At 44.6% G+C, this 121,034-nt stretch overlaps 6 protein-coding genes across 15 annotated transcripts; all 6 read left to right on the top strand.

Moving 5' to 3' along the window:
- Nucleotides 1-1,986: 1,986 nt before the first annotated feature.
- Nucleotides 1,987-45,576, top strand: LOC120901848. The gene is given in 7 exon segments (XM_040310175.1): nt 1,987-2,601; nt 5,432-6,280; nt 20,848-20,960; nt 20,962-21,202; nt 38,499-38,722; nt 42,214-42,362; nt 42,441-45,576. Coding segments are annotated over 6 exon segments (1,557 nt in total). The 5' UTR covers nt 1,987-2,601; nt 5,432-6,067; the 3' UTR covers nt 43,058-45,576.
- Nucleotides 45,577-57,746: 12,170 nt separating this feature from the next.
- Nucleotides 57,747-60,225, top strand: LOC120897467 (beta-galactoside alpha-2,6-sialyltransferase 2). 2 transcript variants are annotated; one of them, XM_040302394.1, is made up of 6 exons: nt 57,747-57,947; nt 58,359-58,448; nt 58,520-59,249; nt 59,327-59,499; nt 59,570-59,667; nt 59,742-60,225. In XM_040302394.1, exons 2-6 carry the CDS (start codon nt 58,400-58,402, stop codon nt 59,883-59,885), a joined length of 1,194 nt encoding a protein of 397 aa, XP_040158328.1. In that variant the 5' UTR covers nt 57,747-57,947; nt 58,359-58,399; the 3' UTR covers nt 59,886-60,225. The 2 variants fall into 2 exon arrangements, with proteins under 2 accessions (XP_040158328.1, XP_040158327.1); XM_040302393.1 differs by having other exon boundaries at nt 58,356-58,448; nt 59,742-60,224.
- A 3,554-nt stretch (nt 60,226-63,779) lies between these two features.
- LOC120905478 (matrix metalloproteinase-14) lies at nt 63,780-86,039 on the top strand. Of its 8 annotated transcripts, XM_040316335.1 has the most exons (8): nt 63,790-64,356; nt 69,075-69,342; nt 79,542-80,225; nt 80,298-80,556; nt 80,635-81,011; nt 81,139-81,292; nt 81,838-82,017; nt 83,826-84,473. In XM_040316335.1, the coding sequence occupies exons 2-7, from the start codon at nt 69,238-69,240 to the stop codon at nt 81,876-81,878; spliced, it is 1,620 nt and encodes a 539-aa protein (XP_040172269.1). In that variant the 5' UTR covers nt 63,790-64,356; nt 69,075-69,237; the 3' UTR covers nt 81,879-82,017; nt 83,826-84,473. The 8 variants fall into 8 exon arrangements, with proteins under 8 accessions (XP_040172232.1, XP_040172269.1, XP_040172224.1 ...); XM_040316298.1 differs by lacking the exons at nt 81,838-82,017; nt 83,826-84,473 and adding an exon at nt 84,572-86,039 and having other exon boundaries at nt 63,780-63,869; XM_040316290.1 differs by lacking the exons at nt 81,838-82,017; nt 83,826-84,473 and adding an exon at nt 84,572-86,039 and having other exon boundaries at nt 63,790-64,016.
- A 3,255-nt stretch (nt 86,040-89,294) lies between these two features.
- On the top strand, nt 89,295-96,532 carry LOC120897661. 2 transcript variants are annotated; one of them, XM_040302681.1, is made up of 3 exons: nt 89,295-90,142; nt 91,416-91,519; nt 96,086-96,532. In XM_040302681.1, exons 1-3 carry the CDS (start codon nt 89,932-89,934, stop codon nt 96,254-96,256), a joined length of 486 nt encoding a protein of 161 aa, XP_040158615.1. In that variant the 5' UTR covers nt 89,295-89,931; the 3' UTR covers nt 96,257-96,532. The 2 variants fall into 2 exon arrangements, with proteins under 2 accessions (XP_040158615.1, XP_040158614.1); XM_040302680.1 differs by lacking the exon at nt 96,086-96,532 and adding an exon at nt 95,676-96,079.
- A 2,673-nt stretch (nt 96,533-99,205) lies between these two features.
- Nucleotides 99,206-103,275, top strand: LOC120895197 (adenosine deaminase 2-A-like). The gene is made up of 4 exons (XM_040298315.1): nt 99,206-99,538; nt 101,012-101,795; nt 102,357-102,707; nt 102,787-103,275. The coding sequence occupies exons 1-4, from the start codon at nt 99,459-99,461 to the stop codon at nt 103,234-103,236; spliced, it is 1,665 nt and encodes a 554-aa protein (XP_040154249.1). The 5' UTR covers nt 99,206-99,458; the 3' UTR covers nt 103,237-103,275.
- A 2,094-nt stretch (nt 103,276-105,369) lies between these two features.
- Nucleotides 105,370-107,713, top strand: LOC120895198 (adenosine deaminase 2-like). Its single transcript, XM_040298316.1, has 3 exons — nt 105,370-106,187; nt 106,256-106,603; nt 107,087-107,713. The coding sequence occupies exons 1-3, from the start codon at nt 105,495-105,497 to the stop codon at nt 107,522-107,524; spliced, it is 1,479 nt and encodes a 492-aa protein (XP_040154250.1). The 5' UTR covers nt 105,370-105,494; the 3' UTR covers nt 107,525-107,713.
- Nucleotides 107,714-121,034: the final 13,321 nt, after the last annotated feature.

Here is a 121,034-nt window from a genome sequence, read left to right as displayed (position 1 = left end):
AAGAGAATTTTTGAACCTCAACTCCCTACATTTGGTTACTAGCAATTCAAATTTATCTACCAACAGTCCTCTCTATGTTTGCAAGATCGCTTTAGTGGTATAATATACTTTAATTTCGGCTTGGGACGGTCCTGTGGTACAGTCGTCGGTAAAAAGAATTTATAACCCAGGTTTCACGCATGTCTTAAAATTCCATGGATAATAAGTAAAAATCATCAGGATTGAAGCACGAATTATATAAACGTTTAAATTGACGTATACAATATGCACGTTAAAATTTAAAACCAATTTCATTTTATCGTGCTCTATTTCCCAAACGTGGCAAGATTTTCAGTGCTTTTGCATGCAATTTTCGGACTTGCGTCCAGCCTGGGCTGTAAATTCAATTTGCCCAGTCGCCCATTCAAACGACCGTCATGGGTTCAACCCTAGAATGGATTGATTGACCGGCTATCCCCCGTAGCAAATCAATCCTTGCTCCAGCTGTGTGGTAATGAATGAAGTCTCAAAAGCCTGTATAGGCCGGCATGGCCGCGTAGGACGTTACGCCAAATAGAAAAAGAAGAATTTCGACTTCTCACCAACATCAACAATTTTTCAACGATCACGGCGATTTACACAACTAACACTGCATACTTAGCTTGCATACAACTAGCATGTTCCTTGCATACAAACCTTTGCTACACCTTTTGCAAGCTTTTGAGAGGGAAAGTTTATTTACGCTCACACAGGAGCTTTGTTCTCATGTAGAAAAAACTATTTTGATTGGCTCTATTCATTCGCGGCACAATATTCACGCTCAAAATTCTCCAAACATCTGTGCGTTTGCCATCTCGATCGGTACCGGAACCAATCCGAGCGGCAGTGGCAAACACGCCGTCACTCGATACAGCACACTGGTGAGCACCGTTCGTACGTATTGTAACCGTCCGCTGCTTACAAATGTGCCAAAAGCGTTTCCAAAATCTGGGAAAACACATCACCAAGACATATATTTGCACCGCCAGCAATTACAGCTCGATCAGCAGGTGGGCTGGTAGTGTACATGCTCGCCTGCCAAGTGTGCTATCGAAGTGAAGTAATCAAACAGTGCAGAATCACATTCGAATAAAAACAAGCGAAAGGAGCAGAAAGAGGCAGAGGAGCAGCGGCCCAGTAACCTAAACATTCTTGGCGCGATTTTTATACTCTGTGTACAACATCAACTGTTCGTTATTGCCGCCCGTGCCGGCGGATAGAAAGTGAGCACTATAAAACGATCCAATTCGTTGGCGAAATTGTTGCAAATGGTGCGATTTGTGTTCATTGCAATGGGGCGCGAAGTGGATGCTGATGCCTGGTGGTGGTGTGAACGCGAAGGTGCAATGAACAGTTTTATGAGGAAACTATAATCGTTTACTTCGGCATGACACGGGCATTGCAGGAAGTGATGATCGTGAAGATCGACCATGACTGTGACCATGGTGAATTTTGAAGTGTTCCAGGAAAAGTGATCGTGTAATGAAGCCGAACAGAAATTATTAAGCTAAACCAGAGCTCAAAGCTATTTTTTATTACGGTACTACTTGAAAAATGTCTGGATCATCAGTAGTCCATTTAGTATTGAGGACAAATATTATTCATCTTTTGTTATAATTAACCCGTATTTAAAGTTTAAGACAATTAATAGGTTTTCTATTGAACACATATTCATTTTTGCTATTGTAGGTATGTTTAAATATGGTTAAGTCTTGTCTCAACTGTCATTTTAGGTTGAATGAGTATTTTAAACCTAATTGCTAGCGGCCGATAGATAGAGCTAGTTTACATTCAACTGATGGCTTGAAAAAGGAGTCATGCTTTGTGTTGATCGTTCAATATTGCTTTAATACTAAAAATAGTAATTATTTTATGGAATTTTTAAAACTTTGATAGAGAAACAATATTCATTGTGTTCACACCGAGCATTTATTCAGTGTTTATTTGAATACATTAGAAACACGCTGTGCTGCTGACTAAATATGACAACCATCTGACGGAACCGTCCAACAATGCGTCTGTGTGTGTGAGAGAGAGCGTACCAGTGTCCATTGCTGAAATTGGGAGAGCGTGATAGGGTCCTGCGGCAGGAGCAACATTTCCTGCTGCCAGCACTGTAGCACTTCTGCACTTGATTGATGTGAAAATTGAAAATTCCAACTCCAGCTCGCGGAGCCAGAGAGTGAAGAGCGCGCGTGAGAGCCCACTTGCCAGCACTCACACATGCGCGCTCATGCAAGGAGCTAACCGTGAGCGGTGAGCGAGCAATTGGAGAGCGCGAGCAAACGACTGAAGGAAACCGCTCGGCAGCAGTTGGCAGAGCGACCGAGCAATAGCAGCAGCAGCAACCAAGCAGTCAGCAGCCAGCAGAGTGAAATTGGAAAAGTCACCCGTGCAGCCAGTTTGGTCAGTTTGGCCAGTTTGAGTGAGCGTCGAGGTCAGCAGGTAGCAGCAGCCAAGCAGTGCGCGTTTGCCCTCGCGTTTTGTGTCCTCCGTGTGTGAATCCTTTTTTCAGTTTCGGTTTTTCCGTTTTTTAATCTTGCGAGCTGCCCGTTACTTGCGCCCGTCCGCTGTCGCGAAAGTGTGAGTGGGTGGGTGTGTGGGTGGGTGTGCGGGAGTGTGTGTATGTGTGTGTACGTGTGCCCATGGCTGAGCTGTACGTGTGACGAGTCGCTGGTCTGCTCGGGGAACTTTTCCCGTTACAAGAGACAGGGACTTTTTTTCTTTGCTCGTGCGATGGCGGTGATGGAGAAAATGCTGCGAAGGAATCGATCGATCCGAAACAAGTTGCTGCTTAGAAGGTGGATTCTGTGAAGTGAAATTGCTGGAACGCGTACTCTGTGAGCTTGTTAGCACCGTGAAGAAAAGGTAGACGAGCTCGACCCACTGAAGTAGTTGCAAAATCGTAGCCCATTCATCCTGGGACCAATTAACAGAGAACGGAAGTGGACCGTGGACATATGTGTCTGTGTGTATATATTCCTATATATGTGGGTGCAAGTGCGTGTGTGTGTGTGTGTGTGTGTGTGACTAAGCGATGTTATGTGGGAAAGAAAAAAACGTCGTCGTTCTCAAGCAAAAATGGAGACCTTTCGCCGCGGAATGTAACGCGGTTACGCGGTCGCAGGGATCTCTTTAGGACCTGCGAAATATTCTAGTCGTGCTGACCTGGAAAGCTCGGCGTTGTCACTGTCATCATCATTATCGTCATTATCATAGTTATCTCTGCGCTTTTTATCACCTAATACCATCATCAGCATCATCATAATCATCATCAGCAGCATTACCGAAGTAGCAGCAGCGTTTAGTACGACCACTAGCGCAGCTAGGACACATCCAGGACAAAACCAATACCTAGTGGCACCACCAACACTCGCGAATGCTCGCCCCTGCCTTACACCTACTGTTAACATTCAGAAACCCACCCACTGACACACATGTACACACACACACAGACATATATACGTATAAGGACACACACACACAAACACATGCTATAAGTCGACGCTGTCGAAGTGACATTTGGGTGTACCGTGATTTTGGATGACGGGAGAAGAGGACAAAATTCTTCTGATTGGAGCAGTGAATATCAAACCAAAGCCCAGCATCTTTTTTTTTTGGACCCAGAACATTCGCTGAATTCGATGGACTTTTAGCGAAAGTGGTCTAAAGTTGTCCCCAAACTACGCCTCTTGGGGGTAGTAGCAGCAGGACTGGGCATAAATTACCTTGCAGCTGGAATGACATTTCGCTCGAAACGAGGGACACACGCAAATCGAGAACAATTATTGGGTGCACTCGTGCATGGCAAGCAGTACACCCACAGGCCAGAGATCGGACTTGCCACTCTCACACACACACATACACCGAGTTCCGAGTGTTAGTGGCGGTGTACGGTGTATGTGTGTGGGTGCGTTTGTGGGGATGCGTGTCCTAATGCCCTTAATTTGAAACGTTTCCCCTGAAGGGGATGATGATTCGTTTGCTGGATCGCTTCGTGCCGAGGAGAAACCGCTGTTAAGACATCCATATGACCATATGTGCTCTTTAAGGGCCTTTTGGAAGGCATTTTGAAGACGTTTAGCAGTCTAAAAATCCAATGATAGAGGTCCCTTATTCACGTTCCATAGGACGAAGACGACGCATTGAGAGGTTCGCCCTTATCGCACTCACACACACGGACGACACCAGCGGGAAGATCTCTGTAGAATCGTGAAAGAAAGCACACAATAACAAAAAAAGCACACGAACAAATCAAATACAGTGAGAGAGAGAGAGAGAGCAAGGGAGAGAAAGAGAGAGTTTTCCAAAGATGAAAACCGTTTAGGAAAGCGTGGCTCAGCGTGGCTCCAAAGATCCATCGCTCTCTCCCGTTACAAACAGGACCTGATAAAACAGGCTCCAAGCTGGAGAGCAACATTGAAGCGTGTGATATAATGTGAGATAGTGTGCGTGTTTGAAACACACAATCTCTCTCTCTCTCACACACACGCTCTCAAAATGGAGCAACATTCAGTGGAGCGTATTGTGTGGATAATGCCTCAACGTGTGTGCAAGTGTGTGTGTGTGTGTGCGCGCTGTGGCTTGCCTTTGCTCCGTGTGTTGCTCCGTCGTGACCTCGCAGTACGCATGAGTGATGTTATCGATTGATTGCGCACGCAAACCCTTTGCTCGTCGCGCCATCTCTCGCATGCGGCCGAGAACCGTTCGGCAGTAGCAGCAGCACCAGCAGCAACATCAGCAGTAGCAGCACCATCAGCAGGCTGCGCACACTTTCTGGTTGATGCGGTTTACGGGGGAAGGGGTGCAGCAGTGTGGGCGGGGGTGGAAAAAGTATGCCAAAGACACACACATATACACACACACAGGCACACACACAGACACACTGTATACAGACACACACAAAAAAACACGCGCACACTTTCCAACGCGCGCGCGTGTCTGATGTCGTTGATTGCGTGCGTGCGTGCGTGCTGATCGTGACAGTGCCGTTTGTGTGAGTGTGTGAGTGTGTACTCGTGTTGGGGGTTTCGTTTGGATCAGGTGGTGTAAACGCGCTACGATTCCAGGCTGCTACGATTAAGCCTAAGAGAGGACGCGTGTGTGCGAGTTCGCAGCGTGGACCGGGTGAGCACGAATGTTGGGACGTGTACGTGCGTGCCTGTGTTTGTGGGGACCGCGATCGACCAGATCTTGACCAGCCAACCTTAGCCAAACCGGCGAAATGGCCGATCGGTCGGTAACTGTGTCAGGGGCAGGAGCAAAATGGCCGCAAGGAGGCCGTGTGTTACCGCTCGAGTGGCGCTCTCTCTGCGGGGCATGTTGATCAGCACAGTGCGTGTGTGTGTTTGTGTGGGCGGTGTATGTGTGTGTACAAAGGTCACTAAATTGTTTTCGTGTCGTGTTTATCCAGTGCCAATGGTGGAAGTGTTGTTACAGCACCAGCAGCAGCAGCAGCAGCAGCGGCGGCGGCAGCTCGAGTCGTCGGTGTCAGTGTCGGTGCGGTCGTGGAGCAGTGTCGCTAGTGTGGCGTTTGTCGCCCGCGGTGTCCGTCTGTGTGGGCCCGTGAGCCCGGTTTCGGTGGTGGTGCAGGGTGCGTGCGCGCGTGACCGTTGCGGGCACTAAGAGCGTGAAAAGAGCGTGTAAGAAAAGGAAGCGAGTAGGGGCAAACGGCACCGCGCGAAGCGAAAGAAGCAAGAAAAGCAAGAGAAGCAAGCGAAGAGGAAAAGGAAGCAAGCTATAAGGTTGTTGAAGCGAGCGAGCGAAGAAGCAAAAGAAAAGAGGGTGCAAGCAAACGGGGCTGCCGGAAAACGCACTGTGGCGAAGTTGCCGTGGCATTGCCGGAAGTGACGTGCTGGGGGGAAGACGAAGAACAGGCGCGCGGCAACCGGTGGGTGGGAGGAGGAGGAGGAGAAGGAGGCGGGACGTTACGGCGCATCGGCGGACGATGATGGTGGGGCCATGAGCCCGAGCCCCGAGGTCGTTGCGAGCCGCAAGCGCGTCTCAAGCGGGCCTGCACCATGCTAGCGCCGCCGAACCCGAGGTCAATATGCGGCCAGGACCCGGGCTGGTCGTGATGGCGCTTGCGTTTATTTCGGGGGCTCGGCGAGGCACCGGTCAACAGAGCAGCAGTGCCAGTCAGAGTGGCAGGTTGGGCATAGTTGGAGAAGACAATACGGGAGCAGGCGGCGCACTAACGCGGATCAATCCGTGGCTTTCGGCGTGCGATCTGGAGCAGCCCAACTCGGCACCGGATCTCCAGGTTAGTAGCAGCAGCAGTCGAACAGATGCTTTCAGCTCCGGTTGCAGGTACCAATCGGGTCGCGATCGCTCCGTTACTCCGTCCAGCAACCCATATTCAAGCGGGAAGATGTGTCCCTTTCCATTCATAGCGAGCCATTCATTATCGCTTGGGCTGCTCATTCCCTTCTTGTCTCGTGTTATGGATCTTACTCCAGTAAAGAACAAAACAACAACAACAACAACAACCAAAAACCCATGCAGACCACGAACCCGAAACTCATTCCTGGGAGCAAACGCACCGGGGCCTACCGACGGGTCCCATTCATCAATTATATAATAATAAAATTCAACCGTTCCGAAAAGAGCGCTCTCGCCGCTCTTTGACCATTGCCACGAAGGAGTCACATCCGGAGATATTGGGCAAAACTCTGAGCAGTGGCCCCGGAGAGAACGCTCAGCCCGCTCGGCAAGAAGCGCCAGCAGCAACAGCAGCGCGGCGAAAAAGAGAGCAAAGACTTTTTCCTCTGCTCTTTGTCCCTTTCATCCATTCCCGCTTCTCCCTTTCCCGCATCTTTCCACCCTTCAAAATCGGCCGTTCGTCTGTGCTTCTGGGGGCTGGCAGTAGTCCTTAGCGAAGCGAAGTCCTTCGCCTGCTCGTGAGATTTCCGCTTTTGTGGGAGATCCTCCGATGCTCTCCAGCGACTCTCGCGGTTGCAAACACACAAACACACATACAGGCGTATACACAGTCCCACACTTACCAGCAAATGATCCGGCTGGGACTTTTCATGGTAGGCAGATGGTGATATCCTAGCCCTTTTTTTTAGCAGGGGGTTAACGTTGTTTTTGGCAGTGCGGGAAACCTAAAATTGGAACTGTTGAAGATACCGGAGGACCGAAGAAGAAACGGAATAATAAAAAAAAAACACCATTGACTGCTCGGTCGAGCGTGCTGCTATGCTGAGATGCTGAGATTGTCGTAGTTGTGGTAGTATTGGTAGATAGCGCTATTAGACCTAGTACTAGTAGTAGTAGTAGCAGCAGTAGTACTAAGGATTAGTTGGTGGTCGTACCTGCCTGGATGGTTGTTTGCTTGCCTTTGATGGTGGTGGTGGTAATGAAAATGAACTTCAAATTTCAACCAATTCCTCCAAATGTCTGCAAGATTGTGTTTGTGTGTATGGGGTTCCACATACTTTTATCACCAAATTATGCTTATATTTCTAGCGTTGAGTCTGGTGATTTGGGTGGCTCGTAATTGCAAGACATCGCGTGAGCGACAGTTTCTTCGTTGCAAGTATCTTTGAATTGTTTCAATGATCTGAAGAGGGTTTTTGTAATAGTTTTCCTGATCTCAAGGCGTGTTTATTAGAGTGTGTGATGGAAAAAAATCCCAAAGCTTCCCACTCTATTTCATCGAATTATTTTAGTAAGGATATAAAAGACTCCTTTTTTGCAACTACTGATTGCGTGTGTTGTACAATGTATGTAAGATTGATTTAATCACAAAATGAGTATTTCTCAAATTTCTTTTGCAGATTTGACTTTTAATTTTTTTTTACCAACATAAACAGACAACAACCACCTTCACCTTCAATCGATACGTGTCCATCTACTCGAACTTGCACGCCTCAAAACTAGGCGCCCCCATCCGTCCCGCACGACGCTCGCACGGGCGGATAAAGCTTTTCTATAAATTTATCAACGTCAACGGACAAAACGGGCTTGTGCTATCTGTGCAGCAGCTCTCGCTCACACACACACACACACACACACATACTCACAAGTACGTCAATATGTGCACCATGTGTATGGCGATGGCAAAGCCGAGATAAAGCCCAAGCATTTAGCGAAGCCGAAGTCCATTGAACGACGGTGCCGGCACCGGGGGGAAAGGGCACAAATCTATATCACCAGCCCGTAGCAGCGTGCAGGCCGTAGCAAAGGCCAGAATGGCGAAGGCAAAGGCATAAGTAGCAATACTTCATGCTGAGACTTCGGCGAAGCGCCCAGCACCCTTGGGCTGTGTGTACGGGTTTGTTGCCCCGAAAAACATCGACGCAAGACGCTGTCATTTGCTAAGCGGCCTAAGAAAGGAACGCCTTTGCAGAGGGAAGGGCGGAAGATGCAGGGCGGCAGTTCGAAAGCGGACGAACAAACGTGATAAAAACGCTGTAAGTAAACCGTAACAGATTGCACGCGTGCTATACCAGCCCCGGCTCGGATGCTGGTTGCAAGGTTGCCTTTTGTGTGTGTAGCGTGTAAGGTGTGTAAGGCCTCAGAAGGGTTCGAGGTGGAGGGGGCGGAGGTGGCATCTTGTACCCCGCAATGTAGGAGATGGATTGATGCCATCTTCATCAAGCGCCGTCTGCACACCAGCACCCAGGCAGCACCCCCGTCCCTACTGCGCGCGTTACGTGAGATAAGCGGGTGCAGGATATTGGTGGGCCACTCATCCCGTCCTGTCTTTGCGTGGGATATGTGGGCTGAGCGGGTGGGCGGGCGGGCGGACGATGGGTGCCTCGTTTTCTTCTACATTCCGTAGGCATTAAGCAGTGGCAGAGCGGCTGAGGTGAAAGGCGCTACCGATCGCACCGGGTAGGGACAACAACGAAAAAATGGATTCCATCACAAGAGCTTCCATCACCACGGCAAGCAAGCGGACGCGGGCGCTGGCACACAGCAAATATCGACACACACACGCACACAGAGGAGAAAAGAACCAAGAAAAAAGAACACACTTTCCTACCTTCCTTCAACAACAGAGCCCGGTCGGTTGGGGTGGTTTTTTTCCGTGCTGCTGCTGCTTCCTTCTCCACAAACGGGAAAAGCGAAAGCCCATCATTCATCGAGCGAAGAGGGCATTAGCATAGGAGGCATTTTATTGCTCAATTCATTCCCGACCCTTTCCCGGCCACGGTGTAGCGATCACGGTGGCGTACGAAAAGGTGGCAAGGAAAGTGGTAGGCAACAAAACGAACGAACCAAACAAAAACGTTGTCCACCGCCCCTGTGATACCACACCACCGAAGGGTGTGAAGGACTTTCTTGTGGATTTTTTTTACATTTCCGACGCGAAAGAAACTGAAGCAGAGGTTCTGAAAGGAGAGAGAAAAAAAGGGACTGTGGGGGTTGATTGTTGGTTGCAAAATTCGCAACATCCGTCCGCCATCGGCCGGAATCGGACCAGCGGAATTGTGGATCTGTTTGATTTGAACTCGGTCGAACGAACGTTTTGTCATTCTTTTTGTTATTTTTTCCCCTATTTTCCTCTCTCTCTCTATCACACACACACACACACACACATACACAAAAAGAGGCTCCTTAGCCGTACGGTGCTATTACTAGGTGTTATTCAATATTCTTCTCCCCTCGTAGCCCCTCTTTGTCTGTGTTCCCCCTTTTTTGCCAATGGTAGGAAAATGGGGCCTACCGCTTTCATATCATTAACATATAGCTAGGAGCATCATGCTCCCACCGCAAGAAGGAAACCCGCTCCTTCACATCCTTTCCTGCTGCAGGAAAGCTGCGGGAATTTTTCACGCTTTTCCTTCACCTCTCACGAGTACGGTGCGTTACACGGTGCAGAGAGATAGAGAGAGTTTCTGTGTACCATCGCTCTCGTAGTAGTCGGAGATAGTTTTCCCATTATCTGAGACGGCTTTCCCACAACCAGGATCACTCTCTTGCTGTGTCTCTCTCTCTTTCTCTGTGTTTTCTCTACACTGCTGCTCACACACACTCACCAACACCAGCTGGGGATCGGGCTAGGGAAGCTCAGCTGGGAGGGTTTCGCGTTCCTGCGGACGACGGTCGGTCCAACACCAACACTAGCGCCCGGCCACGACGCATGCTGGTGTAGCCACTGCCTTGACACACTTATACCAGCGCGTGCCAGCGCAGCGCATTCCCGTCCTGATCCGTTTTGCCCATTCACAAACTAGTCAACTTCCTTATCGTGGGCCGAGCGTCGAGAGCACACGGGTTCGATTCGCTCGAAATCAAACCGAACCGGGCCATCCCGTGTCGAATAATGTGTGCGTGTGTGTGTGTGTTCCTTTTTTCCTAGAGACTTTTTTGCTTGCTTTTCCCGTTGCGTTTTTTTTTGCTGCGTGCTCTATTCCATTGCGCTCCTCTTCATCGCGCTCGAACGTATTATTCTTGTAATGTTTCGCCTGTTTGGATCGGTGTGTGTGTTGTTTCCCTTTCTTGTATCATTCTGTCTCTCTCTCTCTCACTCCACCGACCCTCCTCCCGTCACTGGATAAACAATATGTCACACCAGCATTAGGCCAAAGGCTCACCGCAGGGCCCCTTGTCCGCACCTTGCACGATGCTTCCCTCCCCCCCCCGTATCCCGGAAGGCTTTATTAATCGCCATCGGCAGCCATCGGGTATTGATTTTAATTTGCTGCCATTTTTCCCATCACCTTGCCTTCCTGCGATGGCGGAACAGGTTTTTGTGCTGAAGAGAAGAAACCCATGAAGAAGAAGAAGAAGAAAAAGAAGAAGAAAAAGAAGAAGAAGCTTAGTTTTTGTTGCTGTTATTTCGTTGGCGATGATCTAATCGTTGCAGCAGCACCGAAGTTGGTTACTAAGAACGTTGTTAAGGGGCTTGAGCTTGGGTGTGGGTTGTTTGTTGTTGTTGCTGTTGTTTTTGCTCGGGTTTCATCGCAGCTCTGAGTCCTTCTTGTTTTTTTTTTGTTGTTGTTGTTGTTTTGTTCTGCCGTACGATGATGATGAATGGTTTGCTATAGTCGGTAGTTTGCATGATGAAAGCTGAAGTTTTTCACTTGGTACGGGGGTTTGCTTTATACAAATTGGAAGAAGCGAGAAGGCTCCCGGATTAATAATGAGCAGCGTTTAAACGTGTCATCGTTTTAATCAGTGAACAAATCGCATATTGACAGATCAGAAATTAGTGACTTAGAACAAAATTATGGCTGAGGCCTTTTCTTGAGGCGAACGCTGCCTTAAATGGGCTCATTAATAGGCTCACCAGCTCCAAACCTTCAAAGATCTCGTGCAAGCAGTTCAAGACATTAAGAACAAGCTTTCTCTATTACGCGGAATGCTTACGAAACGAAGGTTCTACAAATAAACGAACACCATGAGACAGCATTTCTTTTAACCACTGTTCACAAAACCGGATATAAATCCTAACAGCTCTCCACAAACTAACTTACAAACAATTCTTTAAACCCTCACCGTACAACAGGCTCTTCAGGTCGGCCCTCTTTGCGCAGTCCTTCCCAAACGCGGTTCGGCGGAAACGATTATGAACCGATGTGATGGGTGGTGGTGGTGGTGGAACCCTTTGGGATGGGGATGAACGTCTCTCACGCACACACATACACCCCCACAAGAGGTTCCGTATCGTTCGGTGGGCTTTAGAGTACCTACCCGTGTCTAGTGCTCCAGCAGGCGTAAGGGAGACGAACCACTCGATGTGGAGTCCCGGGCCGGGACACCGAGCTAACCGGGTGTTACGAAACGTTTGCGTCGGGTCACCAAGGCATAACAGGGACGCGGGCTCGCTTGTGGAATGCAACTCACCAAAGCGCTACTGCTGAATCGCCCACACACCCACCGCATTACCGGGGACTGCTTGCTAGACTTTTGTCTTTCCACGGTGCAAAAAGAAGAATAAAACGAAGTAAAAAAAGACACGATGAATTTCCCAAACCCAACTGGAAAGCGGATCCGTTGCGTGTTGCGTGTGGTCGCGTGCATCAGACAGCATCTTGTGCTGGAAGAGGGGAGCATCCCTTTGGGAGCGTTTTGTTCGACCTTTTCTTTTCGCGCTTCAGCTCGCGCCTCGTCCCGCCGCGAGAGACGTCCCGCGAGCATATTACCTAACCGAGCTGACTGGCAGCAATAATGGAACGGAGAGCCCTCCATTCCCCTTCCTTTCCTCGGCATTGCTCCGGAAGGACGTGATTGTCCCTCTGTTTCTGACTTTTATTAATTGATTTCGATTCCATCTGCAAGACAACGGCGACAAGGGCGGCTGTTGTCGTCTTTTTTTTTTACTTTCCCTGTATTTCTTGCTCTTTCTCTCTCTCTTGTTTCACACTCTTTTCCTTTTGTCCTCGGTTCAGCTCGCATCTCAACCGCTGTTTCCGCTCGGTGTTTGGTCATCCGGAAGGAATGGGAAAATTCGGTTGTCTCTTGCGGCCTAACCGCAGGGATTGTGCGGCTCAATCCCCCGCCTGGGCGAGGGTTTGGGTCTGGTTTTGGGTGGTAAATGGTTGCTGTGCCATTCTTCCCAACATTCCAGCACCGTCTGTTCGTTCCGGCCCGAGGGCGCTTAATGTTCGTCCGGACGTTTTGTGGGACCTGTTTTTTGGTTGTTTTTTTTTCTGGTTTCTTGTTCCATTTGCGGTGGGTTGAGCTGGCGCAGGGACTTTTCCCCAATCGCAGTCGCTGGCAGCTTTTCGCTATCATTCGCTCGTTAATGTAGCAACCTTTCAAACCGATCCGATGATTGATTTTCGGCCGTTTGGTCCTGTCGATATTTCGATGCGCACCAATTTCCACCTCGGCTAATGCGAACCATTAGAGTGTGTGTATGTGTGTGCGTTTGGTTGTGTTTATTTTTTCTCAACCTGCTTTAGGTGTGTTCCCGTTTGCTTCCTCTCTCTTTCTCTTTCTTTCTCTCTTTCTCTGCATCGATCATAATGCCTTGGTGTCGATTTTCTTGGCTTCGGGGTGAACTTGCCACTGTGGGAGGTGATTGTTTCAACGATTAAGGTTCGTTTCGGTGAAATCACCTCAATCGCTAGAGAGTGAAAAGACTACCCTGGCGTGTGCTGATGAGTTTCCATTCTCTTCAAGGAACCTCTCTCCTTTCCTTTTCCACACTTGCTGATGTGGTGAAGCAGACGTAAAAAACCACCACGTCAAAATGTGATGACCGCTAGCCATCCGGGCTGGCCGGATTACACGATCGTAGTGAGCGACGAGGGACGAGGGTCGAATTCGATGTTGGTCAAACGTGATGGCCAACGAGATTGGGATCTCTGTGCTGGCGCAATTGACATGCCGTACCGTGTTGTAGCCTCAGCGCTCGTCCCGTTAATCATTTCCACGAGGACCGTAAACACTCCCGCCAGGCCGGCAAAACGTGCCAAAACAGCGAAAAAAGTAACACACCAACTGCGGGTTGGACATTCACACAGGCACAGCCACACACAGACACGCAGTTCGATCGCATCTGAATGGAGAAAAAAAAAATATGGAAATTTCACTCTCCGTCTGACAGCTAATTAGATGAATATCACTTTAAAGTGTATGTGCGCGCAACAAGCAAAAGCCAGCGCGTTTGTGGGAGTGTGGTGGCCTGCAGAAGTGTGCAGAATTATTTTTTGGAGTATAAATATCGACCGGCGGGGGGCTAAATTTAGAGCGCTCATTGATCGACCGCTACCGCTGACACGGGACTTCCTGCGCGTGGTTGGAAAAGAGAGAGGTAGAGAAAGAGAGGGAGAGACATGTCCGGCGGGAGATGTCGCTGGAAGGCTTCTCGGCCGACCGGCGGTCCAGCGTTTGGGTTTGGAGAGGATTTTTGCCATTTTTTATAAGCAACAATAATGTCACCTTTTTTTGCGTTGCTCCTGTTGTTGTTATTAGCGCGTGTGTGCCTTCGAGGGCTGCGGGGCGCGTGGGCTAAATAATTCATATTTTAATCAGAAACTAAATAAGGATACGCTTTTGGGTGTGTTGGCAGGCGGGAAGAAACGTGGCAGGATTTAATGTGGTCCTTTTTTTGCAAAGGGGAGTTTTAGCTGGGAAATTGGTCACATTTTTAAGCCTCCCCTACGGTAGCCATGGAAAGCACGGTTGATGAAAGATTGATCACATCGTATATGGAATGCCATTTGAGCTGTTTTTTTTAATTTGACGCTTTTAAAAATTACATGAATTCTTGGTTGAAGGGACGTTCAGTGATTTTGGTAAAAATATCTCAATAGTTTACAACAATCTACACCACCACAAACACTATGTTTGAGTCGATTCGGTCACAACATGTTCGCCCTTTCCTCGGAAAATGGATGCATAAGCATCAGTATTGTTCATTTAGTTGGAACGGTTTTATACAACAGAACTTGCTCCAACCGTATGGCTTCATTTTAATTCAATAAACGTCATAATTGCTGACGAGAGCTACGCCATGCATATGGTGTGGCACAATCAAACCGGACGGACATGCAACTTATCATACGGACAGCATTAAAAAGCGGAAAAAAGTGTTACAAACTGGGATCCAAAAAATTGAACCAATATTTACAGACACTGACGTACATTAATTGAAGCTGGACATCATTGACAGTTTCCATCAAACTGGTGTTGCACTACGCAGTCACGAGCTATGCTAGCCTTGCAATTTGATTATGTTGGAATATTTTCAGCCCACTCAATTGGTCATTCTTGTACAGGCATAAACCATGGAGAAAGCGTCATTTAATAATAATATTTGCTCAAACAATTGAGTGGTTCACTTTTGCATTGTTTCAAGGGCTTTAATGCATGCACATCAAGGGTGATAATAGTACAGTTGATATTAAAGTATTAATGGCATATATTATCTATCGCTTTTGCGATTAATGTTATTTTTCGGGCTAAGACTATCGTTGCTGTTACTTATCTGATGTATCATAGAATGAAAAGAACATTATTACATAGGTGATAGTTGCTCACAAATTCTGGAATCTATCTAGTGTCAATTATTGTGTCTATCATGGACGCTGGCTGTCAACTCATGAGCTAAAATTAAATGTTTAAATGTTTAATTAAATCTTTTACTCAAGCGTTCGAAGCAAATAATAACCATATTAATGCTGTGTGAAATTCAGCTATTTCAAATATGTATCATACCTCCATGACCACAAACTACTGTCATAAAAAGAAACAATCCAAACCGTAATAGATGCCACAAAAAACTCGTACTTGCCACCAGTCTTATGAAAATAAACTGGATTTGCCTTTTGTCAATCATGCTGGTTAAGCTTGACATCAAGTGCCTCCGGCCCGGGTAGCCATGGCCTGAAGTGCCTTCTTTCAGCCCATCCCACCCTTTCGAAAAGCATGCCAGGGGCGTATCAGATGTACCGGCGAGGCCCGGTAATGCCGATTTCCGATGCCGCGCGCAATCCGGGCCAGCTCCATCGCGCACGGTTTCTTTCGCAACGGGTGGATGCGGAGTTTGAAACATGCAGCGAAAGAAAAAAAAAAAAACAACATTCGGCATGAATATTTATAGGCCCTGGCCACTGCCAAAAACCGCACGCATGTTGTTGATAGTATCAAATTTCGAAAATAAACCTACATGATGCTGCAAACCTTCATTTTCCTTTGCGTTTGTTTTTTTGTTTCTTTGGGGTTTTTTTTCCTCCCCCGGCTTGAGGTTACAAGCATAGTTGGTCGTTCGTTTCGGTTCGGCATTCCGGGCGTGCTTTTCGGGCGGGAAGGAGTTTGGGCAATGAGGCACAGAAACATGCGACACACATACACACACGTGCTCGAAATGGATATCCATATCGACCGCTGGTAATACGCTCGCCTTCCCATGGAGATTGGGCACAGAGGCTTTCCCGAGGACGTTTGAGGGCGTAAGGGGGAGTAATTCTGTTGCTTTGCGAGAGTGTTACGGTTCGGTGGAGTTCCTTTCTTGCTACGGCAGAAGGCAGCAGAAAATAACTATGCTCATATCGGGCTGGTTTGCTAAAGGACCTTCACAAACCCATTTGATTATTCATATTTTGGCTCGGTTTGTTACAGGCACAAAAATAGGAACAGAAGAAGCATTGCAACATTCTATAGCAGTATTAGACAATGATGAGTTGTCTAGATAACTTAACAGACTAAGAATCAAAAGATGTTTCAAAGAAAACTATTTATCAAAGTGTTCAAACATTTCTCACAATTTTGTTTAACAGAACCGAGAAGAGCTTCTTGATATTTCCTAAACTGTTTAGCTCTTCTCATCAAATACGACGCTTGATAGATTGCATTCGTTCCACATACTTCGACTCTAACTAACCTGTCTCCCTTCTACCTACTGATATCTTATATGCGATTGTGCAGCTTTGTGTGTGTGTCTTTGTGTGCTTCCTCTAGTCGTTTCTGGGCTGTCACGTTTTCCCGGAAGGTTGTAGCTCTGCGCCTTGCCCGATAGGAAAACTAGGACACTGCCACCCTACCCGGTCTTGGCGTCGCGGTGTTGGTGAGTGGCCGTACTGCCGCACACTGCAGTAATTGACCTTCGATTTTATTGTGCGAGTAAATTTATTGCGCTTTGCGATTGCATCCATGCTCCAGGAGCTTTGGTTTGGATCGATTGTGGACGGTGCCCGGGTACTGGTGGGCAAGTTCGGTGTTGCCCCACGCCTTGCCAACGATAAGAAGACGCTCGAGGAATGGATTTCTTTCTCAGTGCAATGGTGCAAATACACACACACACACACACCAACATACACACACAGAAACACACACACACATATAACGGTAAAATATATTACTTTTTAATTGCATCAGTCAAGCGACGCCATCACGATTGGGATTTCATTGGCCTGCCACTATGGGGTGGTTGTGCTAATGGGAGAAGTTTGCTTTTATTACGCTTGATGTGGATGAGTGTCGTGAGTTTCTGTTTCTGAGGTTGGTGTTGATAAAATGTCTAGAAGGAACAATAGCAAGTTCTTAGAAAATATTGTTTAACATAATAAAACACTGATGAAACCATTGAAAATGAATAATGAAATAATTAACTTGTTGAAATCATTCTATACCAATTGAAATGTTAAGAAAAACGAAAACTCTTTACTTAAAGTTTAAATTTCATATAATAAATTCATAGAAAAATCCTAAAAGATTGAATTCGCTTACAGGGGTTCCCACGATTTATTGGTTGGTTCTCATCAATGTTTGGTGGGTTCCCATATTGTTTTCCCACGATTTTTTGGTCATTTCTCAGAATTTTTTGATCCAATTCTATTGATATCCAATCGAAAAATACCAAAAAATTATGGGAACGAACCTAAAAACCTGTGGGATACGAACAAAAAATCGTGGGAACGCACCAAAAAATCATGAGATTTGACCCTTAAATCGAGTGAAACCCTGTATCTTTTAAAACCAATATCCCTTCCGGCCTTTGAAAACAGTTTTTCCTGTTTTAAACTTGTACTTGTTGTAAAATAATTTGTTTGGATATTACTTCTGGATAACCTGGATATGACTTCTACTTACGTGACTACTACTTATATAAATATAGCACAGATACAGCGTTTTCCTAGCCAGCTCAGAATCACAAGCTTACCTTCCGATTGGAATAACTATACTTCAACACAGACAATTATGTGTTTAATTTGTTAGATTATATTTAAAATATTTGTTTGGATTGTTTAAATCGAATTGGAATCGCTTGTCTCCAAGAAAGCATTGCTGTTTTTGTGTCCAAAAACTAAAAGTATAGAAGAGGAGGTTATTTAAGAACCTTTTTACACACTCTTTTAACCTTTCCATAGTTTTCTTCCACTTCATAATTATGGTTGAGCTACAACTAGAGCCCATTTACTTGAGATTCTGTGTTTCTTTTTGTTCTTCTGCTAAAGATAGAAATTCAAATTTATTTCCAGTTTTCTTTTCATTCAAACTCAACAGCTATTCTATGAAGCATTATCCTTATCAACCTAACTCGCCCCCACGATCAAGCAAGACCACAGTACGAGCTTTCCTTAGAATTCCGGTTGACTGGGAATCTTCCCTCTCAGCCCTTCCTTCATTCACCCTCTCACCTTGCACAGCACGATGCGGCGCAGGCATTTCTCGTGCACAACAGGGCCCGGGGTTATAAATTCGCACCCCACCGCGGGCAGGGCAGGGTGTGGGACCTTCTTAGTGGTGGGCTAAAAATAAGCGGATCGCAATCGCAACCCCACCCCTTCGCCAATCGGTCGGCTAACGATCGGGACTAACACCGGCAGGCGCAAACAGAGTGGAAGAGGGGAAAGAAATTCGGTTTCCGTTCGAGTTTTTCAAGAATCAATTTCACCTTCCGCTACGTCGCAGTCTAATGGATACTCCCGCCTTTCCCGACTGCCACCCCTGCTGCTACCGGTTTCAGTTTCCACGCTCTCACCTTACCTAAGGGCCTCCCCCGTCTGCCGTTGTGCAGCGCATGGCAGGCTTGGGAGTCATGTGTTTTCTTTTGCCTTTTTGGTATGCCTTTGCTTTTTATTGGTCCGCATCCGCATAAATCCGGTTCCGCGATTCACACACACACACACACCCATGCACAGCTCGCCCGCCGATCGTTCGCCCGAAACGGAACGCGAACAGAATAGGCGCAGCACAGGCGCAGCATAGTAATAATCAAAAATCTCGCTTAAAATTCTTTCTCCTGCCGGGAGTGAGGGGTTTTGACCCGTCCCCTTTCTAGACCCGCAAAAAACAAGCCAGCGGCGATGAGAGATATGGAATTAAAGGAGGGGAAATGAGGTCGTTCTAGAGGAACGAAGACTTGCAAGAAAACGGGATGGTGAACGGTGAAGCTGGTTGATAATCTCTTTCCTGTCTGTTTTTGCCCTGGTTTTTCCAAACCACGCGGGTTTGACCGGTGGTTTCGATCGACGGAGCCGCCAGACGCAGCGCGATATTATTTATTTGAATTATGTGTTTTTTTACTAGGGCTAAACTCTCATGCCGGAAAAATCGATCCAAACGTATCGATCTCGCGGGAAAGTTTTTGATCGGTTAGGAGGCATCGGACACGCGCTTTTAGATCAGATAAATATTTTTACATCATTTTGAAATTACAGAGAGAACTGAGAGAGAGAGAGAGAAAGATAGAGAGAGAGAGAGAGAGAGAGAGAGAGAGAGAGAGATGAAGCCATAAAGAAGGAAAAAGCAACCACTATCAAAACAAATCTGGGCTGCTCCCTATCGAGGTCAGTTTTCCACTGATTGTTTGACAGGTTTTGCGTAGAGGGAGCCATTAAAAATCACTTTCTTCGAGCGCTCGTTCGTGTTTTTCCCCCTGCGCTGCTTCCTTGCAGCACTACTGGGTATAGTAACATTTGCATACGTAGGGCGAAAACAGCACTGTGCATGTTCTTTGCTGTCCGAAAAAACAATTCAAGAAACAAAAAAATGCGGTGAAAACCCAACCAGAACGGAAACAAATCCTTCGCAGAAACAGTGGGACAGTGATACACACACCGATGGGCGAGGCGGTTGAACAGAAGACTGAAGGGAACAGTGGCGGAGGCTGGAGTGGTCCGAATCACAGCAGCCCTGCGGCAAACCATTTCGCCAGTCCCGATTGAACCTTTGCCGAACGCACTCGGGAAACTCGACTCTCGGGCGACGGGGTGAGGAAGGAGGAAACGGGCAGCGCTGCGTGCGCTCGCTCACTCGCTTGCGCGTTGTTTATTTATCCAAGTCTTCGCTCCGACGGCACCGACGGTCGACTGGACTTTATGGGTGTGGATGAAAGGGAAAAGGTTCTTGAAGTTCCGCTGCCACCACCCGCCTCACACACACACACACATATCATTGGCCCGCTCCAGAGACCCGAGTGTGCGATACGATACTTGTTTGATTGGAGCTGACTTTGGGGAACGGTTTTTGTTTGTGTATGCTAATGTTTGTCCGTTCGCATTCGCACTAGAGTGTGTGTGCATGCGTTTGTGAGTGAGAGAAAGGAAAGGGAACGGTGGAGGGGTGGGCGGGCTGCTCGCCGTAATGAAAACAGCAGCACCGCAACAGCAAAAGCAACGGTCGATAGATGAATTATGGTAACGGAACTGCTGCTGCCACTCAAAACCCGGCTGTTGCAACCGTTACGCAGGCCAACTTAGTAAGTAAGCGCATTGCCTTGGCGTCGGAGTTGTTACGATTTTTTTATTGTTGGTTTTTGGTCTTATTTTACGATCGTAATCGATCAGGAAGTGTTCCTATGCTGGCGAGTCTGTATGCGTGTGTGTTTACGAGGCAAAGGCGGATATTGTCGAGCAAAAAAAGTGTAACGAGCGGCCATGAAACATAAACGGGCAAACCTTCTCTGTGCCGCTCTGTGCGCTCTAGACTCTGTACCGATAAGAGCAAATAAATTAAAACTCATTGAAGTAATTTTGGCTCATCTGGGAAATGTGCTGCAATGCAAGTCAAACAGCGACAAAGAAGATGGAAAAGGAAAAAAAAATGATCAAATGTTACAAACTCATCAAAGTCTACGATGTTGCAAATGGAGTTACTTTCGCTCATTGATCAAAGCATGTTTGATGTGGGCAACTGTTTACAGCTTAAAACTTGACCAAATCAAGGTCACTGTCTGGTATTATTCATCAATATCGCCCCCAGGTATAGGGAAAGGAGCTTCAAATGGTTCAAACACGATCGAGCAACGAGCAAATATTGTCAAACAACTACAAACTGTCTTTTGTTAATTACATATCACACGCAAATTAGATGATTTGTGTGAAATTATACGTCTTTTTTGACTTACTAAATGCCTTTTTAATCAACATGCCACTAATTTCATTCCATACTTTTCTCTCTTTCTTTATTTCCTCCACCGCACAGGGTCAATGTTCAGCCGGTACACTGCCTGTGGCCTGGATAGACGAAGGTCCTGGACCACCGCGGTGTCCACCGCCATGTGCAACGCTGCGTGCACATGCCGCGTCTACAAAGTATTGAGACCAAGCTGCAAACATTACGTTTAAGACATTGTTGTGAGCGTACCGTTGGCAGTGCTTTACACAACGCAGCCTACGCCGACGTGCTGCACGGCGGACCGGGCTGCACCGGGCGGCTGACCGAGCTGCTCGAGACGGACGCGCTGGCGGCACGGATCACATGCGAATTTACCGAGGTGCTGATACGGTACGACTGCGGACAGCCGTACTCTATCATCCACCACTGTGAGGATTGTAAGGTAAGTCGAACTCATAGTTTTTGGGGGTGGAGATTTTGAACCTTACTTCAAGGGGTCTTTTGAAGAATGTTGGCTAATCTTAACGTTTGACAAAGTGTTATTAAATATGATTTTTACTTTATAGAAACAAATTAATGTAGCAGTTCGTTACTTCACTTCAATTGTTTCCCATTTTCTATTCATCGCACACACACACACACACACACGCAAACAGTCTCACAAGCAGTGAGCATTGTGTCGAATTAGACAAACTTTTGCTTCACTGCCAACCATAATCTTTATCGCTCTCATCATCCATCCGTTCCGTTCCGTGATCCGTTGCCATGGCCCTTGCATAAGTGTGCGCGATTGTATCTACAACCTCTCTGTGTGTGTGTGTGTGTGTGTGTGTGTGTGTGTGTGTGTGTGTGTGTGTGTGTGTGTGCGACCGTGTAGCTCGCACATTTTCCACATGAGCGCATCGCTCGGTCTGGGAGCGATTGGCTTTTCCGTTCTAGTGCGGCCCCCGAGAGCGAGGCCACCGAGGGCTGCAATGCACGAGGGCGGAAGGAATGGCCACCGATGGCAAAAGGATAATCGGTCCCGGCAACGACCATCGTACATTGTTGTCTTCCCCGCTCCTGCTCGCGCTCTTCCCACCGCAATGCAATGCCGTTTCCGCCGTCCCATTTAGTGATGTTTGCGGGAAAGCGGAAGGAGAAGCAGCGTGGTAATGAGGACAGTTCGCTTTCGAGAGCACACGAAAATGTGCGTATGTGTGCGAGCAAGCGGGATGCTGCGGTGATACCGTCCATGATGATGCTGATGATGATGATGGTTGAAAACGCACATCTTTCCTGTCCCCGTTTCGTGCTGAACAGCGAGCAGCTTCTATTTCCTGCAGCAGTGTTTTGTTTCTTTCTGTTTGCTGTGCCTCTGTGTGCTGTCTGTGAAGACAGAGTTCGGTTTGCACGCTCCTCCGCAATGAAACCGCTTCCAGTGCTTGGTTTGGCATGTTTTCTCTTTCGTGTTTTTTCCCCCTTTAGATGCCCCCGGAAAGCACAGAACAGAGGTACGATTTTCCCTTTTGCTCGAAAAACTAAACTCACCGGAAATGAGCAAAAAACGTAGGGTCAAAGGGACACAACAGCTCGACGGACCAACTCCAAAAAAACGCAAACGCGAACACTCCCCGAATGGCCGAAAAGGAATGTTGTGCAATTTTTCGTTTTGTGTTTTGCCCAAGGTCTTTATGGGTCCTTCTGGGTTCGAAACTGGGACACAACCCCTCGTGCGCGCAACGTGTACGTACGTACGGTTGTGCCATTTCCAAAAATTAGCGCAATGCAGATGAAATGAAAAATTATGCTTAATCGTAGACCTACCGAATGTTTGCCGCAACAACGCTGCGCAAAGCACGGGTCAAAAGGGCACAGAAAACGGGGGCCAAGGGGAGGGTGGGAACACTATCTCTTGGGAAAATTATCATATCTTCAGCGGGCCAGCTGACAGCGTTCCCAGACGCAGAGTGTGTTCCATCTCGCAGCTCCGGGGCCCACTACGCGATGGAGCTCCGAGCCAGCCCAATGCCGAGTGTAATTACTGTTAAAGTTTCAACGGAGCACCTTGGACCGCCATTACTTCCCTCCCCCTCCTCCCCCCTCTGCATTTCCTCCGCACTAGTTTGTGCTGCCGTTAACAGGCACCACCAGTCAACCTTTTGATTCTGCGACGAGTAGTTGTGTGTATGTGTGTGTGTGTGTGTGTGTTTGTGTGAGAGCGTGGCCCATTTCATCGGTGAAGCCCTCTTTCCCGGAGCGTTCGGCAGAGTGTTTGAAGTAGAAACAATTAAAACTATTAGTCAAACCACGCCTCGCCTAAACTGTCCTCGACCGTGTCCGGGTGGTGTTTCCTCCCAGGCCCGAAAACTCTCCACAGCCGTTGGAATGATTATGGCTTGAGCAATGATGATGAGAAGGATGATGATGATGATGGTGGCGAATCTTGTTGGTGGCGGTGATGACGGTAATGGCGGTTACAACGAATGGTTATAGTTGCACCGAAGGCAACCCACAAATGGTTGCGTCATGCTTTCTGTCCGCGGACGACCAATGTTATCAAGTAATACAATAAACTTTTGTTTAAAGTGAAATACTTCTAAACGCCCTTAAAGTTGGTTGTGGCAATTGAAGTTGAAACATTTCTACCAATAGTAAGCTTTACTTCATCAAACAGTGTGCAGAAAATACTGCTGCAGCATTGGCAAAGCTGGCGAGAAAGTGTCAACCCCTCTGGGAAACACTAAGGACAGGCAACACCACCCGGTACAATGTTGCAGATTCGTTTCCACCTCGCTCATGGTGGTACCCGTAACCGCGTTTGTAACAAGCGGGCAAATTGATTTTAATAATAGATCTGACAATGATGCCACTTCATCGCGGGAGCCTTTTTTGGGGCGACAACAAGCAGCCGAGTTTTCTCTTTCTCTCATACACAAACTGTCACGCTAGATCCGTGCACCAAACGGGGAGCCGCGATTCGCAACCGTTAACCACACCAACCAACCAAGCAACGAGCAACGAGGTCAGCTGATTCAATTAGCCCTTCACACACACACGCACACGGAACAGTTGTCCCCCGGGTGGGTTTCGGGTTCTTAGGGGTTGGGTGTTGGGCTCGTGGGTTGGCAAAGGCTTTCAATTAGCTCTCGATGTGTATATATGTATTAGTGAAATGCACATTAATGTTTAATAAGGCACACCCGCACCCGCTGCATGCTGGGACACGCGTGTGTGATGGTCGCGTGGCACTAAAACGGTCACTTTAGCGGAGCCAGTGACAGGCTCGAATGCCGCCGAGGGTTTACCTAGTTTTGCATTTATTCTCTCGGGTGCGGTATACATGTTTTGATTAAAGCTAAGCGTGATGGTTGATTTGATCAATTGCCACCAATATGGGGAATAGCCGAAGCTCGCTGGTTGATGGAGACGCCTGGTACATAGAAAAGGAGGCGCATGGTACTTGAATTGATAGCAAAAGGAGACTACACTAGTTGGATGAAATCTCATGCATTACGTTAAAAAACGCTATATTGTAGATGTAATTCTTATGATAAATTTATTTTAATATAACGGCAACAGGCTTCAACGTTTGACATGTTCTAGGTTTGTAGTAAACTCTGATGAATCTTACATATTTGCAAGCATCTAAAGCAGTACCCAAGAAAGACGAAACCAACAAAAATGACACAAACAAAATTTTCCGATTCTATTCATAATCGATTAACTAAGATGTTGATAAATCATAAGAATTAACATTCATCATGAATCAAAAGAATAATTCATTCATTTAGAAATAATCATGTTAATCGATTTCTACCCTTAATAGCATCATAAAGTAATGAAAATCAATCAATGATTTTTGTTAAAAATAGTTAAAAGTAGTAAAATCTGCTTATGTAATCATGTATAAACAATTTCAGGAACAACATGCTTTTTAGGGAATTCATAAATCGATCGACAAAATCAATGATAGTAAGTTGTCTTTAAAGGGATAGGCTAGCTCTGTATGTTATCTAACAAAGCCTCTGCAACTGAATTATAAATTTATTTCTAATGATAAAGATAAGTTATTTTCAAATAATTACTAACCCAATAAAAAATATAAAAAACTGATTCAAATTTAAAAAAAATCTACTAAATCACTCAAAACAAGTGGCAAACAATCATCTGCTAATTAAAGGAACTGTTTATTTATTTTTTTTCAATAAGTAGGACCTCATAAAGCTATTGCTAAACTGCTAAACTGCATAAAATAAGCTAAACTGTATAAAATTAAATATGAAAAAATCAATACCATACCACCAAAACGCACCGCCACTAACCGGATTTCGTTTGCTACGTTAGTGACAAGCGCCCGGGTTGCAGCTAAATTGGATCAATTGACAACGCTGCAAAACAAATGACGATATCCTGTCACGGCCAAACAGGATTGCTCTCTTGTCACTGGCACTGGTCACAAATGCTCTCGAACTAGTTCCTTCTCACTCTCTTTCTCTCCTTCGTTCTCTCTCCGTGTACCGAGAGAAACAAGGAAGCGCGTTTCGCACCGAATTGGGGCAGGAAAAAACATTCCACCCACTTTAGAGGGCATTGATTTCACATAAATCTTGTTATGGCCCCCACATAAAATAAGCCGGCATGAAGGCAAGGGGTACCGGTGTATCAACGGGCTCGACTGCTGCTCTGGATCACACATTCATACACACATACATCAGAGAAACACCTTAGGCTGAGCAGATAAAGCAACAAAAAACAGACAGCGAAGAAGAACGAAAAAAAAACTCCTTCACACACACACAAAGTTCCTGCTACACGGTTGGGTGTGTATCTCGCCTACCCAGAAGTGTTTCGTGCCGCTTGATCGGATTGATTTGAGCTCTCTTCCCGTGCCTTCCTTTCCACCCGGCTCACTCCATGCTGTGGTATTAAGCACAGAAAGAGGGCAACACAACACACAGGGGGGGAAAAAACTCATATGAGCTATAGAAACGGCAACACCGGCCAGCGCACTGTGTAATGAAAAACGGCAACCAACACGAATAACGAATAAAACAAGGTGGGCGAAGGCGAATACCGTTTTTGCCGCAGGTTGCGCAAAGGGGTCACAGCAGCGGCAGCGGTCGGTGGTAGGAGAGCACCAATGTGTCATCGCGTCACGCCATATGTCACTAATTAAAGGCAAAGTGTTAACAATACCAGGCTGGATCGATGTTTACAATCATCTTTACGACTGTTGGCTGGAGGTTGAATGATTTTTGTTTTCCTGTTGCGGTAGGGTGTGTGTGTGGGTGAGAGTGGGTGTGTGCTTTTCGATACGCGATATTGTAAGGTGTGTAGATGGGTGGAAGGTTGTAAAATGGTACCCGTGATACGCGTTTAACGATGTGAGTCGTTTCGACCGAAGGTGCAACGATTATTGGCAGATGGAAATGAGAGGCTTTTTTGTTGTTGCCTGTGATGAATAGCACGGCTCAGACACATTGTTCTTTGAGGTTTTTATTATAACAGACTTTAAGTAGTAAAAAAACGCTCGACTTATAGAAGGAGACAACTGACAATTTAACTCTTTAAATACTGAATAATTCATTCTCACAGCAAACCTGCGCCCAACAGTCCTTGAGCTCTAACGGAGCCAATTAGCAAACCGGTAATTCATTTTAAACTTGTCAATGAAACGAGGTTAAGACTTTCTCCCTTGTTTTGCATCAAAATGAGCAAACAGAAAAAAAGAAGCAAAAAACTGTGATCCATTGCCTAAAACTCACAAACTGTTGTTAAAAAAATGAAACATTAAAAAAATACAGCTGAAAATTCACCCAATCAGATCAAAGCCCTGGAAACGTAGAGTGATTCGACCGTTTCCTTTCTTCTTTTTCCACGCGACACTCCAACACATACCGGCAAATGCGGCCAAGCCAAACGGTCACCGTTTGGAGTACAATTTTGAAAACCGCAGGCATCGCTATCCGCCATCGCTAGCATCGCGCTCATTAGCCCACGCCGTTGACGTTGACCTTCGTTAAAGAGAGTGGCGCGAAAAAGGAGGAGCAGCAATGGTGATGGTGGTAGTAGAAGTGAAAAATGATGAAGAAAAAAAAACTACACGCCACACAGGAACCACATCAATCAACATTGAAACATTCCACCGTCCATGATTCACCGCCAGCGAGACGAATGTGTGGTCGAATGAGTTTGTTTTACGAAGCAGGGAGGGATTGTGAGCGAGCCGCGTAAGCGCGGAAGGACAAGAATCGTTTCGAGTCGCATCGTTGCAAGTGGACGGTAAATGCTATTTCGAGTTGGTGGTAGTGGTGATGTTGTTGAATTGCCGCACCAGCGGATGGATGGTGCAGATCGCAGCGCATACGAATCTCCCGGCGACGGGTGACAGATTCCGTACCGAGGCACGTACTTTCTTGGCACTTACGGGACGGGTGCTTATTAAGATTTCCCTGGAGCGCAGAACAATTTTGCGTTGGGTGATTTAATTAAACGGTTTTGGGGAACGAGGATGCTGAATGGTGGGTAACGGCGATTCATAATTGAAACCGTTTGTGATTCGCTTTTTGAGAGGATCTAAATCTTTATCAAAATCTGTTATTTCGATCAAAATGTTGTCAATTTTTTAACGAATCGATAACACTATGATTCAAAATTAAACGTAAATTTTAAATTTTTAAAACGAATTGGTCCATCCACCGATCGCAAGCAGACTCTCTGGTTGCTGGCACTACCCTAAATTGCATCATTCATCATCACGATGTCGGAATTCTCACACAGATGCCATTTTTTCCACTAAAAATGCCCCCAATACTGACGAACGTTTCACACGACCACTCAACACTCCTCATTTGGAAGCGGTTTGGGAAAAGCGTACTGATTGACACATTTTGCGACACGCCGTCGGGAGAGGTTGTGGTGATGAAGAAGCAAACAAGGTTGTGCATGCTTTTGGGAAAGCACCACCGTAACCGGCGTACCGTACCAGCGCTTACAGGGACCGATGCAGATTTAATGCAGTCTTGACAAGAGTCTTGCTCGAAATCCATTACGCTGTGGTGCTAAAGTGGTGCATGTTTCGGCGCTGGGTAGCCAGCTTTTCTACCCTCGAAACGTGCACGACGGTGCTCCACTTTGCGTGTCCAAATTGTATTTATTCCATGACTTTTTGCCAGAGTCTTTCCATTTATTGTTACAATGGGGTGTATGTGTTTGTGTGTGTGGCGATGCATTTGCACTGCATCACCTACACCATCACACGCTTTCCCGGTGAAGCGTAGAGCGTTCACTCTTTTAAAGCGTACATACTGACTTGGCGCACTCGGAGCCCCTCTTCCTGCTTCCTCTTCGGTCCAGTTCCGGGTGCATTGAATAAATATTTTCAATAATAATTTCTTCCACTCGAACGAACGACACGAAACGAAACTGGATGGTTAAAATCCGAACCTGGGCCTGTGCTTCGGTTGCCGATTCTTTCGTGTTTTCATAGGACCGCGCGGTTTCTGCGCCTTCCCTCCGGTGCTATCGGCGCTCCTAGTTCGCTACGAACAGGAAGATCACATCCACACACACACACACACATACAGCAAGACTTGTTCCCATTGGACAAACGTACCGACGGTACCATGCCCGCGCGGCAGGGGTATGATAGCCGGGAAACGTGAACTCGGACTGCGATGAGTTGTTCCGACCGAATCTAGGTCACACCACTCAGCTTGGTGCTTGCGTTTGGGAGCGACTTGGGAGCGGTTAGTAGGGAAGCTGTGAAGCCGGGGAAAAACGGGAACAGAATGAAGAATGAACACTTTGCGGTTCTTTTTGTTCCCCTTGCTCCGCTGTCTGTTTCGCGCCGCGTCCTCCCATTGGACCATTTTTGATAGCGCATTGTTCGAGCATTGGGAGCCACTGCAATTTCTGTTTTCCTTGCTTGCTGTCTCTTTTCTTCCTTCACGTTTTGTGTGGTGCTATGTGGGTGGATTTCATTGTTAGTGTACTGTGTGACTATGGGTGTGTATGTGTGTGTTCTGAGTTCTAGCGCTGTGAGCTTTGCATTCTTTGCCTGCAAACGCGACACGCTCGTGGGAAGGAACTCCAGTAGCCTAGCTAGCCTTTTTTTCTCTCCATTTGTGTATCCATTTGTTTGTATCTGCTCATCAACGGGAAAGGGTACAAATTTGCCTCCCCAGCTTTTCTTCATACACACATTGACAAACACAGACAGACAGATGAACGCACACACTAATGGCACGGTGTGTGTGTATGTGCGAAACTTTGTTGCACTGTGCGTCCGACCGAACGCAAAGCGCGGGGAAACAACGGGTTGCGATCACGTAAAGGCCATACATTTGAGTCCAGGGTTTTTTTCTTATTCTTCTTCTTGCTGTTGTAGCCACGGTAGCACGGGCACGGTACTAAAAGGGCATCCCGAAAGTGGCCTGCAACGTGTGCGCGCCTTCACGGGCCTTCTATCTGGGTCAGAGCTGTGCACGGTGGAGTGTTCCCGCATGAGGAGCGTCCAGGAGAGAAAGGGAAAGCAAGAAGAAACAGGAAGGAAGGATTCTCACTCTCACACACAAATCTTGGCAGCTGCCCAGTTGCTCAAGGAATAGTTTGCTTTTTTGTATTCAACCACAAAAAAGGGCCAAAGAATCCTAACAGCGCGCGCGACACCTTCAGCGAAGTCTTGGAAGGAGTTGCACCGGGGAAGCTAAAAACATGGGCCACACTTGCTTCGTGCAGTTCCTCACACATGGCATTGTTTGTGACATGTACATAAATCAAACCACTACGCCTTTCGAGGCACGGTCGGGATGGAACCCATCCCGAGGTAGAGATGAAATAAGAAATTGAATAAGACGAGGCTGTGAGCAGTGAGCGAGCACTTTCGAGCGCGAGGATAAAAAAAACCAAATGGAAGTGGACGGATGGAAGAGAAAAATACCGAATAAATAAGATAACCATAAGGTATGGCACATTTGAACAGGACACGAACGTGGAATGTTGCTCAGTATGGCAGGACCAGTTTCAGTGTAGTCTGAAATATAATTGAACGTTTGAAGGAGTAAGGCAATGGTTTTTTGCAAGTTTTGTGCGAGAATACAAGTGTTCTTAATGATCTTCAAAGCACAGGTTTATTTTACAAAACTGTTTAAAACTCCAATGCATCATTTTAAAAGTTAAAATAATAATCTATTACCTTTTTTTGCTGTTATTATACGTCTCATTCGAAAATTGGACTTATTTCCGTCAACTGTTAAATGGGGAAAAAACATACAACTGAAAAGGAATAAAAATTGCTACTCCTTAGCGTGCCATTGTCCCGGATCTACTTTAATTAGGTTTAAGTCCCCAAAACAACCATTTCCGTCGGAACGGTTTCAAAAAGTTTTCCACTGAAGTACACCACTTACACGAGTTATTGCAGTTTGTTATGAGTCTGTGGTTTTTGTTGTTGTAGTTTTTGCATTCCCTACTTCAACTGCATGCCCCAGGATTTGCCATGAACGCCTAAAGTGGACGGATTGATTATTTGCCTCCCGTCCGCTGTTGCTCACTGTGGCGGACGTAATTTGTCCCGGGGCACAAGTATGAGAACACGCTCGATTGCTTAAATAAAATTGGCAATTCTTTTTTGCACTACCAATTTTCCCTAGCACACACTCACACACATACACAAGCGCAACAAAGTACGGGGTGCAATCCCCACGATCGATGATGATCTGCCACGCAAACCATTGCCAGGTCGGACATAAATCATCGGCTAGCCGTAACAAGACGCACACATTCTCTCTCTCTTTCTGTTTCTATTTTTCCCTTTTCCTTCTTGCTCTCGGTATGGCATTTTAGCTTGACCTTCTTTCATCTCATTTCTTGGATGCTCTTGGGTTGTATGTGTGTCCACATGGACGTGTGTGATGGACACTTTAGTTCACCGCAACGTTACCCTACCGTCACCGTCGGGCAAAAGGCAAAATAAAACATTCCCTCCACCAAAGCGTGACGTGTCGTAAAGTTTTGAACGATTTTACCGCAATACAACAAATTAGCACAGTTCCAGGCTTTTGTTTATCGGTTTTAAATGGTTCCGTTTTGTACATTTGCTGAATGTTGCCAACTTTACCAAAACCCGGTGGCCTTAAACGCTGCACTGCACTGGTTCCGAGTGTGTTTGTGTGTGTGTCTTGTTGTTAAGCAGAAAATGTGTGTTTTTTCATTTCAATACGTGCCTTTCTTTTATGGTTCACCGTAACGGGATGGTATGTTCGAGCTATGTTTAGCAATATTTTGAGGCTGGTAGTGTAAACTGATTTCGTTTTGGCACGATCTGTTGTTTTTACATGACTCAATCGCTGTACAACATCCTGCAGCAATAAATAACAATGCACAAAAGTATCCAGAGTAGTCTAAACACACTGCGCTGAGGCTTGATGATTACAATAAAACAAGAAAATACTATGTTTCATCCAAAACAAGAATATTTAATGTGTTTTGATCGTAGTTTTAATTAAATTTTAATTATTCGAATCTATAACCTGAAGTGTTTCATTATAACTAGGAGAGCTCGTGAATTACATTCATTGTGAATTTTCAAACTAAAATGCACATTTTAACGTTGCTAATTTAGATGACACGTAATTATTTACCTATTTTTGAGCTTTTATGCACAAAACTTTAAGCTGACTTGAAAATTCCTTATTTGGTTGTTAAGGGTAGACCAAGGAACAAGAATCCATGGCGTTTGTTTATCCTTTTTTTGGATCTCTATCTCTCTACTTGTGTTCAGCTTTTTCCGATGCGTTTCATTTGAACAAGCAATCGAAGAACGACGAAGTTCTGATTTTCATTGGAAGATTAGTGCAAAAATTCTTATACTAAGAGTGTTTCTAAAAATAAATGTAATAATTAGTGCTTTTCAAGACGCTTTTAAGTGACAACATTCCCAAATTTTTAAGATATTTTCCAACGTACAAATCAATGTAATTCACTCTTACACAACAAAGATAAGTTCATGAAAAAATAATATCGACTTTCACTGTATTATGATAGATGATTATTCCATTAGAACCCATACAATATCTCAGACGCTTAAGTTTGGAAACACTCATTGAAGAAATGCCAACAGAACACCTAACAAATCTACAATAACTTCTCAAAATTTCCACAGAATAAATGTGACAGCATTCAATAAATACACCGCCAAGCTTCGGAACCCTTTTCACACTTCATCTAAAATCAATTAATTAATCGAATCGCTCTGAAAAATTAACACCTCAGTGGCTCTCGTTGAACCTGCATCGAATAGTGAAATATTGCTTCGTAATTGAAATGTATACAGTAAGCTGGAGTAGTTGCACTGTCGAAGCAGTTCCTCTCAATTGTTGAAGAAGCTGCGGAACAGAAGGACGCCCATGAAGCCTCAGCTTTTCGGTGCTTACCGCTTCGCCAACCATAAGCTGAGTGGCTTTACGTGCACTTAACTACACGTAACACAGTGCAGCACAAGTGCTTTCGGAACAAATGCGACTAGTCGGGCTGTGCAGCCTGTGCAGGTTCAACTGAGAAGCAGGTCCGGGATTGGCTGTTTCCACTGCTGCTTCTTACGCAAGTATCTGGTGAAGAGTGGTAGCTTAGCTTTCCGATTTTTTGTTTTTTTTTCTCACAATCTATCCACTCACAGCCAGAAGGAATTGGAATTTTTTGAATTGGAAGCCTGTTTTTTCTCCTTTCTTCAGCTTACAGGGACTAACCATTGACCATCCATCACTGTAGACGGGGTAGACTTTGAAAGACCCGTGTGAGTGCCCGCGTGAGTGACCTGCGATGAGTCACCGGCTAATGATAAGGACGATGTAATTTAAGGCGAAGGAAAAAGTCCAGATGAGCAACAACAATGATCCTTTGGGGGTTGGAACAAATTTACCTGATAAAACCACTCACTAGAAATGTTCATAGACACACTTGAGAATGGGAGTTCATTGTTTGAGGTCTTGCAAACACCTTTTGCAGTTTTACACTGCTTGGTACCCAAGCTCACCTTAAAAACCGAGTGGAGAATCGATTTTACACGCCGAAATTTTCAATGGAGAACACCCAAAACGGCTGCGGTACGTTTTGCGAGTATCATCTCTCTCTTTCTCTTCCTCTCTTTATCTTTCTCTCAGAAATTCCCTCTCCCACGCTCACGCAGCTCTGCTGGCCCATTTTAACCGGGTAATACCGAGGCCAATATCCTGATAATGTGTGTAAATGTGTGCCTGTGTGTGCGTGAGTGTCTGAGTGCTATATCACATGTGCTATGACCGTGTGTATGTGTGTTTGTGCTTGAATGTATTTGGTAGGATGAGTAAGGGGGAAGAAGTGGAGGAGAGTTTTGCTCCAATCATCATTACAGTGTGCCATTCTTACAATGGTTGTTTTCTTGCTGGTTTCTTTGATGCATTAACGGCTGTAACGGTAGGGAGCTGAAGCCTTCATTGATGATTTTGCCCCGTTTGTCCGTCGAATGTTGGTGGTAAATTGTTTGTCGCAGAGAGTTCCCAACTTCTGTCAGATATTTAGAGACAATGTTTCGTGGTGATGAGGTTCTTCATGTTTGACTTCCGTTTTAAAACTACTGTTTTGGATTACAGATTTTGATAGAAACAGTATAAATGTTTTACATCTTAAAAACATGATTATTTCCTCAGGGAGAGTCCTCAATTTTTAGTTCTTAGCAATCATTGGGCGGATAGGTTACATAAACTTATCTTTTTTAAAGACAAATGCGTTGATTAGAATGTTTTCTGGCAATATCAAACCACTTATTTTCAACATTTCTCATTGATTTATTGCTAAGAAAAGAAAAGCTTTGTTGCACTCGGAACAGAAAAGCAATATTCCACTCAAATCATTTTCATTTGCCAAAAACAAAACATTTAGAGAAAAAAAAACAAACCAAAGACACGTTTTGAAACGTCGAAATGTTCGTCAGACAGATTTCCCATGGATGAAGATCCCGTCGACGAGACTTCAGTAGAAGATGAGCCAGGGCCGTCAAAACGTTACTAGTGTATGGGTGTTTTTTTTCTGGTTGTTTTTTCCCTCCTACATTATTTTTCGCCCAATGTAAGCTCACAGAAACGCACACACACACACACACACACACACACACACACACACACACACACACACACACACACACACACACACACACATCATCAGTGCACAGGTGTATTAGTATGTAACGAAATCAAGACTCCTTTAGTGTCCCTACACTACCAAAAAGCTCTCTCGACGATGTACGATGCCCTTGCATGTGTGTGTGTGTGTGTCCTGTGGGGAGTCGGGATTGCTCTCTTTCAGCTGCCTCGACTTCTGTAGCAGGTACTACCAAAATGATCCACTACCACAGCAGCACTTCACACTCACACATACATAAACACACACCGAGTAACGTCCTTGATTGGTACAACCGCCTCTACACACTACGGTCACCAAATACCATTCAGGAGCAGTGAAGTAATTTTTCATCCAAATTCGCTCCAATAACAATTTTCGGATTTAGTTACAAAATGAAGACAGCAGGGAGAGCTGAGCACCAATTCGACTCTGCATGTGTTTGTATGTGTGTGAGTGTGGGTGCGATGGAATGCGCCAGCTTTTGACACTAGGTCGGTGAAAAGCCCTCCGGCCTCTAGGTGGGTGTTCGATTTGTAACGACACCGCCTGTGGGAGGACTCACAGCAATGCAGAGTATTTGTGAGGTTAATTTTGCGAAACTGTGGGCACCCCCTAGCGCCCGTGTCCGAATGGTAATGTCGCGCGAGCTAGAGAGTGCGGAACATCGAGAGCGCATGAAAGAGAGCGTAAAGCGTGCGAGAGAGTGAGTAGGTGGGAGAGCTGCTGCCGCTCCTGCTGCCTTTGGGGCTCATATTATTATGAGAGTGTATTTCTAGGGACGCATAACGGGTGAGCGCAAGGATGAAGGGTGCGGAGTGTACCGAAATGACAGGACGCGTGTTGAGCGCAGTACGAAATCAGCAGAAGCAGGTGGTCCTGTCGCTGCTGGGTATATATATTGGTTCATTCAAATTTGTTCACAACAGGCAACAGCAATCGTGCCACTGACACAACAATCGTCGGCCTTCTTGGCCTCCTGCTTGCGTTGTTGTTGTTGCTATTTGTTGCCCAACCCCTGATCCGGAGGCTGCCCTTGAGCGTGCTGCCATTTCGTCCGGGCCGCTTCTCTTATCGCCACGCCGAAATGCAGACTCGTGATTGCGTTTTGGGGTGACAATTCCAGCTGCATTTGCGGTGAGCTAATTCAACCACCTCCATCATCCCTGGCGCACCCCATTTGCCGCAGCGATGCGAACTCTAATCTTGTAAACGAAGCGACTACACTCCGTTTGTGAAAACTGAGCCCCAAAAACCGGACCAGAATCACAAGGGATCAGTTCCCGGGGAAAGGACGACGATGCCGACGACGACGACGACGACGACGACGTTACATAACAGCTCTCGAAAGCACACTCGGGGCAGCTCGGAGCGCGAGGGTTGTGCGCTTTTGCCGCAGTTGTGCTGTTGGCGTACGGTGCGGGCTAGCATTGCCCGGAGCCGCATATTAGCGAAGCGTGCTGCTGCTGCTACTTGGATGCTCGGACTCGTGGCAAATAACGCTCACGCTACACCCTTTTCTTGCCCAGCACTCCGAGCAGGGTGGCAGATTGATCCGTGTTGGTGGAGAAGATAAGATTTAGCATGTGCTATTTATGTGTGTTTGCTGGTGCGTTTTCGGATGGGAGTTATTCCTTTCGCTTTCCTCTTCTCGCATACACGCAAAGACACACACACACACATACACACAACTATACATGGATGTATCTTTTTTTCGTATAACTGCGGTGGTGGTGTGTGCGCTCGCTGTTCATTTTGCAACACACAACTCGCAACTGCTTTTGACTGCGTGGTCTTTCGACTGGAACAGGCTTGCATCGAGCCACGGGGAAAGACACACAGCAACGTTAGGCAATAGTTTCACAATTCCTCATTGTTTGCCCAAGGCCCAATTTATTACCAAGCACAAAGCAGTGTGCAGATTTATTTCGCTACACAGCGATGCGCTTTTGCATTGCGGCGGTGTCGTCTGCTTGTGACGGCTTGCATTTTCTATCTGTATGTATTGATTTTGAGTTCTCCACAGAGTGCTACATTTTCTTTAGCAAGACTATTCGTTTCTGCAGACATCACACAACGTTTCCTTATCTATTACACATGTTTGCACAAGCCTTCTTGCAGAAACTTAATGATTTCTAGTGATCCAATATTACTTCAATACTCTAAACGCCAAATATAAAAACCATTTATATAGCTGGTTCGTCAAAGAAAAAAGGGAACTATGAATGTAGGTTTATGTCTATAATTCTAGTATATTTTAAAATAAACAAAACTTATCGTTTCGAGCACTGAAAATGATCAAAATAGAAAACTTAAACCTTAGACTTCACTTCCAATGGGTGTTTTGAAGATAAAGACAATAGCTTAGTATGATGAAAATTCGAAAGAAATGAGTAGAAATTTATTATAGTTTTGGATTCAAAGTTAGGCTTAAAGTTAATAAAAGTTAACATATCATCAAAGCAACAAAAGACAATTATACACCAAGAGCAGATCTTAAAATTATGTTTATTCTTCTCGTTGGTGTTTCATTGAAATAACAAAATTTATAACAGATCTTTATGATGACAATGCATCATTAAAAAAAACTTTGGAACTACATTGAATTAAAATCTGTTACAATTTTGTAATAATCTAACGCATATGTTTTCGTAGCAATTAATTAAAAAACGCAATAATCATTTAGATCATGAAATGCTGTTATAATGTGATTAGATTGAGCCATCTGTCTGGAATTTGTGTATAGAACAGCCCATAGTTCGTGTTCATAAAATATTTCATTTGCGTTTCGTCCTGCATTTTACCGATCAATTAGGCAATTGACAGATATGTAAATGTGTGGATGTATTGGTATGACAAATATCACGGCAATAAACTGCCATAAATACCCAGCACATTGTAACGACACGATCAGCAACCTTGGAATAGAACAGCGCACGTTTAATCTCGTCAAAGCTAATAATAAAATAAATCTAGTTCATCCACTATAAAAAAAACACAAGACAGAGGGCTTTCTGGGTCAGCAATATCAAGGCTGAAATTAATGGATTGATTTTAGCCGTTTGAATTGATCAAAACATACAGAACAGCCAATATTTTGTTTTATTTATTTTATTTTGTTTATTCAATATCAAAATTTTAATCATTGCTCAAAAACTGTATTATTTTTTATATTTATTATTCATTAAGAGTGGTCCAAACAGGCTGCATTGCTGCATGATTTTTCAATAAAAAGCAATATAACTGCTCACAAAAATGAGGTAAACTATATTTAGCCATAAAATAACCCAATATTACATTCATGCCAAACAGCTCAATCTAACTACAGTCATCACAGAAAAAGCTCTCTTACGTAAAAATGCACCAACCAAAAAAGAAATGAAAGAAAAAGACTACGGAACAACACACGTTTCCAAGAACGGGAGATTCCGTTTGCTTCCTTTCCTTCGCATCGCTTCTTTTCCGAAGCTATAATGTTCAGCCTCGCAAGACCCACAATTAAATCGACACAGCCCACAATTAAAGCAAGTAAAGTCGTTCGCTCACCGAATCAGCACTAACGCACACATACACACGCACACACATACTTGTACGTGCACATTCACATGTACAAAACGGTCCCAACTTCATTATGCGTATTACAAGTCGAGTTGATTGCGTGCTAGCCCCATCAGCAGCGAACTTTAGCGTCTCCCTCCGAAGGCTGGCTGGCTGGCTAGCTAGCTGGCTGGCTTGCCCCTGCGGAGGGGCTGCCGAAGAGCAGAAAGGAAATCCTGGAACGAGGCCAGAACGAGAGGAAAACTTTCCTTTACTTTCTTGCTTTCCGTTGACTTTTCGGCTTGTGCACTGCTTCTAAACACCATTCCTTCCTCTTTTGTGAGGGAAAAGAGACGAAGGAGCGGGATCTGCACGAGCGTGTATGTGTGTGTGTAAGGGTTGTTTTGAGTTTAAGCGTTTCCATCGTTTCAGCCGGACAGCTTTATGAGCTTTTGGTTTTATTTTTCTTGTTCAGGTTTTCTTATTACTGTTTTTTTTTTGCTTCTTTCCCTCTCTTGCTCTCTCTTTGCTCGAGCGGCGGCTATTATTCTGTGAAGTAGCGCTTCCGACAACTTTAATGACCGAAACTTATGTCCAGCGGCCCGGTGTTCGGCCCGGTGCTTTCTTTAAGTACTTTGGTCCGGACGTTTCCTGCTCAATGGTTATGGTTTCGCTCAATCTTTTGGGCCCGGCCGGTCGATCGAAAGAAAATGGGCGACCGTTGCCGTTGAGAAGGCCAACTGCCAACGTAGGAAGCAACGCCGTGTGTCACATGCAAAGGCAAATGCGAGTCAAGGATCTTTTTTAGAGGATACAACAAACTAACTATTTGAAGGACATGTTTTTAAAACTCTACATTATAAAAACCTGTCATACCTTCCCCATTTGTGAGCGATACAATACACGCCAAAAGAACTACGAACATCATAAAGCATGTTTCTTCCTCTAAAATCAATTGAATAACAGAACGAAAACTCCCAGCTCCCAATTCGTTCTACGCTAATATGCATTTTCTCACTCTCTCACTCTGTTTTTCTCTCCCTTCTTTCCTCCACACGCAACAGGAGGCATATCGAAGGTGGGGCTGCAGTGTTTTTATACCGTACTTCACGTCGAGGGACGACATCAAAAGTGTTAACAATAAAACCGGTGATCGAGACAGTGACCGTGCTACCCAGGGGAAATCGAACGCCATCTTTGGGGACGCCGCGAACAAGCAGACTGAACCGAACATGAACGATGCAAACAAACAGCAACTAGTAAAAAATATATCAATCACTGTAAAAAGGTAAGTGAAGTAGCCTAGTTTATTTGCGAGTGTGTGTTTTTAGGGTCAAATATTTACGGAGTCGACATAGAAGGGTGGCGAAAAATCCCAAATTTTTCGCTCCAAATACCCAGACAACCGGTTATATAACCTCCGCAACACAAACGCCACGAAGCAAATTCCTTCCGCCGTAGCCACGGCTGGGAACAGAATCTGCCAAAGTCACAGGCAGTCGCATTCGTCACTACCCGCTCTTCGGCCCACCAACCCTTTCCTCCGGGGAAACGGTGCTCCATGGTCCATTAAATAATCGACAAATGGCACGGATGATGGTTACCTCAAATTATCATCAACATTCTCACCCAGGAGGCCACTTTTCGCACCCTCCATGCGGGCGTCGCAGATCCTTTCCGTGCCATGGCCCGTGTCGTTCGCTTCCCTAATTGCCTTTGCCTTCGGTTTGGGCATGGCTGGATTGCCCTGGTTAGGAGCACATTCGCTCCCATCGAAGGTGCTGGCCGGAACAAGCCACTGCTCGGACTTGGTAATCGTTAGAAGTTCATTCGTTAGGCATGACTTGCCAGAACCCCTCCACGCCACTGACACGGGAAAACATACACGAACGAGAAGGAAACCATCTTCGCTTCCTTTTATTTTTGAGCAGTGGGAAGAAACGTAAATCTAGCCAAAATATTGCAAGGTAAACCCGCTCCCTTGTGGATGGTCCCTGTGTTCCGGTGCGGTGCTTTCGTGAGGATGTAGAAAAAGCTTCATCGCACTTCATCCGAAACCAGTCAATCAAAGTGAACTGCCTGTCGGGTTGGTGTTGCGAGAGCGAAATGAGTGTGGCAAAATGAGAGGGATCGGAGCGGCCTATACAGGGCATGCTTGCATAAGCATTGGTTTCCGCACACCAATGCCACGGGGCAAGTAACAAGCTGTCTCGCTCGTGCGCCGAAGCAGATGAACGGAAATCTTGACGGATCGCCGGGCACGGGGACACGAGCTAATTGATTAGCTAAATGGATGCACATCGGAGGGGCGTGATTTGGGAGTCATTTGTTCCCTCCCTTCTCGACACGTCTGGAATCTCGATGAATAATAAATGGTGCAGCAGCAGGAGCAGTGTGTGGAGGAGACAAGTTTATAATCGCTCAATGTTGCCCCCAATGTGTCTTCAAAATGAGCCGTCCTTCGATGGGACACAGCATTGAGCTATCTTGTGTGTGTGAGGGTTTTTTTTAATAATTCCCTCAAGCAGTTGCACATTCTTCACACAGGAAAGGGCTCGATTGGTCATCGATTTCGGTACGAGTATCAGTCTCAAGGATGCGGAACAACGCGTGGAGCTGCAAGAGAGCGAATGCTAGCAACACATACAGGGACCTTTTTTGTGTAACATTTAAGAGCTTTTTTAGTTAAGCTTAATGTCCCAAGCAATTCACCAGCTCGATGACAGGCAGGAAGGCGACTTTACGCACACTCCGCTATAAATTATTCACCATCAGCTGTAGCTCAGGCGGCAAAGGAAAGGAAACGTATCCGATCGCTTCACAAGCATCGCCATACACAACACTCACACGCGCACACAAAACGGACAAGTTTTGCAATAAAAAAGCACATAAAAGGCAAAGCCAGCACAGCTTCCGACCGATGTCGAGACGGTGAGAAGAAACCCCCGCTTGCTTGCCCGCATCTCACCCTCCGTGTCACAGGGGTGTGCATGAAGCGATGCGAGATGCTTTGTTTAACGACAAAAAATTAAGCTTCCTCTCGAGTGGGGCATTAGCCGAGGCGAAGCGACGCACCGCTGGCGTTGAGTGCTGAGACCGAGGAGTGTTCGATCACGAACGGTGGTCACACGTGCACGTGTTTTTCGATGAATTTTCCTCGTGTGCTTCGCAGAGCGTGTGCTGTGGAGGGGCCATCATGTGAGCCAGGCAGGACGAACGCGGAGAAGCGTAGGCACTTGCCATAGAACGTTGGGCACGATAAAACTTTGTCCAAGTTGTTATTGCTACCAAGCGTACAAAGGATGAGGTTTTAGCGTGTGGCGGGGTACGTTGACCCAAATGGAGGGTGGGGAGTTGCTGTGGACAAGCGTGCAGTTCGTATTCAATTAACATCGTACGGCAAAAGAGAAATTCATTTAGGGAAAACAAAACACAAAAAGGATGCAACGAGCGAGTAGTTTTAGGGCATTGTTTTTGAAAGTATGGGATAGAATGGTTTATGCTGCCGAACGTGAATTGGCAGGATTTAAAATACTATTTTTGAATCCTTTTTTCATCTCTAAAGCAGATAGGCTCATAGAAGGTTCATCATCCAGGTTGCGTTTTCCATACTTGTTTTACAGTTGCACTCCGTCATATTGGATTCCATTAATTGTTTAAAAAGAAAACAAACAAACATAAAAAATATAATTTTTTATTTTTCTGTTTGAAAAATGTTACAATAATTACAAAACAAATTAAAATAACGCCTGAAACATGATTTCAACCCTTTCTTCATAAAATACGTATGCTTGAGCAGAAAAAAATCAATCATATATGAGCCAACCTGAACGAGCCTGAGTCGAATAGGTTTTTTTTACATTACATCGGTTCTAATTAATCTTTAAAATTCTTCCTAAACTAAATAAATAGCCTATTTTAAGTAATACCAATCACTTTCATTTCTTTGGCTCAACAACCGTTATCGGTCTGCCTGTACCACTTGTGGGCTTCGCTGTCAGTGGGGGCCTTCACGTTTCTAGTTAGTTTTTTGTATGGAGTTTGACAGTTGGAACCTGAAATCATGTAAACAATCCATACAAAACCACACAAAAAACTAGCCTGCGATTTTCAGTCTAGAAAATTTTAGCCTAAAAGCTAGAATTAGATTCGAGTACCTGCTCGAAAACACGGTTTTGTTTAAATTTATCCCATTAAAGAAATGCATTAAAGAAATCAGGTGATCGAATCTGGAATCAAAGTGTATGTAGTCCAGGTGGGCTCATAGCTTTTTTTTATAACCAAATTTGAATATAACTTTTTGACAGAACGAGTGAAAACTTTTGCTCCAACGAGCTTTCTGGAGGCTTGACGAATACTCAAAACACTCTTAAAATCTTCATTTAGAAGCAGAAGCGATAAAAATCAGTCTTCTAAATTCATACACCTTGGGATAAGCCCACCTGTATATTACACTTGCTTAGATAGCTGCTCGAAAACTGCTATACAATGCAAACAGCTGACAGGCTGAAATTTCAGCCTACGAGCTTCAAACGGAAAGGGCCCCAGTGACTTATTTATAACCATAGCAGGATAGTCCGTCCTACGTATGGGGGCACGTTCCATTCGGGGCTTGAACCCATGACGGGCATGTTATTAAGTCGTACGAGTTGACGACTCTACCACGAGACCGGCTAAAATAACAATCACATCGAAGTTAATGTTCACTTCGTTGAATAAGTACACTGTTTGTAGTTTATCCAAAATGTTAAATCCTCTCCTCGTCAACATTCGTTTCAGTTCACGCCGAAAAACGCAACGAGTACGAATACGACCATGTCTAAACGTATGCCAAACCGTAGAGCAAAAGTGCCCGTATATGCTGCCGGGCGATCGGGCTCCAGCCTATCCGACGCAGTACGCCGGCGAACCGACGTTTCTTTGTCGAGGTAGGAAATATTATATTAATTAGACTATATGGCATCTATTTGGTTTTATTTCACTATCCTTAAAATACCCGTTTCCAGATCTTAACATCGAAGAAACGGGCGAACAACTGCGAAAGTCAAACAACGGCCCGACCGGTTGCTGCTACGACTACTGCGGCCTGAGCCCGATCGATGGCCTGTGCGCACGCTGTGATCCGCTGCATAACGAGACGCGCCACCCGGACAGTGCGGCGCTAGCGTTGAGCAGCGAACCACCGGCGGTATCGGCCAGCTGCCCGAGCATCACCACCCCGACGAGCAGCTCCTCCCAGTCCGAGCAGTGCCGGTTGTCGCAGGGCGGCATCGCGTCCACCGCTACGACCAGCTCTCCCAGCACCACCATCACCGCCACCACTGCTGGCCGCGGCAGCAGCAGCAGCAGCAGCAGTACCACCGCCAGTACCACCGTCAGTAGCCGAAGAGTAGTAGCGGGAGACAGTACCACCACTACCACGGCGATGTCAATGCCGTCGGGCGTCTCGTCGCCCGTGCGGGCCGTTTCGTCTCTGCTGCGTGCGGTCTGCGCACTCGGCTCGGTCTACCGGACGCACACGAGCGGTGTGCAGTCGTGGATCGCGATGGTGGCCGTACTGACCGTCGGTACCGAACTGGTCGCCTGGACGAAGCAGCTGGTCCATCTGCTGGTGGTGTTATAGCTCGCGGTCCGAGGGCTCCGGCAGCTGAACCGGACCGCAACATTCTGCCCCCGGTTTGACCGGCTGCACCACCAGCAATGTACCACCATCAGCAACAAAGTACCCCGTCTCAGGACACTTCCGTTTGGGGGAACGACGAACCGACGAACCGTAACGCACGGGTAAGGTCTAGTGTGTCAAGCAGTGTGTAAATCATACCGGAGGAGAAGTGCAGTGCGCTACATCAACGTTAGAGCGCATGAATGTAGCGTGTTGCAAAATTCGAGAAAAAAACAGAGGAAAAACCAACAAACAAAACCGAAAATGAAAAATTACACCATAGCAAGTGTCACATTGAAAGAAGCAACACAAATAACAAAACAACAAACAAAACAAAGAAAAAAGAAAACCCCAAATAATAATAATAAATAATAATAATAACGATAATAGCTGCAAATTGAGAGTCCAATAGGGGTGCGAAATAGCGATCAGATTTTAGGAGCAAATCGGAGCACCGTATAGCGAAAGGGAAAATTCCGTTCGCCGAAACGAAACAAAAAATACACACACTCAACAATAAGCTAAATAAGAAAGAAAACACAACCACAAAACACACATGTCACACAACACACTGAAACAAAAACTAGTGCAATAAACGAAAGAAAAACACCCAATCCAATTTGAAGAAACAAGAAAATTTAACGAATAATGAAAGAGAAACATTGAGTAGTAAATGAAGAAAACAAACAAACAAACAAACAACACTACGGAAAAGGAAAAACACAGAAAAATAAAACAACAACCACCACATCGGAATGTGTAGTAGTACACGATGGTAAGGATCCAGCGATGGATCGCGGGGAGAAATAATTACTCCACACGAAACCGATATTTGTAACAAAAAGCTTAACAAATAAGCAATTCACCAAGTTAAGAAAATAAAACCAGAACAGTGTAGCGTGTAACATGACTTTTGGAAAATGGGGGAAGTGAAGTGAAGGGAACCGTCTGCCAAACTTCTGTAGTACGAATAAGGCAACAAACAAAACTAACGAATAACGCAGAGGAAGCAAAAGGTAGCCAAAGCGTCCTCGAATGTCCCGAAACACACGGTTGCCGGCTGCCACGATTGGAGGAGCTTTTGTGGTGTGAAAGCAAAGGGTAAGAAGTAACAGAAACATACGCGTATACAATAATGTTACAACGCTGAAAAGGTGGGGGGAAGGAAACAACAGTATAACAGTGGGTAGGGAGCAGTATAACAGAGGCGTTTGGGTGAAACATACCCTCAGCAGCGGAAAGCCATGAAGGTGTTACATCACAAATAACATTAACAACACTGATGGACAATTTAGGTGAAATATTAAATTTATCTTATTGCTAAGATTTAGAGAGCAGAGAAACAGAAAAAATACACTGGTGGATATAAGAATGTTAAACCGGTTTAGGGCAAAGTAACACATGCATAATGAAATCCACAATTTATTGACCGAGGTACCGGGGTGCAAGCATGCAACTAGTGAAACTCGGGTTTGATTGAATGAGTGGTGAAGATACCACAAAATACCGCTCACATACACACTTCGTTGCACTAACACGTAAGCAATAAAACGTGTAAGTGTGTATGTGTGGGTAAGAGTCTATGTATGTGTGTATTCACACTCGTATTCAATAACACACGAGACCGTCGTGGTTTTGCAAACCTTCACTCGTTTTAAATGTACGTCAAACAAACCAAACATCAACAGCAAACAACCTAATAGTTGTCGGGCTAAGTAGTTGTAATTATCTCGGTATCCTCTCTATCGCATGGCTAGCGTTGGAGGCATTAAAACAAACAAAAAATCACGAAACAGGCAACGTATTTGCGTGTTTCTGATATTTTGTTGTACAATTTGGCCAACCAAAACCGGAAAACGAGATTCGCCACCAGATGGAGGTAGGGGCATTAACATACCTTTGCGAAATGCGATACATAGTAAGTTGTATAAAGAAAGGGTAGGACCGAAAGGAATTAATGTTGGACCGGCGGTGGTGCGCGCTGGAGGTGTGTTAGTTTTGTTCGTTGTGATGTGACAAGTTGTTGTTTTTTCGCGGGAATCGTTTTATGTTACGTTTGTGTTGGAGCTGAATTTCGTACATGCGGGTTCCACGTTTAGTGTGGGGTTATTGGGAGGTAGGGGAAGAAAAGTGAGTAAGGACACCATAGAGCCTGCGGAACCGGAAGGTGGTGTTAGTAGTGTAACAGAAAGTACAGAAGGAGAGAGAGGAAAAATACACACAAAAGAAAAACAATGCTATTACTACTAAGAGATGACTAATCCGCAGGAATGTGAGATGTGCACTAGTTTTTATTAAAGAAAAAAAACAACCTTCCAACTAGCGCAATACCATGCAAGCGTGCTAGCGTATAGACACAGCAGAAGTGGAAGGAACAGCATAGGAAAACCGTTGCACCGATCACCGATAAACACGTCGTATACACACACACACACACACACACACACACACACACACACACACACACACACACACACACACACACACACACACACACACACACACACACACACACACACACACACACACACACACACACACACACACACACACACACACACACACACACACACACACACACACACACACACACACACACACACACACACACACACACACACACACACACACACACACACACACACACACACACACACACACACACACACACACACACACACACACACACACACACACACACACACACACACACACACACACACACACACACACACACACACACTCATCTTCTAACGCTCTTTTACACGCAACAGAGAGAGACACTTACACACGTATATTCATGGGAAAGCAAAGTACTACACCAATACAATACAATATATAATCTCTTTATCCTCTAGTAGCCATGGAAACGTTTGGGAAAATGATGTATACATTTTCGACCAACGAATGTGAGACAACTTTAACAATTTTCATGCAACACCACGCAGAAAGATCAAAATTGAAGGAAGAAATAGATAAACAAAAAGAAAGAACGAGATAAAGAGAGTAAATGACCACAAAACAAGAGATCAGTGACAAACTCAATAGTAAAACTTACACACCAACCTTAGAACGATACAAAGCAAAGCAAACCAACCTGACAGAAATATAACAGATAATACAGCAAAGTTTTTGGGAAAGTGATTTACGTGGAACGCATTCCTTCAGGTGGAGCGCTGGTTAGCAGCTGTGGGAAAACAAACCGCTGTTTATGTGAGTGTGTGTGTGTGTGAGAGAGAGAGAGAGAAAGAAAGAGATAGAGAGAGGACGACCGGAAAGAAACAAAAAGAGAAGGAAAAATTAACAAAGAAAAACACTGCAAGCAAATTGCCAAAACCGTGCGAAGCGCGGGAACTCTTTATAGACAAATTAAGTCACCACTATTATAATTAGTCCGTCAATTTTTACAACAATTGTTGTTAGATAATGTGTAATGGAGAGTGCGGAAGCTGTTTGATGTATACCCACACGCTGAAGGATGCGCTGCACACGTACTTTTGGACAAACGAAACAACCGGGCAATGGAACAAAGAGCAAAGAAAGGGAAGAAGTAAGTGTATGCGAAAGAGAAAGAGAGAAAGAGAGCGGATGGCTCAAGACAGTAGCAAACCTGCACATTTGACCACATAACAGTGAAGTAAAGTATCTAAAAGCAATTGAACGACAGCCATATAGCTACCATGGTCATCGATCACCTCGGAATAGTACTACACACTTGTAGTAAATCTGGCCTTTCCCAGATGTCCACTTCTCAGCTTTTGGTGCTTTGGTGGCATTTACAAAACACTAAGTTGTTTCGAAGTTTTGGCGATCTAGTTGAAGAGCATATGAAGATGTTTGTCTCTGTCTCGCTTTTACTCTCTCTTTCTCTTTCTCTCTACATTTATTTCCTTCTCATTCTCACACTCTTTTTCTATCGTTTCTTAATCCAATTGCTCTCTGTCTCGTTTTTTTCTTTTTTATATGTCCTTCCTCTCAGCTCTTTCTCTCTCTCTCTCTCTCGCTCTCTATGACTCTATATATATCTCTCTTGTTATTTCTTTTATTACATCATTATCGCTTTCTATTTATATATTTGGCATTCTATAAGTGTAGAAAAGCAATTTTCGCACCTACTACAATCTACTCTGTCGACTACACCGAAATACTCCATCAGTATCAGAGTTATTTCAGCAAAACAATGCCAAATACACATTTACATACAAACACGAAAACATGAATAACAAAACCAAAACTAAAACACAAACACACTGAGCGTAAAACATACCACATACACCGAAACGCATACAAACAAAACCTGTTAATGATCGAAGAGACACTTTTAGCGTTTATCTAACGGATCCAGCAAAGCAAACAAACCCAACAGTAGAGAAAACGAGAACACAAGGAAGAAAGAGAAAGCAGGCTAACAGATTCTCCGACAAACAAAAATATAATCAATAGTTGGTAACATAAATGTGAGATGTAGCGATAAAAGTAAACCAACAAAACGTAACAGAAAAACAAAGCAACAAAAAAAAAGAGAGACAAACAAACGAACAAAACATCCCAGCGGTGGAGTTCAGGCGGAGAGTTTGAGGCAGTTGTTCCCCTCGACTCAGTGGTTGCTCGTGCGCGAGACTATTTGCTAGTTACTAGTTGTAAAGTTGTTTCCAGTATCCACTGAATTTGGATCAGAAAAGGGAAGGAGGTGATATGGGGGGAGATGAGGAGGGACTTAGTTGGAAGCGAATGAGCAGATATCACGAAACGGAGGGAGAAGGAAACCAACAAAACATAAAACTGACGAAAAACGTAACAAACGATTAACATGCCAGAAAACAATAAAAACTAAATGAATGAAACATTAAGGGAACCGAAGCTTTTGCGGTCGAATCGAAACCGGAAAGCGCGAACCAGCTTCCAAAACGCGCGCGCGCGTTTGTATGTGTGTGTGTGTGCGTGAAGTCGCGTAGGAAGAAGTCACAGCGCGCGTTAGTAGGCAAAACAAAAGTGAATTAAACTACGAATTAATTACAAGCGTCTTCAGGAATGAATAAAAATCGTTGAATTTAAACCCAAAATGTCTGTGCGCGGACGTGTTTGTGGTAGGGAAAGCGTGGAGAAAAATAGATGAAAATTAACAGAAAAAAGAAGAAGAAAAGGGGTAAGAAAACATAGAAACCACCAACATTAAATTAAAGGTGTTAAACACAAAAAAGAAAAACAAACAAAAATACACATACACACACACAAACGATAGTCCTTAACAAAGACACATTGTGAAAAAAAAAACTAATTAATAATAATTGAACGAGGAAAGAGAAGTGTGGACAAAGCAAAGGCCACTACTGTTGACAATTCGCAGCCAATACATACACTCCGAGGAAGTCAGTAACAAAGGGGTGTAGCAACAAAACAAAACAAAATTATTATTATAACGAAATAACGAAATGATCGGACACGCGGTGTCGATGATAAGCGTTTTAGGTTAGCGTTTAGTAGCGTCATGTGTGAGCTAGGTTGAGTGGAGCGGAGAACCGAGACCTTAGCAGAAGTAATCCCACCCGAATCGTTAGTATGCACACCACCAACAAAAACAACCACACACCATCACAGTAATAGGTAACTTACACCAATCACTCTCACACTCACACACACACACATACACGATCAGTAGCATGAGGAGTGTGCCGTTTCGTTCCAAGTCGATAGCACGGACGGGTTTAGGTTTTAGCTTGTCTCCTCAACGGGTGGATGGGAAAGATTTAGGGCATGTCCACAATTGATATTATACTTTCCACCGTCTGTAGTGCGCATCGAGAAAGAGAGAGAGAGAGAGTTAAAGGGAGAAAAAGAGAGCAGAATAAATGACATTAGCTTTGGCAACGCTCCTTCCGATTCGGTCACCCTCTTTCCCGCCGCTTCGTTAAGGCACAAGTTCTTTGCTACTTTGTTGTAGACTGCCTAGTGTGTTATTGCGGGGTTGGAATCGGAACGCGATGCTAGAGAGAATAAAAAGCCAGTATTAATAAAAGGGACTGCCCTGTCGCGTACGATTTTCATCCCCGCCCCCCCCATACCAGATATAACTCGAACTCGTACTCGAGGTCCCCGCCATGAGTGGGTTGGACTTGCAATGGAAGAAATTTAACAAAACAAACAAACAAACAAACAAAACCACTAGTGTGTACAGATTTGAAATTTGAGCACGGCCACGGTGAAAGTTAGGATTGTATGGAAACCGTTACCGAACGGAAGACACGGGTTGGACGACAAGCAGGAAGCTGAAAATGGGGCGGTGAAACAGAATACTAACAACCACAAAAGCGCAAACCTAGAACCTACTCACACTCACGAAACAGACACACGCACACACTAACACCTTAACGATGTAAGAAAACAAAACTGGATGAAATCTGCCACAAAGAAGAAGGCGAGAGAAATGTTTGTACAGTAGATGATGTAGAAATTGTTTCCGCAAATGTATAACCACAACTACAACTGGAATACCAACCAATGCTCTGTTATTGATAAATAAATTCGAAACAAACCAACAGAAAACAGACACTCCCGTCTGGGGTCCGTATCCATATTGTTACCACCCTGTTCTACCGCCCTGCTCCACACACACACACACTCACCATTGTGTGTTGCGTGAAGGAACCGAAGGACGTGTTTTGTGGAACGAGGGTGCGTGAGAAACACAACTGTGGCAGAACACCATTTACACCACGAAGAACACCATTTACAGAATTCTAAACCACGAATTCCAATCATTTTCGGGTTGAAATTATGAGGTTTGGACTTTATTGGTCCTGTTTTTGTTTGTTACTTTCCGTAAATTTCTTTATTATATTGAACTGTTAAAAACACTTTAATTGTTTTACCTTCTCGTTCCTCGTTTTTGTCTCCCAATTTGCTTGCGATCGATGCTAAAAGCTTGTATAAAGAAGGCTCGTACTATGCTTATATGCTTATCTGCTTGCAAACGAATTGAGACGTGCTTCACCATTCACACCGCTTCTTCGTTGGGTCTCTTCTAGTAAACCGTCTCGGAAACCTTTACTAAGCATAAACACACACGCGCACATACACACTATCAGTACAATTTGGTGCACGTTTTACACTCTCTAAAAGGAAGAAAAAAAAACACACACACACACACTCACTACAACAAAACGAATAAAATAAACAAAACAACAGGTAACGAAACATCAAATAGTGTAATAGCAATCGATACCGAAACGCACCGAAATAGGTGGAGTGGTCTGGTGGATCTTATCTAGATAATAACAAAACTTAGCCGAACGCGAAGTGTCGTATCGAACCGAAGCAGTTAGCATCTGTTTTTTTCTTTTCTTCTTTTTGTGAATGGAGGGCCAGATAGTAAGGAAACAAACAAAGCAAACAAATTCAATGGACACAACGTAGGTAACAACGGTTGAGCATGAGAAAATTGCTAGTAAAGTGTTGGTGTGTGTGTATGTGTAGATAAACACACCGAGCAAACAAACCGTAACTCACACAATTGCAACAAAACAAAACAAAAAAAAAACAATACAGTTACTGGATGTTCATTGAAAGCGTAGGGAGGGGAGAGAAAACCAAAATCGAAAACGGGGTAAACGAACACGCGCGAAGCAAGTAACCAAGTTGTTAAGGAAAGTTATCTAATTCTACTGCAAAAACGAAAGAACATACAAACAAAACAAAAAACAGTCAAAAAACAAGTCAAAAGCATTGAGTAAATTTTAAGGGTGGCATTAGAGAAGAGAAACGAATAAGAAAATTGAACAGCGCGAGATGACAAATAGGAAGCGTAAAGAAAAGGAAAACAACAAAACCATACTGTAAAAGTAAAAACCGTGTCGTTAATGCCGTGTACACTAGCGTCGGTGGCAGGGAGGGAAAGCGAATGGTGGTAAGAAATACAAAAGCAAACATAAACAAAACAAAACAACAACAAAAAAAAGGTTAAACAAAACAGTTGTAGGTAATCAGACAGAATTATAGCGTGTAAGCAAACCAAAATAACGCAAAGAGAGAAAGGGAAGAGTAGTATTAAGCATTCGATTATGGCAAGAGGGTAGTAACCAAGGGGGAGGGAAAAATTAAAAACACATTTAAGACATTTCCACTAGAGAACAAACAAAAAAGCGAAACAACATACCCATACACTTGGCCGAACTCAGCGAAACCGGGTCTCGGTAGAGGAGGAAGCATTCAACTGAAGCAAACAAACCACCCACACAAACCGAAAAATAAGACAAAACAACCTCCCTCCCCTCCGCCCCAAAATACCAATCGTTAAATTAGTCAGTTGAGTTGTAAGTGTTAGCCGTGTGTGCGGAAAGCCACGAAAAGAACCTGGATCCGACGGAGAGGGTATCTCGTGGGACGATGATAGTGTGTTCACCAATGGCGTTTGTTGTGTTGTGTGCATACATCCTGCCACCGAACTGGCTCGAACTGGCAACCAATGTAACGTGGAGCAAGGGGAGGATTTGTTGGAGGTACTTGTGTCACCACTTGTGTTTAGCTTTTCGGTACACGCGTGTAGGTCCAACCTGTGCTCCAGTATTAGTAACTCATGTCCACCTCCCTCTCCACGAAAACCCGCCGATTGTGAATCGCACGAGGAAGATGATAATGATTACCACTATTTAGTGAACACTTGACCGCGAAAGTGCTTGAAAAGCCCTGACTGCTAGGGTTTCCTTTCTCGAGCAGTTGCGATTGTTGTTAGAAATACCAAGAAAACAAAAAAAAAACATTACTCAACAGGAAGCGATAGGGGCACCACAACGATTCGTAACGATTCCTCTATGCACAGATCCAGACATCTACACGCACGCAGACATGCACACAGAAACACTCTCATACACACAAAAATATGCATACATACAAATGCATACGTTCGCACACGTACGGCAAACATTGTTATACACCGGCACAGGTGTACACGGGGGTAGATGCAGCACGACGCGATGAGTGCACGCGCTGCAGAAGGATACAACATCAAATGTTATGGCCTTACGAAGGCACGCGCACCAGTACCAGAGCACGTATGCGTACAGTTATGAACAGCAAGAGAACAAACGCTTGAACTTTTTCTGTTTTCAGACCAAAACTCTGTTCAATTCTGTCTTCCGAGAGCCTTTCCGCTGCTGCATCCTTTATAAGACTCACACACACACGCACACTCATGCACACAAACATGGACACAAACTCACGCTGTGCCGAATGGTGCAGTATTTGTTGTACTCATTTCGCCCCGCCCCAAGGAAGCATTGTTGATCTTTGTTGAGCTGACTAGTGAATAGGAAAGTTATATTACGTTTGTGTTCTGTGTGGCGAAAGTTTGGAAGAGTTTTATGTGCAACGATCAAAGGGTAGGGTAGAAAATCTATGATGATATTGCGACACAACCCTTTGCTATCCAGTTTGCCACCAGTGGCAAAACGGACTTTGCCAAACCAAACAAAAGAAGAAAAAAGAAAAACAGACAACAAACCACACAATCACATAGTTGAGATTTGAATATGAACACACCAAGCGTTTAGCAAGTATAGTCAAAGTTTCTGGTTGCAGGAAACAAATTTAACAACAACTACAACAACAAAAGCATTTTAATTTAGTTACTACTCGTGTAACGCAGATTGATCGTATGTATAAATTTTAGAGAGGAAAACAACCAGAACCTAAGTTCTGTTCCACATGCTGTTCATAATTCCAACGCAACCGTTAATGCATGAGCATGATTATATAGCCAAAAAGAAGACAAAAGGAAAGGCAGAAATCACGAGTTAAGTGAATAATAAAAGTTAAAGAGTAAATATATACAGCCACACAGTCACACCAACACATAAAACGAAACAAAAACGAAACAAAAAACAAGTCAGAAAAAATAGAAAAAAAAGATAACGTTGAAACCAAAACATACTAACACAAACTTACACACAAACAATTGCCAACCCAAAAGTGGTGCGTTGAATGCAAGTAAAAACAGAGATGTAAGTGAGTTTAACCTAATGATTAACTACTTGGAAGAATGACAAATGGCAAACAAAACAAACAAACAAAACGTACACACAACACGCAACATCGTTCTCGAGCGCCAAAGTCGTCGAAGAAATCGAAACAGAGAGAAGAGAAGAAAAAGAAGATAAGAGAGAGAGAAAAAACAGAAGAAAATACTTCAAACCGAACGGAATAGGTTAAACAAAAAAACGGCAGCAGAGCAGCAGCAGCAGTGAAGGGGACAAACACGAAAGTATTAAAGTATTTTATTTCATTTTATGATTTCTAGCGAAAAACAAAAAAAGGGACAAAAAACAAAACTAATAAAAAGAAAAAGAAAGGAATAAAGTATTAATATCCGAAAATGAACAGCGTTTGTTTGATTTCTTTTGCCTTCTGTTCGTTTTACAAAACAGTACACCGAAACCCACCTCCTAGAAAAACCCTGCCATGTTATATGTACCTGTTTGTGCAAGCTGTTTGTGAGAGCTCCTCTGTGCACTTATCTGTCTGCTATCTGTATGTGTGTGTATGTGTGTGTGTGTGAGTGCATTTCCATGCGTCTGCCTGTGCATGGAAATTGATGTCAAGACCTGTGTGCATCTCTTTCTTTGTTTCTTTCGTTGTTCTGGTGTTCTTTCCAACACTTCTGCTCTATCTACTATCTGTCTGTCTATTTTATGTAATTATTGTACTCTTGTTCCTCTCTATATCTTTGCAACTGCTCTTGTATTTTGTCAAGTTTATGTGTGTTTCTTCCCCTATCTTGATATGGTGCGACTCGCCATTGGTTACTATTGTGATGTGCCGTTTATCTTACTCATCATCTACTTCTAGCACTATTCTCTTCCTACAAGCATTACTATACACTCTGTTCACCTCGTTCCAATGTGTCTTGTCTGCACACATGCTCATACTTTCTTGCTGCTCTTCACTATCAGCTTCAACTTGTTAGACCACAATACATCACTATTAACACGAACCACACAAAATGTAACAAAGCCCAGATGGTAGGCAAGTGTAGCGTAATACTTAGGAATCTGTTAAGCAAGGCACTGTAGATACATTACCAGATAGCAGAGAGCGAGGATGCAAGCTAGCTGAAGCAATTGCTAGAGTTGAACAGTAAAACTGCCATTGATTTGTTTACAAACCTATCGTAGACAGTCTACAGTAGTGTTGGAACAATAATCACAAAAACAAAACAAGTTTGAAACTGGAAACAAGTTAAGAAACATACTCATATTGAAAAGATTGTCCACAAAAAATAATGAACAGAAGCAGCTGGACTGCCTTCTGTCTAAAGCATTGCAAGGTATTGTTGGTTATCAAGGGCATACTAGCAAACAGAACAGACGCATTAAATAGAACTAATTTTAAAAGAAAAACTTGTCACTTATTTTCATGCTCCTTCCTTCCGAGTTATCTCTACACCCGATTTGCTGTTGATGCTTGCTGCAGGTGCAACGTTTAAGCAAACACAAAAGCGTTAAATATTACTTCTTTCAGCTAGAAGTTGACACTGTATGCAGATTCAAATTGCAAACACTCATCTATCAACCGTTTACTCCAAAACCGAACGCTAGAATGTATCCGACCGTTGGTTAATACTTCACTCTATTCAACCATTGTTTATTGGTAATGCCGTGACTTTTCCAGCTCCACAAAACGACACACCCGCTCTTCAAAAAAGAGAAGAAACAACCTTAACCCAGTGAATAGATAACAGAAGTAAAACTTAAAAGAAACAAACCAGCACAAACACGTTGAAAACGAGAAACAAAGTAAAACACAGCAAACAAAAGAACTATATTAGGCCTTAAAATGCAATACATAATATTTTAAAAGTAGTTGTGATAAAAAGTGGAGCCAAAAACAGAGAAATAAATCCAATGGTTAAAGGAGGCAAATGGCGAACTACAGAGAAGCTGGAGAGAGTAAGCTGAAACGGAATGAATGATTAACAATTACCTAGAATAATAACAAACTATTATCTATGCAAAACAAAAGCAGAACGGACTGTCCGTGCATTTGCCATACCCGTCTCGAATCGGGCCGATTGATCGTACGCGCGAGTTGGCTCTCGCGTAGGCTTTGAAAACGATCGGTAAGCTGTTTGTTGTTTCGTGTTGACGGAAATGAATTCCGCCTATGGCTTCAACTATTGAATAGTCGTTAATGAAACAGTAAAACACTCAACCCTATTAGAGCTACTTCTGAAGAGCGAGAGAAATAAAGAAAGCAAATACGAAAAATGAAATGCGTGTCATGGGCCATAAGGCATCAATCAAGTGCACACAATAACAGCACGAAACGAAGCACAAGGTGTTGGCGCCAAAAAAATTAAAAAATTAAACGCTGATCCCTCGTTGAAGATATATATGAATTATAACACTAGCAAGTAGTATGGTATGTTGAATTGTATTTAATAGTTAACATGGATAGTTGCCTATAGTGAGATTGGAAAACGAGAGACAAGTAAGGAAACCACAACAACAACAAACAAACCAAAACAAAACAGCCAACATGGGGAGGATGATGTTTATTAGAATACGTAAAAGGAAAGAGAGGAAAGACAGAGAGAGAGAGAGAGAGAGAGAGAGAGAGAGAGAGAGAGAGAGAGAGAGAGGAGAAACCTCTACCATTTTTTGCTTTTTTGGTAACCGTCATTTGTTATCCGTTGCGAACAGAGGAACTAAGCAGAAGAAGGAAAAACAACCAACCGTGTTTTTTCTTTTAAATGTTAGTGTGTATGTTATAGGAAAATGTCCCTTTTTGTCAGCGTGCCCGCGTGCGCGTGTGTGTATGTCGCGGGTCGGGTCAGGTTGGGCATGCCAAAAGAACTAGTAATAATGTTAGCGTGTACCTAGCTCACAGCACAGCCCACACTGTGCTACTGTGCTGTCGTGGATTATCGCGGGATGGGAAGGCACTAAATAACTAAAGTAATAAACAATAAAGACTCTAAAAATTAACAAGTTATCTCTCATGGTGATGGTGTGTGTGTGTGTATGCGTGTGTGAGTGTGTGTGTGTGTACATGTTAATGATTTTGGGTAACGATTGCTGGATGAAAACGTTTGCAGGATACGGGTCACCGCCATTGTCCCTGCACTGCCCGGGTGTTAGGCTATGCGAGGGCAAAGAGATACAAACACATCACATTACACTATAATCCGTCACATCTTTGTAGTTCACTGAGAGAATGAAACACACTCCATCCGTGGAGGAAACAATTGTTAAGAGTGTCAAATTGTTGCTGGAACGTTACAAGCTTTTAGATAATTTTGCTAGAACCAGTTGCATGTGTGGAGCAGGATGACAGCTACTCTTCACACGGTAACACACATTTTCTCAGCTACATACACACCGACACGATACGTGCACCGCACTTTCCATACGTAATTTACTAGCAAACAATAAAACACCGCTATCGTACCACTAGCTCTTATACGACATTACCATATAACGGAAAATGAAGTTGTCCCCACGAAAATACGCCAAAAACACAAATGCACCCACACACACATAAACAAAAACACTATGCCCTCTATCCTTCTCTACCGGCCACCGGTCCGGCCAAATCAAATGCAGCGTGCGCCAAAACTCCCCACCAGCATAGGCAGGATAGCATTGAACGAAACAAAAAAAAAAATAAATACAAGAAACGGTGCAAACTTAGCCCACACGAACAACGGTACTCAAACAGAGAGCCCAACACAAAGCCGCACAGCCACACAAAACAGCCAACAACGGAGACCATAGCGAGCAGCCACGCCACTGGGCGGGCCTGGGGGTACTTGTACAATTGTGACATAGTAAATCGTAACGAGTAGGTATAATCTAATTCACGATCTCTGTACGAAGAACAGCTAACTAGAATTTGATGAATTCACTATGTAGAAAGTCGTAGAATAAAGATACTATATGAATTACAAACATGAGAATAAATCACGATTCGAGTTCACTTTTCATTTCTCTTATTTTGGGGCGCGGAAAGAAGATTCCTATTGACTGGAGGTAAGTATTTTTTAGAAATATTTAGATTGTCTATTGTAGATTTGATAAGATACGGGAAGAATGGAAGTATTTAAGGTACGAAGATCCATCTACAAAACTTGGTTTGGCTATTTGAATTATTACGAAACATCCATTGGAGATCGGTTCCATCTTAATACTAAATAACTATATAACAACCTGTTAAAAAATTATTGTGATCTACGTGATCATGATGCAGATGCACTAGACATAATTTTGCCTCATAATACGCCCATTTCCCCCGTTTCTATACATAATTTTATTACAAACACATAAATCATTCTCTTCATAACAGAGGATTCATTATAACGACCAGTTTTGTGGCAAAACCTTAAACCAAAATCCAATTTCCGAATTTGATGGTTCATTAAATAGACGTTAAAGTTTGCTTTCCACATGAAACCACCTTGCACCCAGATAGCACCTAGCACCCAGAGCAAGCAAAACCAAGGTGAGGTAGGTAGCAAGCTGTTGCTCTTGAAATTTGTGCCGAAAACACACGTTCTCCTCCTTCAGAAGAAACGAATGCGGCGCCTGCGTACTTCGGTATGCCATATAGGGCGTACTTGTGTTCGATTTTACGAACGATAGTTCATTTTGCCACGGTCTGTCGGTAGAGACCAGACATCGTTTAACGCTGGTACCATCGTACCATTGCTACACTTGTTGATAGTGAGTTTAAGCTATCGTGATTAGTTTGTGTTCGGTTCGATAAGATGTGCATTGTTAAACTGTGATGTTAAATTATTCTTCCGGAAAATAATGGTGAACAAAAGTGAAAAAGCTTCAACACTGCCTCCATAAAGCATGCGGTAGGAATGAATGTAGAATGACGATTGGTGGTGTGGAAAATGAAGTAGAAAGGATTTGTTTATCGTAGATGTGTTTTTTTGAATACTCAATGTTCCATTTACAACTCACTGTTCCCATAGAAACGGCTACAAACTAAAGTTTGCTAGACGCAGACTAGCATTCGAAACATGCATACGAAAATACCGACTGTGTAGTGCTGATTGCATACATTTGGGAGTTTTTCCTAACACCGACTAATACGTTCGGGGTTTTTGTTGCAAAGTCGTCATAACGAAAGTGTGAGGAATCAATATGTTGTAATTTATTTTAAATTTTTCTTTTCAACCATGGCAAGACTCACAAATCTTACATCGTAGAAAAATGATACAAAATACCATTTATCAGTATATGTTTCGTTTTTATTTCAGTAGTCATTTATAACACACGAAAAATCAAAATAAACAAAGGAAACATGAGAGTTTTAATCGAGCTATTTATAATTGCAATCCTCTCATTCACCGGTAAGTAAATATGGCATCATTTTTACAACAATGTGTGTGTGTTTAATACTGGTTTCAAAACCCTTTTCCAGTGATACTCGCACGCGAAAGGCGTAGCGTGTTCTACGTCAAGCACAACTCGACCGAGAAGAGCCAAAAGTCGGTTTCATCGAGCGACGAGAAACCGACCCTCTGGCTGAAGGACCACGATGCACCTCGGATACGACCGCACTTCAGCCTAACCAAAACGTCCAACTTTTTGTTCGACCTCAATCGGTACCGGTGCAGCGAACCGGTCACCCCGGACTGCATCAATCGGACGGTGCTGTTTCGGGCCAAAATCATTGGAGAGCTGCGCAAGCGTCTGAAGGAACCGTTTACCGACGGCGATCACTATCAGGTTCGGTACGGCCGGCCACTTGAACCGGTCGCTAGTCCCGTGTGCCGAATGATGCGGGCCAATGTGCGCGTACTGTCCTGGAAGGAGCCGCCCTTTACGTGGAACGAGATCGGTAGCTATCTGCCAACGAGCCCACTGTTCGGTGACGTTACCAATGGGAGCTGTGTCATCGTTGCCAGCGCCGGTTCGTTGAAGCGATCGCAGCTTGGCTCGTTCATCGACGAGCACGACATCGTGATGCGGTTCAATCACGCACCTACGGAGGGGTACGAGGCGGACGTTGGTTCGAAGACTACCATCCGTGTGGTGAACTCCCAGGTCGTAACCAAACCCGAGTATCAACTGCTGACAGCGCCACTGTTCCGGAATGTCACGATCGCCGCCTGGGACCCGGGCAAGTTCGATCAAACGCTGGCGGAATGGTACGCATTGGATACGGATGGAAGGTACTGCTTTGGGAGTTCAGTAGGATAATAGAGCCATTTTGGTGTGTCATTAGGTTAGCAACTCCAGACTTCAATTTGTTCGATAACTTCAAAAAGTTCCGGAGTAGCCATCCACAGTCGAATTTTCACATCATCGACCCGCGCAGCATCTGGAGGGCTTGGACTGCACTGCAGGATCTGACGGATGTGCCAATTCGAAAGAACCCGCCAACGTCTGGCTTTATCGGTAAGCTGGAGGATGTTAAACTAGAAGCTCTTGGTCTTGGAGTAATAATGTATGATCGTACAACTTCCAGGGCTGGGTCTTCTATTGCCTGTCTGCCGCTACATAGACGTGGTGGAATACATACCAAGCACTCGCATGAACGGGCTGTGTCATTACTATGACGACGAGGTAAGTACCTTCCTCGGCTAGGTTCTCCTCCGTCCCTCTCAGTCCCTCTCACTCCTCAATCTTCCATTCCGCAGCTAAACCTCGGCTGTACGTTCGGTGCGTGGCATCCACTAGCGGCGGAGAAGCTGCTCGTCTTCCGAATGAACTCCGCCGACGACTACAGCGTCTTCCAGCAGGGCACCGTCCGCATCCGTACCGATCAGCTCGAACGGTGCTAGGGCGACGACTTCCGGCACCTGTCCGACGGCCGATCGCCGATGAAAAAGGAGCAATGGAATCTCTTCACCAACCCTCCCTAACATCGAAGCAAAATGTCGTCGCTGGCGCGAAACAATTAACAACGGCACGAATTAATTAAGCAATTCAAATCGACAGCTGAGGTCAGGACGGCGCGTGCCCGCGTCTGCAGCCAGTGCACACACACACACAGCGGCATTAGACATTCCATCCAGAGCGGGTCCATCGGTAAACGATTTGTGTGTATTAAGATTAGAAATAAAGAAACCCGTGAGGAGAGGGTACAGAGAGAAAAAAAAACAATACATGCGCTTCTAACACAACGAGTCGTCACTTCTTCCTCCGGCTCAGCCGGAATGTGAGCTCGGAACGGGGGACGTGAGTGCATATCGAATTCGCTGACATTTACACCCGCCGCTGTGTGGCAGTCGTGGAACGAGAGCAGCAATTAAATGACCACTGGCACGCTGGAGGAATTTTGCACCTTTACACCTTTAAAAAGGGCGTTGATGTGCTTAGAGCCCAACTTCCCGGCTGGTGTGAAACCTTGCAGTTATTTATCGCATGCTTCGCGTTCCGTACGGTTCTTGATACGGTGCAACGACTTACATGAACTTATCTGCACCCAGTACGACCCCGGGGAAAAGCTGCAAGCATCTCACGGTACGCTCTGTGTCCCTCTAAAGGTGAAGATTTATAACGCGTCCAATATGTTTTCACTTCAATTTTAACTACCGGAAGCCACTGCTGGACACCGGTCTGCAGGCCCATGCCAACCGCGAAGCTGTAGTAAATCGGACTTTTATCGCTTGATCCGATCGCAAGCACATGCTGCACATACGCAGCCACTGACCGAAACGTGTGAAGCCGCTCAATGCGTAGACGGGCAGACACCGAAAGAGATGCACCCGCGCGTCTTTTACGACCTGAACTTGGCAAGTTTTACGAGTACTTTGTCTAGGTCGAGAGTGTCACCGTACCGCGGGCGATGCCGGTTGATGCTAATTAGCTGCAAAGGGGTATGTTACAGCAACTGAGCAGAGTTTTGTGTTTCGTGCGTTTTGCTTTTGGTTCGAATCAGATAATTACATCCCTCCAAACCATGGACCAAAGAGCACGTTGCGTTCAATTTTGAATGTGCTCTGGATAGTAATGCAATCCCAAGGTTTTGGTCACTCTGAAGCATGAGGACAGTTCCCACGGGGAATAACCAGAACAGTGGTTTCAATTGCTATGTTTTGGTGTAGCGTTAAACGATTACTAAACTCAAGTGTTTGCAAATCTGTTCAAGTGAATTAGCTGTTTGGAGAAAATTGGTCCTCTCGATTCGATCAAGAAAATCAATTTATTACTCACAATTTCTCTTGAAGTTAAACCATCATGACCGAACCATTTGATTGCTAAACCATCATGACTAATCTCGTTGAAGTGCAGACATTTTCCTTCCCATCGGTAAACCCCCGTAGAATATTTTTCGGCATATTGCTACAAACTCTCAAAAAGGGGAAACCGATCACACGGCCGATTCGGCTTCTTTCCTTTTAATGAAGCAACGAGACACGAATTTCAATGCATTGGGTTTCGAATTTTGATAATCCGATAATGAATCATTGGTCCATCGGCAGCGCTGGTTGCTTCCTCCGTCACGTACTTCAGATCGTGAGCAAAGGTTCAATGCTTGCGGAACAATTCTAAGGATGCAGCACTCCATCATGCCAGAAGTAAACGTTCCCTCACAATGCAAGGACACACTACTGTGTGTTAAACGGTCCCATAACTTAAAGAAAACCCATCGATCGTTCACCGTTACCGAGCAGACCGTTGTTCTTAAGGTGGTCGGGAAGAAAGCAAAGCTTTTGCAAAGCGGAACAATCAGTCCTTCAATGCATAGTGATTTACGGGAAAAGAATGCAGCCTCGCATCCGGTGCATCTCACTCTCGTGCGGAAAACAAAAAGATGCACCACATTGGCTGCGTTGACAACCGAGATCACCTGTGCGATCGCAAATGGATGATTTATGAGTCTTTGTTTGTTTGTCGATCTTCACTTTCTAGCCGTTTGGCTTCATCGCACAATAGAGCCGTTCTGTAGCTTAGAGACAAGGGCGGCATTCGTTGCATGGAGCGCCGTATCATTTTTATGACTACATTTTAACAACAAACAAACACTAGAAACGGGAGCTGCTTTAAAGGGCATTGCTCTGTCTTGTCTTTACTGATTTGCATACCGAATAGCTCATGCGATCGCAAGGAACTATTGTCACACGCTGCCTTATCACCTGTCACTTATGCATTACTCTGGTTCGGGTTATTCCCTGCACTTTAATTTTCGCCATTTCTCAATTCTTGCCGCCGGCTGTCGGTACAAACCACCCGTTCGGTAGTTTGGGCTGGAGTTTATGACGTCACCGATGTGTCAACTCCTAGATCATGATCACGAAATGTGCAACCCACCCTCCCTGCAGTGGCAGGCACTGAGTGAGATGAGAAATCTCACCAACTAGGGGAGCTCACTCATCAGACTCTCGTTGTGGTTGGGAGCTGTGGCTTTGCATCGCAACGGGGTTGTTTTTTAAGGGGATTGTACATTGGAGCAACGTTGTATTTTCTGTGCGGTTAGGCGAGATAAACAAAGGCACGGGAAGGCTCTCCGCTCTCGCTACTCTCACACGAACAAAACACAAAAGATTGTCGTTCGCTTTGATGTCAAACTATGGGGCGGAGCGTGGCAAAAATATGTTTGCAATCTGTTAACCAGTTAATTTGAAATGAATTGCTTCACCCAAGAGTTGCCTTTCTATGAATTATTAGCCTTTTTATGGGCATTCAGGGTGAATGAACTGTTCTTTTTTTAAAGATAAAAAAAACTTTTCTACAGAAACTGAGAAACGACAATTTGTCATTTGTATTTCAAAGTTGTAAATGGATAGTTTTTTACACATTCTTTATAACAGTGGCGTTTTTATTGGGAGATAAAAATCAATTGCATCAATTTTTAAATTGCTTTGCATGTTTACTTTGAATTGAGTCGATCCTTATATGAAAATATAATTTAAAAAATTTAAATATATTTAAAAAATAAATACATTCACTGTCTTCATCTTTAAAATGGGGTCGGTTCAGCGGTACACGACTTAACAACTCGCCCATCTTGGGTACAACCCTAGAATTTATAGTTTCCTTATAGCAAGGACACACTATTTGTTACTCAGTACTGAATAAGTCTCGAATCAGCCTATACAAACCGGCTTGTTCACATAGGGACGTTATGCTAAATATTATAAAAAATGATCTCAAATCCTTTGGAATAATCTAGAAAATTATTTTAACTTTTTAAAGTAAAACCCACCTTCATGTTATGTTCGAATGTGTTTATTTGTATTATTTTTATTTTCAATGACTGAAAATTTCAAAATATTTCGAGTTAAATCAAAGCTTTCCTTTCATGTTGCTATTAATTGTACCACAATGTTATACTTGTTATCTGCTTTTCTTGTGCAGCACTTGACGTGAGTTTTAAATGCTATTAAGTATTCCTGTAACTACTTTTTGTAAGACTTTTCTTTCATCCTTTCTAGAATTTTGAACTGAAATCATTCATCCTCAATGTTGAATCACGCTTAATGACAAACGTTTTAAAATTAACTTCAATTTCAAACAAAAACTAAATACATTTTTCAGCAATTCACCGTTAAATTACTTCCACCACATGCATTTATGGCCGTCGATTCGGTTCGGACCGGCCCAAAGTGCACCACCACCACCTGCCCATCACTCAGTCTCACGAGCCTCGGCAGTTCTCTCGGCTCACGAATCTCACGTGCTCACCGTGCCGGACCGCGCTTCAGCGAGAGATTTCTTTTATAAATATGTTGCGCTCAACGTTATCGAGCTTCAATAGATGGTGAGTGCCGTGCCGTTCCAGTAGTCGTCGTGCGTCGCGAGTGTTTGCTGTCCGTTTTTCGGTTAGTCTCGTTCACTTGATTGTTTTGCACCATCCTTTACCCTCAGTCCACACTGCGAGGACACGTTAGAAACGCCAAAACCGGGGCTTTGCACGCAAACACGGCAAGTCACGGGACCGTACCGTTTCGGTGGAGCTAAGAAACCAGGTGCTTACTACTACTGTCTGATAGTGATTCGGTTGTTCTTTTTTTTTTGTTTTCTCTTAAATCATTGTTTGCTTCCTGGGTTCGAATTTTCGACACTACTAAGCTGGTGCTACTGAGCGCGCGTGTATGTGTGTGTGTATGTGTGACAAGTTGAGGGAAGCTAGTGAATCAGTCATTCAACAGTGTCGGACCGGCCAGTGCTGCCAGTGCCAGTGATATCGCTGTGTCGATTGCTGCTGAAAGCAAGTGACTCACACCGTACACCGGGCTGCTCCATCGACGAACGGGCGAGTTCGTCGCTTCGAGTGAAAGAAATCCTGCAGAGCACGTGTCTTGTAGTGTGAGTGTTTATCGAGGGTTATCTTTTCGAGTCACCAAAATGCAGTGCTACACGATGCAGGCAGGGTGAATGAGATGAAATGAAGTAGAGAGCAACAGCAAGCAAGCAAGCATTGCCCCCGAACAGTGTGTGTGTGTGATCAACTGGAACCGGAACAGGCGGGAGGACAAATCGGCGCAAAGTTAGCAAATCTTGCCACTGTATTTCACAGCGGTTTGTCCGTAAAGCGTTTGGCGCGTGAATTCGTTGCGTTGCTGCATTGCACCATCGCGCTGGCGGGGGCGATCGCGATCTGTCAAGTCTGGTCCCCGTCAGCCGCCTGGTGGAATCGTTCATGCGTGGCGACAAATTGTCACCCGGCACAAAAATGGGACGCATTTGGGTGCGTTCGGGGGAATACACGGGAAAGTAAGACAAACGGAGAGAGAGAGAGTTAAAGGGTGTGTTGCGAAGCGTTTTGCTCTGTTACGTGTAAAAGCCACTGTCATTGCCAATAGCCAGAACAGTGGTGCAGTTGATGCCTGTGGGAAGCTTTCAAAACAGCGCCGATAAATTGATTCGACATGAAATTTGATATTTCGCGACGCTTTCTTGAGAGTTACGGAAGTCCGGCTCTCGCGGTGAGGCTCGTAGTGAGACATTTTTATGCTTGGCAACCCCGCACAACAAACCCTTGTTTTACGGATTACGGTACTGGCTACACCGAGATAGCTTGGTGAAGTGACCGCAATCTGCAATCTGCACTGCACCTTCACCATGATAACCTCATTAGGCAGTTCTATTCAAACAATCGTGGTGAGATAATATGTGCCTGGGCGTTCCTCGCTTATCAGGCACGAAGACTTGAGACAATACAGACTAGCGAGACATAATGTAAGACGACTAATTCCAGCAAAGCATTTCAATAAATAAAAGAATCAGAACATAAGAAAATCAATGTGAAACAACAACAGTCTAGAAGTGTATTCGCAGCTAAATGCTAACCAAACAACCCTCGCGTAAAAAAAACTCCCAAAATATTCCCCCCTCGGTTACTATAGCGAGCAGCCCAAACATATTTGGATATAGAGTAAAAGGGTAAAAAAAGGAAAAGAAAACGACATCAAACACGGAAGCATTTCCCTGTCTGCTCTTGTGACCAATGCCTTAACTTGCTCGATGCACCAAACAAACTTTCCCGGTTATCGGCGTTCAAGCTGCGAGCATTGTTATGTCTGCTTTTTTTTTTAAACAAAAGCAACAAACCGAACAAAAATACACAACCTCGCAGTGAGAATGCATTTCCCCCGTCAGCTGTGTAGATTGATTTGTTTTGATGCATTCTCTCGCCAACGCTCGTGGGACTTCGTGGGAACGTGGACCAACGGGTGGAGCGATAATAACAAATAACGAGTACAATCTACTAACACGCTGCAGGTGCGAAAATGCGTAAACAAACCTGCGTTCGCTAATCTCATTTAACGACGCCAAGCCATTCATCTGAGCCTAAAGGAAGGAAGCACACCGTGTAAAAAAGGGGAATTGTCCAGCTTGTTCCCGTCTTTAATCGATCGTGTGAGCGTTTACTATTTTTGGCTACTCGCCACACCGTACATCGTACACCGATTCTCATCAATTTTGCACCAGTAATAGACACTTTGCCCAGTTTGTAGTAGAGAGCGACGATCTGCTTTGCATGCCTTTGTCCGGTGCGACTTATCGAGCGCAAAACGTGACGGAGCGTGTGATTCTAGCCCCAGAGCGGTGCGATGTTTCCGCTCACGCAAGATCGCAAGCTCGATCGACGTGCCCGCGGGCCGCGCTTTTACCTTTTGCATGAGTAATCTCATTTACTCGTTATCCATCCCCACTACCCTCTCCCGCCCATTTCTTGTGGCCAGAATCAAGCAGCTCATCTCACGCAGGCTTGTCCCGCCGTTTGTTGTTTCTTTTCTGTTCCCATCCACTGTCCCACTGTGTGCTTCGTTTAGTATTCCACCTGGGTGATGGGATGATTTGAATATTCACTCCATCGAGTGTGTGTGCCCTACGGTGCCCTTGAGGTGCGTTAGACCCGCGCCCGCGGTAACTGAAGAAACGCTCACGCCTCACTTCCTTGAACCGAATTGCGCCGACCACGAATCTCGATTGGCATACCGTTTGTTTTTTTTTTTTTGCTAATGATACGCTAAATATGGTTCACGACAACGGAGCGTGCTGGCCGTGACTGGAAAACTTGATCCTTTTCCGAGTGTTCCTTTTATGAAAGCGGTATCGGCCCGGGTGCTTATCATGGTCAGTCTCGGGCGGGCAGGACGATGCTCTGCTGCGTTGCCTTCTTTCACAGCTTTACGCACCTTTCGGCGCAAGTAATCGTAAATTCTAAACGCAACTCTCCGTTGCTCTTACGCACAAATTGAAAGGTGGTCAACTCACCGACTCACCGACCTGCCGAACGTCCTTCACGCTTCCTGGCATGCCCTTACACAGTCTAAGGCTTCGCAAATCGCCATCGCACCACCGCCACACGTGACGTCAAGCCGGCTTGGAGCCGACCTCAAGACTCAAGAGGAACGGGTGCGAGAGCGTGCGCGGACGTGAAGATAATTTTTACACACCCAATCGACGCACTAATTTATTCCATCCCGATTCACCGTGCTGTGCGCTTTGTATGCGCTCAGGCGATGGATCATCTTCCGATGGTAGCTCAAAACAAAAACCAGCCCTGTACTGCAACTCTTTGCACAGTCTAAAGTGACAAGTGGAGGCCATTCTCGCTGTGTTTTGTGTTGTGCTCGAAGCGGCTAATTGTGCCGCGCGTCGTGTCTTTGTCTCGACGTTACTTTGCATACGATCGATGAGATATCCACTGTCCACACTCCAATAAAAAGGGAGTCCCCACTCAACCGGCAGTGCGTTATGCAAATCAGCTCATTACCTTATGGTGAGATTTTGTTTTCTTTTTCCGCACTTGGTTTTGGGAGAGGTGGCCAGCGTCTGGTCGTTGACGTGCCGTGAGTGGTTCGAAAGGGTCTTTCACCATCCATCACGCTTATGGTCTTGGTTTCAACACACACACACACACACATATACACAACAGTTCTGATCTGCATACAAACTGCGCGGTACGCAGTCATGAAGTGCTTATGGTAAATGGAAACCTTTCCTCAGAATCAGCAGAACTGCTGCATTCCCTATTTTAATAAACTTGTAGCTTATGTTTCATCAAAACAGTTCGGGGCACACCTTTACAAATGGATGTCGTCCCCATGCTCTATTGCCACTCAGCCAAAGGGGCAACTGTTTGCATAGTTGCGATACTAACCCACCAGACCAGACCTTAGAATAGATTAGATAGCGGGCATACCTGCCCCGTGTTTCGTGTAGGTGAGGCGGTTCCAATTTCGCAAGCCTCACACATTCCCGAGCAGGCGTAGCTGATAAGATAGCCAACCGACTACCCCTTCAGAGTGATTGTGTGAGTGCGGTGTAAGTGGAGTCGAAAAGACGAAAATAAAACCCGTATCACAACCATACTCGCTCCGGTAACTAATCTCCCCAATTGGAGAAGGTTAACCGTAATTTGGGGAGCACTTTTGGTTACCTCGAAAAAATCCAGACCATCCACAACACAACCTGTGCAGTGACCGCGATGATCGGGTTTAGCTTTTTCTTTTATCTGATCGGCTGCAGTCAACCGAATGAATGTCGATGTCAACTTCCGCCCGGTGGTCGTGGTGGCACAAGAGCGGAAGAAAAACCTTGACCACCCCGGATCGCGGGGAGAGAACGAAGCGGCGGTCTCACATGGTTGGCCTCTCGTGCCCGTGTGGAGGTTGTACCTGGCTGCTGATAGTGCATCGCTGATCTAATCCAAACAAAACAACAGCCCGTTTGGCGGGATGTTTTGCTTCTGTCCGCGCACAACACACACACACATACACTCCACCAGCCTGCAACTGCACGAAATGATCCAGCAGTGGTCGCAGCAGCGGAAGCGTTTAATCGGGATCGGAAATTTTCCGTACAATTTTCCCTACAATTTCCCGACATTTAGACGAATTTGTATGAAAGCGAGGCGGGTTATTTTTCTTCTCGGGAGCGTCAGCACAAAAACAGAAAAAAAACCCCAACGAACATCACCGGCGGTCATGGTTGGAGGCAATTAGAATTGACGATGACTGCTCCCGTTTAAATTGCCTTCCCAGTGTGTGCTGCCCATATCTGTGTGTGTGTATGTGTGTGTGTGTTTGTGTAATGCTTGTGGCCTTCACTATACGTGTGCTGGACACCGCCGTGTGATGATTGTGCAGCTAAAATATTCCAATTTTTACCACACGGACGCGGCGGAGTGTTCGATGAGGGTGAACAAGTTGGGGAGAACATTCTATCCCCGAACGAACGAGCGGCCGAGGAACGAGGTTTACCTTGCGTGGTGTAACATATTTGCCCAGTCGTTTGTCGTCCCTACCCACAGTTCGATCTACAATGTAGTGTTTGACATTTGTTGGCGAAAATTTGACCGACTATCAATGTTTTTGTTCTAACTGCAAGACTTCGTTTTGCTGCATTTCCTTCTAATAACATTGTCACAGCGAGGCAGTCATTGGGTGGGATTTCCACCCAATTTCATCCACCTTCACGCACGCTGCACTTCACGGTCGCACGCAAACGAAAAGGGTTTCTGATCCGCACACTCCTGTCCACTCACTCACACTCGCGCCATCTTATCGTTACAGAATCTAGATGTTGGACTAAAGCGGAGCCTCCCCCGTTAGCGCTCGAGATCGAGATTACAACCATATTGCAATTAGCGCTCGACGAGCGCAAGTGCGCGAACCCGCCACCAACAGCTGCCCCGCCCTCCACCACCACTACCCGCGGCAACGGAACGACGCCACGATGCTACGCAATCACGCACACTGGATACGGGCGCTGGCGATCGTGCTGGTGGGTGCATGTGCAACTGGCACTGCATCGCCCGTCTCGACCACACCACAGGCTGAGGTAAGTCACCCATGAGGCAGGATGAAAGTAGGTGAAAATGTCGTCTTAAAATTTCGGGAAGCAGATTATTCGGGCTTGGAAGCTGGCTAACGAACGCTAACGATCTCAATCTGCCACAAGACGGCGTAAGAACACACCATGGAGTTCGTTTTAATTAAGCTCAATTCAAACGTTGAACAACCGGAGGGAGCTCTCATTTAAATTCCTTCACCCAGAGGGTTATCTTCCACATCAACGCGAATGCTAACGCACTGTCCCGGGTGCAACTTTGCGTAGGCACACGCTGGGCAACTACTGCAACTCCTAATCTAGCTGTCATTTGACCGTCACCAGCGGGCCAAAGCGGTGATCGGCTGCGCGAAAGGCATCGTCACAAGGTCAAGGGTTGGGGCCAGCAAGCGTACTGTCACCGGTGTCCGCTTGCAAAACTAGTTTGTTATCGCCGGGGGTTTGCAAGAGGTTTGCAAAAACGGCTCGATCGGAAGTGTAAATGAGTTGCCAGCATTAGAGGATGACTGGACGGGTGTGGAATACTGCTTTTTTTTTGCTGTTGTTGCGACCGCTTCTCATACGCGCATCATAGCTGGGATGTTTCAGCCAATGGCTGTGAACTGACAACAGCCGCCCAGCCGTGTAATCTATTTTTAATGTCCTCCGGCACGAACATTTGTCCAGCTGGTGGCTTTGTTTTGGGGTTTTTTTTGTACAAGAACCTCCCCATTTGAATTGTTCCTTTTTTCGTCAGCGTGATCGTTGGTACAGTTGGTCGATGGGTTAGTGTCAGAGTGTTGTTAGCTTAACTTCAATCGTTTGTTCACCTGTATGTACTGAGTGGGTGCTGATGCCATCGATACCTGTCGGTTGAATGAATATTGACATCAAATTAGATGATTAGACATTCGGTGGTGCGTGTGAATTAATAGGTCTTTACCATTATGTGTTGAGCGGCATCAAACTCATCACGAGTAAATGATTCACACTCCTTGGAGAAATGGTATTAGTCACTTAGGGTTCATTGCTTTCTTTACTTTTCAATTGTCCTCTAAAGAAGTGGCGTCTGCCATTCAACAAGTGACATTTGTATTCTTTCGAAGAATGGTTACGTTGATTTCATTATCAATGCTTTATGATAGAAGAGTTTCGCTTGAAATGTGAGCCCAACCACAAGCTCATGCCAGCTATCAAACAACATTAAACTATGTAGTCTTGACTCACGCTTAATGTGGCTAGAATATTAAATGCCCACCATTTCTTAGAACGGGGCCGGTCATGGAGCAACATCAAAAAAATATAAATATCATCATTATCATATCGTTGCAAAGCAATAAAACCTTTTCCAAGAACACGCTGGAGCCCAGTAACGACTGCTTACTTGCAAACCTGACAAGCTCGACGAACTAAATCGACCCTAAGGTTACCCGATGGCCATCGCAGGCTCGGCTCATTTAAGTGCGCCACGTCGGCCATAAATCTTGCTGCAATTTGTCCACTTTTTTCTAATAATTTATGTCACGTACAGCCCCGGTGGACGGTCCGGGTCCGGGGATCGGTTCGACCGCTCAGCTTCCCAGGTAGTGTGTGCAGAAATTATACTCTCATTGCACAGCGCCGCATACGGCGCACGGGGCGGTAAATCGTTTCTGCTCGGGTGTCCTCACGGCAAATCACTGTTGCCAGTTTATGGAAAAGGACATTTGCCGTGAGGCCTCGCCTGTATGCAGTGCCAGTCGCGTGCCAAGGGAAGTCTTTCCAGAACGCGACATGTCCTTCCACCGTATGGGGGAAGATGGACGCAAAGTTTAGTAGGTTCCGCCTTCCGCACATTCGGCACAACACTTTCTCCGGCTGAGTTGCCGTTTTTGAAGTTGAATATGATTCTTTTGCTGCAAACGGCACCAAAGAATGTACCCACAGTAAACTATTTTTAAGGCTCTATGCATTGTTTCTAAAATAGCTTCACGTTGAGCTAAACGTGCTCGGCGAAATTCCACATTCCACATGCTTTAAGGTTTGAGTTATTATGAAGCAACTTCTTAGTAACCCGCTAGGGGCCGCATGTTACCATCCTCACGAAACCTTGTACTACACCCGATGGCCTACTATGATGAACCTTTCTCAAGGATAACTAGCCAGCCTGTGTACAGCTCTGTAGGTCACATGGAGAGCTTTCTTCCAAGCGGGCGTCAAACGTTAAATTCAGCCATTTTAGCACGTTTTGAAAATAGAAAGAAGCTCGCACGTTCTCGCTACAAACCCAGACGGAGCCTAAATTAACCTTTCAGAGTTTCGTTTTTAAAAATAAGTCTCCCGCGCTAAGTCTAGCTAGTGCAACCATCTTCAGGAAAGGCACGAACGGGTCATAAATTATCACCGGCAATTTCTACTGCCTCCACTGTCTGAGAACTCGGCTCTACTCGGCAAACCTCCGAACGAGTTCCGGTTGAACTTTACGTTTTCGAATCACACCTTGCATCGATTTTCCAAGTTTTGGTCAGGGCGGGAGCCCGCTGAATGTCACCGCCCTACGAATGACTGTTCACCTCGCATTGCTTCGCTATAGTTCTCACCCTTTGCTTTCCCCTTTTTGGCTTTTCACTTCCCGTCGCCAGCAGGAACACGGCCAGGGATCCAGCCCTAGGTCAACGCACCCACCTCAAACGGATGGTTTTTGTGTGTGTGGTTGTGACTTTTTTCGGGGGTTAAAAGAGCCTTTACCGTTAATTATATTCCTTGCTTTCTTCTTGCTGGCTTTGTTTTTGTTAATCAAAACCCTCACCGTCCACGTGACGTCCAGTGTCCAGCCCGTTCAAGAACACGTCCTCATATCGACCCGCCGGTTAATGTTACTGTTACGTTTTTGTGTCCCTACCTTGCCCCGTTAAAAATACTACCGAACATTGCGTGACTTTCGGGGCCCAGGATATGTTTATGTTCCATTCGTCCATTCCACCTTCCCACGAAGTACGGTGTGGCGTCTCACTGTGACTTTGGTGTTTTTGTCCAAGCCAGCACACACCTTCCGTTTCCCAGTATGTAAATCGGACATTTTCGATCGAACACAGTAACATGTAAAGGAAACAAGCCACGTGGACGGTCGGTTCGGTTCCAGAGCTCCATTGACGTTAAAAAGTGAATCGACATTCCTTCAGCAGGCTTATTATTGCGCCTCAACTAACATGAATTATCAGAAATAGCAAAAAATAATACACACACACCTCGTCGAAGCTTAATAATGCTAAGATTGAAAAAATGTATATGGTCCAATCAACTTCCACCCTCCAAAACTCGCAAACAGAGCTTTGGTGTAGCTGTGACGTCATGAAACGCTCCCGCACGGCGAGAGGCTTCTCCGATGAGTCACGCTCCGAAACCGGCTTGGTGCGCTTGCGTTTCGTTCGCAAGATAACTTCTTCGACGGTACGCCGTGACTTCGCCGCAACGGCACCGTTAATCGCCTCCTTCACCCGAGCCGTACGACGAGTGGACTTTCCTGGAAGCACGCGTTAGTAATCGTACCGCGTGGAGCAGAAGCAATAGAAGAAGATGAAAAAAACAGTGTACATCTTCTACCGCGATGATGATGATGGTTCAATCAGCAGTTTTTTGGAGAGTAGTTTTGTTTGTTTGTGTTTCGGTTCCTGTTTGCTGCGATCTTGAACCAATTGAACTCTGAATGGGTTTTGGAATCGATTCCGATCATAAGTGATACTCATCCCGGTAAATTGGGCAACGCATCGTGAGGAATCGGTTTAAAGGCATCCAAAAATATCCAAAGCTTCAAACAGTATTCTCGCTCTTTTTGTGAAACTATTGTTATGAGTTTTCTGGCTCGTTTTAATGCACAAAGCGTTGATCGGATCCGTATCATTGTAAGTAGCAAACGACGTTCGATCAATTGAAGATCAAAAGACAAAGCACAATATTACTCATCGTCAATCCATACGGAATCAATCCCAGCAGATGTGGCTACCAACATCTGGCGACTTCTCGGGAAAGTTTAATCAACCCACGCCGTACACACCTCCCGCGGGGGAGCGAACATGACAAATCACACCGAAATGATTCAGCAGCTCGTTCGTAGAATAAAGGTACTATTTGACTCGCTGCACACTATTTCTCGGGTTGTAGGGCCATCTGTTAGGAAGTGCATGTAAGCGATCATGTTGCACCACGGGGAAATAGAGTCGAGAGCTCTACGAGCGAGAGAGAGAGAGAGACACAACCCGCGAGCGGACCTGCATTGTTGCCGGTTCAGTAAAGTTCAGCGTAGCGTTTATGGATTTGATCTTTAACTCGTCCATTCAATTAACGCTTAATGAATTGTTGCCCTAAACCCCACCCGTCCCTTCCTCTGGCTATCACTAAAGCCGTCAACGTCACCCGATCCGGGCATCTCGCTAAATGCCCCATAAGCAGGTGATACAAACGAATCACCGTCGTCAGCGCGGGTTAAATGCACACACACACAAGCGGAATACACACTGCTCTGCCGGTGCACACTGCACTGCAACAAAGGTCAGTGCTGGCGTTATGCAATTAATTGCGGATTGCAATGTGACTTCTCTTCCGCACTGATCCGTACGTTGGTGCATTCCAACGATCCCAACAGTGTCATCCAAGCTCAAAGCGCGTGCTAAATTGCCTGCGGAATCGGTTGAACCTTTTGTCATTTCCTGGCACTCCATTGGAGGGAAGTTACTCACCCACAGGAAGCCGGCGCACAGGGAATGTCCCCGAAAGACCGAACCTACTCAACGGTACAATCACTTGCAGCGCCCAGCTCCTTCACTATCGAAACCAACCGGCACTATGTGTGTAGTGCTGCGAGTTGAAGGTTAAAGGTGTACTGTGCGACTTTCGTCATCGATAACAAACCGATAAGAATCCACCCTCGAGCTAGGGTGTGTGTGTGTGTTGCAATCCTCGTCGGAGATACAGCGTCAAACTCCTACTCGCCGTGAGGCCATCTTCAAGGTTTTGGAAAGAATTCCAGCATGGCGTTGTTGAGGTCAATCATTGCGCCGTTCATTCTTTGACGCAGGCAACTCTGTTGGCCCAGTTTCACCAGGGCGTGCGGGCGATAAGCAGCAGCAGCAGCAGCAGCACGAAAGGAATTGTTCATTCTATCCACGATGATCAAGAAGCTGTCGGTCCACGAAGCCACCGGGGCACGTACACTGCAGCCAGACACGAGCTCGCCAAATCTTGACGCATTTGCTTCCTGATGCGATAGCGAAAAATCAAAGCCAACCGCCGTTAAAACCACCCCACCGGTTCTGATGCGGGGATTGTGGGTACGATTTGCCTGTAATTGTACAGCACTGCCACCAAACACACTCACTCACACACACTGCCACATCGTTGACGAGTTCGTGCAAGTGGTGGTTGTAAATAATAATCTAACTACCCCTCGAACATGCATCATGGTGCTGCCAGTGATGAATGCGCTGATGTTGTTCTTTTTTTTCTATGTGAGGTTCTCGCTTCGCTAAGAGTGTAGCCTAATCGTGAGCAATCTTCGGTGATTATCGACTTAGAGGTTTGAAGGAAGGAGAGCGAGAGAGAGAGAGAGAGTGAACGATGGAATGAAAAAGATTACACGTACCGGTGGAAGATAGCGAAGCTTCGAACCAGGAACAAACACACAGATAAATCATAAAAAAACAACGTGTTTGTCACACACATGCGTCTTTCGCTTGCCTGATGGGTGCGGAAGGTAATGGGCTTTTTTTATGTTGTTATTAAAGACATTGAATCAAACAAAAACTGAACGAAGAATCCATTCTAATTCTATTCAGGAGCAACCACTATGAGCCCCTGGGGAACATTATCTGATTCCGTTTTCCTCACCCGGCTGTCTAGTGCGGTGGCGCCATCAGCCACTTCTTCACCCTCTAACAACCTATTAGTCACACACACAACAGCGACCGTCGGCGACAGTTAAAATCGATGGGGGAGGAGATGGTCAGCCATTAAGTCACCACCTGGTTCACGCTGCACCGCGAGAGTTGAATGAACTCACCCCGCCGTCACCCAGTTCTCGTGTCACCTCGCGTGTTCCGCGATGTCTTCCCCGTAGCTAACGATCGCCACCAAACGCTCGAGGTTCTTCCTGCCAAATCTTCCGTGATAGATGTCGCTCTTGTCGGAGCTGCCGTTTCTTACCTAAACCGGACGGTGCAAAGATTTCGTCTCTCCTTCCGCACAGTCAGTTTTTCCACGCTGGCCAACGAAATTCCCATGCGCCACAATGCTCGTGGGTGCATTGTATCGCTCGCAGCATAATAATCGAATCGGCCTCGAGCAATTCCTCCTAGCTTCCACCTTCTGCCGCGGTGTCCGAAATAAGTGTCACAATTTGGTTTCAGTGCGATACCACGATTGGTCTGTGCGCTAGAATCACATGCCAGCATAGGTCATTCAATCCGTTCCAACTTTATCCCCTCCCCGCCCTGTTCGGTGGCATTGTGGCAGTTCATTATTTGCACAGTCCACCACCACCGCCACGAGCACCAACAACCATTCGCCCTTCCTTCCTTTACATCGATCGAACGAACAACGGTGGCAGTGTCGTATCATGCGCACCACCTCCTTCCACCTCCACTTGGGAAGCTACACTCTGCCCTAATGGGTAGGAGGGGGGGGAGACTTTGCCGGTGGGTTTATGATTTTTCATTGCCATCGAACCCGCCCTCCCAACTAGCTTGCATCCAGTGTCTCTCTCTCGTTCTGTCTACAGTTCTTCCGCACCAGCCCGCAACAATGATGAGCTTTGATTTACTATTCATGCAGCCCGCGTCTGATACCGCGGGGTGGCGCCCTCACAGACACTCTCACCATTCCCTCTCAATGGTTGTGCATGTGGCCCGGTGCCCCCGGGATGGTATGTGCGCGATTAACTTGCCCCACTGCCGCGCTGAGTTCCGGGCTTGCCAGTGCTAGTAGTAGTAGTAGCAGTAGCAGCAGCAGTGGTAGCAATAGGAAGTGCGGACGCAAATCGGACACGCCTGAGATGCGCGATTAACCTTCCGCGTTGATGTGTTTATTGATTACAAATGAACTGGTCGGCGTTCGCATTCTGTTCCGACCGGTAGTGTTGGCTTTTACATTGCTCGCTGCGCTGGTTGACAATTAAACAAATAAGTTATCATGCATTTGCTTAAAGATGAGACGACATTTTGCTCCAATCGTTCTATCGTCTTTTGACCCTTTGTGCGAATTACCTCAAAACCGATTTCATAAAGCGGCTAACCGTAGGGTTACAAGATCCACCGACAAAGCCCATGACTCAACGCAGAACAATATTTACTACTCCAGCGTATGACAGCGTAATACGACTTACGCCCGTGCTCGTGACAACAATTACTTGGCATAGCACTGGCTGGCTTGTTTACTATTTAAAGCTCCACCATGCCACCGCAACGAGTGCCACCATAAAAGTGACGAAAATATCTTATCTCACCCACCGCTGCTGCATCCGCTTATTACTCACATCCTATCCCCCTTGTTGGCAACCATGCGCATCTTCGCGTGGATCAGGCACGAGCGCATATCGCTCGTCCCTTGCGGCGATAGTAGGCAGCTTGTTCTCTATCCTTCCCGTCCCACCATCCATCGCTCGCTCTTTGTGCACGTTTCCGTAACGTCCATGTAAGCGCACTGCACGTGCAACTGCAGTCCCACTCTACTTTTTAGGTCATTTAAATTTGCATCCTCTCCAGTCAGTGGGGTGGCATGCAAAATATAAAAACAGATAATCAATCTCGAGCGGACATCGGCATCCCGCTCGGCACAGTAAACCCACATCACAAGCTGTTGAAGGTTGTTGGTAGATTGTGTGAGCCTTTGGACGCTTCGGGTTCGAAAACACTCGATAATCCAGGTCGCTTGCAGTGTGCTCCAATTTCTTATGCCTCAACAGTGCCTTCAATAAACAATATCCTCAACATGTGTGTTATTTGAACCGTGTGGGACAATAAGCACAATCCAGCCTGAACGAGTCAAATATTGGCCGACGGCCGACGGTCCATTACGTCGCCACCTATTTCGGTTCCCAAGGGGGTGGGAAGGTAATGATGCCGACATCCCCACGGCTCTCGATCGTGACTCTGCCTTAATGTATGTATAGCGCCGCCACAGGAGCGTCCGACTATTTATGACTTCCTCTCACTTCTGGCACTCGGCTCAGTAAACTCACTGCTCGATCGATACGAAAATTGCAAACCCCTTCGGCTGCCAACCTTGCTGCAGCCATCGGCACGTGCCAGCTACCAATTTCTAATCGCTGATAACATCTTACATCACTGTGTTAAGCGTGGTGGCGCTGCAGGTTACGTGTAGACGGCGTAAGGCGATTTCGTCCAAACGTACGGTGCTTCTTAATTACCATTTGATTCAATTGCTCGTTGATTTATACACAACGTTCCGTAGCCGTACCGTGGCCTTTAACAATAAACTCCTGTTGCCTGTGATACGATGACCCCGGGCCGCTTATCTGGGCACTGTAGTCACCCAATCCCTAAATCCTTGACCGTTCACAGACGAAGGGCTCCACCCCGAAGAGTAGCGTCCACTGTGCAGTCATTGCGCCACGGGAAGGCCAGAAATAGAGGCATGGGAACGGACAGAAGCTACAAGTGATAGCGGAATGGTCGAAAGGTTAAATGGTTTTGATGCTTTGTTGAGATGGCATTTCAGAGCAGTGTTGTTTGATGTTCCGGAATTTCCGTTGAACTTTCAAGCAAGAGTGGAGCGTTGATCAAGAATGTTTGGCCTATCAGTGACCATATGTTTAAACACCAAACAGTACATTGGATTCTCCGCGAGGAATCTACAGTGTTATTGAATGCCGTGATACAGTTTTGTTACTTAATTTCAATTTTGCTACTCACAGCTGTTGGTGATCGCCAACAAGAAGATAACGTGATTTTAAAAAAAAAAACAAATCCACCTCATTTCATAAATCTTCCAACCTTGGCTTTTAAGCCCATAATAAAGGTGCTTTTCATCATCACCCTGACAAATAGGCAGGCTGAAAAAGATGGGATGCGAAAATAAACACGAGCGACACTCACTCAGCACCGTCAGCACGACGCCATTCATGGTTGTTTGTTGTTTGCTGGCAAAGTCCATGCTGGAATGTTCCGTCCCGGCGACTCCCTCGTCAACCCTCGAGTGCTCCTTAGAATTCTGAATTCATTTTGCAACGAAAGGGAACGAGAAAGAGCAACAAAATAACAACAAAAACAAACACACACAAAAACGAGCAGCGAGTTATTACAAGCAATTACATCTCTGCTGTGTGCGCGCGTAGTGTGTAGTGTCACGCTTCAGTTACAAGATTGGCTAATTAAGGCTCGGGAACTCATCCCCATCGGAGAATGAAGAGGATGAGGGTATGATGATGAGAATGGAATCATTATCGCGATTAGAGCGCCCACCAAAGCCCGCCCGCCGGGAATCAGCTGACAGCTGACAAATTGTATGCGATTCGATGCAAATTCGATGCCTTTCGAATGAACTGACTGAACCTGCAAACCGCTTTGCCCTTCGGATTGGGAGGATCTTTTAAAGATCGGTAAGATGTAGGATTCGGTGCACGCGTTGATCGCAAATAAATATTGCACCTTGTGCTATGAAAAATGGCTTCTTGCGAGATGTCGCGGCCAGTGTCGAGGCAGCGGCATCGGACAGTTCGTGCGCGGAATGCTGTCGTCATAAATATTAATTGATGATCGATCAGATTGTGCATCCAGACACATACACGCGATGCACGTCGGCGGGCAGCGGACTTTCGGACGTCAAATGAAGAGCCACACGTTGTTGGTGCAACGTGTGCAGGACTGTTAAGCTTTCGGGTAATTTTCTGCGCTCATATTTTGCCCAAGCAAACAGCCACCTATGCTTGGCGTGCGGCACCTGTCTGGAATCGCTAATCTCGGCTGCCAGAATAATGACCTGTTTGAGTGGGGTTACAGCGCAAGTACACCACGTGAGGATTGCTACGTACGCGGTGAGATCAAGCTACGGGAGGAGAACCCGTACGCTAGTCTTTAAGATGAATGTCTACTGGGCAGTTGTGTTGCTGAGCTGTAGTCATGCATTTCCTGTCGGTCGTTTGTTTATCGCCCGTCAATGAACGTATCGTGTACAATCAGACACAAATAACAGATCAATCTCAATCTCTCTCTTCGTCACAGCTCTACCTCTCACAGTTTGGGTACCTAAGCCCGAAGTATCGCAACCCGACGAGCGGGAACCTGCTGGACCAGGACACCTGGGAGAAAGCCATCATGGAGTTTCAGAGCTTTGCCGGGCTGAATGTTACCGGCGAGCTGGATGGCGAAACGATGCAGCTCATGTCACTGCCCCGGTGTGGCGTGAAGGATAAGGTTGGCTTTGGGTCCGACACCCGTTCGAAGCGCTACGCCCTGCAGGGCAGTCGCTGGAAGGTGAAGGATCTTACCTACCGGATATCCAAGTACCCGAGGCGGCTGGAACGGACGGCGGTGGATAAGGAGATCGCGAAAGCGTTTGGCGTGTGGAGCGAGTACACGGATTTGCGCTTTACGCCGAAGAAAACGGGTGCCGTTCATATTGACATTAGGTTCGAGGAGAACGAACATGGAGATGGTGATCCGTTTGACGGACCGGGCGGCACCCTGGCCCACGCGTACTTCCCCGTGTACGGTGGTGATGCACACTTTGACGACGCCGAACAGTGGACGATTGATAAGCCACGCGGGACAAATCTGTTCCAGGTGGCAGCGCACGAGTTTGGCCACTCGCTGGGTTTGAGTCACTCGGACGTACGATCGGCCCTGATGGCACCGTTCTACCGTGGTTATGATCCCGTGTTTCGGTTAGATTCCGACGATATTCAGGTAGGACAATCAAGACAAGATCTTCCAGTTTAACGGGAGTTTATTTTCACACTCGGTTTGCTTCTCAAACAGGGCATTCAAACGCTGTACGGAACGAAGACGAGAAATCCAGGCGGTGGTGCCGGTGCTACACCGACCCGAACGCCCCGACCGAAGACACCCACGGAAATGGACTCGGAGCTGTGCACCTCACCAAAGATCGACGCCATATTCAACACTGCCGACGGAAGCACCTACGCCTTCAAGGGCGATAAGTACTACAAGCTGACGGAGAACGCCGTCGCCGAGGGCTATCCGAAGAAAATCTCCGACGGTTGGCCAGGACTGCCCGGTATAGGACCCATCTTACTCCCAATTCTTCTTCCATTCTTCTAACCAAACTTTCCCACCCCTTTCCGTCACTTTGCAGGCAACATCGATGCCGCGTTTACGTACAAAAATGGCAAGACTTACTTCTTCCAGGGCACCAAGTACTGGCGGTACCAGGGCCGCACGATCGACGGCGACTACCCCAAGGAGATCAGCGAAGGTTTCACCGGCGTGCCCGACCATCTCGATGCAGCGATGGTATGGGGCGGCAACGGCAAGATCTACTTCTACAAAGGGAGCAAATTCTGGCGGTTCGATCCGCTGAAGCGGCCACCGGTCAAGTCGACCTACCCGAAGCCCATCTCGAACTGGGAGGGTGTGCCGAACAGTGTCGATGCCGCGCTGCAGTACACCAACGGGTACACCTACTTCTTCAAGGACGACAAGTACTATCGGTTTAACGATAGAACGTTCACGGTAAGCGACTACCGTGTTTAGTATGCTCGGTCCGGCCCCAAAACCATTCAATGCCGGGCGTGCGTCGTGTGGAATCGCTAATCACACTCAAATCGTCACCACGATCCACGTCTTTCTTTCCTTGCAGGTTGACCAGTCCGACCCACCGTTCCCGCGCCCGACGGCCCACTGGTGGTACGGCTGCAAGAACACACCGTCGACCTTCAACACGCTAGGTAATGTACGATTGCAAAAATCCGACGAACATCCCTACGATATTGGAGATTTGGCTCAGGATGCCGGTAAGTGAAACCGACCAAACCTACCTGTACGCTCTACCTCTCCCTTTCTTCCTGCTCTTCCTATCCTTTTCCAACTTCTTGACAAAGCAATCCCAAGTCCCCAATCAGCGAGGTCACCATGATCGTACGGCTGTCAGATTTTTGACAGCTCGGCAAGGTCGTCGTACCCGATCAAGTCTGTCTCATCCTTTATACGCCCGTTTGCTCTTCCATTTGTATATGTGTGTGTGTATGTTTGTAATCGTTCGCAAGTCATCGGACTGTGCTCAGAATGCAAAGTAGCTTCGCCAGCTCCGTCCGTGCTCAGGGTCACGGTTGTGTTTTACATGTCTCCGCTTTCGGACCCGGGGGGGAACAGGCAGGGCATTCGCCCGGTGTAGTAAAGCTATTACTCAATAATACGCTACATGTGTCGCCGTGTGTCCGTATATTGTAGTGAAATTGTTCTCGGGTTGATCCAGGGGATTGATCCAGTAGTTGTCTCCCGCTCGCCGTAGTGTCGCCTTCGTCTTCGTCTAACGCCATTTCTGTCCATTATCTTGTAGGTATCGATGAGCATCAACCGTTCAGTCGCAACTCTCTGTAAAACTGTAGGGCCGGACGCTGGCTCCCCTTTTTCCTAGCAACTGCATCCCGCTCTTACTACTATCCGCTATCTTCTGTCCTGCTCTTGTTTGCTCTGTTGTGTTTTGTAGCGCCTTTCCTAGAGAGTCTTCCTCGCTAAGGTTTGTGTTTACTGCTCTGTATCTAATACACTTGCTCTCATATCTTTCATATCGAATGCTTTCATCCCGGTGATCAGTTTCCTCAGTGTCTCCGTGGCTAGGGTGACAAGCAGAGCATGTCAAATAAAAACCGATCCATCGATAACCGTAACCGGAACCGATCGTCAGACGTCAGCAAAAAACAGATGCCCTTCTAACGATTGGACGATGTTAATGTACTGTTACCTCCCCAATTTGCGTATAATGCGTCTCTTTTATGTGATCTAACAACGAACCCCATTCTAACAGACATCCCTGATCGTGCATCGCTCTATTTTTTCGCTCTAATACGTATAAGATAAGCCATTTGTGATTAAACCAAATAACCCGAGTTCTTAGAAACTAAACCAAAACCAGATGTTCCATTGCCCTTCACAACAACCACCTCTACCTACTCTTGTACCGTGCTGTTCACAAGTCAAAAGCAAACCCCAGCTGCATCCGTGCCTGGACACTTGTCGCGTTGATCCTCCCTCCTCCACAAACTGTTACAGCTACAGCAGGTCGGTTTCACCGAAAAGCCACGTTGAACGACCGGAGGTGAATGGGGTACTGCAAACTACCCCATTGCCATTTCCGATCGTTACAACAACCGTACTATGTACGTACCCGATGGTGCATTCGTTGCCCGTCGGGGTGGAAGGTATCCAAATCCAAATCATGTGTGATAGCCTTCTGATAGCACCGTAGCAGCACTCACGCACCTCGGGAGTGAAGTAGTTTGATAGTAGTTTGACAAAATGATGCCTGAAACGATTGCTGAAACCCACTCACCGCCTAGCGTAGTAGTAGTAGCCCCGCATCAGTGGTAGGCAGTGGTAGAAAGCACAGTAAAAAATATTGATACACCTGTGGCGTGGCACGATACACATTGACATGCACACAAATACACAAACACAAGCACATTTGGGTTGATTTGCAAGCATGATTAGGTTTACTTTTCAACACTTTCCGTCTTACTTAACCGGAGCTGGGAGTTTCTTCTTTCGTTACTAATCCAAATAGTTACGCGATGTGTTCAATGATGCATGAACTAACCAAATCGTCACATTAAAAGGTGTTTCAGTTGGTCATAATGGTTCATAGAGGCTGATCAATAGCGCATTTGAAATGGTAGTCAAAACATAGAAATCAATTTCCCCAAAATTGCCAATGTTTCGACTGTAGTTCGGAACGCCGATTGGAATGAGAAATTACTAAAACCTTCACTCTACTCGAATGCTTTGGGAGATTTCGCTCGATGCACCAATAGAAAGATGAACAACAGTAGTCGCTACTTCGTAGTTCCCGCACCTATGTAGTGTACAGTCTGCATCTCATAACTGCACGTTCAGACAGGATTGAAACGCTTGGCAAAAGAAAGCTCCAACAATCCATCGCATGAACACGATCACGGGAAGCCACCAAACACATCCCAGCACAATTGGCGTCCAAAAAGGGCACGACAATGCAACTGCTGCACGAAAGTAGAACTTAGCTCTGCACCTGCATCGTACTGCACGAATCGTTTTATTGAGATTAGCAATGCATCCTTAGCGCACAACATGCTCATGTTCAACTGCTCACCTGATTAAACTACCAACACTGATTTGTTTTATTTTGTTTCTTCTTTTCTTTTTCTTACATGTTGTTGTTTTTTTTTTCTCTCTTGCCTTGCAATTAATTGTAACAAACCAAAACCAAAAACAAACAAACAAACGCTACTATTATCCGTGCTGTCCTACCAACTCCGGACACACTCTTTTCTACCCACACGTGTACACGCGCAGCATGAGGATGAATGCCAGCCAGATGATGTATCCGACTGGAACAGCATCAGTGTGTCTGGTGTGTCCGTGTGCTCTTAACAAGCAGAGATGTGTTCGATCAGCAGATACACACCACCAACCCGCCTGTTTAAAGTTGTTAAAAAGAAGCGTAAATTATGATGCCCACAAAACATACAGCCCATAGAGTGCGTCCGTTTCATCCCCCTGCAAATAGGGGAATCGATACAGATTCTCCTGCTAGCCGCAGCTTACCAAATGTGCCAAACTTGTGCGTGCCGGCGTACCGCAAAGATCGTTTAAAGTCGCAAACAATCGGAAAAAGGGATGTTTCGTTCCTCAAACCAGGGCTAAAAACAGATCCGATCGAGATGTGATCGCACTTTAGTTGCGTTAGTACCGATTCGTTTATATTGTTTTGTTTCCTTCTTTCATTTGCTACGCATCACGTTTACACCACGCGCCGTGCTAGTTGTGCTTACTTTTCCGTGTATCTTTTCCTTACAAACACTGATTTTGCCATTTCTACCTTCTGCAATGACTTTATATACGACCGATCACGTACACGGCTGTTGCGAGCGCCGCTATGCACACGCCGTAGTGGAGCACCTTTGCCGTAAATGTGTGATTGTCAGTGTCAAATCTCATGAACCAACCGATGTGTGTTATCTTTTGTTATCTGTTCTTTTCGTCTGATTTTTTTCTCCACCACCTCCCCCGACACAAACGCCCCCACTCCCACAACGTAGCAGACACCGACGATCAGCCGGATCCGGACGGGTACAGCGGAAATGGAGCTTCCACGATCACCGGCACCAGTGTCAGTATTACAACAGCCCTCGCGGGTTTCTTGCTGGGAGCGTACCTTGTCAGCCGCTGCTAGTTCCATGCGTTGAGGTTAGCCGGGAAAATTGGAGCGATCGCAATTGGAAATAGAATGGGAGGAATGAATTGAAAAACGTTCGTTGCAACTGCCGCAGCACAACTCCAAGACAATCCCTATCGCGAAACTGCCACCAAATGTGTGTGTGTGTGTGTACGTGTCGGATGGACTAGACAGAACAAACAAATGCTCACACACATAGAGGAGCTTACGAGAAGAAAATAAAAACATCAAACACCGAAATTGATCTCAACGGGTGAGCAGCATCAAACGGGCATGTGTGTACATCAAGCAGGCAGAACAGACAACAGATTGCTTGTCTGGTTGGATTTCATCAGTCGCGTACAGCGGGAAAACCAGCGAAGAGTAGGGTCGTAGTGCCGGTCTTAAGATTTCCAATGTGTCCATCCAGTGAAGAATCGAACGAGTGATTAGCAACAAATTTAAGGTGCTTGAGACAGATAAATAGAAATGGAGAGAGAAAGAGAGAGAGAGAGAGAAATAGAGAGAGAGAAAGAGAGAGATACAAAAGGCAAGTCACTAGCCATAGGTCTTTTTTGCTAGCTAATTGGTGTTAACTAATGAAACGAAAACTGGTTCAGCACCAGTAACCTGGTGCCTTTAAAAGTGTACTAGTAGTAGAAACGGGAAGAGGCGCAACACGTATCAAATTGCAAACAGTAAAACAAACAAGAAAAAAATCTGTACATATCATCACACCCACGGCAGGAACATAGGACCGCGATAGGTGGACACAGCAAGAGCTTGCACATTCCGATGCAGATCGAGTACGATCGTATTCGATCGGGTGCGCTAGCGACACTGGACTTTGTCGTCGACTGTCGACTGAGAGCGCGGTAGCTAGTTGTAGAGTGCCAGAGATAGAGAGTGCAGGAACCAGGATATCAGTAGAAGAGGAAAACAAGCACGACCCTCCCCAGTTTACAGTGTAATGTTAAATAACGAAACCATTTTATTGTACCATATACATATATATTGTTGCCCGTTTAACAAACCTGCAGCCGCAGAGTAAACCAAGCACCAAGCAAGCAACTAGCAACAACAGAAGAAGAAAAAAAAACCCTCTCCCCCCCCTTTTATCTTTACCCCTTCAAAGCCCGTCTTCGTCGGCATCGATCATAATCGATCGCACCAGGCCAGGCCAGAGAGTGGCGGCCCGCGGGAGGGTGTGCCGTGTGTGTTCGGTGACCATGCTGTACCAGCATTTTGTATATATTTATTACTTTATCGTACCGAAGAGCGGACGGCGTTCAGATAGGAAGGCGAGAATCAAATAAAAAAAAATAAAAACACAGTCATGTTTTAACCAGAAACTTGGCCATCCTTCTATTACAAGATCGGGCTGTAAAGGAAAGAAAAATTGAATTAATGCTACCTTCTTTTATTGCATTTTTCTATATACAACCGCTGTACTCCCACACCGGATCGGAAGTTTGCATATTAATTATCAATCGATGATTTGCATAAAAATCAGGTCACTGAATTGTTGCCGCTCTTGGGCTGTCAACTGCCCTGGGGGGCAGTCGAAGGGAAGGCAACGTCGACTAGCGTCGACGACGTCTCCGAACGGTGCATGATAAACTGTTTTGCATGCCAGATACTACGCTCCGTGTCACTGTGAACTTGGCAGAATGATTTGGCCGAGTGGGATGAGGGTGTGTACGGGTTATTGGTGGAAAATTAATGCCCAGCTTGACCTTTCCCTTGGCAGCCAGGTATCGGCTGGGCAATGGGCAGGAAAATTAGCCCAGCTGAGCTGTTGTTCCGCAGTCGTGTGGAGATTTGTTGGGTGTGATAGTGTGATGTACTAACGAGGGTTTGAGTTTTGGATAAAATAACTCGTAGATCGGAACACGAGGGAAACACAAAGCTAAAAATTATTCAAGTTTAACACTCACGACAAACAGACCATTACCGAACAACTACTGAAAAGGTTTGTATGAATAGAACATGTTGTTAGTTATTTAAGTTGTGTTTGCGTTTGTTCTATATAATCACTGAAGAGTATGAACTGTCAAACATGAAAGGTAACTTCGAATTCTTATTTATCAAAATGAAAGATATGTGGTATTCATCCTGTGGGAGCGATTAAAAGACGATGTAAACCGTTCTAAGAGTGAACTAAGACTAACTACATTTATTCGATATTCAGTGTAACCACGGTTGCTGTAACCAATGGCTACTTGATTACACCTAAGACATTGCTATAAGCAATCCACCACAGATAAAAGATGCGTAGGACGAAGGTCTCCAAAATCGTACGATCCAAGTAGCTGATCCATTTTGGCTTGTTCCGTGAGCTCGAATCGAGATATGAGGCGCTGCTTAACGGCTTCATATTTTCCTGTCGCAGGAGGCTGTTTTACATAATCGGCGATATGACAAAGCACGGATTGTTCGAGTTTAGCGACAATATGATAAAATTTTGTTTCATCCTTATGAACGCCGGCCAACAAAAACTGAATTTCAGCTTGCGAAAACCACAACGATGGATCGTTCTTCCAGAATTCCGGAAGTTTAACCGAAACGGCTGCAGTAGCAGGGGAAGTTTCTTCGTTAGAAACGTTTTCGGTAGACATGTTCGTTCACAAATTTTCAAATTAGGAGAACTAATAACAATCCGGAGATCACGTCGGGGTCACCAATGTGGGAGCGATTAAAAGACGATGTAAACCGTTCTAAGAGTGAACTAAGACTAACTACATTTATTCGATATTCAGTGTAACCACGGTTGCTGTAACCAATGGCTACTTGATTACACCTAAGACATTGCTATAAGCAATCCACCACAATCCTCTGAGGTAATTAACAAACATGGTGGATACACATCAAATGTCGGGTCGTCCCGTAGTACATTCGACCACTTGCACGACACAACATCATGTCCGCCGTGGGCTCAAGCCTCGTACCGATCGTCCGCCGTATAAAAGACAGATTTGACAGACGAAAGTCATTTTAGGCTGTCAGGAAAACTAGCCTTCGGATGTCTCGCCTTTTCTGCTACAACCCATTCTAGGAACTTGTCGTTTCATGAGCTTTTCTGAGAACTTCTAAGCTTTTCGCTGCTTGCATGCAACACTTGCATGCAACACTTGCAAACAGCATGCAGCATAGGTGGTGCTAGTACTGCTTATTTCCAACAGGTAGCGTGTCAAAACAAATTTTACCAAAGCGGTTTACTTTTAATAAAATGATGGAAAATGTAGTACTTACTTACTTACTTAATTTTAGAAAATGTGATCATTTACTTATTTGTTTATTTATTTATTAATTTAGTGATTTATTTCTTTATTTATTTATTACATAATTAGTCATTTGATAAATAAGACCATCATATCACTTCATCAACATCAAATGCGCATATTACCAATACTCTAATTGGAACAAACTTCATTGACTATGTAAAAATAAGAGAGAAAAAAGTTTTTAGGAATAAGGCAACGAGAAGCAATTTAAATCAATTAATAATTTTATTATTTATAATTAATATGAATATTATAATTGCATAATTAACATTTGATTATAATGCTTACATCATTATATTCCCACAACATCTTATTTCCTTACCTTATTTCTCTTATTATCATTTGCTCTTATTATTTTGAGCATCTTATCAAATTTGCTCTAATTTTATCAATAGCTTTCCGAAAAACACATTTTTTTGCGTAATCGAGATCAAATCAATTGCCTGCTGATAACACAGTATAAGCTCCTCGCACGTGGCTTTTCAAAAAAACGACAACATAACGCTCTCGGTACAAATGCCACCCGAATCGCCCATGTGAAACTGTAAACTTTTTCCCCCATAACGTTTCATCTGACGTAGGGTGGGTTTTCCTTTGCCTTGTTGTCCTTTTTATCGAACAAAACTACGTCTGCGTGTGTCTATACCCCGCTCCATCCTGACTGATAATTCCCAGCTCCGAGCACCCACACCGAGCTTGACGAAATACCAATTAAACTCTACACATTAACGGTATCGCACGGGGTGATCCTCCTACCGGCACCCCATAAATCAGACACCAGTCAAACAGCGCCATCGAGGGACAGACCCGTCAGCCGCGTGTGAGACCGCGCTACCGAAACCGAGCCCGAAATCAGGCGATTCTCCGGATCAAGCGTTCCACTTCAACCGAAGGACGTAGAAGCTTCCGGACAATGAGGTGATGCTCCATGCACCCAGGACATCCTTTTTTTATCAGGCATTTTCCTTTTTCGAGTCACTTTTTTGTGTTCCCTTCTCTCTTCGCACACAATTAAACACAACAGCAGCACCCGAGTTCGATTTCCCGTCTCGGTGATCCATCATTAATTACTGTCCCCGTCAATTCACCTTCCAACCCCTTGCTCACACCATGCTTTTGCTATACACACCCGCACAACCCGGCAAAAGAGCAGTCACACCAGACGGGCCATCTCGGTGGCATTGGCAATTAATGATTTTATGAGCCCAAAACAAAGCCCAAGCCCTTGCCAACACGTTGCGTGCGCGTGTGTGTGTGTTTGCTATCGGAGCTGGCTCATAAAATCCCATATCACACCAGCGCCCCTCCCAGCCTTAGGTTGCTGGCCAGCCCTGGGAAGCTTTCATCTAACGGGCGATTATCTTGATCCGGTAGGCCTCGCCGCTCGCCTTAACTGGACCCGGGAGCGAGCGAAAGGCATCAATTGAACGGTTTGTGGCGTGCCGTAAACAACAAGTGTCGATTGTCAGCCACCCCGACAGTCCTCACGATTCTCTTTCTACACCTCCCTCTCATCATAGAAGTGTTCGTATTTCCATTGTGTGCCGGTGAAACTAAAAGTCAATTAGTGTAGTTTCCGAAGATTGTTGCTCCTTTCCTTGGGACGCGAACAAGGAACCCGTTCATGCGTATGCGTGCGTGTATGTGTGTGTGTCAATTATCCTTTGCTTCCTCGCTTTATGAGCCAACTCTTGTGTGACTTTTGTGTGTGTAATTAATACGAGCACTTCACCAGCCTCTGGCAGAGGCTTCGGTTACGGGTGGAAGAAGAAAGTTTTCCACCCTCCTTTCCAACACAAAAGACGTTTACACGTTTGGGTCTGCGAAGACCCACACCATTATTCGCTCATTATCCTTCCGAGAAAAAGGGGTTGCGAGAAACAGGATTTCCCTCCAGAAAAGTGCATCCAAGACGTGGTTGTGTGTATGTGTGTGTGTGAGAGCCGACAAAGCTGAAGCAATGTTGCGGCACAGCCAACGAGCATGCAAACGCAACCAAGTGGCCGGCCTGCCGGGCATTGCGGGCATCCTGTTGATCGTCGTAGGATTAGTGGGAAAACTTTGCACCGCAAATGCGGCCACCACCGTCCACTACCAGCGACATGCTGCACCACCAGCCAAATCAACGGCCACGCCCGCCCAACAGTACTTTGATGCCGTTGCACCGGAAGGTAAGGGTGATCCGTACCGCTCAAACGTCTTTCCCCAGCAGTTGAAAGCGCTAAGCCCGGCGTGGCGTTGCAACCAACTTTCAACTGCTTTTATTAGTTTTAATTGCGCCTCGCTCCGTCAAACCCGGTGGCTCGATGAATGTTTGGAATTAGTTTTCCCAACACACATTGGCCACGCATGGCTGCGGGCGAATGCAATTATTGTCCATTCCCGGACAATCCAATGTGCCCGGTGTGATGATGGTGGTGATTCAAAATGACCCATTACTATTGTCACTAAGCACAGGCCGTTGCATTTGCTGTGTTACAAGTAGAAAGGCAACACACAATAGAAGGATTACTGGCCATCCTGCCGGCTTCATTTCACCTCGGTTTGTGTCGTCCGCTTTGGTTTATCTTTAATTTATCAATCGAGCTCGTTATCACCCATAATTGGTTCACGTGCGTGTGTGGCTGATTGGTCGGGGCATGATTTATTGATGGAGCTAAATTTGATCGATTAAACCACGTTCGATTGGGGTGGCAGTTTTCTCATGATTCATGCGAAAGTGGGCCAAAACGGGGTGGGTTTTTCAGGCATATTTAAACTTTTTTTTTTATTGGTAATGCTTGCTTTACCTTGTTTGCGAATAGGTGCCATTATGCGCAGTAATGATAATTTAATTATTTGAGCTATATTGCTAAGGGCTTAATTAGTAGTTAGTTTTGTGTGAGACATCCTAGTCAGTGTTTAACATACGTATAATTTCATTTAATTGATATTCTAAAGTTATTTCTTACGGTTTAGATTGAGCGTCCTAAAGCAAGAAATAGTTTTCTAATTAATTACCGAAGATCAAAACATAGTTTGCATACTTTCAGGCGCTTAAAAACAAGAGGAACTTTGAATGTCCGTCAGGATTAACCTTAACACAAGACTCTCTTCATTAATTATCCAACGAGATTCAATGCCCAGCACCTCAGCAGGTATTTCACTCTGTATGATCTACTGAAACAAGCTTTCCCGAAATAGCTGTTAACTAATTGCGCAAAGTTTGCAAAACCCACCGTCCTCGAAGAGTGCCGGTGCAGCTGCCAAAAGACCCCCTGGCGCGATAAAGGCACAGTACTTAGACAAAGATTGATTAGAGCTATAGCATAGCTATTTGCAGAATGTGCCTTTGGCGGTGATTTTCGTGCCCCCTCCCCCCGGACAAAGCATCAATCATGATCCGATGCTTGATTCGATGACTAAACCATATTTCTTCTCTACTCCCAATTCCAATCCTGGCAGATCGAGAAAACTTCATCAAATACCATCTGGACAGGGCACTGGAGGAGCGTTTGCCCCGGCACACGAGCAGCATACCGAAGGACTTTGAGTTCGTTGCCTTCCAGGTGAGACACTCAGCTTCAATCATTCAACCTTTTTTCTGCCCTTCAAGAGCTTCAAGCGTTTAATTGGGATGATGGAAATCGGACGGCACTGTTACGCTGCCCTGCTTGCCTTTCGCCAATGACTTCAGCCTCAGCTCACCGGGTCGCTCATTTGCGCTTGTCATAATATTGTTTTTTCTACCACCAACCACCGAAAGTCTTCATGGAAATCAAACGGAAAAGGTCAACCATTCAAATGTCTGAACCCTACTCGACCAAATGCATCTTTCCTCTTTTTACGCTTCTGTTGCATGTCTGCTCGATTTCAACTTCTTTGCCACTCATTTTGTTTCGTTTTCAACTGAACTTATCTGAATAGTGTCTTCGTGTCTGTCGTCTGGGAAGCTTTTGTGTCGATGAATGGTTATGGAATGGGTTCAAGGGGAAAAGAGGGTTTGAAGTGTCGTTCCTCTTCGATTAGAAATCGGACCTTTTCGAACAGGAGAACTGCATTTTGCCACTCAATTACGGCCCGACAAATGTCGGGTTTGTAATGTGCTAACGGGTGTGACTACGAGCTTGGTCATTGCAGATGGTAGAACGGATGCCGAAATGGAGCGTTGACAGATGAAAGGGATCCATCGTTTAATTATCAGTTAATTAATCCTTTGACGAGGAAACTCTTACACTCTAACGTATCAACTAATCAATCAATATACGAACTTGATAACAAGAGTTATCAGAGTATGTCAAAAACGATGAATGTTCCAGTTGAAGGAGAGAAGCACTGATCATTTATCATTATTGCTTTGAAACAACCTTTATTACATTAGTCCTTATAAGCTTGAATAAAGGTTGATATCTACGATTCGCATTTACTGTTTTTTTTTTTACTATGCATTTTGGTAAGCTGCTAGTATAACTCTACCTTGAAGAAACAAAACTATGAAATAGATACAACAATGTACCAAATAATCAATCAATAGCGCGATGCACTCTTACTGACAGATAGTTTCAAAGAACCTGCAAACTGAAAAACGCCAGCTTCCTTTCATTAACACTTGCATTACCACACCCCAATCGGTGTCAATGACGAATGGAACTCTCCAAACAGGACAAAACTAATCCAAAAGGTACGAAGTTCAGTCGCCACAAGAAGGGCAAAGTTTTTGATAAACTCTACCATACATTTCGCGCTCCCCATGCGCTTCGTCTGCCACTCGATCAGTCGTCGTCTTCACTCCATTTCCTGTCAGTACTGTGTCTGCTGCTTTGTTCTTTTCGATTGACATCTCGACCAGCGGGTGGCATGGTTCTCGGTTCACCACCACCCTTCTAACACCGGCAGCAACTTTTGCAAGAAAACTTTGAGTAGTTTCACCGGAATCAATTTGCACAGTTCATTAAAGCTGTCCCGAGTCTGGCCAGTTCGCAAGATTGGTCGCATTGCCTCTTGCCCTTGCTGAAACTTACTCCTAGGTTTGAGTAGCTCGATAAAGCAGCATTACTGCTTCCTTTATCAGGTCACAAGGGTTTGGCCAAAAGTGGACTATAAAAGCCATGCCCTCGCGTCTTGTGCTTCAGTGGTACTGCTTTCTGGTACGACAAACCCCCGTAGCTCTGCTCGGCTGTCTCGTGCAATTCGCCATCTCTAGTGAGTTTGTGTGCGTGTGTTTATGATGCAGATCGGGTATGAAATTTTCCGCACAGCAGCTTAATCCGTCCAAAATGGCATCAAGCCGTCCCGGTGCAAACGAGCCACCCTCGCCGGCGCTGCGAGTCGTGCTGTGTATGGTTTCGTGGCAGCATTCGCAGCGGTAGAGCTTTCACGTGCGTCCCCGCTGCAATGATCCGGCTGACCTGCCACGGTTGGTTACCTTCACCGTGGCGACCACCGGGGCTGGCGGCAAAGATGAAAATTTAAATATAAATTAATTTTCCTCAATCCATAAGCGCCGAACGGTGCCGTCTTGGGTTGTGCAGTGCTGCGCGCCGATGCTTCGGTCGCCGGATGCGGACAGCCTTTCCGGAGTGTGTCGTTCCAGCACAAGGCTCGTAAAACGTTACGTTCTGCGCGGTGCAAAGCTGTGTGTGTGTGAGAGAGAAATTTTATAACCACACTTAAAAGCGTCTTAGAAGGCGGCGAATGCAGCGAAATTGCCAACCCTTGGCGCCGGTTATGCCAATAATAGACGCTGGGGAGGTTATGCTGCTCAGGGGCTGCGTTGCATGGTTTGGAACGCTGCAAGGTTGCGAGCGGTTTAGAATGATCGTTTAATAAATTTTCTCATCATGTGGTAAGGAACACTCGTGATGAAGAAGCAGACAAATAATTATAAAATTTCCACAGCCACCTTATTTTTTCCCACGGCTTAGATTTATTTTGAGATTTGTAAACTATTATCTTTACAAATTAGATATTGGGCCGCGTTTAAGCGTTTGAAGATCGTAGGCTACTATTTCAGCCTGTCAGCTGTTTGCATTGTATAGCAGTCTAGATTCCATCACCAAGAGATCATTCAAGAGATCAGAATGCACCTTGGGGTGAATGGATAACTCGACCTTGTTATGACTTTTTTTCGAATCTAATTCTAGCTTTGAGGCTGAAATAATCTAGGCTGAAAATCGCAGGCGGTGTTGAGTGTGGTTTTGTATGGAGTTTTGACCTGATTTCAGTTGCCAACTGTCAAACTCTATTCAAAAAAATTGCCTAGTATAGTTTAGGGCCCCGTTATTGAGCTCAATTTCTTTTCGGTTTAAGGTAATATGGCTTACTAAACTAATGGTGCAGTCCACTTTTACACAGCTGCTACAATATAAAATGAAATGGAAACTTTTCATATAATGTTAATTGTATGTTAGGCAAAAAGTAATGCTCCGTTTTTTTATTCTATCTTTGTCTCGTCCAAAAACGAATTTATCTATAAAGGCAAATCCTCGGCTCGATCGATTTTGCCTGTTATTGAACACGGTAGTGGCGCCTTTAACAACTATCTGATGCTCATTTGATCAACGTTTAACGCTCCATAATTATAATCTTTCGTGGATGTAATTTTTTTTCCGGAACAAAAGGATACAATCAATAGTAATATAATTTTATCACAAAAGACAAAGCTTTTAGTATGAATTAAGCTTCATTTAAAACGATCAATAGGTTACGATACAAATACAATAGAGCTATATATTCGACTCAGTAAGCTACTGTGAATAGATTTGCCAGTTACATAAATTGCACTCTAAATGGATGCAACTTTGGCTCATTGAGACCGATTTCTCAGAAAACTCTTTGAACCATTTACAACCATTTAAACTCATATTAATCAATAGTACGTGAGCAGACTAGCGCTCTCGTTCGACGAAAATCTGTTACATCCGGTAATCAAAAGGCACCGAACGAAACGAAAATATATCACCCAACATCAACAGGTTCCTCTTTTCATTTCGCATTTCGGAATACTCCTTCCAGAATCCCTTTACTGCACACACGTTCGATTCCGTAACTATTTCTACTTGAACATTTTACCTACACAGAACCCCCCTCGAATGATGATTATTCAACCATCGTCCCTTGCTTCAGTGCCGGCAGGCCAATCGATGAAACGTCCTGCGCACACACAGTGAATCGATAATGATTTCCTGCCAGCTCGATAACGGACCAATGGCTACCAGCAGTATGATTCATGTTCGCTCAAATCCACCCCACTCGGCACCTCCAAATCGAACCCATTGCAGGGAGAAAAAAACACACACCCACACATTCACATTCATCTCAAATAACTGCATCCGTTTGCATTTCCGTTTGCTTCGATTTTGACTTCGAGCGTATGATGTCGCTATTTGCATTCCGGTTGATAGTTGCCCGCTCATCAACAGACGGCAAACATCGTGACCGAGGAGGAGTGGAATGTTGATTAATACATAGATTTTTCACTTTCTCATACCTCTGTGTGAGTGTGTGTGTGTTTGGGTGAAATAATTTATCACCCAAACCCGGCGCAAGAAAGCAATCAGCTTTTCGACTATCGTTTTTCTTTTGCTTCCCGTTTCCCAGCAGACAGATCAATTTCATCCGCTAAAGTTCTGCTGTCGGTGCAGAAACGAACGATTTTGCTTCTTCACTTTTTGCATCGCTTCGGACGCTTGGGTGGCTTGTAAACGTATGTCATCTCTTCCACAGCCCAGCGTAAGTGAAAATCATCTGGAGCTGGTGGAAGAACCGAACAGCACGAAGCTATTATCACCCGCTGCTGCCGTTGTCGTCACTGGCCCATCGTTCATTAGATATTCGATCGTTTGCTACCGGTCCGGATGCATCGACACGAGTGACATTGGAAACATCTGCTGCCCTTTCTGAGTGGACGCTCACACTCCCTTTAGCTGGGCGGGCGGACATGATGCCAAAAATAACATTCCAGCAAGCTAACCTACACATCGATTCTCATAAATGCACATGGCAGAAGATTCCCCGCTTTGCATCATACATACTGCTTCATGCATCTGGTGGTAGCCGCATTGCCGCTGTAAATCCCAGGAATATCTCTAAACAGAGCCTTTGTGCACCTTTTCCCCACCCGCACGCTGCTGCAGGACGCGGCTGAGCCGGAACATTTTTCCCTCAACCTGTTGGACCACTTTATGATCGCTTACGGTCTGTCGGAGCTGGATGTGTACGCGTTTGTGGCGCTGAATGTGATCTGCTTCCCTTCCGGCTGGTGCTTCGACCCGGACGATGTCGGTAACATTTGCTGTCCCTTCTAAAGCTTCGGCAGCCTGGGCGTGTAAATAGGACCTTGCAAGTGGAGCAGCGTAATGTAAACATAGACACACACACGGATATGTATAAAACACACACACACATACATGATGGGCCCTTTAAGGAAAGCAGTCCAAAAAGGGCAGCAACATGGGCGAGATACAGCAAACTACATGTTGACAAAATTAACATCAATAAAACCAGAGCAAATTGCTAAATCAATTAAGCCACCCCGACAAACCGGGGGAAGGAGTCCCCCGTTTTGGGAGCACTTTATTTTACATCACCGTGTGTCTGTGTGTTTGTGTGGTTTTTTGGTTCTGTGTTTTGTTTTTATTTTCAGCCCTTCAGTGACACACTTCCGCCAGCACACACGTGCATCGCGTAGCGCTGAGTTGGCGCTAGCCGTTAAACTTTTAATCGGAACCGCCTGTCCGCGTTGACCCAACGCACCAACGCAACCACATCCCTTCACTGTTGACGATCCACAGCTTCGATGACAATGTAAATCATTCACAGCCACCGGTGAGTGTAATCAATCGTCCAAACTATACCAGAAAACCATTGTCCGGCGGGAAAATTACAGCTGATGGATTCGTGTTTTTGCTGCGCTCCGTATCCTGCAGAACGAAAGGGGCAGTGGAAACACCGGCCAGGTTCTGCGTACGGGTGGCTAATTAAATAAAGCTAATCGTGTTGGTTTCCATTATTGCGACCAATAATGGGATTTGTTGTCATAAAATCATAATTAAAAAGTAAGTTTAAATACAGTATGGAAGTCGCGTGTTGTTTGTTTTGTTTCTAGTTCAACGGAATCAAAGGTAAATGGGGTTGTTTAGACATATGAGGATGACTGCATAAGCTGATTATGTGATCGTGAGTGTTTAATTAAACTATAATATATATTGAACGCTGCAGCTGTCCCATAGGAATATTTGGCTCTGCTTTACGCCTGCTACATCATTGATACTTTTTTTTAAACGTATTTTCCTTACGATGTCATGTGTAATCTTACAGTGACCAACAAAATTAAATTTTTACTCGAATTGTTGTGATTTGAATTTCTTTGCTAAAGATTGATAAAATGCTATAAATATACCACTTTCTCCGAAATATCATTCATTGTGGACTCCTAAGTGTAAAACACAACAACACAAACAACATTCAGGGGTTTATTCAAAGCAAAATCAATGCGATTTAAAATGAAACCGAATCAATGTAAAGCAGTCCCTAATACCCCAATAAATGTCCAAATCAAGCTTTCGTTTGTTCTCTTTTCGTTGTATTGACATACATTTTTGCAAAAAGAAATGCCTCATTATTAACTAAAATTCCTGGAAACCAATTGGTCTCAAAGCGAACTCCATAAGCATATTTTAACGTCACTTTCTGACAGAGGGGCCCTTTCCGTTTGAAGCTCGTAGGCTGAAATTTCAGCCTGTCAGCTGTTTGCATTGTATAGCAGTTTTCGAGCAGCTTTCTAAGTGAGTACAGGCGTCACCCTACGATTCGCAGATACGAAGATTTTGATTCTGACAGTTCAAAGTTGTTATTGACAAGAAATTGATGTATTTTTTTTTGAATATTTGGGCTGATAACCGTTATACACTCATTTCCAAAGATTCCACAACTACCCTATCTTGAATATCTATATTGTGTACGGGTTTTAAAATATAATTCATACATTATAGAATATTATTTTGAATAAAATGAACGATATCATAAATTCCAACTCTTCAACTTCGATTATAAACTTTATTTTCATAGATATTCGACATACGACCTTTTCGACATACGCCTTGCTTTGGGACATTTTTTCGGTCCCAAATACAGTCGTACCTGGGGGGACACCTGTATAATATACAGGTGGGCTTATCCCAAGGTGTATGAATTTAGAAGACTGATTTTTATCGCTTCTGCTTCTTAATGAAGATTTTAAGAGTGTTTTGAGTATTCGTCAAGCCTCCAGAAAGCTCGTTGGAGCAAAAAAATTCACTCGTTCTGTCAAAAAGTGATATTCAAATTTGGTTATAAAAAAATGCTATGAGACCACCTGCACTACATACACTTTGATTCCAGATTCGATCACCTGATTTCTTTAATGCACCTTGGGATAAATGTTAACAAAACCGTGTTTTCGAGCAGGTACTCGAATCTAATTCTAGCTTTGTGGCTAGAATAATCTTGACTAAAAATTGCAGGCTAGTTTTTTGTGTGGTTTTGTATGGAGTGTTAACATGATTTCAGCCTCCAACTGTCAAACTCCATACAAAAAAAAAACTAACTAGAATCGTGAAGGCCCCCAGAATCAGTAAAAACTTTTCCACAAACTTTTTTATGAGATGACCAGTGTGAACAACGCATGTACTTCTGAGCAAAATGATCATTTCCTATATAAATTATGTAATTTATTGTTTTTTTTTTTTAATTTTTGAAATTAATTTGAACTAACTCACTTTCAGTGTCACTGTACACGCATTGATTCAAATAAAATCATAGTACATTGTTTTGATTAATTACTACTCACTCGACGTATGAAAATGTCAGTTTTGCCTCTCTGACGTGTGGCGGTTAGTGCCCCCTTATGCGGGGAAAAATGCTCCCCCTCCCAAATGCTAGGCCCGCTTATCAACCGCTTCGATTGTTTGTTTGTTAATGGCTCGCACGATTTACTAACGGGTGGCACAGCTTCCACAACCACCAACGCCACCACCACCACCAACCGGCACACAAAGCATCGTGCGGGAGAAATTGAGATCAGTAAGAACGCACACACTATTATGCTCGCGTGCTACACATTAGTACAGTCGGTGCCTATTGAAGGCAAACCTGCCCCCAAACCAGCATCAAACCCACAAAGGGCGGCTTGAACAGCATCGGATTGTGTTTTTCACACACACACACACGCACGCACTGTATGTGTGTGCGGTTTATAAGCAAGTACCGCACCAGCCGGCACCGTCCAGCGTCAGTTCATTCGGTGGCAGTTCATTCGTGGCAGCCGTCCCGAGTACGGCCGCGTGCTGCAAAACACACAAAACCTCGTCACAGGAAACGGTTGACTTTCCAACCTTTCGACGGAACGGTTGGAGCTATTCCAATCCCGTCCAGCGCTCCCGTACGGCGCTTGATTAAGAGATCAAAAAGATCACAGCGAACGGCGTGCGGCGGACACACTTTTTTCTAGCCTCTAGCGTGACGACGACGATGGCGCGACTCGCAAAGCAACCAACGGCATTCCGCTGCAGAACGATCGTTTTTCAACCAAAATTGACATGTTCGAGCAGGTACGTGTGTGTGTGTGTAAGTGAGTGTGATTTTCCACGTGTGTGAGTGTGTGTGTTTTCCCGTCAAAATGAAACAGGACGTCAAACCATTAGCGCGGCAAAGAAAAGGTGCCACGAACCGCGAGAACAAACCGTTCACATCCGGCTTCCTAGCCTGCCAGTGGCCTTGCCCGGTGCAAGCTTTGTGCAAATTTCAAACCCTCGATTGATTGACGGCATTTCGCGGTGATTTTGCACGCTGACAGATTTCAAACGTGCATATCCGGCCCGCTATACACGGTGGCTGCTTCCGATTGCTACAAATTTGCAGCCCGCCCGTGGACTGGCACGGCACCAACATAACGATTCGGCTGCTGGCTGGCTGCTTTTTCGCTATCAAAAGGCAGACTTTTTTTGTTTGGTGTGAAATGCAGCACAGTGCATTATGGAGCTTTTTTTGGGAGGTGTTGATGATTGCATCCTCCTGCCCGTACAATCAACGGTTGCTGCTGCACAAACAAATTACACACTCGAATGGCACATTCGGAGTCGCTGACGGATGCAGGGGATGGAAGAAATATAAAACGCAAACTGTGCTGCAGCTATGTGTGATGATAGTGAATTTGGGCCTCATGAGTGAAAAAAAGATGCACATGAGTGTGGAAACCTAACCTATATACAGGGAAAACATTTATCGAAAGTTTGTTCGTTCCTAAAGAGCGGTTATTTTATGCTTTTTTGATGAAACATGAATTTGATGCCTATTTTGCTTGTCTATTTGGATGATTGATTTGCAAGTAAATAATTTATAAGTGTTTTAGGGCGGCCCAATGGTACAGTCGTCAACTATCCGGCTGCATGGTAATGAATTAAGTCTCGAAAGCCTGCATAGGCCAGCATGTCCACGTAGGACGTTTAGCCAAATAGAAGAAGAAGAAGTTATTTGTGTTAGTTATTGAGTTAAATTTAACTCGAATTTTGAGTTCACTTCATGAAAAGTCTTTTCCATTTATAATTTTATCAAACAATGTTTTTACAATAAAATATAATCTAACTAAAGCCTTTTTATTGCCTTTCAAAACTCACACAAAAGTTACCATAAATCTGCAAAAACAAAATCGTGAAATAATTACGATTTCTGCTTAAGTGCAAAAGTTTGCATACTCCAAGGACAAAAATAGCTGAATATGAACCAAAATTTAAAAGCAACGACTGTAAATTACTAGTTAGAAAACTGCTCCTTTTTAAAGTTTTATATGTGTAATCGAAGAAAGAATCAATTCGTCTTTTAAATGGGTGGTTAAATTGTGTCTGCTTCTTGCTTGCCATGAAACATGGGGGATAAAAGCACTTTGAACTTTATCTACATTTTATGTAAGCACGTAACTAGAAATATACTTTCCATATATCTAGTTTAAACTTTTATTGAAATGTTCATTATCATTGAATGTCCTCCCTTCTTCGTCTATAAACCACTCCCTCTCGTATCATTAGCTTGCTATTGTTGTGCTGCTGGCTGGCGCTACTCCCTTCCCCGGAGGCACACACCATCATTGAGCGACCTTCGCGTCCATCACCGGAGGATTATCGGTACCAGCGCGCCCTGCTAGCCTCCGAGGAAGCCGACCTTGCATTCGGTGCCGACATCCCACTCGCCGGTAACGAGATCCTCGTGAACAATCACCTGATGGACCTGAAGCGCCAAGAGCTCGAGAAGGGCTACACCAATCCGTTCAACTTTTCACCCGCACGCCACTTCTTCGAAGTGCTGGACCAGATTAACGCATCGCCACTGTTTCGGTTCGTGCGCGAGCTACCGAAGGGAGCGGTGCTGCATGCACACGATACCGCCCTGGCCAGTACGGAAGTGATCGTGAAAGCCACCTATCAACCACACCTGTGGCAGCGTGGCTGTTTCGAGCACGGCCGGCAGCCCGAATTTCTTTTCTCCCGCACGAAACCTACAGCGCCCCAGCGAGGAAATAAGCATAACGATGATGATGATGATGACTGGGAGCTGGTGCAAACCGTCCGAGAAAGGATGGGCCCGGCCAGGTACGATGAGCACGTCCGGCAGCTATTCTCACTGTACACGCCGGACCCGCAGACCGCGTACCACAGCATCAACGATGTGTGGGATCGGTTTAGTCAGATCTTTCTGGCGTTCAATCCCATCGTTACGTACCGGCCCGTGTGGGAGTTTTACTTCCGGGAGGCGCTGCGGGAGTTCCACGAGGACAATGTGCTGTATCTGGAGTTTCGCGGACTACTTCCTACGGTAAGGGCTCGCTGTAAGCTTGAGACGAGTCTCGGGAAGTCTATTTGACTGTCAACACCAATGATTGATGGGTTTTTGTGTCTCCATGTGGTGTGGTCTCCGTCCGAAGGGGACCTGGGGCTAGCCAGGTAGCATTGTGGCATAACGTCACGCACCGTGAGGTGTCTTAAAGCGAGACAAAGTGGCTTATTGTTGTAACAGCACCATTAGGTAACATGCTTATCAGGTTGCTACTGGCACTTTGGAGAGATTTTTAGACCGTTTCACCGCCCTAGGAAGGTCATTTAATGGGGTTTGAAATATTTCAATACGTAACAGAGATCAAACTTGGTACCACTGATGAGCCGATGAAATCAAACACACAATAATCGTTATTGCTATTCTCAAACATCCAATTTCCAATGCTCCAGTAACCATTTTTCTGTAATATTTGGTACAAGTGCAAACGATATTAAAACGGTGCAGCTTTTTTCCCCTTAAAATGACTCGCTCATCGTTTTGAAGGGCCGTCGGCGATTGCTAAAAATAAAGCCCCCAACTTCATTTCGCCAATATTTGCAGCTGTACGACCTGGACGGCAAGACTTACGGGCCGGAGGAGGTGGTACAAATCTATCGCACAATCACAGAGGAGTTCAAAGCCACCCATCCACGGTTTGCCGGTACGAAGTTCATCTACGCGCCGTTGCGACTGGTCGACAACCAGACGATGGATCAATACCTGAGCCTTGCCGAACGGTTACACCGCCTGCACGATGACTACGTGGTAGCGTTCGACCTTGTCGGCCAGGAGGACCTGGGCCGCCAGCTGCTGGATTTTGTGCCCCAACTGCTCGAGCTGCCCGCGTCCATCAACTTTGTGTTCCATGCGGGCGAAACCAACTGGAACGGCATGCCATCGGATGGCAATTTGGTATGGATTGTGTGCTGTCGGAGGAGCAGCTCCCGGTAAAGTACTGAAACTGTATTTTTGTTTTATTTCATTTTCCCAGTTCGATGCCATCATGCTCGGCACGAAACGCATCGGGCATGGCTACTCGCTGCTCAAGCATCCGCTGCTGCTGGAAAAGGTTCGGCAGCGCAACATTTGCGTCGAAATCAATCCCGTCTCGAATCAGGTGCTCCGGCTGGTAGCCGACCATCGGAATCACCCGGCCAGCGTACTGTTTGCGTCCGACTTTCCGCTGGTCGTGTCGTCCGATGATCCGTCCTTCTGGCGCGCTGCACCACTGAGTCACGACTTTTACATGGCGTTTCTCGGCATGACGACGGTCGGGCAGGATTTGCGCGTGTTTAAAAAGCTGGCCCTCAACTCCATACGCTACAGCTTAATGAGCGATCGGGAGAAGGAGGTGGCGCTCGGGAAATTCCAACTGGCCTGGGATGGTTTCATCGATCGGAAGGCGGAGCAGCTGAGGGCGAGCAGTAGGAATGAGGTGTAACTTTGAACAGGAGAAATATAGCACGGTTCTGGTACAAAAGTTGCTCAATTTTCGTTTACATCAGTCGATGAGCTGTGCCAGAAAGGGGATGGTACTGGATCCTAGTTAAATCAAAATTATGATCATAAATCTCATCATCAATGTTCTTGGAACCACACATACCAACGATTAATTTGTTAAAAATTGCCAGAGGACATGTTTTAAAAGACCATTTGACAACTGGTATCACTTGTACTTGCAACTGGCACAACTAATGAGCTATTCAGTCTTGATACAATTTAAATTGTAATCGAACATGTATCTCAGTCATTTACTGTATTTATTGCAAATTATTGACCAAGCATAGGACACTGTTTAAATTAATTAAACATACAGTAGTTTCTACAGCCAGTTTAAAGCAAAAGCTCCAATTCTTTACTCTTAAATCATATTTCACAATAATATTCTGAATTCAAGATCAACAACGTCTATATAGCATCGATAGAAGCTCATGTGTGGTACTCCCAACGTACGTAATCGAGCTGTGATCGAGATCATTGGTAGACATGATAATAGCTAACTGCTTAGATGTAATTTGTAAGTTCTATGGCCTCTATAATTGGAGCTTGACTTATTTATGCGGAGTTTTTGATGTCGAGATAGTCTTGAAGCTATAGCTCCGTATGAAGTGCCAAAGACACGACCACTCGAATCATTCCTATGGTATTTGAAAGTTTAAATGTCGAACATGGACACTAGTATCTCGGTTGAGCACTTTATCGGTATCTCGATTCGACTTGATGTCGAATTATCAGGTCAATGTCGATGTCCTTTGGCCACATTCACACAGCACATATTTAGTTGGGAAATATGTGTCAAACACACTTTTCTAGTTGCGTCGGAGAATTCGAGCAGGATTAACTTAATCTTTTACGAGCTGTTCAAGGTTAGCTTCATGGATAGTAAGCATCTTCACAGGCAGTTTTTTGCCAAGCCCTGAGAAATATGCCCGTCATGAACTCCCGTATGGATCGTGCTCTCCAGACAGTACTGGCGGACTAACTATCCTGCTGGAGGTAATCAATAAATCACCCATAATAATTTACCCATTGATGGTAAAGGTCCGATATCGGTTGTTGCACAAAATGAGAAGAACGACTTGTTTATACTATGTTTTTCATTCACCATAAATTAGGTTTGAGCTGGTAGCTCATGGTATTGAGCAGGGTTGAGATATCCTGTATTAATCTTTATTATTGCAAGAATGCTTAAAGAACCGAAAATTAACCTAAATTAACCTGTTAAAGTTTGTTAAATCAACCCTACAATAACTTTTATTCCGTCATCCATTACATTTGCCTTATTGATACCTTCCACTGGCTATAACATTCGACCACCTCCGATAACAACAAACCCCTGAATCAAACAGCCTCGCTCAATGTTTCTTATCGACTGTGGCCTTATCAAAACCGCACACATGGCAGATTGTCACTGCTTGGCAAAAACGTGAAAAACATCGCTACTGTTATTTTTAATTCAACGTCCGCTCTGCCATACCTCGGAATTAAATGTACGCAATGGAAGAAGAGAAATGATCAACGCGTGCATCAAAGCAGACAGTAAACGAGCACCAGACGACCGTTTTGTTTGGCAACAATAATAAAATAAACAACCCAAACCCATCCCTTTCCACTTCTGATCACTCTCACTCTCCGATGCTGACATGGCCGCGTGCTGTCGATGAGAATTTCACCTCCACAACCCCGTCAGGAGGGGCAACAGTGGCTGTGTATGTGTGTGTTTATGTACTGGGTTGAGCGGCTGTGAGCACGTTGATAATCTAAACCCCCCAGTGCTAGCATTCACACCAGTATGCCATCGATCCACCACACAATCAGCAAACTCCACCATCTTGCCACCCCCAAACGATGCACAACGATGACGTCCAACAACTACCACAGACTGAGTGTGCTATTTGGTTGATGGTGTTAGTGATGGTGCTAATGCCAACAACCCCCTTACCGAACCTCAATCACACGCTACCTCACAGCGGGGCAAAACACGCGGCGTGTCGGGTGACGATCGTGCTCATATTATCTTATTTTTTGCCCGCTCTCTTCTGGTTTTTTTTTTTTCGCTTCAACATGCTCGCATTGAGAACCTTCATTCTGCGTAGGTTCCACGATTGTGTCTCCCCACACGCTCAGTACTATCGCGAACGCGTTGCGTGAAGCTTTGTTTCTCTGCCTTTGCCCAGTGCCCATTGATCGATCTAGCGAATGGCTCGTCCAGCGTACGATGAGTTCTGCCGGCAGCGGGAGGAGTTTTTCGCCCGGGAACAGGGCCGCGGCCTTGGTGCCAATCTCGTGCTCAGCCCGGCCGAACAGCGCCTCAACCAGTACGTGATGTACCTGAAGCAGCAGGAACTGGCCAAAGGTGTGGAGAACCCGTACGAGCTCGTATCGGCGCGACACTTCTTCGAGATGCTGGATCGCATCAACGAGTCACCATTGTTCCGGTTGATTCAGAAGATGCCGAAGGGTGGCGTTTTGCATGCCCACGATACGGCCATCGGTAGTACGGAGCTGATCGTGCGTGCGACACGCCACGCTCATCTGTGGCAGAGCGGTAGCATTCCCCAGGCGGCAGCGGATCCGATGCCGGTGTACACGTTCTCGCGCAACAAACCCACGGCCGAGGGTGAGTGGCGTCTGGTAGCGGACATTCGCGGCACGATGGGTGACGCAGCGTACGAGGCGGCCATTCGCAAGATGTTCACACTGTACACGACCGATCCGCTGAATGAACATCGCGACATTAACGACGTGTGGCGTAAATTTATGGCACTGTTCATCTGCTTCGAACCGATGGTTACGTACCGGCCAGTCTGGGAAGAGTACTACTATGGGTGTTTGGAGGAGCTGTTGGCGGACAATGTCACGTACCTGGAGTTCCGTGGACTACTCCCACCGGTGAGTGGCTTTGGTCTTCAAACACTTCACATAAAATTCGCTCATTCCTAATCGCTTCCATGTTTTAGGTATACGATCTAGACGATCGTAAGTACACCCCGGAGGAGATCGTCCAAATGTATGTCGATCAGTCGGAAAAGTTCCTGCGCGCCAACCCCAAGTTTGCAGGCGTTAAGTTCATCTACGCACCGTTGAAGTTCTGCGACGACAGCACCTTCGACGGGTACCTTACGCTGGTGCAAACGCTTAAGGCACGCTTCCCGACCTTCATCGCAGGGTTCGATCTCGTCGGTCAGGAAGACCTTGGCCGACCGCATACAGACTTTAACGAGCGATTGCTTCGTCTCCCGGCTGGAATTAATTTCTTCTTCCATGCCGGCGAAACCAACTGGACTGGACGGCGGGACGAGAACTTGGTGAGTGTGTGTGTGTGTGTGGCTGCATGATAAGATAGGTAATAATAGTATCCCGAGTACTCTATTCATCAGCGCGCGCGCTGGTGGAGCTGCTGGACAGGAAGAATTGAGCGATTGACGCTATCAGATAGCGAGTAAAGGGTGAAGTTGTGATAACTTGTTGTTGGTAGGTTTTTTGATAAGAATTGAAGATAACACGGGATGGTTGTTTAAGCTGCTGGACGGCTTGTTGCCATATGATTTTGACATTCGTTCACATCAGGCATTATGCTTGCTGGATGGGTTATATAAGATAATAATCAATTGATGAAGGGTAATGATGTAATAAGAATGAGAATGTTTATTTCCTATTTTATTTTGGAAGTATCAAGAAGCCCTTGATCCCAAGTCATTGAGATAAGACCGCGAGGTTACGATCACGACAAAAATATGTTATAAACTTAGCATAATCAGCTATTGACTATCTCTTATCACTCACCATAGATCGACGCCATCCTGCTGGGAACGAAGCGCATCGGACACGGCTTCGCCGCCATCAAGCATCCGGTTGTGCTGGAGGAGATCAAGAAGCGCAACATCTGCATCGAGCTGAATCCGATCTCGAACCAGGTGTTGAAGCTGGTGCAAGACTTCCGCAACCATCCCGGCGGTTTCTACTTCTCGGACAACTACCCGGTCGTGGTTTCGAGCGACGATCCCTCCTTCTGGTGTGCCTCACCCTTGAGTCACGATTTCTTCGTCGCGTTCATGGGGCTCGCATCTGCACGGGCCGACCTACGGTTGCTCAAGCAGCTCGCCCTCAACTCGATCGAGTACAGTTCGATGGAGGGCGAAGAGAAGACGATCGCCACCCAGAAGTGGACTGCCGCGTGGAACGAGTACGTGGAGGAGATGCTTAAAACCATTCCGGCTGAGTTCTAAAACGGTTAAGAGGCTGGAAGCTAGGAGTGTTCATTTCCAATGGAAACAGTATTTCTTGTGTGTTGTTCCTCAAACCTTTGAGAAAAGTGTAAATTGATTTGGGTGTTTTTTCGGTTACAAAACATGCAAAACTCCGTTGAAAACGACTGGTGTCTTATGAAGATCACGAATAAAAGATGACAAAACGAAGCTGTTTATTATGTTTCTTCCAAATCACACGTTCAATCATCGATAACGCAATTGTACATTCCACGCTCTCGCTTACCTTCTGTAACGAACCTGCAAGAAGCGTGACTGCGGACAAGACAAGAAAACATCAGCAATAAATGTTGCCACCTCAAACGATACTGTTTGCCAAATTCACTCACCACTTGCAGCCCATAAAACCCCACACTCTTAAGGTTCTTCCCGCCCACCCATAACACCATCATTTATGCATTTTCTTCTTCTACTCCACCCAAACTCCAGCAAAGTGTTCGACGACGCGCTCCTGCCTCACCGTCTATGAAAACCGTTCGTCCTCGACGTGACACAAACCACTCGAACCTGCCAGCCTGCCTGCCGGTCAAGCGTATGTTGATCATAAAATCCTATGTTTAGCACTCGAGAGGCACATTCCTGCTGGACTGGACAACCTTCCGCTCATTCGATTGTCCATGTTTTCGTTTGCCACAAGTTTTGCGCTGTCGCTGGCACAGCGTGAGACAGTTTTCTTTCGGTCAAGAAAAAACGCCCTCGATGGCATCAACAAATTGGTGTCCCTTTTAGCCGCTGGACACAATGCACCGGCAAACTGATAGGATCATCGTTTTGGAGGAGGCGATGGAAAGCTTTCTCGCCGCTCCGCAACGTGCAAGCCAGTTAGGTAACACACTCTGTTTCAAGGAAATGAAAATATCGTCATATTATGAAGCAGCTATGGAACGCGACGGACGTGTTTCGACTGACCAAATGCCTCCAAACACTCACACACTTAAGTCGGGTTGTTCATTTTCTGCCTGCTGACACGGTGCAGGCTTACCTTCTCGACCATGCTGTCCAGCGGGTGATTGTGTAGAATCCATCCAAATAATCCCAACACGGCCAAACCAGCCAGCTAGCCAGATCGATGGCTAGGTCGGGTCCATCATATATCACTAAAAATGAAGCGAAAGCTAAAGCGAAACATGAGCCCCAAAACTGTATATTCTTGTCCAGTTTCAGTGTTCGCTTTCCGGTGCAGGAATTTAGCAAAACCGACGACATTGGAACTTGGCTGGTGAGATTAAGGCTACCAAATAAAAAAAAATTAACAACCAAACGATACGTGATGACACGACACAAACATACTCACACATACATTCATTCGTCCACGGGGCAATAAATCACACCATCAAAGCCGAGGGCTCCGGGCCGGTACTGGCCAGGAGAGCAGGGATAAAGTAATTTACTATGTTATTTATTGAGTGATTCGTTCGCCTCTGGAGTGCAAAATGTATCACGACCGGTGTAAGCAGTCGAGCTTTAAGTGTCTCTGTTGGAGAGACACTGAGCCAAAGCTATGTATCTTTATTACTTTATGTATCAAAACAGCATAAAACATCATTTAAAGGTCAAATTTTGGAATATTATAAGCATGCTGTTCCTATCACAATGTAATGTGACGATCGTACAACTGTACCTCGAGTAGCGTCGCGATAGGTCAGTGTTTCGCTGACATGTATCGATGTAGAATCATACTTTGTTCGAAGCGGACTTTTCAACACTTGATCGTCCAGGCGATCATAGAAACCCAAAAGGAGTTTCCCTTACTGGAAACGTTGGAGTTTAGAAGCCTTACCTTGGGAAGGGGGACATAACTAAACTCTTGAAATAAGTTGGAAGGCGAAGGTTTTAGGCAGCGTAATGTCCTATCTTGGCAGTCCGAACGAATCTGACCTGCCATGATCGGAGTTGGTTTTATTAATACTCAAAAGAAGTTAAGGGTTTCTCACATTTGGTTCCGGGTTGTATGTTGGAAAGTTATTGTTTTCACTCAGCTAGTTACGTTTGTCTTTTGTTGACAAGAACGATGGTTCTTGTCACTAAGTTCCTGTTTTGAGTTTAATGCATATACTGTTCCTGCTTTGGGTTAAAATGCATAAACTGTTCCTGCTTATGTTGTACGTTTCGGTTGGTTCTGATAAGTGTGTCACAATTGTTTTTATATGAACGGTGTGGCCTGAGACTTCCGGGTGTGTATGGTATGATCTGATTTACTGAGTGTGTTATAATGAATGTGTTACAATGGTGTGGTTTGGCTTTCAAAAGTGTGTTACAATGTGTCTATGGCTGATAGTGTGTATTACAATATGTTCTGTATAGCAGATATGCTACACCTCCTCCCTTTAGGAGAATAACGTAAATAATAAAATGATTGAAGTTATTCTTTTGATTTAATTAACCTGTTTTTGTGTACTGTTGACGATTTGTTTGTGGTTTTGTGTATTATGGTACAGTTTGGTTCTTGTATATTTGTTACTGTAAATGGTCCAATATAAACGGGATCCAATTTCTTCCTATTTTCATTTGTTAAGTAAACTATGTCGCCTATCTCAAGTTTTAAGGAATTAATATTTTTATTTAATATATTTTGCTTATTTTCTTTTGAGCTCACAAGATTTTTCTTTGCTATTTCGTGAGATTTCTGTAATTTAAATTTCATTTCGTTATAATATTGTTCAACATTATATACTGGCTCTATTTTGTTTTGGTAAATTTCTTGTGGTAAATTTGCTTTTCTGCCAAAAATTAATTCGTAAGGCGTATAACCTGTGTCTGTGTGTTCTGTGGTGTTATAAACAAATTCGTAAAATTTAATCCAGTCATCCCAGTCATCATGGTGTTCATTTACAAAGCTTCTCAGATATTCATTTAAACACCTGTGGTTTCTTTCTAGTGCTCCTATGGTTTGAGGATGGTATGCTGTACTGAATGTTTGTTTAATTTGTAAAATTTCTGTCATTTTGTTCAGGATTTCGTTATTGTACTCTAAGCCTTGATCTGATTTAAGCTCTATAAAAGTTCCAAATGTTAATATGAAATTTTCTACTAATGCTCTTGCGATAGTGTTTGCTTCTTTATTGTGAATCGGTATTATTACAACATATTTTGTCAAGTCACATTGTATAGTTATTGCGTACCTGTAGTTATTATTGGTCTTTGTCAATGGTCCAACTGTGTCAATAGATATAACGTTAAATGGTTTGTTAGGCGTCGTTGTAATTACTGTATGTTCTTTAGTGTGTCTGTTTACCTTATTAACTAAGCATGCTTCACACTTATTGATAAAATTTTTGATATCATTGCGCATGTTTTTCCACGTGTAAGTATCTCTTATTTTCCTGTAAAGTCTGAATTGGCCTACGTGTCCTCCCGAAGGGGTCATGTGATAATCATGGATTATTCTTAGCCGATCATGTTCTGTTTCTACCCACTTAGGTGGTGTAAACAGTATGAATTCATACTTGTCAATCACTCTGTTGGTGATTTCCTTAAGGGTTTGTTGAGAGTACTGTGTAAATATTTGGTCGTGTAGGGACCAGGCTAGCTTTTTGTTTTTGTAGTTATTGGCGATTTGGCAAATGTTTAGAAGAGCAAGCTCTAATGCTTGACTTCCATTTTTTTCTGCTTTCGCGTTAACTTTCCCTAGGACTTTCTTGTAAGTGCTGTTGCACACTTCAAATGTTATATTGTTGTCGGAAATGCTTGTTCTAATTTTTAGAAGCTTCCTTGTTTTGGATGGTGTATCCGCTGTCCACATCGTTGGTTGATCAGACCTGGTATCGATGGGTTTATGAGGTGTTACTTTCTTAGCCTCTTTTTGTTTAACCATTGCTCTGGTATTAACCATGAGGATTGTTGATTTAAGATTTTGTATATTGTTAGTTGTTGCTAACATTATGTTTGTTGGTGTTTGAGCTTTAAGTTCATCTGAGGTAATAACTATTCTAGACAACGCGTCCGCTGCTACGTTTGCTTTCCCTGCTAAGAACTGCACGTCAAAGTCGAATTCTTCTAGATCTAATCTCATACGAGTTAACTTAGATGTTGGATTTTTCATTCCAAACAGGTATGCTAACGGTCTGTGGTCTGTTTTTACAATGAATTTTCGACCGTATATATATGGTTTGAAGTAATTGATTGCCCAATGGATCGCTGTCAGCTCTTTTTCTATTATTGGTTTGTTTTTCTCTCCTGGCGTGAAACTTTTGCTGGCAAATGCCACTGGTAAATCGTTTCCGTCAGTTATTTGTGACAATACAGCGCCACATGCTGTATCCGATGGATCAGTTGTTATAATGAACTGTTTTGTAAAATCGGGATATTGTAGTATTGTTGGTGAGAGTAAACTTTGTTTAAGTTTTTCAAAAGCTTCCTGACATTCTTTGCTCCAATCAAATTTTACGTCCTTTTTAATAAGGTTATTAATAGGTTTGGCTATTTTTGCAAAATTTTGTACAAATTTTCTGTAATAATTACAAAATGCTACGAAGCGTCTGGCATCATTTGCATTTTTGGGTACAGGAAATTTTTCTATTATTTCGTATTTTGAGTCATCCGGGTATATACCTTTGTCTGTAATTTTGTGACCTAGATAGGTTACTTCTGTTTTAAAGAAGCAGCATTTCCCTGGATTTAACTTAAGATTGCATTTTCTTAATTTGTTAAAAACCTTACTTAAGTTACTTATATGGTGTTGTGCACTGCACCCTGTAACGATTATATCGTCGATGTAAACAAATGCTAGCTCAGGTGATAATCCTGCCATAGCTATTGCCATCATACGTTGAAAACTATTTGGGCTTATATTTAAACCAAAAGGCATTCTCGTAAATTGATAATGACCTGTTTGTGTGGAAAATGCGGTGAATCTTCTTGATGCTGGTTCTAGCTGAATTTGGTGGAACCCTGACATTAAGTCAAGTGTGCTAAAATATTTCGCTCTACCTAACTGGTCCAATATTGTATCTATTCTAGGGAGGGGAAATTTATCCGGCAGGATTTTTTTATTTAGTTGTCTGAAGTCAACTACTAACCGCCACTTTTTACTTCCGTCAATCGATTTTTTCGGAACTATAAGAATGGGCGAATTATAAGCTGAAACTGAATGTTCAATTATATTATTTTTCAGCATTTTGTCGACCTGTTGATTAATTTCGTCTACTTGGGAATGGATTTGTTTGTAATTAGGTATGTATGATGGAATGTTGTCCATTAGTTCTATTGGTTGTTTGTAGAAATTATTTGTTGTGATAGGCTCATTTTCGAGACAAAATATATCAGAAAATTCAGCAATAAGATTTGTTAAATTTCTTTTGCTATTCCCGGTACTCGTTCTATATGAACCATATCTTGAATTATTTTAGTTCTTTCTGGAGTATTATGATTATTTGCTAAGAAAATTTCATAATACTTTAAAGGTTCTATTTGTGGTTTGATTGTGCCTGTATTAATAAAGGCTGTTGACTCAGTTGTGTTGATAAGCTTGATGTTTGGATCAGTATTGCTAATTATTGTGTTACCGATAAACACTCCTGGTTTTATTTCTTTAGAAAAAATTACTGAATCTTCTGTTATTGGTTTTAAAGTGAGTTTGCGGATTACCTCACTTCTTGGGGGTATTTCGATGATTCCATTGATGCTGTCATCAACGGGGTGTTCAATGATATCATTTCCGTTACGGAACTGTAACATCCAAGTCGAGAAAAGAATATCGCATTGGAATTTACTGATAAAGTCCATTCCTAATACTCCGTCTGCTTGAGTTGGTAGGTCTTTTATAATAAAAAATGTATGCTCGACTTTTTTGTCACCAAAATGAATGGTTGCTTGAGTGTACCCCTTTGTTTTCATTGTATCTGTTGTGATACCTATGAGTGTGAGTTCCTTGTTTTTCTTTAATTGGATTTGTTTCTTTAAACTTGAGGCTTTAAAAAGTGATACCTCAGCTCCGGAGTCAATGACCAATGTTGTGTTTTTCCCGTTAGCTATGTTCAATTTAACCTTTATGAAGTTGTTTGTTTTTATCCCTGTCATCAAAATTACTGTGGGTATTGGTTTTGGTCGTCGTCTAAAAAACGATCCCCTTCCTTTTCTTCTTTCTTGTCGGGTGTGTTGGTTTGAATTTGTGTATGCATAACCCTGCTGTGTGCCGCTTTGAATGCATTTGCGTTTCTGTTAGTCCCGTTGGTCGGGGGGCCATATCGGGGTTTCGCTTGTGTCGAACGATTTGAGTTCGGTGTAAAGTTTGTGGTGCGGCTATTCTGTTCATGTGGCGAGTTTTTTCTTTCATAACTTTTCACTGTATCCAGCATGTCGGTGATACTTGAAAACTCTTTTATGTCTAAAATTAGTTGGCTGTCTCTACTGATACTTGCTTCTTTTAGTTTTATTATGACGTTTTGTTGTGTTAGTGTCTTTGCTATATCGGGTGTCATGTTTTCCTGAATATATGCTGTTTGCAGTTGATCAGCCAATTCGTTGAGGCTATTTGCAAAAGTGTTAAAATTTTCAAATTTACCTTTTCTTCTGTCGCATAATTGTTTGTAAATTTTGGCGACTGAGATGGTATTCGTATACCTTCCTTTGATGGTAACAATTATCTCATCGAAGGATTTAGGCAGTTCTTTAAACAATTCCCTAGGTTCTTTTCCTAGTTTTGTGAGTAGGAGGTTGATTGCTATAAGGGAATTTGATGAACTGATCATACTTTTTACTGTATTGACTGTATCGATGAATTTAGTCAATTCGGATGCTTTACCCTCAAACGTTTGCATGCCCGTGAGTACGGAGAACCCTACGCTATTAAGATCGAAAGCCATTTTAGATTTTTTATGGAGTTGTAGAAAAGCTGATATGGTCTGTGCTAAGAGTTTGAACGATAACTTATTGGTTGTCAATAAGGTTAAGTTGGTATTTTTGTCCTCTAAGCTATTCGTTGAGCAATCAGATGTCTTGTTATGTGAGTCGTCGTTGGTTTTTGATGTGCTCATAGCAATGATATTATGAATTAGTACGTTAGAAATTTTACTAAATTCTAATAGTTTGTTAAAGGTGTATTTGAATTTATTTTTTTCTATCTCTTTTTGAATCTCTTTAAATGTTTCCTCGGCTTGTATTCTGAGTTGTGTTTTCGTACAAGTCCTTTGATTGGGGTCCTGTATTTTTTTAAAGATATGTTTCAAAATTTCAATTCTATCGCTTATAGTAATCATTCCTGTTTTGTATTGTTTTCATAGAATCTTTTTATAGAACTCATTTCCTAGCTTGAAAACTTATTTGATTATGTTCTAAAGTTACAATACCTTAATGGGATATACTGCGTGCATTTTGTTGCTACTGATGATGATGCTACGCTGAATTTATACCGGTGCTGGGTGTTTAATCGGTATTTGGTGCATACTCGATATTTGATGTCAAGTTCTACGATGACGTCGTTGATAAGTCGTTGCTCGATGTCTTGTTGGGGTTGGGACACTTGTTTATTCTTGTCTGCCAATCCAGATTGGGCAGTGGGCTCGTCTTGTATTTTCGTCTTCCACGGTGGGAACGGTTGTTCCTTTCAATCACGCTGACCACAACTTGTTTTGCACTGCACTTTATTATTTCATATCACTTGCTCCAAGAATCGTATAGATTGCTGTACTGTACTGTGTTGAACTTGGGTTGTTGTTAAAAGTTAGTTTTTTTTCATAGTTTCCAATTTCAAGGTTACTCTACTTGGTAAACCGATCGCATAAGCGTTAATACGTTTTTACACATTTAGGTGGGTTCTCACAACACTGTGTACAGATAATGTTTGTTCATCAATTAAATATTCATTTCGCACTTACACTGCACTAAATGTTTTTATTTTTCATTCTGCACTGTACAGAACTTGCTTGTAGCTGTTCTTTCATCGTTATTGTTTTTGTTTACATATGGGTTACTTGCGCCAGTTGCGTTGATGAATGTTCCGTAAAAAAATGCACATTTGACACTTTTTTTTTCACTTCCCGTCGAATGCCGGTCACAATACTTTTGGTTCGTCACACGACACTTAAGCTTTACGTTATCGTTGTACGTATCACATTTTACTTGAAATAATTTGCTTACACTTCTGCTTGTCGATTGCAGATTAAGGTCACGGTCGCCATGTAATGTGACGATCGTACAACTGTACCTCGAGTAGCGTCGCGATAGGTCAGTGTTTCGCTGACATGTATCGATGTAGAATCATACTTTGTTCGAAGCGGACTTTTCAACACTTGATCGTCCAGGCGATCATAGAAACCCAAAAGGAGTTTCCCTTACTGGAAACGTTGGAGTTTAGAAGCCTTACCTTGGGAAGGGGGACATAACTAAACTCTTGAAATAAGTTGGAAGGCGAAGGTTTTAGGCAGCGTAATGTCCTATCTTGGCAGTCCGAACGAATCTGACCTGCCATGATCGGAGTTGGTTTTATTAATACTCAAAAGAAGTTAAGGGTTTCTCACATTTGGTTCCGGGTTGTATGTTGGAAAGTTATTGTTTTCACTCAGCTAGTTACGTTTGTCTTTTGTTGACAAGAACGATGGTTCTTGTCACTAAGTTCCTGTTTTGAGTTTAATGCATATACTGTTCCTGCTTTGGGTTAAAATGCATAAACTGTTCCTGCTTATGTTGTACGTTTCGGTTGGTTCTGATAAGTGTGTCACAATTGTTTTTATATGAACGGTGTGGCCTGAGACTTCCGGGTGTGTATGGTATGATCTGATTTACTGAGTGTGTTATAATGAATGTGTTACAATGGTGTGGTTTGGCTTTCAAAAGTGTGTTACAATGTGTCTATGGCTGATAGTGTGTATTACAATATGTTCTGTATAGCAGATATGCTACAACAACTATCACGCTTTAAGGGACATGCATTAATTTGAATCCCAATCAAAGTTAGGTTGTTCTAATGCCTTTAAATATTCCGCCTCAAATTGAATTGCTCGCTCTACGCTGTTTTAGAATTCCCTCCCCTCAATTTATTAGCAGAATTTATTACCAGTCAAATCAATTTCATCTCAGTTCAACTCTCCGTGGTCAGTCGGTGGAATTACACACCGGGCACCAATGCTCAATCACGCCGCCGTGGTATCTAACCGCTGCCATCTTCCGGCTGCAATCTAATTCTACTCCGTCTCGATAGATTCATTAGCAGATAACAAGGAAATAAACAACGTCACATGTCGCTTGCACTGCTTTTCCCGGCGCTTGTTAGCGCCGGTCGAGTGATGGATCCGGTCGGTGCAAAAGGATTCCTCTCTCGGTACAAAAGCATTCCAAACGCAGCCCTACGGAAGCTAAGCAGTCAAATGAAAATTGATGGCGTAGCATAAATCTGACCATCGAATCTCGTCTCGAACAAACAGTCCACGGAGCTGTGCACCAGCTTAAGGGATGCTGGTCGAGGAGACAAAAGCGTCCGAGGAACGCGAGACTGATTCAATTTGTCTAACAATCACCACGCCACGATTGGACGCCAGCGAAACAGCTCATTAGCTTAGGCGAGGAGCCAATGCTTTCTTTGAATAAACAAAAAAGGACGAAACTCTGTGCCGTTTTATGAGCTTGCCAGAGCTCGGAATGTGAGTAGATAAAACAAACAAAAAACTACAGCGAGCGAAGGAGAAAAAAAACACGATAAATTCCATCCTCATCAATGCTCCGATTGCAGATTACTTTCTGCTACCGGTGGTGCGAATTTTGCAACCAATCGTACCGAAGCATAATGAACGCTCGGGCGCAAAATTTATTGGAAAATCATCATTCCAGCTCAATTGCTGAAGGCGTTCGCAAAGCGGAGGAGGGCCCAGCGGTCCGGTGGCAAACCCAAACGGAAGTCAATTTGAGCTGTCCGTTTTAATTATCTTCCTACCGGGGTGGTATTGATTTTTTATAGTCTATGTCTGTTTTGCGTTCGCTTCATTAAACGATGCATTTTTTTTTTCTTGATAGCAGTAAGTGATAGAAATGATCGCATTCATAAGCTGGTGGAAATATTGATGCTAGCAAAGTGCATGCTTCAAATCGGTTTATTTTTATCTTTTTTTTGCAGAACCGAGTAGAAGGAATAGTCAGTTCGAAATAGAAATTGCATATTGGTGCATAGGGGAATAAAATAAGTAGAACATATTCTTTCTCTAGTAAGCTTAGCTCTACATGATTTCATAAAAAAGGTTCAATGTCATTTTTTTTCTTTTGACGATTTTTTGACCAGTTTCTACATATTGTTTGAATAAGTCTCACGATTTATTGACTTTTTGTCTTATTTACTGTTTTTTTTTTCAATTTTGATTGAATGATTTGTTTGAAATATGCTGGGACGACATCCCTTAACCGTTAAAGACAAACAACATATGGAAAATAATAAATATATAATTTAATTAATTTAAAATACCGAATAAATCTCAAAACGTATTCCAAAGTAATCAGAAAGTTTCAAAAATGCATGAGAAACATAAGAAGCGTTGTTTGAGTTTAAAACGACCATTAAGGAAAAAAGATTATTCCAATAACCGTGAATAATCAAGTGAATTGATTGCACATATTTCCCGTTTTCAACCACTTCTCGAAAGTACTTCATACAAACACAATCTTTGAAGTTCTCAATAGTGCATTACAATGTTCGTTTTTGTGGAATTATGTGTATCATTCACATGAATAAATCCATAAAGCAAAAACTACGCCGTACGATCGAACCACATCGACCGCAACCCCAACTCTGTGCAAATATCTTGATGAAACGCAATATCAACAAATGAACTCTTACCAACGTTTACAAAAACTGCAACAGTATGCGAAAGTGCACTCGCAGCCTGATCATCCCTGAATGTGCTTCATTCCGCGCATTTTTATGCTGAAGCTCTTCCGTTCCGAGAAATACGAAAAATAAATAACGCAGCAAAATAATTATAATGCATTAATAACGAGCTCTGCAGAGTACAAAAAAAACAGCAAACAACAGCCCATCGCCCACGCAGTAAACACACGGATGACGCTTCTTAACCCGGGGGCGAAACTCCGAGTTCGACGGCTCTCCCGCATTCCGCTTGCTTATTGGTCAGTGGTGCAGCACTTTAACACTTTTCAATTTGCACTTAACCTCACACAGTTTACACGCAGCAGTACTCCCTCTGCCGGGAAAAAACCGCGTTCCCCCCTCCCCCTTCAACGTGCACACTCTCTTACTGCGTTCGATTGGTAGGTCAGGCGCAGCTGAAGCGCCACGGTTTCGTGATTCATTTTTCACTCACCCTTGCGAGGCTGCACGCTTGTTATCCTTGTTAATGGAAATGGATTAAAATTTTATTAGCAGCTTGGCGGAACAAAATCCGGTGAAGGAGCGTGACGATGTGAGTGGCGTTTGTGTCCAACCTGTGTCGCAGTGGCGCTATTTTGTTGTATTTATTCGCACACACACTGCAGACAGCCGGAGGCCACCCGATACCCGGGTCGGCACGATAAAGCTAACAACCGTTTGCCACTGCCATCGCAGAAAAAGTGTAATTATTTATGTTGATAATATTTTGTTTCTCGGAGAGCTGTACGACGCATTATCCTGTTGTGTCCACTGAGCGAGATGAGCACATTGTTTGTGCGGGCCAGAGTAACTTTTGCACGTTGTGGTGGTAGGTTTTTTCGATGGAAAAGTTGGTCTCATGGAGATGTTGATGGATGTAAACAAAATGAATTGAGAAAAGGCGGTAGAGTGAGGGTAGAGAGAACAAGGAAAAACATGTAGAGTTATGGAGAAGAAAAGTGTGAGGTTTGTAATATAAACAGGCATTAAACTGTGCGCATGAAGTTACACATGTGGTTCTGGTTTGACTAACGGTGAATGAGGCCAATACGCTCAAATTCCCTGTTAAAAAAAGTTGAATAACTAAAAAATAACACTCTTCTATTATTAACCCTAGTATTATACTTTTATTCGGCATCTTAATTGTATTCAAACACCAACCACAGAAAGGCTTGTACTTCATTTCCGGATAAACTCTCTGTGCAACATTTCCGCCAATAGGCTCAACGGGATTTACTCTAAAACTAGTTCATTTGTCATGGTTACAGGGCTATTCAATGATATTCCCAAGTGTTGCATCAACCCAAAGCACATGGGATGAGGAATTGATCGACTGATTCTGAACCATTGCCGATCGAGGAACTGAGCCTGCACTTATAAGTTTTCGGTATTTGGTTCTGAACCCAAACTGATCCTGGAACTGGTTTCAAACCTATACCGTACGCGATACTAGGACTGGTATGGTTTTGAAACCAGTTTCAAGATCGGCTAAGGTTCAGAAAACAGTTTAAGGACCGTTACGAGTTTTGTTTAAGTTCTAGGAACTCCTCGTGATATTGGTTCGGAATCTGCTCTAGAACCTATATGAGTTAAGAATCAGTTTCGTGTCCGGTAACGGGCTAAAATCAGTTTATCTTGATTTTGCCCCCTAATTTGCCATGGAACCTGTGAATTCAGTTATTAAAAACAAAAACCAACATCTTTTACTTTACGTTGATAACGTTTATACCACAAATACGTTAACAAACGTGAATATTGTAAAATAAAACTACTCATTTCAATTAGTGCTAGAAAATGAGTGAATTTAATACAGGGTTTCGAATCATATAATGGACTACTTGATCCACTCGGTGGAATGTTTCAAATGGTTAGGGGATGTATGCAACGTTGCTATGGAGGTTTGCAAGCATATAGGGGAATATGTCAAACGCTTAGGAGAAGTGTGCAAAACAGCTATGGAGTTTTGCATCCAGCTATGGAGCGCTCGGATGTAGCGCTTTAGAAATTAATCCTAGAATTTTTTAAAAACCACCACGTGATGATTTAATTGTTTTGGGTGATTAAACATATGTTTCTGGTATTGTCAAGCAACATAATAATTGAATTTTAAGTCGAATTTGCTATTTAAACAATATTCTTTGTTACATTCTCTACTCTACTATTTCTTCTTTGCGGCAACATTTTTCCTCATATTTAAACACGCATATTCAAATAATGTTAATCATAGTTCTCCTACCTTGTAATCAAATTACCCCCCTTCTTTAATCACCCGCGTTAAATTTAGAACCAACTAAGAACCAGCCTGAAAATACTAAAGCCTATGTCAAACAATTTCTTTTAAAACTTTGACAATACGCTCAAGAATCATCATGTTTAAATACTTTTAAAAATGTTGATGATGTAAGGAAATAGTAGAATAGGATGTTGAATCGGAATAAATATTATTACGGATTAACCACTATTTGCTTCTGATGATCCTTAAACATGTGTTTAATTACCCCAAACATTTAAATCAACACGTGGTGCTTTTTAAAAAATTCTAGGATTAATTTCTAAAGCGCTACATCCGAGCGCTCCATAGCTGGATGCAAAACTCCATAGCTGTTTTGCACACTTCTCCTAAGCGTTTGACATATTCCCCTATATGCTTGCAAACCTCCATAGCAACGTTGCATACATCCC

Source organism: Anopheles arabiensis, chromosome 2, assembly GCF_016920715.1.
Source record: "Anopheles arabiensis isolate DONGOLA chromosome 2, AaraD3, whole genome shotgun sequence".
NCBI lineage: Eukaryota > Metazoa > Arthropoda > Insecta > Diptera > Culicidae > Anopheles > Anopheles arabiensis.
This window is presented reverse-complemented; position numbering and strand designations above follow the sequence as displayed.

Coding starts and splice junctions, on each gene's coding strand:
- LOC120895197 (XM_040298315.1), top strand. CDS start 99,459: ATGGCGCGACTCGCAAAGCAACCAACGGCATTCCGCTGCAGAACGATC. Junction 101,796..102,356: donor TTCGCGGACTACTTCCTACG/GTAAGGGCTCGC, acceptor CAATATTTGCAG/CTGTACGACCTGGACGGCAA. Junction 102,708..102,786: donor TGCCATCGGATGGCAATTTG/GTATGGATTGTG, acceptor TCATTTTCCCAG/TTCGATGCCATCATGCTCGG.
- LOC120905478 (XM_040316298.1), top strand. CDS start 69,238: ATGCTACGCAATCACGCACACTGGATACGGGCGCTGGCGATCGTGCTG. Junction 81,012..81,138: donor TTAACGATAGAACGTTCACG/GTAAGCGACTAC, acceptor CTTTCCTTGCAG/GTTGACCAGTCCGACCCACC. Junction 81,293..84,571: donor AGATTTGGCTCAGGATGCCG/GTAAGTGAAACC, acceptor CCCACAACGTAG/CAGACACCGACGATCAGCCG.
- LOC120897661 (XM_040302680.1), top strand. CDS start 89,932: ATGTTGCGGCACAGCCAACGAGCATGCAAACGCAACCAAGTGGCCGGC. Junction 90,143..91,415: donor TGATGCCGTTGCACCGGAAG/GTAAGGGTGATC, acceptor CAATCCTGGCAG/ATCGAGAAAACTTCATCAAA. Junction 91,520..95,675: donor TTGAGTTCGTTGCCTTCCAG/GTGAGACACTCA, acceptor TCTCTTCCACAG/CCCAGCGTAAGTGAAAATCA.
- LOC120897467 (XM_040302394.1), top strand. CDS start 58,400: ATGAGAGTTTTAATCGAGCTATTTATAATTGCAATCCTCTCATTCACC. Junction 58,449..58,519: donor TGCAATCCTCTCATTCACCG/GTAAGTAAATAT, acceptor ACCCTTTTCCAG/TGATACTCGCACGCGAAAGG. Junction 59,668..59,741: donor GTCATTACTATGACGACGAG/GTAAGTACCTTC, acceptor TCCATTCCGCAG/CTAAACCTCGGCTGTACGTT.
- LOC120895198 (XM_040298316.1), top strand. CDS start 105,495: ATGGCTCGTCCAGCGTACGATGAGTTCTGCCGGCAGCGGGAGGAGTTT. Junction 106,188..106,255: donor TCCGTGGACTACTCCCACCG/GTGAGTGGCTTT, acceptor TCCATGTTTTAG/GTATACGATCTAGACGATCG. Junction 106,604..107,086: donor GACGGCGGGACGAGAACTTG/GTGAGTGTGTGT, acceptor CACTCACCATAG/ATCGACGCCATCCTGCTGGG.